At 37.1% G+C, this 144,179-nt stretch overlaps 3 protein-coding genes across 5 annotated transcripts; all 3 read right to left on the reverse strand.

Moving 5' to 3' along the window:
• Positions 1-9,471: 9,471 nt before the first annotated feature.
• Positions 9,472-10,644, reverse strand: LOC111914118 (uncharacterized). The gene has a single exon (XM_023909860.3). The coding sequence runs from the start codon at positions 10,528-10,530 to the stop codon at positions 9,886-9,888; it is 645 nt and encodes a 214-aa protein (XP_023765628.1). The 5' UTR covers positions 10,531-10,644; the 3' UTR covers positions 9,472-9,885.
• Positions 10,645-21,895: 11,251 nt separating this feature from the next.
• LOC111914119 (uncharacterized) lies at positions 21,896-25,914 on the reverse strand. The gene is made up of 9 exons (XM_023909861.3): positions 25,781-25,914; positions 25,411-25,598; positions 24,035-24,216; positions 23,635-23,919; positions 23,465-23,523; positions 23,300-23,336; positions 23,141-23,212; positions 22,575-22,899; positions 21,896-22,453 (listed from the first exon to the last, which is right to left on the reverse strand). The coding sequence occupies exons 1-9, from the start codon at positions 25,893-25,895 to the stop codon at positions 22,088-22,090; spliced, it is 1,629 nt and encodes a 542-aa protein (XP_023765629.1). The 5' UTR covers positions 25,896-25,914; the 3' UTR covers positions 21,896-22,087.
• On the reverse strand, positions 25,780-63,988 carry LOC111914121 (homeobox protein knotted-1-like 11). Of its 3 annotated transcripts, none has more exons than XM_042896002.2 (8): positions 63,265-63,988; positions 53,031-53,333; positions 52,388-52,508; positions 52,083-52,276; positions 51,727-51,858; positions 51,482-51,618; positions 51,225-51,336; positions 25,780-40,679 (listed from the first exon to the last, which is right to left on the reverse strand). In XM_042896002.2, exons 1-7 carry the CDS (start codon positions 63,955-63,957, stop codon positions 51,333-51,335), a joined length of 1,584 nt encoding a protein of 527 aa, XP_042751936.1. In that variant the 5' UTR covers positions 63,958-63,988; the 3' UTR covers positions 25,780-40,679; positions 51,225-51,332. The 3 variants fall into 3 exon arrangements, with proteins under 3 accessions (XP_042751936.1, XP_042751933.1, XP_042751930.1); XM_042895999.2 differs by having other exon boundaries at positions 51,225-51,344; XM_042895996.2 differs by having other exon boundaries at positions 51,225-51,347.
• Between the last annotated feature and the right edge of the window lie 80,191 nt (positions 63,989-144,179).

Genomic DNA, 144,179 nt, shown 5'->3' on the forward strand with positions numbered 1-144,179 from the left:
CAAGCTTAACTAAACATAATTACCAATTAAAATTAATCTTACTCAAATAATCAATCCATGTTCACAAAATTGTCTACCCTAACAGAAGAATAAGTTTTTAGCTCATGATTGCAGTAAACATAAACTCAAAAATGAAATCAAAGTATGTAAACATGATTCAAATCAAAAAGTTACTAAGAATAAACCAAAATTGTCTTGATTCTCTTCACAATTGAATGTAGGGTTGATTCTTCAGTTCCTCACGACCTAGCAACACTTCCAATCGTTTCTCAGCCTCCTAGGGTTTCTTTCCATGCTAGGGTATCGATCTAAAAGTCCCTTTATATAGATTTTCACAAAACAGAGGCTACTCGGCGAGTCCAGTGACCTACTCGTCGAGTACATCACTTAAAACCCGTGTACGGCAAGTCAGCGCGTCCAGAATCGCGAAAGTTTGATACAACTCGCCGAGTAATCGACCCTACGCGCCGAGTACGTTTCGAATCAGCGTTTTCTCAAAACACGAAAGTCGTCCGAAATTGTGTCTACTTTTCAGAACATTTTGAATCTCGTCAATCGGAGTTACGGTTCGTGAGATATGGCCAAAACACTGACGAGGGTTTGTGTCTACTTGATGTGTGTAAAACCAACTAGTTTTAATCCTACTAACTTAGACACAAAATAAACACACGAAAGGCAGTGTACCTCTTGATTAGTAATATAGTTCAAGCAAGTAGGGTATCGAACACAGGGAACGGTAAACAATTAAAATAAATGCTAATATTATCTAAATAAAACAAATAACAAAAAGGGGGTTTTCTCTAGTTTACAAGACTAGGAACTTAATTAGAATAACCAACACACAAATTAACTAACTAGCAACTAAAACAATTAATTACCAACTAAATTCAATAGTAAAGAGGACTTCTGTTTAGGTACGACTCATTTATTCCCATGGATGATTTTAATGTATCGGATTAATTCTTCATTGGCTACCGATTAAGATAATTAGGTTCACGTTCGCTATTCCTAATTCTTAGAAAACAAATTAACTCAAGCAATGACCATTTGTCTAAATTAACGGGTTTCCTAGATTATTGATTTGGGTTAAGTAAGACTTGTAGTGGTTAACTAAATTGGCCCTTCAATTAACCTCTTGCTGATGTTCATCAAACAAGCTCACACATTAACTTACCTATCTTCTAGTTAATTCTAGTTTCACATTCGTTATTCCTAGACATACAACTATGTGGTCACAATAAATCATATGAAATTAATAAATAAGAGATGTTCATACAACTTAATTACTGATTTATTAACAGAAGAATAGTTATTGTCAACACATAAGGTTCTTTAACAAGCTTAACTAAACATAATTACCAATTAAAATTAATCTTACTCAAATAATCAATCCATGTTCATAAAATTGTCTACCCTAACAGAAGAATAAGTTTTTAGCTCATGATTGTAGTAAACATAAACTCAAAAATGAAATCAAAGTATGTAAACATGATTCAAATCAAAAAGTTACTAAGAATAAACCAAAATTGTCTTGATTCTCTTCACAATTGAATGTAGGGTTGATTCTTCAGTTCCTCACGACCTAGCAACACTTCCAATCGTTTCTCAGCCTCCTAGGGTTTCTCTTCATGCTAGGGTATCGATCTAAAAGTCCCTTTATATAGATTTTCACAAAACAGAGGCTACTCGGCGAGTCCAGTGACCTACTCGCCGAGTACATCACTTAAAACCCGTGTACGGCAAGTCAGCGCGTCCAGAATCGCGAAAGTTTGATACAACTCGCCGAGTAATCGACCCTACGCGCCGAGTACGTTTCGAATCAGCGTTTTCTCAAAACACGAAAGTCGTCCGAAATTGTGTCTACTTTTCAGAACATTTTGAATCTCGTCAATCGGAGTTACGGTTCGTGAGATATGGCCAAAACACTGACAAGGGGTCAAGCTGTCCAGCAACATCCTTTTTTCTTCAAAATCCAAGATCCAAGCGTCCAATCGCTAGTTCCGCTTCATTTTCCTTTCGAGCATGTCATTTTTGCTGAAAAATGAAATTATAAACTAATTAAGCACCTTTTGTTCATTAAAAGAGACAAAAACAACATAAAGTATTAAGATAATGCATGAATTTTATAACTAAATATGCCCATATCAGTATGTATTTTAGTTATCATGTTCAGAGTAGTTTAGTCCCATTGTATTTATAGTTGCATATCTTGTATGATTAGATATTCTAGTTCACTATAAACAATGCACTGATACCAATCTGTCACACCCCCGAACTAGATGGCGGAAACATCCGGGGGCTTGGCGTGACTTCATTATTGTAGTATCATCACAGAATATATAATTGAAACATAACATCATCATCATCATCACACAATTAATATAACAACATTCATTGTTTACATCGAGTATTGTATTTAAATATTATATGCCAAAGTAGTCAGAGTATGATGAAGCAAAATATAACAAAATATCCATTAGTTTGTCCCGCTCAACCTACTTCAACGGTTTCTTGAGAATACAAGTTACTTTAAAAATGTCAACATAAAAATATTGGTGAGTTCATAAGCATGTTTGCGAAAAAGATTTGTATAACTTTGTAACCACCAGAAAATCATATATTTTCTGAAAACAATTTAGTATGTTTGTGTCAGATCTTGTAATAATGCATGTGTGTTAATGTTTATTAGATTGTATCAAGATAAAGCAGAAAACGTAAAGAGAATGTAAATATAATGCCCCCAGACAAACCTATGTTGTTTATAAAAGAGAATGTTGTCATACCAACCCTCGAGGTTGAGTACCAGTATGAGTATGTATCCGAGTAATCCAAAGAAGAAAAGAAAGGATGGTCTCCCGTAAATTTCATAATGTTAATTCCTCTAAGTGAGTCGTTATAACCATACTAAATAATGACAATTTCGCCTGTCTTGGCGTTTAAGGACGCCGACGGAAATAGAATAAGGTTGTCGTCACCATAGACTAATGTAGTCTAACTGTAGCGAACAGCTCATGTGTGGGGTGTCATCCTCGTATAGATCTATACACAAAACCCCGCTCTCTCTCCAAGAGACTCTGATTATAACTACAGGCTACGATCGTACACTCAATAGGTGTCAACCAACACGTCTCACTAGATCCTTAATCGAATTTTACGTGAAGAGAAACATATAAACTTATTCTGGGCCCAATGAACCATGTCTGCGGACCACTGAGTCTCACTGAACACGTAAGTCATTTTTAGGCCCAAAAGAAATAATATTATATAATATGGGCCCAAAATATATGTAAAAGGACAACTAAGGCTCATTTCACATGCAAGGTATTTATTGGCCCAAATATCACGCAAATAGTATCCAAGGTCCGTCGTGCATGTTAATGGGTCAGTGAGGCCTAATAAACAAATAAATAGTATTCATGACCTATCAAGCATATTAATGGGTCACTAAGGCCCAATATTATACGAATGGCAAAATTAGTCTGTTTGTTGTTTTATTGCTAGTATTTGTTCAATTGTTTGTCAAATTGACTTAATAATACCACTTTTGTAATCATATATATATATATATATATATATATATATATATATTAAATTCACATAAGTTAACATGTCTAGATGATTTAAAAGTATTTATAAGTCATATAAACTTGCATATAACAAAAGTATAAGCATTTTTTGGAAAAACTATAGAAAAATCATCGTAAGTCGAAATTTGGATCCGTAAACTCTGAAAGTTTGGAATTTTTGTCTACTTTGTTCACAATTTTTTCTCATAATTTTTGATGGCCTCAAACGATTGTGAAAATGTTCATCTTCATAGACTGGTCCGATATTATTTCAAATATGATAGGGAGTTTTGTAAAATTCACCAAAAATTATAGAAAAACTGTATGAATGCGTGAGAATAGTCATTTTAAAGGTATAAACCTGATTTTTTTGTATGTAAAACAGTTTTGAAAAATATTACCATTAAGGTGGTCAAAACAGTCCAAGATTAGACCAAAACTTTTCTGTCAAAGGCTGATTTATGAGTTTAAGTTATCCATGTTTGAACACAACACTTATTTTTGCTATTTTAAGTGTATAAATCCCAGATCTACAAGTTTACATGTAATATATGTGATAACACATAATTTTATCAAGGTTTTTATGAAGATCTAAGTGCTAAACTTCTTGTTCAAGTAAAACTCCTAAAGTAAAACACATATCACAACATATATCATGAAAAACACACAAAATCATGCATACACACATAGATCTACACAAAACAACTTGTATCCTCCCCCAAAACATAGTAAAAACCGAAAATAGGGGGTATGAACTCACATTGGTTGATGGTTTCCATTTTGGTGAGAAGATTAGAGAAGATTTCGGCCCTAGCAAGCTTCTTTGGAGAGATCTTGAAGATGAGGGTGTTTCTAGAGCCTTATATACGAAAATAAGGTTGTAAGAACAAAGATCTTGCTATATACTTGGAACAAAACAATGAGGTTGAACAAAACTCACGTAGTTTATGAAGCTTTGAAAGAAAATTTCTTGATGAGCATGCATCCACATGAATTTTGAGCAAAGAAGTGATGAAGTTTCTTAAAAGAAATTGTTGTTTAAATTGTAGGTGAAGTGAGGAGAAAGGTGGCCGAAGTTAAGAAGAAGATAGAAGAGAGAGGTTGAATTGGGTATTACATGAAGGATTAGGGCTAATCCTAGATATATGTGGGATAATTAGCATGGATGTCCATTAAATAATAATGAGGTGTCACACCCTCATTAATCCCATATTATCTTTTTTTTTACACACACACACACACAGACACACACACATATATATATATATATATATATATATATATATATATATATATATATATAACCGAGAATGAAGTAAGGAGAAGAGAAAAGAGATGTTTGGGCCATTATTGAATATATTCGAAACTTAAAGGATGTAATATGGAAATTTCGGCCCATTGGGCCCTATGATGGGTTTACGGCCAAAAGGATGAACAAAATGGGTTTTCGGTCCATTAACGTTCAAGAATGTTGTTCACGGCCCATTAAGGCCCATGATGACAAAGTGAGACATTTTAGGCCCAATAAGGCCCATAAGAAGTCTTATCGCCCAAAATGCTATTATTTGATGATTGTAGGTCCGATCGAAGCCCAAATGGGGTTCCTAGATCCCACGTAATCAAATTGAGACTTTGTTGGCCCATTAGGCCCAATAAAAGGATCCTGGTCCATCCTGAGGTGAACCAGGTTATTAGGGTTTTCAAACCCACAATTAAATATGTGAAATGTATTTTATTAGGTTTTAAACTTCGTCCAGGGGTTTTGATTAAAATTGAATGGTTTTGATTGAGCATTGAACATGATATTCAGTTAGACTACAAGTGTTACAAGAGTTGATGAGAACAAAATTTCCTAGCTAGATTGCTAGTTGTGACACTCGCCCCAACAGACTGGGGTACGACACTTCTGACCATACAACAACTCAAAAGGCGGAGAACCAATACCGGAATGAAAGTTGTTATTGTAGAAGAACTCTGCAAGGGGTAGGTAGGAGTCCCAGCTCCCACCAAAATCAATGACACAAACCCTCAACATATCCTCGAGGGTCTGAATGGTCCGCTCACTCTGGCCGTCGGTCTGCGGATGATAAGTTGTGCTGAAATGTAGTCTCGTGCCCAGTTCCTTGTTAAACTTCGGCTAGAAACGGGAGGTGAACCGAACATCACGGTCTGAAACAATAGAGACTGGCACCCCATGGGGAGCAACGATCACACGAATATACACATCGGCCAACTTCTCGCCCGACGAACTCTCTCGGATTGCCAGAAAATGGGTGTTATTGGTCAGTTGATCCACGATGACCCATATAACTTTAAAACCCTTTGCCGTTCTCGGCAATTTGGTAATAAAATCCATCGTGATATGCTCCCATTTCCACATGGGCACCTCCAGAGGTTGCAGCTTGTCATGCGGCCTCTGATGCTCGACCTTGACCATCCTGCAGGTCAAACACCTCTCGACGTACCAAGCGATCTCTCTCTTCATGCACGGCCACCAGTAACTCAGTCTCAGATTCCGGTACATCTTGGTGCCCCCCCCCCCCCCCCCCCCCGGGTGAATAAAAAAGCGAGACTTATGAGCCTCCTCCAGTACAATCTGTCTGACCCCACCAGACATCAGAACCCACACCCGACCACAAAGGATCAATAATCCACGACTATCCTGCACGAATCTGGTGATCTCGCCCCTAATCCTCTTAATTTTCCAATTCTTCTGCCGTACACCCTCAGTCTGAGTTTCCTTGATCAAGCTCACAAGTGGAAAATCCACAGATATCCTCATACATGACACCGGAACTGAAGATCCAGCCGACTTGCGGCTCAGGGTGCCTGCCACAACTTTCGCTTTACCAGGATGGTAAAGGAACTCGCAGTCATAATCCCTTACTACGTCCAGCCATCTGTGTTGCCTCATGTTCAGGTTCAGCTGATCCATGATATGTCTCAAGCTCTTGTGGTCTGTGTAGATGGTACATCAGACCCCATATAGGTAATGTATCCAAATATTGAGGGCGAATACTACCATTCCCAGGTCAAGATCATGTCTCCAGATCTTGAGGGCCAAATCATGGTCTTTCATATACATACCACAGAGATAACGACCATCTTATATCACAAATAATGGGTCGGCATGGTGCCTCCGACCCATAGGTACAATGAGAGAACTCACATCAGTCTGCTGATAAATAACTAGATGCTCGGCTACAGAACCAAAAGCTCCCACACTAAATACAAACAAATAACCCTAATCAAAATTAGGTTATAAACCATAACCGTAGGTCTAAAATCCCAAACCCAAACTTCTAGGATAAAAGACCATTTTACCCTTCCTATATGGGCCTAACCAAACTTGGCCCAATAACACAATAATGGCCCCCAAGGCCCATAAAGGCTCAAATCATACAACTTAAGGCACGCTAACATAATCCCACAAAGAGCCATTGCGAGGCGTACACATTGTATGCTCAATGTACGCGACTGCCAGTACGCGCAACGTACCACTTGGTACACCCAACATACCGGGCTGCTTGCCATTCTAGGCCATTTAGTGCTTAAACCATTTAGCCATAAGGTCTAACTTTCATATCTTATTAGTTCTAAGGGTTCTAATACATAAATCTGGCAACTTTAACCCTTAAAATGTCTTAATGGAACCCAACATCCATTTTTGTCCAACAATACTCATAATAAGAACTCAAACTCTTGCATGGACCAATAATAACCATCAAGATGACATTTTTATGCATCAAGAATAACAAAGAGGTTGAGATCTAGCATATCTAACTCCTGAAGTTGCCCAAACTCACAAGGAGAACCCATGGAACCAAATAAAGCTCACAAACAAGCCCTAATCTCTAACTATCAAAATCAATCATCAAGGTAAGAACTTTATACCTTCTCTAGCTCACAAAGTTGATGAAGACTCTGGATATAAAAGATCAACCTCAACAAATGTTTGGTCCCCAAGTCCCTTCTTCTTGAATACACACAAAAATGCACCAAAATGACTTTCAAAGCTCAAGAACACTCAAAGGATGAATTAGGGTTTTAATGGGACGAAATGAACAATGGAGGCTGATGAGTGTAGAGGTCCAAAGGCTATAATGATGTTTAAATAGGGTTCAAACCCTAAAAATTAGGGTTTGACCCAAGCAGACATACGCCCCGCGTACACCACATACGCCCAGCGTATGTGGTTAAACCCCCCACGACCAAAGCGATCTTGTACGCTAAGCATACCAAACGTACGCCCAACATACGAGGGACAAAATTTGCCAAAATTCTCAAACTTAAATTGATTATTAGTGATCAAATGATTTACTAGAAAATCAAATACAAAGGTAGTGGAGAAAATTAATTTCAATCATTTTGAAGTGTTCCGTTGATTAGCCAAGATAGCAACGAATTCAATGGATGTAGGTGGGGTTTTTTTTTTTTTTTTTTCTGTAATCATAACTGACGGATAAGAGATGGATCGAGAGAAGCAATAAAAAAACAAAATTCTTGTTTATGATTTGCACAACGAGGAGATAATAGAAGAAGAGAACACTTGTCTTTGTAAATATCGCTTTCATTTGTCCAACTCGGTTCCACCCTTTTGGGTGGAACAATTTATAAGTTTTAGTCCTATTGACCAATTTTTTGTTCCATTGACTTTTTGTTCTACCCATACGAAACACCTCATCAAATGATTTTGTTTCGTTTAGTTCTGTTCTGTTCCACTCACCAAACACTACTTAAGGGCCATCTTACCAGATCTAAACTTATATATGATTATTTCTTTGCTACTTTTAGTCAAGTAAAACTATAGGATTTTTGTATTATTAAAGATTCACTTCACGTGAAATTTGATAAATCTTGACATGTAATCAACAACAATCCCTTGTATGATAGTAATGAAGGTTTTGATAGTCTCTTATTGTTGATCATATATCTAACGATTTTTTTTTGTAGTCTCATAGGCTCTTAAGAGGGACGGAGTCATGACAAAAATAAAAGGAGGTATCCTTGGTACATTCAAGACACCAATCTCTTCTATGTGGGTTGGAAGTGATTAGTTGGTATTGTAGATCTGATGTGGCAGTAAATTGAGGAGTTGAAAGGAAAGATTTATCTCCACCTTATATGATAGTAATGTTTTCATAGTCACATCGACAATGGTTTTGTTGATCCTATCTCTAATGTTTTTTATAGTTTTTTATAGTCCACTACTTGTATGATAGTAATAGGGCTTTGATAGTCCTACCAATAATGTTATTGTTGATCCTATCTCTAATGCTTTTTCCCTATCGGGGTGCCTCCACTAGTGAGCATGTTACTAGTTTTTCTCCTATTCGAATTAGATAGAGGATAACAAGTTTGAAGTTCTTGAGATAAAAACCAAAAAATGGTTCAAAGCTTTGCCAAAGGTCAATTTCCTCTGCAAAGCCCCTTGCCAACCATATACACCTTGTTTAGGTTGTGATTATGAGAATTCTATTTTTGCGACAACAACAATTCTATTTTTGGGATGACGTTAATCAATTTCAAGCCTATTTAAATTTCAACAATCTTTTTAACCAAATGTACTCATTTTTGTTTTTTCGTTGCCTTTCTTTTTCATCCATAGAGCTCTCATTCGTCTGTGAAAGAAATATAAAAAACATTAACGACATCATGAAAAATAAATCAAATTGATATATAACAAAAAAAGGAAGTAAATTTAATTACCTTGTACGAAACACCGCCGGAAAATCAAGTAGACGGAAATCTGTTACGAATAACGATACAACACTGCAATTCACTGGCAAATCTCACGGCGACGGATATGACGTAACAGGTGACCTGACGGGCGTTACGGAAAATGAAGACAGATGGCATTGTATCTGACGCTGTGAATATGAATAAAAGGAACAAATCAATTAAATTTCATCAACAACGAAAGGAACAAATTTATAAAATTCTTGAAAACAAAAGGAACCAATCGGAGAACAGATGAAACTCAAATCCGAAGATCTTTTTTTAATTCTGTTACCAAATTGATTAATTATATGTTGTTTAGAAGTGTGTATAGATTGTTGATAATTTGTAACAAAATGTTCTTCAAATTTGCAACCATTTACTATCATCTCTGTGTACAAAGGAGATTTCGGTTCGATTCGATTGCTGATAAGCTTCATCCTTCTTGTCCGAAGATTTTATGTCGTCGAATTTTAGTAGAACCAGTTTTCGCCGGAAAACCTTCGCGCCACCATAGCGAGATCTAAAACTGAAAACTGATGTATGTAATAGCACCAAAACCTGTGACTGCGCAACATAAGATATTTCAAGCATAATATTTTCACAACTCGTCGGCGTTGGACATGATCGACAACCGACTAGGTCTCGGTTCGAAAGCCGATCTCCGCCGTTGCTGGTGCGACGAAGGGCGAATCAAGGCGGCTAGAGCTCTCTTAACCAGATCACCTCCTTCAGCGGTAGCTATTCTCACAAGGGAGTTCGTCATCGCAGACCTTCGAGCATTCAATCTATTCGGAGAGTATGACGACATCGAATTGCTAGTGTTGTAGTTCTTGTGTAAACTACACCTGAACGATCCAGGATGCGTCGTCGGCGAACACAAACACGTCTTCTGCGAACTTGGTTTCCGTACAACTTGATTTCGATGAGCCACCGGCATCGCCATCGACCGATTCGGAGATCCAGGTCTACTCGATATAGAGACTCTCACGGATGATGACGTCATCGACGCAAAACCATGAAGCCTAACTCTCGTCGGAGAAGACGGACGACTGTAGACGTAACTTGAAGAAGGAGATGAACAGAAGCTGGAACTCGTCGACGACGCAAACGGCGATGTCATATCAGCAGCAAACGCCGAAGAATGACGACCAAATCTACCGGTCGGAGAAATTGAACGGTGTACGTCGAACGTCGATGCTAACGGCAACACCGGTTTCCTTGACTTTTTGGAAAACGTCTCCATTAGAAGGTGTGTGTTTGTGGTGTTATGTGTGAGAGAGAAGAAAGAGAACAAGAAGGAGATGGAAAGTGTGTTTTTACTGAAGGGCCCTCAGGCCTTCAATTGGGCAAACATAGCTCTGCTTCGATGTCGAATTTATAGGAGTGGGAAAATGAAAGTTGGTATTTTTGTAATTAATGGTAAACCTAGGGGTTAATTAGCGGAGGATACATAGGCTTAGGTTGGTTAAGTTAAATATGCGGGATTTAACCATGGTCAGGTTAGGGTTTTTTTGTTTTCCTTCTAACAGGATTGTGATCGAACGGTGGAGAGTAAAGCAAATGGACGGATGATAAGTCATGCGTGCAGCTGCTTCCAGCTGAGCAACTTCATGTGGACCCCACGACTTTAATTCCATAAAATGCAACATAAATACCAAAAATATGTAGCAACATTAACATTCTATATGTATATTAATGATCAATTATAATTTATTTAATTATGTGAACGTTTGATTAATTTATACGATCGTGGTTTATATCGTTGTCGATTTGCAACTAACGATTTTCATAAAGTTGAATATATAAATTTATAAAAGTTCATTATAGGTTGAAATATGATAAGACAAATTAGATAGGAAAACGTTCATAAAAATGAAATACATAAAAACAAATTTAAAACTATTGCATTAAATGATAAGCATTTTTAAATTAAATTTCAAAATGATCAAAGCGATGAATAAATAAATATTTTAATCTGTATTAATAAAATAAAATTTTTAATATATATTTTAAAGAGTTGTTCTGAATTATTTTTAAAGATTTCAATGAATATAACATTAGACATCGCATTGATAAATTTATCGTCATTGTTTAAAATTAATATTTTGAATCTATCTCTGTTTTTTTAACTATGGAGAATACAACATCTAACTACGGACAAGTGAATATTGTTTGTCTTCAAAACTTAGAAATTTTAAGAATAATCCAAATCCAATGAAAAGTTCTTGAATTTCAAATAAAAAAACACTCATTTTTACTTAAATCTAACAAAAACTTTAAAACAAATAATAAATATGAAACTATATATAATATTAACCACTTCGAAATAGACATTTCAGACATATATAGAGAAAGAAATTTCTTTGGAATTTTTTTTGCAAAAAACAAAAAAGAACTCCGAAAATTGAAGATCAAATCTGGAATGCGGAATTTATGAGTAAATAGTCACTTTTCAAAAATCAAAAAATTATTATTTTCTTTTTAAAAAAATTTATTTATAATGGATAGTTTACTTAACATCCTTTTTTTTAAATACAATAAATGGGACATTAAAGTTTCTAATATGATATTTAACCTTTTTTCTATTTCATGTATATTTAAAACTAATAGTTTGTTTCCATTTAGAACAATGAATGTAATCTAAAAGTAAAATCAAATTAAAAAAATGTTAACAATTAAAATAGTCTGTAACTCTTAAAAGGTTAAAAAATAAACATGTTATAACCCGATATAATTTGTTGTAAATTATGTCATTAAAATTATTGTTCATGAACTTGTTTGTACATAACATAAAATCAAAATCAAAATTAAATTTTACAATGTCATAGGTACTAATTAATGAAGTGTAGTAAGATATGTTATTAAACTAAGTTAGACATTTGGAAAGTAAAAAGGAAAGTTTGCATTAATGAAATTGATATTCATTTATTATTACAATTAATACAATTATTATATATAAATATCATGTGAAATTTAATAAAATGGAAAAAAAACCATAAAATGTCATGTGGGAAAAAAAATAAAATAATCACAAAAGGACACGTGACAAGATAAATAAAAGTATAACATGTGCCAACTATATTTAATTATTTATTAAAGTAGATAATTATATGTTAGAAACCTTAGAAAACTTCAACCATGTTTTATTAAAAAATAGTGTTAAAATTTATTTGAACCCCATTATATTTATATGCCATGTAAAAGTTGATTTCTATTTTCAAAGTTTATAAATAATGTAACCTTAAATTTGGAGTTTATTATTCATAGCTCCATATTTTGTGCAAACAAAATTGATATCCATTTATTATTATATTTGCTATAATTATTATATATAAATATTATATGAAATTTAATAAAATGGAAAAACCATAAAATATTATGTGGGAAAAAATTAAAATAACCATAATATGACATTTGACAAAATGAATAAAAGTATAACATGTAACAAATTTATTTATTCATTTATTAGAATAGATAATTATATTTTGGAAACCTTAGAAGACTTCAATTTACACCAAATACTATAAAGCAACTAGAAATAGAATGGGATAGAATATGGTCTATATTTTGTACAAAATATAATATAAAGCGGAGTTGTCTTTTTATTTTACAATTTACACCGAATATAAAGTAACTATAAATTGAATGTGATTAAATATGATCTAATTTTGCTATGTCTTTACAAAATTGCATGTTACTGTGTATCTAAATGTGATTTTTCAAAATTGAAATATAGTAGCTTAAAATGTGATGTCACATAAATAATTGTGATTTTTCTTTTCCAGTTGGGTAAAGACCAACGCATGAATGTTATAGAGCCATCAAGTTAACTACCCGATCTTTATCGATGCAAAATACAAAACGAGATTAAAAATAGCATTTACATTAATAGCACTTGATTTCGTGGATGAACACAAAAGGCTTTTGTTCGCTAAAACAAACTTCAATCTGCATCTTCATAAACAGATGATTATTTATTTATTTATTTTTTGTTTCTCTTAGCTCTTTTTAGCTCTTTTGCTATATGAAGCACACTATTTCTACAATTCTACATATCATAAAATCAGGGCCCGCCCAATACATCAACAGGAAGATTGGGCATCATTTTCGGTCCAACTATTATGTGTAGATATTTTCTTTGGGCCCAAAATTTGATATCTGCCACTTTGGTCCAGTCCAGCCTATGTAAGGGCGCCAAGAGCTGAAAATTTAAAGAAGCGGCCTTTTTTTAAAAATGCAACCCCAATTGGACTCGTAGGGCTCGTTTGTGCGAATAGATGTTTATCAAAAAGACTATTTGTTTTCTGCAAGACAAAATAACTCAAAAAGACTTCTCTATCATTTATTGTATGAAGGCATAGAAAAATACTTTTGGTCTACATCTTCTGCCACAGACATAGAAAAAGACTAAAAACATTTTACCACTTCGAAAACAACACCACTGTAGTCTCTTTGATTTCCAGTTTCAAAATATTTACTTGATTTTGGATTTTTTTTTTGTACTTTTGTTATTTTATTAGGTCCAATTAGAGACGAGCATGGGTCGATTTGGTCGGTTTTTGGCTAAAACCAAACCAAACCGTAGAAAGTTGGTTTTTCGGTTATTAAACACATTTAGTTTTTGCATTGTTTGTTTTTTTGGTTTTCCAGGTTATGTTTATGGGTTTTTGGTTTTAAACTGTGGGTTTATGAACTCCTGTTTTATTTTCTAGTTTTTGGGTTCAAACCCAGTGAAAGTACGTTGTGATAAATAGTATTGTTTCTACTTCAAATATACTAAAATAAAGAGTACGAATTCTAGTATTTTAAAAGCATAAAAATATTCAAAAGAACATCATTAACAGTTTGTTGAAAATAAACATAAAGTACTAAACAAATAAAGTTTAAATTCTAAAACTAAAAGTTTAAAACATAATAAATAATATATATGTGGATCGGTTCGGTTTTTATGGGCGGTTTTATACGTCAAAACCAAACCAATCAGTTATTTTTCGTTTTTTGTAAAATTCAAACCTAAACCATCAGTTATTGCTTTGGTTTTCGTTTTTCCGGTTTCGCTTATGTAGTTTTTTTTTTTTTTTGGTTTTTCGATTGTCGGTTCGGTTTTTGCTCATCCCTAGGTCCAATGATGAGTCGGTTTGAATTTATTTTAGGATTAAATATTTGCTTATGTTGCGTGCTTTAATTGTTTTAAAGTATCATCATATTCCAACAAACATGTTTTTTGCACAAAAAAGTAGCAAATTTTTTATTTATGAAAATTAAGAGGTGTAGCATCTTCACATTAATTGGAAAATTGTGTGTACCATCTATACATAGTGTTCACGATTTTAATAAAAAAAATGTTTTCTAAAATTTATGGTTTTGTTTTATATATGTTTTGATTCATTAGTACATATGTTATTTGGATGGTTTTGACATGAAACCCATAAAAATAATTATATAAATGTGTTTATATGTTTATGATTGTTAACATTGGTTTAATAACATAAAATATTTATAAACAAAGATCAAAGTCTAGTGCTAAAATATATGTTTTAATCTTAATCAAAACATTGTTTTAAAAGCATGTTTTTTTGACACGTCATGCTTATGCAACAAGATGAAGAATTGTCTGCTAATGGTGATGGTGTTTATTAATGGGCTGAAATAGTGTTAGAATGGGCTAAAATAGCGTTAGATGGGTGTCTAACGACAGTTAAATCTGTCACTAAATTTGTTGAGTATTTATTTTAGTATATATTGTTGTTGATCAGTTTTTTATGACACTTTGTTGCAGTCACAAAAATGCTCAAATACATTTTTAATTGAATAATTATTTCAAATTGTCTGGATCCGTTAATATCTTGCCTCGACTAGACCTATTTTTGTAATGTTTGTTTGGTTACTTTGGGTTGTTTTAAAATTGTAATTTTGTGACATGCATGTCGTTTATTATTATTATTAATTTATAATGTATATGTCATTTTAATTGTATTGTGATTGATTAGTTAGGAAATTATACTAGAAAATATAATAGAAGACTAAAGACTACCAAACAAGGTCCATGGAGATTGGCGTTTTAAGGAGTTCCACTGGGCATCAAGAATTGATAACAAAACAAGTGGGAGATGAGAATCCATATGGTTATTTTGTTCCTAGACTATGCATTTCTACGTGTTGGCTCACATAAAAAATGAATAGAAAACTTAAAAACAAAATTCTTAAAAGTAGAGGTGTTCAAAACCGGATATCCGAAAATTCGGATAGTGTATATTTGGTATCCGAATCCGTATCTGAAATTTCGGATATCCGAAATTTCGGATACGGATTCGGATACTACAATCGGATATCCGAAATTCTTACTTTTGGCCCCTATCAAATATCAATCCAATTAATTAAACAACCACTATTAAGTTTTATTAGAATCGATTACTAGTTTGAGACACATTAAACTATCAACCACTGATAAGTTGATTGCCTACTTGATTAAACTTAAATCAAACAAATTCAAAACCATCGATTATTAATTTAAGACATATAAAACATGGAATCATTAAGTATTAACGAAAAACATTAACGATGAAACTCCATTCTTAAAAAGCTCAATGACTCATAAATTAAATTGTTGTATATTAGAATACAGTAGCATGTTGTTAGTCATTAGAATATCATCGCATGGTTTAAACAAAAGAAATATCTATCAATTTTAACAATTTGTTATGGCATCACCAATAATAGTATAAAAACATTAATCCTAACATTAAATCTTCCTAATTTATATTTTCAAATAATAGCATAAAATAATAAAAAATATATAGAAAAGTGTATATTTTCGGATATCGGATATCCGAAATATCCGAAATTTTATAAAACTAATATCTGTATACGAATTTGAAAAAGCGGATATCCGAAACTTCGGATAATTTCGGATCGGATTTCGGATTTTTCGGATCGGATTTTCGAATACGGATATTTTTGAACACCCCTACTTAAAAGCCAACAAACAAATTTTACAAAAATGTTGGCAAATAAAAATATGTTTTATAAAAAATGAATTTTAAGTGTTTAAAATGATCATTTTCTAAAAGGAAAAATTAAAAGTTTTAAGTAAATAAAATAAAAAACTTGTTATATATATATATATATATATATATATATATATATATATATATATATATATCATGTTTCCCATTAAAAACCACATATTTAACTAATAATCTTTCAGCATGAGAAAGTGTCATAGAAAACACCTCACTTAAATTTTAGTTAAAATGATGTGATACTCGCTATAACTTGAGAATCATAGGTCGGGTGTCACGTGCTTTTACATTGTTGATTTACCATCCAATTTTGTGATCCATGACATATCTGTCAAGGTTACAGAGAATCAAGTGCTAAAAAAATGGATCTGGGGATATTTAGTAGTATGATGAGATCCAACATAGTTTGATGGTAATTAATTGTGTAAAGATGATATTCATAATCATGAATTGATACATTGATATTGAATTGGATGCAAAACATGAAGAATCACTTAATCCATAAGTGGTTCTAAGGATTGTAAGCCAAAAGAACAAATTTAGAATTTAAGAAATAAAGTTGTGAACTTGTGATCTCACTGTATTGAATTGCATTATGTATGAAGAATCGGTAGTTTGAAAGGGTTGGAATGATTGCAAGGAATACTAGTGAGTTATTGATCAACTTAAGCACTAAAGTCCATTAGAAAAAGTTTGATGATCAATAAATGTTATAATTTATTGTGAAAAACTTAATGGATGAAGTCAATGTATTATTGTGTCTTAATATCAAAGTTATAAATAACGTAAGACGTGATTTGAAGGCAATGTCAAGCCTCAAGCATTTTTGAGTCGTGGCGAGCCACATCGTTTGTAAAACGTGATTTAAAGCGACAATTTTGTATATAATTAATAATTATATATTGTTAGGTGAATTTTATGCACCCATTTTGTAGCTTTATTTCATAAAAATGCATTACATATAGGCTTAAACTCATGCATTTTGCATGTTTTTCGGGATTTTTCATAAGGCAATTTCATTCACATACTTTTGTAATATTTCAGGGACTTTTGGAGGTAGGATATTGTTGGAGGAGGTAAATGTAACGCCCCATCCTTGAAATATCTTTTATGGGTATTGGATTTTATTCGAAAAGGGTTTTCGGGTTGGGGTGTGTCGCTAGAAGCGTAGGTCTTCTCGCCACCTTTATGTGGATATAAAGTTCGTCAGGAACGGACTTATGATGGAGGAGATGTTGTAAATTAAAGATATTGGCAACAATGGTCCCTAAGGGGGAAATTTAGCAAAGGGGTCCCATGCATGCCAAGCATGCATGCACGTGTTTGGCTGGGTACGCCCAACGTAATGGAGTAAATGAACGCGGAGGTCTCTCGACGTACGCCTATCGTACGTCTATCATCCAAAAACCATAAATTTGGGGCCAACCACTATTTAAGGAACATTATGGTTCCAACCCTAGCCTCCATAAGCACTCTCCTATCCTCAGAAACCCTAGATAGCCGTCCCACCTCCATTGTTGGATGCGTTTGACCTTGGAAAGCTTGTTTTGGCAAAGGAGAGTCTAGAAGAAGAAAGAGGAAGTTGTCAAAGAAGGAGTTGAGTGGCTGGAGTTCGTAGATCTGGAAAGACATCATCTTTTGAGGCCCTTTTGAGGTAAAAAGTCTCTGGCTTGGCAATCATAATGTGTAGATCTATGTGTTGTGAAGTTTTGACATCTTTCTTGTCCCAAAAACCTCATCTTGATGCATGTTTCAAGTTGGTTGAGATTAGTTGTCCTTTTAAACCTTAGGAGAGGTCTTGAGTAAGAAAAATGAGGTCCCAAGGGCTTTGGTTGTCTCATATGTGATATAGATAGGTCTTAATGGATTAAGACCTTGGATTACGAGCTTTATGGATGTCCCAAGTAATAAAGTTTGAGACTTTATGAATCCTAGGCATATTTGGTCTATAGATATGAAGTTTGGGCTTAAGAGCTTAAGCCATTAAGATCTTATGAGAAGTTGTAGTTCAGCGGAGTTACGCCCCGCGTAAACGGGAGTACGCCCAGCGTAGTGGGTCTGTGCCCTGATCCCAATCCGCGAGCATCGTTGTACGCCAAGAGTACCAAGGAGGGTACGCCCAGCGTACTCCTTCTGTTGGGTTTTCATTTTGGGCCTTAAGAGATTGGGCTGTTTTTGGGCTATTAGAGTTTGGGCCGTGACTGGACATTATGGATGGAGTATTTTGGACTCACTAATTATTATGGACCTTGGATCTAGGCCCATTTGGTGAGGTGGGCCCAATTTAGTAAATTGGGCCAATATTGGGTTTTGCTTTGGACTTTTGGTCTTTGGGCCACTAGTGGGCTTGAGAGCTTACCTAGTGTTGGGCCTTTCATATTTTGATTATGGGCCTTAGTCTTGGACCAGATTGAGTTAAGGTTAAATTGGTTAATTTACCCTTGGAAGGATATTGTGCTTGGACTAATGATTGTTTTGCTGTTGCGGATAATTCGGGATTTTCGGTGAGGCGGTGATTCGGGAATCTGCTTCTTCAGTTCAGAGTTTCGGCAGTTGCGAGGTGAGTTATCCTCACTATATCAACAGGGTCTAAGGCACCAAGGTCGGCCCTTTATCGGATGGAAATCTGGGTAGTTGTGGTTACATTATTGCTTTGTTATGTTTGCATCCTGGTAGTTAGGATGGTATATGTTAGAGACCTGGTTAGGGTCGGTATCCTGGTTTATAGGATGATGTTATGCTAGTGACCGGTTAGGTCGGAATCCTGGTAGAGATGTGCTTTGTATGTGATCTGCTAAGATCGGTTTGATTAATTGTGATTCGATATATGATTGTATGTTTATGTGCACATGGTTGTTGGACTGGGGTTGGGTTGAGGCGGGTCCTGCTTTGTGCTGTAGGCCAACATACCTAGGGCGGACCGGTTGTCCCGAAGGCCAAACAAGTGGTCCGGATAGGCTGAAGGCCCCGAGAGGGCAGACCAGACGTGCCGAGGCTCAGAGAGTGGACCAGGCCGACTGAAGGCCCGGTGCGGGCGGACCAGTCATACTGTAGACTCAGAGAGTGGACCAGGTGGATTGAAGGCCCGGTGCGGGCGGACCAATCACACTGTAGACTCGATGTATATGGCTAGACTCGGAGGGTGGACCAGGTGGATTGTAGGCCGGTGCGGCAGACCAGTCACACAGTAGACCCGAAGTGCATGGCTGTTCTGTTCTGTGTTATGATATGTTATGAATTGTGTATGGTATTGTGGTTGGTATTTTGGGGGTATATCACTAAGCTTTCGGGCTTACAGTTGTGGTTTAAATGTTTCAGGTACTTCAGGAGACCGTGGCAAGGCAAATGCATGATCGTACCGCTCCTCGTGTTTTATGTGTTTATGATGTGGTTCTAGGAAATACTCTGATAATAAATGTATTGAAAACCTTTTTGTAATAACTTTATGAAATTAGGTTGTTTTTGAAAATTTTAAATTGGTTGGAATTTTTAGAGTGTTACAATAAATAAGAGTTGCGGACAAAATTTCGGGACTTACGGAGTATTGAGGAGGAAGATATCAAAGAAATGAAGATTTTGGCTTTTCAGAGGTTTACACGGCCGTGTAAATGTTTACACGGGCCGTGTAAACGAAGTCTCTCGAGCATTGTACTTTGAAAGCCTGACCAATTTTCTCAGTATACCTTTTGCATTTACACGGCCGTGTAAACGTGGTCACTGGTTTAAAACAGTTTTTCTTCTTTCTAAAAAGCAGCAACCGGTTCCAGAAAAAAGGGGGTCGATTTTGTGAGTTCTAGAGGCGATTTTGGGGAGCTTTTTGAAGAAAATTGTTACTTGAAAACACTTGGGAACATTTGATTTCATTTTGTAAGAACTTTAATTTCATTTTCTAGATTTGTGATCTTGTTCTAGTCATGAGTGGCTAGAACCCTAGATTCTCCAACTTTATGTCTTGACATTTGGATGTGATTTCAATCATATGACTTGATGTTTGCTTTCAATTTTCTATCTAGTGAATTTGATTTTGTCTCAATCGAATGTTTGATTTTAATTGTGATTCTTATTGGTCATTTGAATTAGGGTTAGGTCATTCAAGTTATCTAATTGCAGAATCCGTAATAGTTTTGTAAATTGGACTAGGTAACAAGCACTAATTGGATTTCTACTGAATGAATTTAGTGTAAATCTTTTCACACACTTTTACACTCCCGATCTTGTGAGGAGTATTGAGTGTTGTTGGGAACATTCACATAAAGCTTAAAGCAACCTTTCAATCCAATTCTAAGAGCTTGTTTAGATTAGGTTAGTAAGGTTAGGATTAATCAAAGAGCTTGTTTTGGTTAATTATTGTGGTGAATGGGAAGTGTTAGAGCTTGTTAACACTTTCAAGTACCAACTTAGATAGAATTAAACAAATATCTTGTCATCCATGGAATCACATTGCTAATTTGTCTTGCATAGAGTTGGAGTTCTCACAAATCCTGAATTTGTTTCATTTAATTGATCATTTACTTATTGCTTTATTCTTTTGTTTAAATCATTGCATACCAACCCCCATTTATGTGACCATTATTGTACCTTCTGCAAAAAGGTATAAGCACTTGTTCGGTGTCTCTGTGGATCGACCCTGCTTACCTTGTATTACATTTTTTGTGCAAAGTAACAGTGTTTTGGAGTCATTTTGTACCCATTTATTTGTTGGGTTTGACATGCCTAACATATATATTATACTATTATTTAGTTTTATATACATATGTGACTTAAGGCGACATTTTGCAAAGCTTGGTGGCAAGTACACGCCTTAAAGCCATGGCGCGCCATAACGAAGCCATGATGAGCTTTTTAGAACATTGCTTAATATTAATGATGTTTGCAAGCCCATAGTGGTTGTACAAGTTGGTACTTTGGGAAGCCACTTGTTTAATTGCAATTAGAATGGCTTAACGTGGGAATAAAATTGCGTTGGTATTCTTCCCAAGTAGAACGCGACGTATAATGTAAGTATGATATCAAAAACAAGAAATCGCCAAAAATGTGATGTGTATGGCCGATGCGTCACCCAACGCATAATGTATAGAAGCATTTCTATTTCATGGGGTTTGACACATCCGTTTGCCCTGATTTGAGGAGAACTTTCTCTTTAGAATGGAGTTGTTTTGAGAGCTAGAAGTTGAAACGAGTTACCGGAAACACAAATACCTTATATTTTCATTTTGTATTTTGAAACTATTTGTCATATAACTTAATTGCTAGTTGCTTAATATGCATATACTTTTTGCATTCATGAAACAAGATTTCGAAAATGATTTGATAGCAAAAAGCTAATACTTGTTTTGAAAGTGGTTTTGACATCAAACCACGTTTCCACAGCTTCTCAAGACTTCGACCACAAGACTTTGACCGCAAAGGGGGATCCTTCGAGTCGCTTTCTTGATCTAATAGTTTCATTCAACCTGTCCGATTTTACAAGGAAAACCCTAACACAACTTTACCAACACGTTTTCAAGCTCATTAGATTATTGGGTAGTTTATAACTTAGGGTTAGACTTTAGAGTAATGTGGCTTTATCCAATAGATAATATCATATACTAGATAACAACCATAATATATCCAATAGATAAAATTAAAGATAACAACAAACACGACTCAAGATGTACAATAACACGCTGCTAACTACCATAAATAACACATACAAGAAAGAACAAAATAGCACAACCGAATCCTCCACCACCCACAACCACCAAACTATTGACAACCCTCTCAAGTACACCATACTTTTCAACTACTTTTATCAACTTCTGTTCTTGCAATGAGTGTTTTGGTGTAAACCCGGTGCCTTCTTTCTCTTCCATAAACAACCCAAAACACAAGTGACAGCAACACCGCCAGTGACACCATCAGCAACCCGATATATATCCAGTTGCTGTATCGCCGGAGACCCGGGCAATATTCATGGGAGATTTCAGTGAAAGTTTGTCTCACAAAAGTGCAGTCTTGAAGCTCTACTAGAAAAGGCCCATAGAGGTAGAGACTATAGCTCAGCTTTATGCCGCCAGCCATTTGGCTGTAGAAATCCGGCGTCAGGCGGCCCGTGGTGGTGCAAATGCCACTTGGAGATACTTGACACACAAATTGACTATATACCTGCCACCAATCAATACGATTAAAAGCAATATACTTATTATAATATAACATTGGTTATAAGGTGATAAAACTTTTCATTCTTTTAACCAATGTATGAAGAAGTTGTTATAAGTAAATATACCTGTGTGGCATTGATCAACGCGACTTCTTTAGGATCACAAACTCGATCAGTGAAATCGGGTCTGTGGGGATTGCAAAGGAGTGGAACCAACGGCCCAGATTGATTGAAATAAAGTGGGGTGAAATTTGGGGCGAAATTAATATTTGAGATATTTGTGATAACTTGGTTGATGACATTGACTAATTGCGAAGTAACCTCTTTGCTCCGAATTGAAGTTTCTTGAGCTGTGGCATTGTCTACACATGGAAGAATATCATCCAAAGCCGTATGAGCAGTTGGGTTCTCAACCCATTCATTCATCGACACACAAGTGTCTGAAGTCACGCTAATTCAACACAAACAAGAAGTAAAACATTACAAATCGAAAACTGTTATACAAATCGTTCGACCTCATCAATTGGGGGAAATTACCAAAATTAATCAATTTGGAGAAGTACCCAATTACGAAAGTAGTAAAGTTCAATGACGAAGAAATTACAAACGAAGTGAAATTGTGTTGCTAATTATCCCAAAAAAGAACAATTTTGCTTGCTAAATCGTAATTATGAGTAAGAAAATAGACTTACTTGTGGAGAACAAGGAACACGCCGCATAATACAAAGGTTAACGTGACAAGAATCCATCCGAAAATCACCAAGCTACAATGATTCAGAACAAAATATTCAATTGATGAAAAAAATGGATGATATTCATTCGATATAATTAAACATAAGTATGTAACTCACGTGTAAACCATACATTGCATCCCAAAGATCGAAAACACTGCAAAGCAAAAACGAGATCAAAGAAAGAAAAACAATGTATCAAGGCTACGTTTGTAATGCAATTTTCAATGATGAAAATGACAAGGGCATTTACGTCTTTTCCACAGAATACAAAAGGAAACTTACAGAATCCAATAAACGTCAGGAAGAGCATCACAGCAGATAGAATGATGAGAACTAACCTCCTACAAAACCACACAATCTCATAAAAATAACGACATATGTTTAAAAAAAAAAAAAAGGAAGATGAAATTGAAGAGTTATTGCATCTTATAAAACCTATTACTATTACTTACACGATATCAAGAACATGTTCGATTTTATCTTGATTGTCTTCAGTTTTTTCTGAAAGGTCGTAAGATGACGTGTTCAATTTTGTCTGTATCTCATCAATGTCTGATTGGACTTGAACGGGTAAGAACACTTGGGCTACAGCTATTTTCTTTGCAGAAGCAAGATCATCTGATAAATTCCTAAGTTTCTCTGCAGTTGTATCTGCTTGACGTACAACATATTTTAATGTTTTGTTTGTACTATGATGAAATTTTGCTTGACCCGTGTATAAAACAACACATCCAACACTGAAAAAGATCCAACAAGAGCCCATTAATTAGTTCACTTTAACCATATCAAATACAATAAAATTATCACTCTATAAATAAATATATGAACACAAAATACAATAAAAATACGTACATTGCAACAACTGTAAAGAGGATGAGGAGAATAAGAGACAATGCATAAGCTAATTTGGAATAGCCATATGGTTCTCGTGTACAGCAACAATAACAGAGGCAAATCAGTGATAAGCAAAGCCCAAATATCACAAACCACGCTAAAGCCATGATAAAGAATGGCGCAGCAGTAAACGCAACAGACTGCAAAAAAATAAATAAATTATCACATTGTCAAATTACATATATGCCCCTATGATAGGGTAAAAGTACAAATATAGTTCGTGTTAGGAAAGAAAGTTATCCTTTTATTTCGTTTAAAAAAATATAAAGGTGAAAGTTCATAAAATTAACTAAGTTTTCTTCTAACAAATATGCTCAAAACAAGGATTATAAACCAAAAAAGAGAAAATTTGTTTATTTTCCATTTAATGTTGATGGTAGCAAGTAGAATAAATCCATGTGATTTGGAACAAAACTATGATTATTTAAATGAAACACTATTGATCTATAACAATTTAACGTTATAGTATGAAACAGAGATTCTTAAATTATTTGATTAATGATTATGTCCACATGTTGGATTTACAAAATATTGTCAGTTTAATATTCAAGGATATGGACCAAAGCTTCACACCGTGTCCTTTATTCAAAGTCGCCTTTTTTTATATTGCCAGCTAAAAGAGGGATTAAGTAATAATAATATACTTGCTCCTTTTGACTTTAAATATATGCAAAATTTTAAAATTCAAAATTCGAAATTCTGATTCTACTGATACAAGCACATAAACTTAACCTGTTTTCTACCCCTTGTAATCTAATTTGATGGATATATTGGAATTAATATATCTGTTTTTGACCAATTTTTACTCCTTGTTCTCAAGGATACATTATTAATTCTTAAATATGAGACCCAATTAATAGAGCTAGCCTACTAAAAGGATTTATCTTTGATTAAAACTAAATCCAAAATCATTTTGTTTTAAAGCTATTTCCATTAAATTCTGGTTTTTTAGCCCTGCAAATCTAAATAAATGTATTTTACGTTTTACCAGATAATCATGGATTTTTTTAAGGAGAAAAACCGTTTTTTATCCTTTTCTTCCAAAAAAAACTTGGATTAATGGGTTCTCTAGGCTCTACACCTACAAAATCTTAGATAGTTTCTGGATTTATTTTCATAAATTACATAACCTTATCTTTGTTTTCCTAAGAAACAAACAGATTAATGGGTTCTTTAGGCGTAATTTCTGGGATTTTTTTTCACTATTCTTCCCTAGGGCCCCAAAAATATCAGGTTAATGGATTTCAATGATGAAGCAAACATTGAGAAGATCAAATTAAGTCAAAGAAAGCACGCTGTATGCATAAAATTGTAAATAAATAAATAAAACTTACACCCCAATAATGTTTCTCACTAATGTTCCATCCTCCTCTGTATTTTTTTAAACCATTGAGTGGATCTTTTCTTGCTGTTCTTTCTTCAGCCAACACAAGTGATGAATTCACATCATTTTGCTCTTCAGCGAGTAACCTTTTCGTTCCCCAAGTTTCCGAAAAATCATTAATCCCCCTTTGATTTTCTCCTGCAAAAAGAATAATAATCATCAACAGCAACAGCAACACAGATCTCGATACTTTGTAAAATCGGTTTAGGAAAACCGAGAACAGACTGTAGATAATGAAACAATCGTTTTGCAAAATCGCTTAAACCCCATGTAACTTTCACGGGATAAATGCAAAGGTTTTGGGGGATAAAAGGAAGTACCTGAAGTGGGTGTGTTGAAGGTAGAAAAATAGGGTTCGCCATTCGCGAAAACGAAGAACAGAGCAACAAGAAGAAGCAGAAAAGCAAATGGGAGTGTGTTCTTGGTTGATTGCATTGTGATTAAAAGTTCTTTCGAGGAGTTTGAACGAATTATCAACACTGCAGCGTCAGAAAATACTTTGCAACCCTGGAATTGTGAGTGGAACAAAAGTGATGCGAAGAAGAGAGAAAGAGAGAGAGAAAAATGTGGTGTAGATATTAGAACTGTCGGAGACGTGGCATAAAGGGTTTAAACGTTGTTTTATTTTTTATTTTTTATTTTTAAATACACTCTCTCGTTCGTATGTATGTTAAAAAATTGATTTATACGCATAAAATATAGTATATTTCATTTATTTGTATAATAACGTTATTTAATTTCTGTGGACGAATATTTTTTTTAGATAAATCTTCGTGAATTGTCCTGTGGTTTTAATTTTTTAGTATTTAATTTTTTTCGGTCTTGTGAAAAGTCTGTGATTTTAGTATTTCATTTATATAATATTAAGTTTAGTATTTAATTTTTTTTGGTGTCATAGAAGGTCCATATGATTTTAAAATTTTTTAGAGACGGTCTTCATGGCTAACATTGTCTATTTTAGTTTGTTAAGTCATAACATGTGCGATGCATGTGAGTGCAATATCGTCTTTTACAAGCTATATAGATCATTCATGAAGTTTTGTTTTAAAACCCAAATCCATGAAAATTATTGAATTCAACTCAGATTTGAATCACCTATACACAAGGGTATCACACAACAAATCCTCCATAAATTTATGTAAATTGGAAAACGGTTATTGTCCTTTATTTCTTTATAGACCTCAATGAGACATCATACATTCATGGCAATGCCAATGGATTATCCTCCATTCACGTTGCTCAATGATTGTATTGTCAATTCCCATGTGTTGTTGATCTCTCCAATAACCCTTTTGATCGTTGTTTTTCCTCACCACTAATTATTTTGATTTTTGTCAAGAGTTGCAATAGCTCAAAACGATTTAGTGTACATTTAAAAGTTTTGGGGACAGAATCAGAAATGTGGTTCGTTAATAACACTCACAAACTTGTAAGATCTTACAACGACACTAAAATCAAAACAATAATAGGCGGTTTGGATAGTCAATCTCCCTGATTTCATGACCCTATACATGCATCTCATTTTCTTACTATCCTTGCTATGCTTAAGACACGGAAATACCAGGTCAATGCACGTGTAAATACCAATTCAACAGGATCTCAGAAATATCGAACTTTTAGTTACTTAACCTATACTATATATACACCTGTAAAACACACACAACGGGCACAATCTTTTGACACCTTACAGCCCTAGAGCTAGGGAAACACTTGTAATCGTATTTCAATCATTATCTCTGTAAGTTACATTCAAATCAATAAGATCGTATAAGGCAAATGATCATTATAACCTCCCAATGTTTTATGTCGGAGATCCTATCAAAGATCAATGGCGTTCCTTGTAAACCACTCGTATTATTTTTATCTCAGTTTAGTACTCAGATTATTCACAGCACCACACCCTCTTATATACCTTGGTTGATATCCATTTGATCGATTTTTTACCAAAACAATTTGGTGCCTGCCGTGAGGTCGTAGTATTCGTAACCGTCCAAAGATCGTTGTTGGGGGTGCAAAGTTATTCATGAAGTGACTTGTAATGGTTTGACTCTTGTAGACCCACTTGCATATGGGATTGATTCCTTGTGTGTAACACCCCGTTGTTCAAGTATTTTTAAATTCATCCTTATAATTTAATTCATGTCATTTTGGTCCCTATAGTAGAAGGAAGTCGCCATGAGAATACCTAATGGCAAAACCGTAATTTGGAAGGAATGGGAGTACACCATGCGTACGTGTGTATGCTTAGCATACTAGGGCGTACCCTAGTATGTTGGGTGTACGTTTACGTACGCGTGGCGTACTCATCAGATGTTGGAAACCCTAAATTTTAGGGTTGAGCCCTATATAACTGTTGGATTAGGTGTCTAAGCCCATAACTATAATTGGTATGTATTTGACCCGATAGTAGCATGGTCCTTTTGGGTCACATTCACCAGGGCAATTTGATATGATGGTGATATGTGCATATTTATACAACATACATTAATATTTTTATTACTTTTATCCCATTATATGAACAAAAGATACCTAATTTTCTATGAATTATGTTGTAGGGACTAAAAGAAATGCTTGGAGAAAAAACGAAGCTGGAAGTCGGACTAAAGAAGTTGGAAGATGGAATTTGGAACCAAAGCTAAAAATGAAGAAAAATATACCTACCACGTCGTGGTAATCGCACCACGCATGGCGACTTGAAGAATCCCAATCAGCTTCGAAGACTTGGAGAATACGGGATAAATATGACCACCACAACGTGGTGCCCTGATTTCAGGAAAAGTATAAATAGAACACATAAATCTCCGAATGGGGACTTTTGGCTTTGGAGAATTGGATACTTTTTGAGGCAAAACACTAGAATTTAAGCTTGGAAGCAAGGATTTCAATCACAACCATTGGAAGGAAGAGCATTAAGGCAATTGAACTTACACTTCGATTTTTCTTTGATTTAGCCATGTCTAACACCTTGAATTTAGTATTTGTGATTTTATTTGCTGAAATCATGAGCTAAACACTCATGACTTTCGTTTAGCTTAGGATGAGTTGAATATTGTTAGTTGATTTTATGGTTTGGATTTAGTTATTTATTGATTTAGCTTATTAAATAACCTCAAGTACTTTTGATAACTGCTTTCCTCTACTTATTGCTGAATTTGATTAAGTTAGTATGACTATCTCTCTTAATTAGATTTGAATCTTATGATCTTGTGATTTGCAAAGTTGTAGGACTAGAGTTTTGAATAAAACCTAGGATTAAGTAGTAAAGTGGATAAAAGAGTATAGAAGCCAATATATGACGAAAAATCATATATGAAATTGAATCAACAAACTAAGTTGGTCAATTAATTATAAGTCTTATCAATTCGAATTGAACACTAGTAAGTTGGTAAGTTTGTCCGCATGATCACCGAATAAATAAGCTAGTTTGCTAAAGGATTAAATTAGTGAATACTACTTTGGTCATCTTAGGAATCGGTAACTAAAGAAACTAAATCCATTGCACTTCCATAAATCAACTACAATAACAACGAATCCGAAGCTAAATGAAAGTCTCTTTCTCACCTTGGTACATTCATACTTGTCTACTTGCTTAGTTTTAGTGTTATTTTAATTAAGTAAATTTTGAGTTAGTTGGTAATTAAGTATCTAGTCTTGCAAAACTAGGAAAACATATACCTTTTCTTATTTGATTAATAGGTAGTTAAATAGTAAAATAAAGTAATTTAAACACCGTTCCTTGTGTTCGACACTCATTCTTACCATTGTTATACTATTGCAAAATTAGGTACATTGCCTAGTGTGTTTAATAGTCTAGCGAAGGGAATAACTTTTATAAATTAACGTGGATAAAATATAAACACATTAAACTCACATCAGATGGATATTTGAGAAAGAGATTATTTGTGATTTATTAATATATTATAAGTATAGTATATTAATTGAGAAATCATATTATTTAATTAGCATTGATCAAGAATTAGTTTGGAATTAATTTAGTGATCAAAGAGACTAATTAAATTAACGGGGACTGATTATGTAAATTAGTGATACATATGGTTTGGGTTATTGATCCATGATGGACTAAGTGTATGTGAGAGTCCATGAAGAGTTAGTCCATATGAGTTATTGGGTCATAAGCCTAAGTGTGAGAATTAGGGTTTACATATGCCTCTTGGAATTCTACACTATATATGTATTTCGTAAACCCTAAAATCGTGACTCGTGTATTCTATGAAGAGGATAACCGATTTTTGGTGTGCTTAACCTCTCTCTCTCTCTCTCTCATTATCATCCATTTGTTCATGGTGTCTTGTGATTCCATTAGAGGCATCACACTTGAGGTGTTGAGCTCTTGAAAGGCCAAATTCTACAAGCTACAAAATAGAGGTATTCATTTAACTTGATTTTATGTTGCACATATCAAATTGTATTCTAGTTGTATGCTTCATGACATGGATAATTTTATTGCATGATAACTAGAGAAAACTTAGATCCAAAGCGTTAGGGTTGTATGTGCACCATAAGGATGTTAAAGTACGTAAAACCCAACAATAACACCCCTTATAACCCCATTTCACTCACCCTTTCAGCCTCCACCCTCCTTGAGTCGATCTTGCAAGCCTTAGCCCTTGTGTGTGTTGAGCTTGAGTGTGTGTGTGTGTGTGTTCTTGGTGTTGAAGAAAGAAGAAAGGATTCTTTGAGAAGCTTTGGTGTGGAATTCAAGCTTGTAGATCTGAGATCTTCATCTCTTTAGGAAGCACCAGAAGGTATAAAGCCTTGAACTTTACTTGTATTTCTTAGAGATCTAGCCATATGGAGTTTTATGAGTTTTGTCCCTTTTTCTTGGACTTAATGAGTAAATGCTACTCTAAGACCAAAGGAGCTGCCTTTTCAGAGGATTTGAGTTGTGTTAAGTCATCAAAATGCTTCCTTCACTCATTTAGTGCTTGCATGCAAAGTGTGGAGGTCTTTAGTGGTTAAGACAAACTAGGAAGTTGGTTTTGGGTCTTAATGATGCATGAAAAACCATAAAATTGGAAACTTTGTGGTTAATATTACTTTCTTGGACTTGGATATGGATTTGGACTGAATGGATTAAGCCCTTATTCGAAAGTTTGCATGGTCACCGCGTACGTTGGGCGTACCGGGGCGTACGCTGGGCATAGGTGCTCAGCAGCGCGTTTCTTGGTCATGGCGGAGTACGTTGAGCATACAGCTGGGTACGCCGTGCGTACCCAGTCTGTTGGGTTTAGCAAGTTTGGGCCACCTTTTGGGCTTAGATTCTTGGGCCCTTATTGGACCATGTGAGTATTGGTGTTTTGGGCTAAGTGAAGGGATGGACTTTAGGGTAAGGCCCAAGTAGAAGTTTGGGCCTAATGTGGAAATTTGGGCCGAATATAGGCTTTTTGCGATTACTTCGTTTTGGGCCTTTTTGGATCAAGATTTGGGCCTTGGTCTTGGCCCAACTGGGGAAAGGGTAAAGTGGCCTTTTACCCTAATTATGGACTATTAGCTAAGGGTTGTAATCTAATTATTAATTGGACAATTATTTTGTTGTGATAGCGCGGGGATTTTAGTGAGCCAGCAACCTGAGACTTTCAGTGTGATTAAGCAGTAACTTTTCCTCACTCTACTTACGGGTCGAAGGCACCAAGGCCGACCCATTAGTTGATAACCTGATATTCGTTGATTTGCTGAGTATGGAATAGATATGCATACTAGTTTTGATATGCTAGTCTGTGTGACATCCCCAAAATCTCGGCCAGAAAAGACCGATTTTCATTTATGCTTTTAAATAATTTCAGAGTAAATCCTTTTGATTTGAAAGAGTTGCGGAATTTGTTCCCAAAAACAAAACATGATAAAACAATGTTTACCAAAGCATTTCATAAAAGAAATGTATTTTCATTATATAATCAAAACTCGGGGTGTCATGTTCCGATACAGACCAATAAGCATAAACGATAACATTACAAGTCATTCAACAAATATATACATATACAGACTTGTAAACAAAACAACTTGATGGTTCATCCATCTTATGCCCTCGCGCCACTTCCTGTAATACAAATAAAACTGAGTGGGCAGGCTTGGGAGCCTGATGAGCATATAGGGTTTTCAACCCACAATAAATAATTATATTTAATTCCACCAACCAACAATAACCCAATTACCCATTCCCGTTATTCTCACTTTATGTCCCTAAAATAACTAACACAAGGGACCTAGTCTAAGAATATTTCATCGGGGCGACAACACATGCTTCGGGGGTTCCTCAGCAATATAAGTCAAATAAGGCAACCATGGGGGGGATGGAGTACAACGAATGAACACCTGAGTTCATTAACACCTACATGTGGCGAACCTGCTAATGTTTCCACAAGACTATCTAGAAAAGTCCGTGGTCGTCATCTAAACTCCGCTAGATGACTAAATCGAACAACAACGAGGCCTCTCATCTGTTTATTACACACCAACTATCTATCCATGTTCTACCCAACATATTAGTAGATAAAATATACATTTTTATACATAGTTTAAAAACATGTATAGCATGCTTTAATCAATACATATTCCACGTAACAGATGAGGCACACACACATAACACGTATTTCATAGAGAATATAATCAGATCTATAAGATAAAAGAAAGTGAATACACATTCACACATATAAACAACAATATACTTAATACACTCAAACCATACTTGTATTATTATCGTGTTTATGAAAGGTAGTATACACTCACTTGATCAGAAGATGATCAGACAGCACTACGACTTGCAGAAGTAGTAATCCTCAGCAGATCTGGAAGATCTTCACAAAAATCGAACTTCTCGCGGGCAGAGCTTCGGTTCGAGAACCGCACTTCTCGGGATCTTCGGGATCTCGGGACTTGCTTCGGGGCTCGAGAATAATACGGGGCTTCGGGGTATTTCTGGCACACAAATCGATGCAAAACGGGAGAGAGAAGAGAGAAAAGAGCAAAAGAACTCGGCTGCCCTCGCATCCTATTTATAAGAGGCTGGAGCCTCGGAGTATGCGGGGCGTACTGCTCCGAAATCGTCACTGCTTACGTATCCGAAGTGCGCGAGTGCGAGTGTCGACATTCCTCGGTGTACGCGGGGCGTACTTCGGATCAGATCGGTGACTCCTTCGGATACCCATCCGAATTAAAGATTAAATTTAAATACAAATAATTTAATAAACTTCGGAAATTCATATCTTCTTCATACGAACTCCGTTTTCGACGTTCTTTATATCCACGCGAAGGTGAGACTACGCTCTACAACTTTCGTTTAGACTCTGTCGGCTAATTTTAACTTTATTTTTATTATTTATTTTTAATAGGCCGGGACAGAAAACTTCATTATAAATTCATAACTTCTTCGTTTGACGTCCGTTCTCGCCTAACTTTTCATCGCTTCGATACCAACAACGAGACCTTCGATCCTCGTTTAGATTGCTTTGGCTAAAAACCACTCGATCTCAAATCGAGTATTTCAGGCTGCATACCGCTAAGTCGAAACTTCGATAAATCATAACTTCCTCATACGAAGTCAAATTTGGGTGTTCTATATATATATTCGGAAACCTCGTTTCAACTACTACAACATCAACCAAAGATATCAAGTTTATTTTACATTTAAATTTTGACGATTATTTTTATTCTTAATTAATCAAACCACATAATTAAGCAATTAAGCACAAAACACATAATACTCAAATAATACAATCTTATTATTTCAAAACGGGTTACAAAGGTTAACCTAGATCATTACATTGCTAAAAATGGCTAGCCCGGAAACACAGGCGTTACAGTCTGGTAGATCTGTAGGACTACCTATGATACTGTCTTATTATCTATGTATGTTATTATCTATTATATGTCGATATATTGTGTGGGTTGGGCTGAGGTAGTACTGCTCCGTGCGGTAGCCAACAAACCCTGGAGCAAACCAGATATGAGTTGAGGGTCAGGGAGGGTATGCCAGACTCATACTGTAGCCTCATGAGCATTCAGATACGAGTTGAGGGCCAAGAAGGGCATGCCATACTCGTACTGAGTGCTTAGTGGTATTCAGTCTAAGGACTGACTTGGCCGGGGAGCAAGCCAGACATAAGTTGTGGGCTAAGGGCGATCTAGACTTATGTTGTGGGCTCAGGGGTAATCCGGTTTGTTAGTTATGGACCAATTGCATGTTGTTGTTGTATATGTGCTATTTGTTTGTGTGTTGGTATTTTGGAGGAACTCACTAAGCTTTGAGCTTACAGTTTTGGATTGTGTTTCAGGTACCTTAGAGGATCGTGCGAAGGCGAAGGCGTGATCGATCGTGCACCTCCTCGTGTTTGGTTTTATGATTTTGGGAAAACTCTTATATTTAATATGTTTTGGAAACTATTTTGTAAACAATGATGATTTATGGGTTGTTTTAAAAGTTTAAATTTTTCATGAATTTTATGGATGTTACATTCTGACATGAGAGAGAGAGAGAGAGAGATGGAGGTTAGCACCTCTATATATAGTAGGTTGCATACCACTTGTAGAGTGAGAGAGAGCGAGAGAGAGAGAGAGAGAGAGAGAGAGAGATGTTCTTTTAATTCCGCATGCCAAATCAAATGCTCATAATTCACTACATTTGGTATTAGAACGGGTCTTCAAAGATCAAAGTGATTTTTGAAGAAACAGTTCTCGATTTGGCTACATTCAACACAATTGGAACGTTTATGGTGAGTCTCTCAATGATCTCTCAAAATCTCTTTGATTCGTGCTTACGTTATTGAATATTTGATCATTTTGACTCATTGGATCATTTTTTTTGAAAAACCCATTTGTTATGATCCAATAAAATTTCCATTGATCAAGGCTGATTTGATCCTATTTTCTTATGTTTTATTCAATTCTCAATTTGCAGTTGTTCATTTTAATCAAAATCAAGCCCAAAAGTGAATTGAATTTGTTATCTTGAGCCTAAAATTCATTTTGTCTATGATCCGATATCTAGTCTCTTACTGTTCATAGTCCATATATTGAGCCCATAAGTTTTTTCTTTCGATCTGATATCTTAAAAGGTTGTACCTAAAAATCATTAAACTCGCTGATTGACTCGGTATCCTTTTTGGTTCGTCATGGCTTCACGAATACGCATTCTAATCTTCATGTCTCAGTTATATACCTCGATCATGATTTTCGGTTTTCGTTTTCATGTTACTAATAATAAATTAGAGCTTGTTCTTGAATCTAGACTTGTGAATCAATTGGATATGATTTGTGTTATTATCAGTCGATTATGATCAAGTTGAAGTTAAAATTTGTCAATCAATTCTTTGGTTTTGAAGAACTTGACCAGGAATGGTTGAATAATCACTTTTTGATCTGAAATTAGATGTTAGCATCATCAATTTTGTGTTTGTTGACCATTGAATTCGAAAAGTCAAACTCGAAAAAAGTAGTCAAAATCAGATTCTCAAGTGTCTATTCTATGAATTGAAGGTTGAAATTGGTTGATACAAGTCAAACTTGGGTTGTTAGATGTCGAAATAGTGTTTGATTTGAGTCGAATTTCGAAATTGGTTGGGTTCATGGACTTGATGTTGAGCACTGTGAATGGGTTCATGTTCGCATCTTGAACGTGATTTGGAAATTGAACCTCTTGTGGTCAATATTAATGTCGAACGATGGAGTCTTGTAACTCAAAAAGGAGTTAATTTCGACATATAGGGTCAAATTTGGTTTGGAATTGGATCATGGTGTTGAACGTATTTGGAATGATGTTGATTTGAGAATGAAGGGTTGTATTTGTGGTCAACAGATAAATTTTGGAGTCGATTGTTGCTTGGGTTAATTGATGTCGAAATCAGGTTCAATTTGTGGTGATTAGCTTGATGTCGAACGCTCCAAACCAGTTTGATATGTGAATAAAGTGATTTGGCATTTGTGGGCACAATCGTGTTTTGGTTTTGTGGGTCAAAATCAGTTTCGCATATGAGGTTGTATGGATTAGGTTGACGGTCAAACAAGGCTTCGCATCTAAGATAGATGATTGGGTTGGTATCAGATGGTTCGTTCGCATCCATGGATCGTATGTTCAATGTGCGAAAGTCTTCATATGCAACTGGAATGCGAAGTGAAAGGATTGTTTCATTTCGTATCCCTGAACTTTCAAGGAAGTGACAGTTTTAACACACTTTCGCAATGGGGGTCATAAAATGTGATAAATGTTGAATTTTCATTTCACATACCTACAGTTTATGCGAATTGGCAAATTTTACCCAGTTTTTCATTTGGGGTAAAAATTTTGAGAAATTAGAATATTTTCGAATCAGGTCCCTACAGTTGATGCGAATTGACACTTTATGCCCAGTTTCGCATTTGGGGTAAAGTTTCGCATTTGAAAGTTATTTTGGCACAACGGGTCCCTGTATAATTTCGAAATTGACAGTTTCTACCCGGATATTTGAAATTTAAGTCAAAGGCGGTCCGAGAAGTATCAAATTTGAAAATTATGACATTTTTGGATTTTCCGAATTTATGCAAAACGTTTATGCCATGTGTTAAGGGAGAGTTTTGTATATAAAATTCGGAATTGAGCGCTTTCTCATTCCTTTTCGGTTTTATAATCATTTTTTTATTATAAAAAGGGAGAGATTTAAATATGAGAATTCGAAAGTTGTGAATTTTTCATATTACGCGGACTTGAAGATCGATGTGACCTTGAGCAATCGAAGTTTATGAAGTGATTCGATTTGAGATTCTGAAGTGATTTGGGTTTTTCCCGGTTCGTGATGGGTTTGGACTTAATGAAGATTTTTAGAGTGTACTTTTATGCTCAAATTTGGGTAATCTTGTGGAGGTTTGGATACTCCTAATTACCTTTTGATGATCGGTTTGTAAGGCCTCACACTCTAGAACCCAGATTGGAAATTCATTGAAGAATTGAAGATTTGAAGTTCATTTCTACATTTTGTCACGCTTGAGGCTTAGTTCGTGAAGTTGCTCATTTTTGGAAGATTGAAGCGGGTCATCCATTCCTAACTTTGAGGGGGGAATGTTAGGGTGCAAAGTTATTCATGGAGTGACTTTGTAAGGGTTTGAATCTTGTAGAACCACTTGTATATGGGATTGATTCATTGTAACATGAGTGAGTGAGTGAAAGAGAGAGAGAGAGAGAGAGAGAAGGACATGTTAGCACCTCTATATATAGTGGGTTGCACACCACTTGTAGAGTGTGCTTGAGAGATGTAGTTCATTGTGACTAGTGAGTGTAATATTTATGTAGAGTTAGATCTAGATCCCTTTTTGTACTCATTTACTATGATCGAATACATATTTTAGCACCCAAATCACCATGTTCTTTGTGCTCTTTTAATTTCGCATGCCAAATCAAATGCTCATAATTCGCTACAATTATGTCTACCCAACCAACTTTATCCTCTTCCTCTATTCCTCCCATTTCCTAAAAAAACCTTCCCCCAACTCCGAGCAGACCTCCTAAAAAGACTTCTAATGCACCGAAGGAAAACACTTCCCCAACTGTTACCCAAGGATTTCAAGATCCTCCTGTAGAGATCTCTAATAACGAACTCTCTGCCATGATGAAGAGATTGGAACAACAAGTATCTCGACAATAGGAGGACAACAGGATGATGATTAATGAAATGGAAAGAGTGAGGACGGAGATCTGTAAACCTCATAAAGCAGCACCCTGGATCTTGCAATCCAAGATCCTGAACTTTGATAACTCAGGATCCTCAGGGGATCGCCGAGAGATCGGATCCTCAACGCTTACCATTTATCCTGCTTGGGGTGTAACTCGAAATAAGTGATCTCCTATAATCCAAGATCCCAATGAAACCTTCTTTACTCTTAATAACAAGGATCCTGGTAACTTCGTGAATAATAATACCTTTAGTACTAACTCCATAGATTTCAATGCAGGAACAAGTCCGGTCATGGCCAAAGAACTTCAACAGCTAAGGAAGATGATATCAAGTGTACCAGGGATAGTCCAGCCTATGCCCGAAGTATCTCTCACCAGTCACATGACCTAGAGATTTGCTCCTGTGATAGCTGAAACTGAAGTCTTAAAACGTTTCCAAACTCCCAATAGGAAACCTTATGATGGGACTACAGATCCTGAAGACACACATGACATAATATAGGGAAAGAATGGAGATCATCCCCATTCCCTTACACTTGAAAGAAGCTTGCATGTGTAAGGGTTTTGGTTCGAACCTCACAGGATTAGCCTTAAAATGGCTACTTAATGTTCCTCCTTACTCTATTACTTGATGTGCACATTTTTTTTTAACAATCAATTTTCTTGTAGCATAACTTTTGAAATATCACTAAAGATCTTTATCGGGTAATCCAGGATCCTAAGGAATCCCTTAGGGACTTGTGAATAGGTTTGGAAGGGAAGCCTTAACTATCCCTAACATTAATATGACAACTATCGTAGAAGCACTCAAAATGGGACTGAAGAAGAACTCTCATTTTAATGAAGACCTTGTAATGACTCCATGAAAAAGGATGGACGAAGTCAGGATTAGAGCATTAAGGTTTATCAGGTTGGAAGAGGACAAAGAGATCAAGAAGAGGAACAACCCTCTTAACTCATACGATAACCCCAATAGGAAGGCCGACTCCTCGGTCCAAAGATCTTATAAGTCAAAACCTTATTCCAAACTTGGTCATCATAGGGTTAATGCCCTTGAGGATGAAGAAGAGGAAGATGAATTCCCCAAGACCACTGATTATTATTTTTCTGTGGATGTTTTAGGTATAATCTATGTTATGCAGGATCTCGGCGACAAAGCAAGGTCGCCATGGAAAGGAAAAGTCCACCGACAGGAGGGATAAGTCTGAGTAGTGTGCATACCACGAAGACTTCGTCCACATTACAAAGAATTGTATAGCTCTCGGGAATAAGATCTATTACCTCTTAAGCAAAGGATACGTCAAAGAGATCCTAGGAAGAAGAAATGAAATATCCAGAGAGAAAGACCAGGATCCGCCTAAGATCTCGGAAAAGTGAGGATCCCCTCCTTCGGATGGCAAGGTAATCAATTTTATTTACGGAGGATTTGATATCTGTGGAACCTCTAATTTTGCAGTTAAAAGGCACGCCAAAGTGTCCAAGACGGCAAAGGAAGAAAGACCCCAAAAAAGTACATCGATAACAAATAGCAAAGAGATCATCTTTGACGAACAGGATAGAGAAAACATCCTGGATTATGGTAGACAGAGGATCCTCAATGGCTATTATACTTTTTGATTCTCTAACCAAGATGAACATATCAGAATAAAAAATAATCAAGAGATCATTGGTCATAATATGATTCGGTGGTGAAACAAAGCACACCATTGGAGAAATCAAGTTACTCATCTACATTGAAGGGGTAAATTCGATACAACCTTTTTTGTGTTATTGATGCTTTGTCTTCCTATAATGTTATATTAGGCAGACCATGACATGAAAGCGATCCCATCAACTTACCACCGGTGCATCAAGATGCCTACCTCATGGGGAACAATGAAGATTGTCAGGGATCAGCAAGAATACAAACAATGCTACAACACCTCAATGAAATCTTCAACAGTACCACGACAAGAATAACAATTAAAGCAGGGGTAATGAGGTGTGCTAGAGACTAGAGAGCAAGACGTAAAGGAAGTGCCCCTAAACCTTAAGGATCCTGAAGCCAAATTCCTCATAGGATCCTTAGTACCATAGCAAATTGAGCAAGAACTAATAAAGTTCCAAAAAGATAAAAACAAGACCTTCGGTTGGAAGCACGATGATATGACAGGTATAGATAATAAAATTATAACTCATAAACTCAATATAGATCCTTCTTTCAGCCCTATACACCAAAAAAGAAGGAAATTTGCATCTGAGAGGAACCAAATCATTTAAGAAGAAGTTGGAAAACTTCTAAAATTAGGGATGATTAAAGAAGTGAAGTTCCCAATATGGCAATCCAACGTAGTGGTGGTCCAAAAGAAGAATGGAAAATGGAGAGTGTGTGTGGATTACACAGATCTCAACAAGACATATCCTAAGAATCCTTTCCTTTTACCAAACATAAACTCAATGATAGATGTCACGATAAGACATGAGTTAATGGCGTTCATAGACGCTTCAATAGGATTCCAACAAATACAGATGGAAACATCCGATCAAGAGGATACTGCATTCATAACCCCTACATGTATATTGCTATATTGTCATGTATTTAGGTCTTAAAAATGAAGGAGCAACATACCAGAGGCTAGTAAAGCAAATGTTCAAGGACAAATTAGGGGACACCATGGAAGTCTATATTGATGACATGGTGGTCAAATCCAAGAGAGCTGAAGATCACCTCAAGGATCTTGAAGAAGCCTTTAATATACTAGACGGGTATAACATGAAGTTGAATCCTTCCAAATGTCACTTTGGAATGAAATCTGGCAAGTTCCTAGGTTAAATGGCAATTAAAAAGGAATAGAAGCAAGCCCATAACAGATGAAGGCCATCATTGATCTAAAATCCCCATCCTCGACCAAGGACATTCAAAAACTAACAATAAGAGTGGCAGCCCTATATAAATTCATCTCAAGATCCTCAAAGAGGTGTAAACCTTTCTCTGACACCTTGAAGAAGAATAAAAGATTCGAGTGGACCAAGGAGCATGAAGATGCCTTCCAGGAACTTAAAAAAGTATTTAAGTTCAACACCTCTATTGGTAAAACCATTAGATGGAGAACCACTCCTACTCTATCTTTCAAATGTTATGAGAAAATCTGAGATGCCAGGAAGAATGGCAAAATGGTATGTGAAGCTAAACACATATGACATCAAGTATGAACCAAGATTGGCGATAAAGTCGCAAGCATTAGCAGACTGTGTGGTCGACTTTAGTGATGTAACCCATGTAAAGTCCCAAAAATTACAATAAATTTAAAGTTTTTAAATCTCCATTTATTTAATATAAAAATACTAAAATAGAGTTCATTTCACCATTAATAAAAACCATAATCTTTAACCAGAAATAATCATAATAATAACATTCAACTATGTTCCAAAAACAAACGGTTAAAAGTAGCGGAATAAAGTTAATCAAATCAACATTCTAAAATAAAACATAAAGTTGTGCCCGCATGTACTTCCCTTTGCTACATAACAACACATGCAATGTAATCACGCTATGCCCTTCCCTTTTCTACATAAAGCACCTGAAACATTTAAACTTTAAGCCGTAAGCACAAAGCTTAGTGAGTTACACAAAACACCACATATCACACAAATAACAAGCCTAACCTAACGTGTTTGTTCACTCACGCGGGCCCAACCCAACGGGCCTCTCCCAACAAACATGTAAGCATATAAACAACTAGCTATATATACAACAATCATACATCGACACCTAGTGTCCTATATAGTATAGTAATAAGATTCACTTGAATCAAAGACCTGAAATGATAATACTCAAAGTCACGCACAATCAGCTACAAGCACCACCTAAACCAATCATAGGTCAAACCTCCGTCTATAACATAAAACGCTTAGTTTGACAAAAAGTCAAACTGACCAAAATGTCAATAATTGTAACATCCCGAAATATCAAGAGTGGAGTTGAAGGGCTAAAAGAGTAAATTGGGAAAGAGCGACTCGGCGAGTCCATGGGTGGAATCGGCGAGTAGAGTCGCGACTTGGTCGCGTGTTAAGTAGCCGACTCGGCGAGTCAGTAAGATGGACTCGACGAGTAGGCGCTGAATGGAGAAAACCCTAATTCTCGGGGTTGAGCCCTATATAAGGAACATTATGTTTCCTCCCCAGCCTCCTTATCACCCCTAGAGTCCCAGAAACCCTAATTTCGTGGAGAGACCCCATTGTTGAGCAAATTGGAGCTTGGAGAGGTGGTTGTTGAAGAGATCTTGAAGAGGAAGAGGCTTGGATCAAAGGGCTTTGCAAGGATTTGGGTTAATTTTCTCTTGGGCTTCCTTTTTGAGGTATCATTCCATTGTTGAGCTATTATTGTCTAGATTCTTCATTTTGGGGGTGTTAGGAATCATATCTTTTGGGGTTTTGGAGTTTAAAGGTTAGATCTGAGGTTGCTACCTCAGATCTGGAGTGGAGAAGGGTTGGAATGCCTGAAAGTCTCTGTGTTCAAGTGTGTAGTGAAGCTATCATGTCCCAAACCCTAGCCCTAAGTGTTAAAGGTCTAGATCTCCTTGGATTCACGTAAAGTTTGCCACTTTACGTGATGGATGGGATGTAGGAGGCTAGATCTATGTTTTGGATCAATTGCATGGCCTGGAGTGCTCCTGTATGGATTCAGACCGGTGGTACTCGGTGAGTCACATGGGTGGACTCGACGAGTTGCTTGAAGATGAGTTGGAACTCGACGAGTTGGAAGAACAACTCGGCGAGTTGGATGAAGATGGCCTGGAACTCGACGAGTTGTATGAACAACTCGACAAGTAGGTTGAAGATAGCCTTAGACTTGGCGAGTCTGTCCTTGGACTCAGCGAGTCTTGTCGAAGAGTCCCAATATTTTCTGGTTGAGTCGAGAATCGGCGAGTCAAGGGATGACTCGGTGAGTTGTGGGCGAGTGGACTCAGAGTTGTTGGACTCGACGAGTCTCGGGGTGACTCGGCGAGTTAGGTCGCGGATTGAGGGAAGTTCTGAGTATGGGGACTCGGCGAGTCATCGGGTTGACTCGACGAGTAGAGTCAGTCAGGGGTTGACTTTGACCTTGTCCAAAGGTTGACCAGTTGTCTTCCATGGGTATTTTGGTAATTAAGGGTATTTATTGAGTTGAGTATTTTGGTGTTTAGTGGAGGAGTTCGTGTCGGAGTTTGGAGCAGCGGGATCTTATCCTTTCAACCGACAGATTCGAGGTGAGTTATCCTCACTATATCAACAGGGTCTAAGGCACCAAGGCCGGCCCTTATCGGATTGAGATCCGGGTAGTTGTTGTTATGTTATTGCTTTGATATGTTTGCATCCTGAGAGCTAGGATGGTATATGTTAGAGACCTGATTGAGATCGGTATCCTGAGAGATAGGGTGATGCTATGCTAGTGACCTGTTAGGTCGGTATCCTGGTTAGGATGGTGATATGTTATGTGATCTGTTTGATCTGCTTGTTGACTGTGAATTGCTATATGATTGTATGTATATGTGCACATGGTTGTTTGGACTGGAGTTGGGTTGAGGCGGGTCCTGCTTTGTGCTGTAGGCCAAGATACCCAGGGCGGACCGGTTGATCCGAAGGCCCAGCGAGCGGTCCGGATAGGCTGTAGGCCCCAAGAGGGCGGACCAGACGTGCTGAGGCTCGGAGAGTGGACCAGGCCGACTGAAGGCCCGGTGCGGGCGGACCAGTCATACTGTAGACTCAGAGAGTGGGGTGCGGGCGGACCAATCACACTGCAGACTCGATGTATATGGTTAGATTCGGAGAGTGGACCAGGTGGATTGAAGGCCCGGTGGGGGCGGACCAATCAATTGTAGACTCGAGGTTTATGGCTAGACTCAGAGGGTGGACCAGGTGGACTGTAGGCCGGTGCGGCGGACCAGTCACACAGTAGACCCGAAATGCATGGCTGTTCTGTGATCAGATATGTTGTGGCATGTTATGCGTGTATGGTATAGTGGTTGATATTTTGGGGGTATCTCACTAAGCTTTCGAGCTTACAGTTGTGGTTTTATGTTTTTCAGGTTCTTCAGGAGACCGTGGCAAGGCGAAGGCGTGATCGTACCGCTCCTCATGATTTTGTAGTAATGTGATTTTGGGAATACGTTAAATGTTTTGTATTGGAAACCTTCTTGTAAAGATTTAATGGAATCGAGTGGTTTTTGAAAAATTTAAAATTTATTGTATTTTTCGGTTGTTACAATAATCAACAAAAGGCAACAGTCAACAACCATTACTTTGTGACCAACTATTTCTCACGCCGTGATTACTAGGCAACAAAACAGTCGCGAGACCCTCAATGTCGCGTCGTGACACCAAGGTAGTTGCGCCGCTAAACCCAACTTAACATCCGCCTTTTCCTTAAGGTCATAATCTTTCAAGACCTAAACTCTATCCTTCCAGAACCTATCAAAACATGGTCCTAATGGATAAAATTCCAAACTTTTGTCCATTTAGGTGCCTTAGATGCCAAAATATATTAACCCATGTCAAAAGAGACCAAAATTAAGCCCATTACCTTGCATGACGTCAAATGCAAGATAACAATCATCTCAATCTGTCACAAAGGGTCCAGAAGACCCCAAGATTCAACCTTGGGTCTGTAGTTTTCCAAACTCCACCAAAACAACAAGAAAGCACCAGACCCGAGCCAAAATAGCCCAAATCTATCATTCAAGAAGAAAAAGCATGTAACTTGAATGCTCATAAAGGTCTTAAGTAAGGAAGGAGGGTTGACACTTGTTGCATTTGACTTGAACAACAATTTATTGCAACAAAGAACACCTTCAAGCTTCACCAAAGGGAGAAAACAACTCAAAAACTCAAGAGGAGGCTAGGGTTTGCATGTGATGGTTTCTATGAGATAGAGGCTAAGTGAATGATGAAGCCTAGGGGTTTGTGCCACTAAATAAGCCCAAATATTGAGGCTTCAAGGGTTGGGTCCATCACGTCGCGAGCTTCATTAAAGGTCGCACTGTGAAAAATTTGCATCGAGACCCTTAACTTGGTTGCGTTGCTACTAAGAGGAAATCTCTAAACTTAATGATTCCAAAACAATGTACAAAGTTATACTTGAAAACCGGGTGTTACAAGTAGGATTCTCAAAACTTAATGCGGTGTGTGTGGTATGACTCCTTCTAGTCTTAGTGGTTCACATAAAAAATATATTTTTCAATGGTTAAATCGAAAAATAACAAAACTAAAATTTCCCATAAATAAGATGTCAAAGATTTAAGAAAACAAATAATGTCGATTGAGATTATGTGACGACAAAGCAACACACACCGCATATATAATGCATTTAGTTGAGTCATATCGACGACACACGTGTTGCTTTTATCGGTAGAAGTTATATACAATTGGACAGAAGAAAATACATAATTGATTATAACATCATAAATTATTTTATAAAAAATATAGCTATACCATAATTATATAGTTTTTTTTATCTTAAAGTGATAAACTAATATTTTTATATAAAGTATTAAAAGGTCACAAACAATGTTGATAGATCAGGTCGTTTCATGTTTTCGATCCACTATAAGACGTCAATATCTAATTCTATAAAAATTAAATAATATATATCACGTGGATTGGTGGATTAACATTTGTAGTTTCGTTGGGCCTGATTTATGAGCAAAAGTCCAATGCAGTGTTAACGGGCCAGTTCATGTCCTTTCATTTCTCATGGAGTTTTAGGTATCGGTTCGGATCTTTAGTAAAAAATTAATAGGCAGTTGGAAACCTAAAGAGGTAGAGACATTTAACTCTTATTACAAGCTTAATACAAAAGTTCTAGAAATTTTAGACAAACAAAAGCAATGAAATCAATTTGAGGACGTTATTCAATACCATATATAATTTTACTGAATTGGTGAAATCCTTTAATTACCAAAGGAACATTTCATTAAGATCTTAACCACTCACCATATAATATAATTTAATGACTGGTTTTCAGCAACCAGCTTGTTTTTATTGAACATTTAAATAAATTTTAGTCTAAATAAAGTTGGGTTCCCAAAGGGTGTTAGCTAGGAGAGACATAACCGACCTTGACATGTCAAAGACTTTGTGCGAAAATCAAAGTGAAACCGCATAAAATCTTTCTTGTAAAATATTATTAAGTAAATTTGCTATCACTAAATTTAAAACTCAAAGTTGCTAACAAACATCTCGTAAATTCATTACCATAACATCATGTATCCACTCGTTAGATGTTATAGTTTCTAGGATCATACGTGTTCTAGTTTCTTGAATGTATTTACTTGTTAGATGTTCTAGTTTCTAGGATCATACGTGTTCGTGGAATATCTTCTTTGTCATCATCATTACCATTCAAGATGGCTATGTATTCATTCACACAAGGCATATCTTGTGGCACTTGAAGTTCAACTTCTTCGTCTCTAGGTTCGTCCACACCATCATGAACTTTTTCTCTAGGTTTTTCCACAGCTTCATGAGCTTCATCCATGTTTTCTGACACACGTAATTCAGCTTCTTCTTCTCTATATTCTTTCACAACTGATTCTTTGTTACGATGGTATTCCGACATTTGTTTGACGATAAATCGATTGATATATCATCTTTGACAATGAATAAATTGTTATTCTTTTTTGTTTTCTTTTATGTTCAGAACAGCTCGATTTAAAGCTAGAGGTATTTTTTATTTTTTAACAAAAAAATAATCAATGTTAATAACTTAACAATAAATATTTGTAATATTTATCAAAAATTAATGTTTAAAACAGTTAGAGCATCAACAAAATTTTGTTTTATAACCTTTCTAAGTATTAGACTATATTATATTAATTAGGGGTATGTGCGGTGCGGTTTGGTGTAGTATAGAGCCAAAACCGCAAACCACACCGCATATGCGGTTTGAGTTATTTAGAAACCGCAAACCGCACCACGAACGTTCAAAACCGCATTATGCGGTTTACATGCGGTTTGACTAATTATTTACTTTAAATCTAATGATAATACTATCATTGTCATCACTAACGGCTCACTAAGTGGTCATTAAGAAATTTGGTGGTCAAACAATTGTGGTCATTAACTAGTTATGAATATACATAAGTTAAGAAAACATAGTGACCATAAAATAATGGTCACTGAATCTTAGTTTAAAATGAATTTGAGACAAAAAAAAAATATGGTAACTACGTTAAATTTTGGATTAATTAAGATTACATTTTAAAAACGTAAGATAATGTCACTAATTTAGGACATGTCAAAATATTTTCGAATATATATATATATATATATATATATATATATATATATATATATATATATATATATATATATATATATATATATATATATATATATAAAATTATTAATTGATTTTATCAATGCGGTGCGGTTTAAACCATAATTTTGTAATCGTAAACCGCAAACCGCACCACATAATGCGGTTTAACAAAAATACAAACCGCAAACCGCACCGCGAGTATCTTAAACCGCGTTATGCGATGCGGTTTGGTGCGGTGCGGGCGGTTTATGCGGGTTATTGCACACCCCTAATATTAATATTAGAAGCCATTGCCACCCTCCCCTATCCTACCCTAAAATTTGTCAACGCTCTACTATGACTCCTCTATACCAAACATTGAAAAGCAAAAGCTATAAAACATAGTGATCGAATGATAAACACAATTCACAAGACACTATACTATATATAAGGGAAAACCAACAACATTTTTTTTTACTTTCTCTACTTCATTATGAATTTATAAATAAATCATTCAAATAAAAAAGGGTCATTTAGCATGGGAGAGAAAGAAGTTAAGTACGGGTGGGATTTGGGAAATTTAAAGACATAAGAGACAATAACCCATAGTTTAGGAGTCGATTAGACGATTGCAGAAGGACAAGGAGACTATCAACAACTTAGCGAGATATCAAGATTCAAGATAGAAAAACGACATTTTTCACCAAGAGAGACGAGCAACATCGACAATCTACTGGTACCATTTTTAGGTTTGTTAGGGTTTGATCTTTTGACGAGTTTTATAAAAAACTATAACATTTGCTTGAACTTATATTAGAAACATATATGTATTTTTCTTATATAGATACTTTCCTTAAAGTTTTGATAGATTATAGAATTTATGGTAAGATTTTGATTTTTTTTCTTTTTCGTTGATTTTTTTTTCACATTTAAAATTACTTTAAGATTGCAACCAAATGTTACATTGTGTATAGAACTAATTGCTATTGTTCTTTAATAAAAGTACATAAAAATGTATTATATGAAAAAAGCAACACCATTACTATATATGTTCCCTAAATTTGGAGCCCCCTTAAAATCGGAGGCCTCTTGCGACCGCACAACTCGCACGCACCCAGGGCCGCCACTGAAGAGCGAGTATACTATGTGACGTACTCTTTCTGTAACATCATGTTTCGAGGAGTTTATTATTTTGGATTGTGGATAATAAATGGATCAAGTAAAGGCCTTGGGCTTCAAGGGAATAGGGTTTAGACCCTATTGGATGTTGATAATATTAATTATGTGATCTAAGCCCTTGGTTTGTGTTTTGGAGTCAAAGAGTAAAATGAGAAAATAATGTTTTGAACTTCCTTCATGGATTGTGGTTTTTAGTTCGACATGTGTTAAGCCAAAATTAACTAGATAGAAGTGTGAGGCTCATCAATACCTTTCTGTGGATATAAATGTCATCGAAAACGGAGTTGAAACGAAGAAGTTATGGTTGTTTGAAATTGAGGTGGATTTGGGTGAAAACCGTCGCCACTATGTGGGGATCAGAGCCCCCGGCGTGGCCGTCTTTCAGACCCAAGCCCATGATTTTAGGGGTTTCAACGTATTTAAGCATAAGGTTCCGTATTTTTGGGCATTTTAGCAGCCTCCACACCTCTAGGACCCCTTGGGAGAAACCCTAGCCTCCACCTTCAAGATTTGAGCTTCTTCTCTCTTTTATCTCATCATTTGGATGCTTTTTATGTTATTTTGATGAAGTTTAAAGACACTATATTTCTAGACTATTGTAAGTATAAAGTTCCAATCTTGCTATCTAGTTCTTTAGATCTTGTCATTTGGGGTTTTTGGCACTTTTGGTCCATTTTATGGATGATCTTGGAGTTGAGTGGACTCCAACATCTTTTGATCAATTTAGAATGCTTCTTGGACCTCATGGACTAAGAAAGTTATGATCTTTTGCCTTTCCTTTTAGCCATGCAAGTTATCTTAGTTCTTTAGGACATTTTGGTGTATTAGAGTTCAGATCTTGAAAGTTAGTGAATTTATTATGAATAAAATTGGAAACTTTATCCATCTAAACACATGTTGATCCAGATCAGAAAGTTAGAGACTTGGACTTAATGGATTAAGTTAAGAAAGATGCATTTTGGGCCCCTTTGAGACTTAAAGTCCACATCTTGGTGGTTTGGACCTTCCTAATGGATAAAGTTATAAACTTTATCCATTAAGACCTTGGAAAGGATCATATATGAGCTTTGGAGCTATTGAAATCGGAAGAAAATGGATTAATCTCATTTGAGCGGTTCAGACTGGTCCCCACGACGTGGCCTTAGGTTACCAAGACGTGGAGATTGGAGAGTCAACAATTATTTTGGCATCCCATGACGTAGCCAAGGAAGGCCACGACATGGAGATCTGTTGTTGGCAATTTTGACCTTATCTTTGACCGTTGACTTTTTGACCAGTTTGATATTTGGTCAAACTAGGGTAAAATTGAGTATTTGACTAAGGGATGGTCTCGGTTTGGTTTTGGGAAGCTTGGGTTGGTTATGGTGTTGCTGAGGTAGCTGTTGGGCTTCTTTAAAGTTGTTCGGGTGAGTTCTTCTCGATGTACTCGTGAGTCGAAGGCACCAATGTCAGCCTACTAGGTTATGTATCCTGGTATATGGGATGTTTTTATGTTGTAGTTACCTGTTATATTGGTAGATCTGTATGATTATCTGCACTTGCTGATTATTGTTTTTCTGTTGCATATGTTGAGATATTAGTAGTTGGGTTGAGGTATTGCTTCGTGCGGTGGACCAACAAACTCGGATGGTTGGGTTGAGGCTTTGGGTCAACAAACCTTATATGCATTTATTGTAATTGTTATTGTATTTTGTGTGGGGTTTTGTGGGGGAACTCACTAAGCTTTGACTTACAGTTTGGTTTCATGGTTTCAGGTACATCAGATGATCTTGGCAAGACGAATGCGTGATCGTACACATCATCCTTGGATATTTTATTGATAGATGATTTTGAGATTTTCTGATTTATGGTTATACTGTTTGGAGACAATGTTTTGTAAGACTTATGGATTATTAAATGGTTTTAAAAACAAGAAATTTTATCATGAATTTTGAGATGTTACACTTTCATATCACGTTAAATAGCAGGCATGTTTTGCTTAATTGTTGGCTTTGACAAAGTTATTGGTCTTAGTGTGTTCAAGAAATTCTGCATAAAAAAACCCAAAGGCCTGACAAGAACCTAGGATTACCAATTCGATCTTATCAATCCCGTCTTGTTTCAATACCAATGTTTCCCCATTGTTTCTTGTTGTTTCTAGCAAAACCATATGACTTTTACTATAGGGACTATTCGCATAATTTTTTTGAGACTTTTAGTAAACTATGGATACAATTTGTGTAATTGTATCTAAGTATTGAGCACTTAGTGGTAAAAAAAGGTTATCTCGAATGATATGGGTACCTAAGTGGTAAATAAAAACAATAATAACCTTTGGAGAAGCTTTTAATACACAGTGTTACATATTTTATAATTTACCTAAAAAAATGTAACCATACATCAAGCAATAAAACATAACATTTTATTGTTTGCAAATCTTTTAATGATGATAAACTTATGTTTCAATAAGAATGTTGATTTTAACAAAGTTACTAATTACAATTGATCAATTGAGATTACCATTTTATTGAACAATTTTTGTTACTTTTATTAAAAATTAATCATCCATGTCAACTAAATTAATTAAAATTTTTGATTAGGGGTTGAAAAAGACATGCGTTAATATTTCCAAACTAATAGGGGATGAATAATGTAAAGTAAAATCACGAATCTCCCACCAATACCATCCCCAAATTCCAAGAAGCTCCGTTCAACCCCACATCTCTCTCAGTTCCTTCCAATGAATTTGAATAGATCTATTATCAAAGTTTAGTGATTTTCGTGGATAGTTTAGTATCTAAATTTAAGACAATGGACAAAATTTTATATAGGAATCACTTTAACCCGTTTTAGCATGTCAAACCGGTCGAAATAGGAAACAATTGTCAAAGTTTTAAACCATAAAAAATACCAAAATACAATGACTTATACATATTCTACCATTTTTTAATCATTGTTCCATCAAATGATTTATCATTTATTTGGCAAAATACATAAAAACAACTATACTTTGGCAATTTTTGTTGGTTAATTATTACTTGAGGTTAATGAAGATCACCATGTTTGCCAATTTGTTCAATTGTAGGTTAAAGTAGTCACAATAAAAAATTTATCAAAAATTTAATGGCCTTAATTGATAATGTCAAAATTTTTACTAAAGTCAGACAGTTTTCTATTGTGACTACTTTACCTTATTATAGCATATCAAAGCGATCAACATTGTAAAACTTTGGTGACATTCATTGTCAAAACTAAAAACATATTGGTTAAACCAAATGACCAAAACACAGTGGTTGGTTTTTATGTAATTTGACTCTTTTTTCATTCATATATATTTCCAAAAGGTATCTTTGAGACAGTTTAGTTAAAAACAGTTTGATTTTGTAAGCTTAATTTTTCACATAACCATTTGTAAAGTTTATTAGTTAAAAATCAATAAAAAAACATAATATCATACGCCATACGAAGAGTGCCTATGAATGGGCACACATAGAAACTATAAGAATCACTAGCATAATTATTATGATATACAACTGCTATCAAAAACACAACAATAATACAGTTAAAAGCAATATATATATATAGTATTAATCGATCATCATATATATATATATATATATATATATATATATATATATATATATATATATATATATATATATATATATAACTTTAAAAATGCAAATCTTACCATTTTCATCTTTTTGGTTGGAGATTTGTTGCATATCTGTGTGTGGGTTGGGCTCGTAGATTACATGTACAGGTTTGCTTGATTTACATGATATGATCACCATCACGATCACCTGCATTGCTTCTTTTTGTGATTAGTGTTGGTGGTTGCCCCTTTTATTATTTTATAAAAAGTACATAAGAAACTAATTTCTATAATTCTTTTATACAAATTAAATAGACGATGATGATGTTGCATTAAAATATAATGAGTAATACCTTTTGCGTTTGCTCTTCAAGACTGTAGAAGAGGAAGGATTACTATGCCAGTTGCGTTTTCTCTGATTGATAAACCAATTGTTTATCTGCTTCAACTGTAGCCCTGTTTCTTGAACCAATCGTGCTTTGTCTTCTTCCTACACAATAAAGTAATTCAAAAGCTATCAAGCTTTTAAAGTAGTAAAGTAAAGTAGTAGTTCTTGATTTTAAAGGAAGCATAAAAGAGTTGTAGGCTGAAAAATTACAGTAGGGTATGGCCATTTGGCATGTGATTGCCACCAAGCTTTTAAAACAGAGGTAGTATCACCAGGTAGTTTTCCTGCCCTCCTTTTGCGTAATATTTCCTCCCTTATGTCCACAATCTTCTCCTTGTAACCCTAATAACAAAAAAAAAAAAAAGATTAAAAAAAAATCAAGGATTTAATGTAATGATAAGTACATGACAAAACAGATTATACTTGTTTGACATGCATTTGTGAGAGCTCAGAATGATGTAAAAAGATGGGACAAGGATTGGCTATTGATTTATTGTCTGTGAAAAGACGAAAATGCCCTTGTTAACGTCACCAATTAAAATAGTTGTGGAGCTCAATTGTCTCACCTGTTTGAGTTCATGTTTTAGTTCTTGCCTAACACGTTCCATCAATGACCTCTCACTCTCTGTTGGGACAAGAGGGCCGAATCCCATGGTGTCATGTCCATCAAGACTTCCATCAAATAAATTGGCATCACTATCCACCTGATCTTCATCATCATCGGACATTGTTGCCCCTGTGCCTTCTCCAGGGGACACTCCTGTTCCAACCAAAAAGAAAAGAATAAATGAGGGCATTTTTGTAACAACTCAAGAATGTAACATGTGTTTGAAGTGATTTTGGGAAAGAAGAGAAAAACCTTATACGTCACCTGTTAAGCTTTGTAGGGATTGCTCAATCTCCCAACAGGCCATTACTGCTTCCATTGCGTGAACTCGAACATGTTGCTGTAATTGTTCTTTGAAAGAACAAAGCAACAGAACATAATGTGTCTGCATTATGAATATATAAGAGTACATAATATCATTGTTACATCAATTTTACTTTTGTGCCTTTTTAAGATCTAATTAATTGTGAAAAATGAATATAAAACAATATTATAACTAGCATAATTGTGATGATTACACATTTACAATGACAACGATCAATTATTGATACTTTTATCTTTTAAAATCAATTTTTTTTTTGTAAACGCCATCTACATCTTCACACAATTATATGTGGGCATAAACTTTTCTGAAACTTTTGTCAATTATATGTGGTCCTAGATGTCTAGATCAAAGATCAGAAGGCTCTCATTATGGAAACGATAAGAGTGCTTTTGGTTTTTGATACACCAACAGTTTACTGATTCAATGGAATTAGAAGCAATTATGGCATTCGACATCAGAATTAACAAATTCTCTAAGGCTATGCTTTTTCTTCACAGCTTAAACCGATAAATCCATTGCAACATACAGATTCAGATTAAGCAGAAGTTACTAAAACGAAAAAAATGAAATGAAGAAACGTACCATGAATTGATCAAGCTCCTTATCATCATGAACAAGATTACCATGGCCTCCAAGAGCGGAATACTTCGAAACCACCTGCTGCGACTGCGCAAGCTGTGCATCGATTCTCGGCAGCTGATCCACCGGCGTTGCGATGCGCAGACAAGCCACATGAGCCGCTAATAACTGTTCGTACAACGGATGCGACAGTACCTCTGCTTTTTGTCTCGCATTTTGCCAATTCATTAACGATCCACCACCACCACCGCCGTCGGTGCCACCTGCCTCACTCTCTCCGAGCTCTCCTCCGACATTATTATCCACCTGTGATGGGTTCATTATTATGAGAATCGTAACCGACGGATTTGGTTTTTAGAGGAATGACACCTTTTGGTTGCTTGGGTTTGTCATTAATGTACAAGCAATCATGCGAAAAGAACAATTATTAATGCACAAATGATAGAATTACTGATAGATTTGTTGAGAAAAGGTGGGAGAAACGGTAAAAACGTCCAGAACACTTTTTTACCTTTTATTTTGAAAAAAAAAAAAACTCATTCCCCATTTCACTTAAAAAAAGAACATATTTATGTATAATTTAAAAAATATTAGTATATTATTAATCAAAATTTGAACAAAAAATTAAGAGCAAATTCGATAATAGTTTCCGTATTTTGGATTTTATTCTGTTTTAACCATCAAAAGAATTTTTCTATTTTAATCTTTTTTCTTTTTAAAAAAACAAAATCACTAAATAAAACCTTAAAATTTTGAATTTACCACTTTGAAGATTTTTTTTTTATGAATTAACCATTAAAATTTTGAATTTTTATATAAAAACCATCTTTAACTAGAAAGTTAATCTTACGATTAATTTTTGTCATTCATTACTAGGAAAAGAAAAAAGTTCTATCGGGGAAAATTGAAAAAAAAGGATTTTAACAAAATAAAACTATAGTGGTTTAATAAAAAAAATCAGTGGTTAAAAAAAAAAGACACTGAGTTTTATAGAATTTAACTGTAAAGAAGAAAAGAAAAAACCAAACTCTAAGAAAAATCAATCTTATCAATTTTCAAGTAATATTGCTTTTAAATGAAAACAAATACTAGACTTAGAAATTTATAAAGAAATGTCCTATTCGCTTCATGAAAAATACAGTCATTTTATTCATAGATTCATCAAAATTTTCAACAATCACAAAATATCAATATATTAAGTATAATTAACAACTTATTTTAATTTATTTTGAAATGAAAATAGGAGATGTTTGGATAGCAACAAACTTCCAGCTACTTCTCAGTTCTCAATATTGTACAGCATATTATCAAACAATTGATCCTAAGAGTTATAAGTTAGGAGCCAAATCTACCAAAATAATATTTGTTGGTTATGCCAAAAAAAAAAAAAGCTTAATGTCTCTTAGATAAGTAACCATGTATTATCGTATAATCTACAATCTGCATATGTGAAATTCTTCAAAGATAAGTTTTCAAAAGACAGTAGAATCTGAATTCTAATCAAATATTGTGATTTGGTTGGAATATCTCACTGGGACTCATAAATGTGTATGAAATTGAAATACACATGATATTCCATGACGATGTTTTGCATAAGTAAAGTTGGTCAAATGATTCACCTAATATTTTTAATTTATCTAAAATTTCTATACCTATCTTCGAAAAAATTAGGATTTATCTTAAAAAAAAATATTTGAATTTGTATATAAAAATTTCTATAGAAAAATTAGTGAACCGTATGGTTTTTTAGTTTAGATTCGCAACTGGTTGTATCTAGAAGTTTATGAAGGATACTATGACACAAACGAGATAAATGACACAAGTGATTCTAAATCCCCAGTGGATGGATTTATACCCTTACTAGAGGAGCGATTTATTAGTCAAACAAAAAACAAAAATATATAAAGCACGTGATTATGGAAGTCGACTTTATTGCCTTATGTGTGTACGGAAAAGCCAAGTAAAGTTACATAAATTCTTGTTGATATTCGCATGTATGATGCTTAAATTCCCTTTATTTCCATGCACTATAATAATGATGGTATATTGTCTGAAATGTATAATGTTGTATATGAGGGGAAGTTAGACATACTCGTTTTTAAAATAAAATTATGTGAGACAATTCAAAGTTGTATCAATGTTTATTTTGTCAATTCGTATGTAAACATGGTTGGTCCCCTTACAAAGCCTCTATCAAGAGATTTGATTAATCTTATCTTCTTTAATTTTTGTTGAACGATGGAAGTAGAAAACGTTGCCTTTTCTATGGTTTCCAGTCCTCTCCGTTGCAATACCTTTCTTGTCATCGCTATTGGCAACAACATCTAATATCCATCAAATTCGAGGTTTATTGACAATAGATTTATAGCATTTTAGAGCGTCAATGAGCCTTTAAGGAAAAAAAGTTTCATTCATATGGATCATTGGGTGAGGACTCTTTTTAAAGTGAAAACTTATGAGTACACCTTAAAAAAATATAAAAAAATACAAATTATAAATCGAGCATAGTACAATATCAGAGAGAAAAAAATTAAGATTTTTTTTGGATCATTAAAATTGAAGCATGAATAATTTTTATGATCCATGATTCAATTTTTATGATGCAAAAGTTTTTCTCCAATTTCTTTTCTTCCAAATATAGTACCATGCTTGATTTTATGAATTGTATTTTTTTTCAATTTTTTTAAGGTGACATCATTTTAAAAAGAGTCTTCACTAGAACCGGACTATATATATATATATATATATATATATATATATATATATATATATATATATATATATATATATATATATATATATATATGTTCAGGTTCATTTCAGACCATTCTAATTTTGTGAGACAAAACCTAAAAATAGTTTTAAAATGCAAAATAAAAGGAAAAACCCAAAAATTCTTTTTTTTAAAATATTATTTTCGGAACTTGAATTAACTAAAAAAATAAAAAATAAATAAATAAATCTTGTTTTTTTTGAAAAATACATGAAATATTCTAATAGAATATTACACTCACATATTCTAAAAAATAATTTTAAAATGCAAAATAAATGGAAAAATCTAAAAATTCTTTTTTTTAAATATTATTTTCGAAACTTGAATTAACTAAAAAAATAAAAATAAAATTCTATTTTTTTTGAAAAATACGTGAAATATTCTAATAGAATATTACACTGTACATATTCTAAAAAATAATTTTAAAATGCAAAATAAATGGAAAAATCCAAAAATTCTTTTTTTAAATATTATTTTCGGAACTTGAGTTAACTAAAAAAAAAATGCGTCTCACGGTCTCACAAAATTAGGCCGTCTCACATGAACCTAACCCTATATATATATATATATATATATATATATATATATATATATATATATATATATATATATATATATATATATATATATATATATATATATATCAAGGTTGTAGAACTCGTTACTCGGTATCTGTTCGGCCGACTACCGAGTAGCGAGTACTCAGGGAGTACTCGGATTTAGTAATTCATGTATAAATATTTTTAGAGAAATTATATATGTCAAAATCAAATGTTAAAACCATAAGTTAATTGAAATATATAACAAAATTAGATGAATGTGAATACAAAAAAACCGAAAAACACATAATGGTCTCACTTCGTGAGTAATTACTGAAAATTTAAAATATATATGTAGTGATAATCACATATTTGTGTGTTAAATAATAAATCATTAAGTATATTATACATATTAACCACCAAGTTGACCGAGTTTTACAACATTGTTCAGTTCAGTAAGGGGCCGATCGAGGAGTACTCGAGATTCTATAACTCGCCTCGGTAAGGGGCCGAGTAGCGAGTACTCGGAAGAGTAATCAACCAACTCGGCGAGTTTTACAACACTGTATATATATATATATATATATATATATATATATATATATATATATATATATATATATATATATATATATATATATATATTCTACCTCTTCCTTATATCTAAATTGACCTTGAAGGATCATTTTTGCTTGTTGAGGTTTTTCTTCCCAAATACATAAAATTAATATTTTTTTTAAATATGACACATCCTTATAGAGACAATGTCACTTGATTTGTTATGGATTTGGGGTATGCTATGTACACATAATTAGTGACAATCCTAGTAAATATGGTTATATTTATATAATTATATATAAGCTCGTTCTAAAATGTCTAAAGGTTGTATAATTGATGAGGCAACCTTAGTATCTTTTAAGAATACGGTGAAACGCTACGATATCTCAGACCCGACCCTAAAGGGGTGCGGGGTGTGCAGCCGCACAGGGCTCCGAGAAAAATAGGGCCCAATTTTTCTCAAATTATATAGTTAATGTTAATATACATAATATTTTACGTAAACAAGTTCCATAAGCATTTGTAGTTCAAGTGGTCAAAACTCGTTCTGTATCTCGGCAGCTAATGGACTAGGTTTTGATTCCTAATTTGCTCATTTTTTTTTTCTTTTTTCTATTTATCAGTTTGATATTAATATATAAAACTATACTATGCAAATTCAAATATGCTTGTTAGTTCAACCGGCCAAAGTGTCTGTATTTACTTTAATTTTCAATGGTTTCAATTCTTGGCTCCCCATTAACTCATTTTTTAATTAAAGTTTTTAGAATTTTTTCTTTTTAATTTATCAATAATGTTTTGTTTTTTTTTGTTTTTTTTTTTTTTTAAATCGCTCTTATCCATCTTAATCAATCGTTTTCTTTATTAAATATTTTTTTTTTTCATCCTCACCCACCTTAATTGATTTACAGAACCCATAAGTAGTATTAATAAATTTTGCATATATCTAAAAAATTATACTTAGGGCCCAAATATTATTTGTCAAACAGGGCCCTCAAAATCAATGGACCGGCCCTGCGATCTCTCATAGAATTTTATAAATGATTGATGTCATCTGGTCACGATAAAGGTATATGAAGGTATCTCATGGATATAACTTATTGTTTTTATTGATAAATAGTGAGGTTAAACTTCATATAAATAGGGATACATAAAATACCTAATTTAAACACTAAAGGGCTTGGGCCTAAACACTAATCACTAACATCCCCGTGCAGTTTGATCGGGAGAGGACGATTAAACTGAAAAAACAAAAACATAACATAACATAAATGAAGACAATAGCAACGACGATGATAGAGCTCTAACGATGACAACTAACAACAATTGCTCGTTGGAGAAGAAGAGAGAAGAAGCAATGGCCAACAACAGTTCCTTTGTATAAGAAGAGAGGAGCGGCAATGACGATGAAGATCATACGACAACGATAAGCAATAGAGGAGTCCGAAGAAAGACAACGAGAAAGAAAGAGGGCTTGAGCTGTGGCGGACGGAACCAATTCCGGCGAGATCGGCGACTGCAATGTGGATAGAGAAAGAAACGATTGTAGATCAGAGACTACTCAGTGGAGAAGGTGCCATCGGAGAGAAGCAGCCGCAACATTAGAAGGGGATGAATCGGAAAAGAGATCTGAAGAAGTGGCCAACTGAGGAGGAGGCGTAAGGTGAGGAGGCATAAGTAGACAAGGCAGTAGAAAAGTTGATGAAAGGGCTCTGATTTGGTGTCAGCCGACTGTTTTATTATTTAGGCAGAGAAGAGAAGAAACGGAAAAATAAGGAACATAATGAAGACACCTCCGACGACTATTGTTGTCAGCAGTATGGTTTTTAACCTAGAACTCTGATACCATGTAAGATAGTAGATTGTTTTTATTGATAAATAGTGAGGTTAAACCTCATATAAATAGAAATAGATAAGAAACCTAATCTAAACCCTAAAGAGCTTGGGTCTAAACCCTAATCACTAACAATAACCGTATAAATATATTATATTATAAGTCTTCACCCTAAATGGATGGTCAAAATAATATATGAATGCATAACCGGATGTTACTTAAGACACTTTAAGAGAAAACTTTAACTAGATGAGATGAAGACACGATACAAGCTTTCACAAGTATAATCAAATCGTTCAATAAGGAAGTTGAAGAAGTGATGACGAGTAAAGTCACAAGACAGATATGTAAGCCGCCAAGAACTCAATGCTTGATCAAATGAAGGATTACTACTAAGTGAATCGATTTGGAAGATTGAATAAGATCCAAATTGGGAAATTCCTTGACGCAATTCAACGCTACAAGATGTTCACAAACGCATCACAAGAATAAGTGGGAAGATCAAGTGTGTCACTTACCATACAAAATATTGCATTTGAGTAGACAAAATATTCTACAATGACCTAGCTAAGAAATTGTAGAGAACGAGTCTCTTACCAACACTAGAAAACTAAAAACAACAATATTGATCAATTTAACGACGAAGATAATTCATTGTTATAATATAATATTGGTGACATGGATTTCTATATTGAAAACTTAGGACAAAACGATAGATTATCATGGGTTTAGGGTTTATCCACTACGAGGTCCCTAAGTTTTGAGGTTTTAAGGAGGAGATTTGAACTCAAGACCTCTTTTGTGAAGGGCTTATTCTTGTACTCCTCTACTCTAGGCCACTCAGATGATGGTTAGCATCGATTATCCTGGAATGTAGAATTCTAAAATTTGTAATATAGTTAATCCACAGTGTAATGCTCTATGTAAGAACTTTGTAGAATGAGGACAAAAGTAGAATCCTAGATTCTTCCAAGAGATGGTATCACACCATAAATAGAAGACATCCCCTCGTTTATAACAACCACACATCCAAATGAAGGTAATCAAAGTAGTTTTTGGACATATCCTCCTACATTCTTCTTTCATACTCCATGTGACATGTTTTTCTTTCTTAAGGTTGATACTAACAAGTCATAAAGGACGATAAGTGTTATGGCATCATTCACTTAAAAAAGTTAAGCAACAACATAATGTATTAATTCTACTCATATTGATTCTTCGCATAAAGACGTGAAACCAATAAATGCTAAACAAGAACATTTTTTATTATTATTTCCATGCTCCTCATTTAGTTTTATCTACGTAAGAATATCTTTACCATTTATTTTTATTTTTTTTCTACATTTTCTCACATTTAGTAAATAGTTATGTAGTTTGGTTTAATTAAAGGATGTTGATTTGTTTACATTTGAACATTTGTTTTATTGTAGGGTTAAGTCTTGATAGTGCCCTTGACTTAAATAATTGCACTAAATACAACAACAAACAAATTTTATATCTGTATTTATTTATTTTTCGGAGAGAGTTTTTACATTATGTTTAACTCATACGTAATACATTATACATATTTACTACGTACTTAATGATTTATTTATATCCAACTAGATAAATTAGTTCGGATATGGAAACTTTAAATGAACTTCATCATATAAAAAATGGTGATATTTTTTTAACAGCACACAATATATAAATAGGATTAATTTCCACTGCTACGTACTCTAAAAAATAATAATATAATAATATAAAAATTTAAAATATAACTTATTTTGATCATGTAGTTTTTTATATAACTACTTATATGATAATATATATAGTTCGATCTTAAAACATGATTACTTCATATGAATTTTTTTTGGCAGGCGTGACTATTTTTAGCCAAGGACAAAGTTAAAATTTAAATGATTTAACAATTGCAATATTAAAGCAATGATTGGTTTTATGAAGTAGATTATAAAACAAAACACATTTGTAATCATAGAAACAACTAACATATAGATTTATTGTAAGCCTTTGTAAAGTTCATCATTGTAAAACGGATTGTGTTTTAAGATTTGTTGTAAGTCTTTGTAAAGTTCATCATTGTAAAACTGATTGTGTTTTAAGATTTGTCGTAAAAACTCACATTTTAGATAGGTTTATAAAAGAAATCATTAATGTTTCACATGTATGTGCAATTTTTTATATATATATATACACACTTGTTAAAACATGATTGTTTAATTATTTAACTACAAATTAAGTTTAAATATGACTATTTTTACTAATAATGAATCTAAATGTGATTAGTTTTATTGACAAATATTAAGGTATGTTTTTTTTTTCAGTTTATCTTTTATACAAGCTAATCAATTACATCATAGTACAATTAAGTTTAGATTAATTTGTATTAATTGTTATGTACTCATTACAGGTATATATATATATATATATATATATATATATATATATATATATATATATATATATATATATATATATATATATATATATATATATATATATATATATATATATATATATATATATATATATATATATATAACTAAATTCTTATTCCTTGTTAAAATAACGAGGAATTAATTTAATCTTTTTTCAGAGTATTTTTGACATGTTGAGTCTATTTTATTTAATAATTTTCAATAAAACTCAACACGAATATGTGATACTAGCAAATTCTTACAAAGAGTACGACTTGGATACCACATTTAATTTTTTTTTTCTCTATAACAAATTCAAGCAATATAATAAATTAACTTTCAGAAACCACATAAGATGGTAATGCCTTTTATATTTCTTTACTTCACATTTAGTTTTGATGAATATGTTTAATTTATTTTGTAGAAGATATGAAAATATTCTGCTATTTACACACCAGATGCTATATTGAACTTTTGTCTCAATATACTTTCGTTATGAAATATGTCTATGAATAATTTAGATATAAATGTGGTTATTAAAATCTTTTGATGAAGTTCAATGTGGTATTTTATTGTTATGTTGATTAATAATAGCTATACTATCAAGATATACACTATAAAAATTTATATATTCATAGTCCAAAAACCAAACTTATACATGCTAAAGTTGCAAGAAAGATAATATAGAATTAAAAGTTAACCAAATCAAATAATTTAGTACGTATAATTTATCAAGATAGAAATTAAGTTAAGTTTCGTGAAAAAAAAAAAGAATAGTGTTACACTGCAATACTAAAAACATAATAAGAAAATATTATTGTTTATATTTTAGGCTTAAAGAATCAAAATAAGAATTTATTTGCTTATTACTTTCACTGAAAAGTTTTGTGACTAGAATTGTCTATTTTCTCTTTTAAAATGAAAATACAAATAGACATTAATTATGTGACTCTCGTATAAGAATGAGAACAGAGGTAGCATTTTTTTTTTTTTGAAAACTAATAGTAAAAAATTTCTTTATCAATTATCAATAGACAAATAAACTGAAGGTGCTTATCGTGATTCATAAATTTTTTTATATTTTCTCTTTGTTTAGATTGTTATAATTTTTTTTATTTTTATTTTTATAAAAAATAAACATTATATATTTAGGTTCACTATCATTTTGATGGCTGTCAGCGAATTTGTGTTTAAAATGATTTCATCAATAAAAAATAGTAATATTCATCATTAATTATCTAATATTTATTGTTACTTTCAGCAATAGAAAACGAAGAAAACTCCATGCATTAAAATCGATGTCACCAACACCCTTTAATGACTTAAAATGGCCAAATAAATAAATTTAGATCCTCTTATCAGAAAAATCAAGGCATTATCTCAGGAAAGTTGAAGAAAAGAAAACATTAACATATATTTTTTATTTTTATTTTTTTTTACGAATAACACGTCTTTTTTTTTTTTTTTTTTTTAACTTTTGCTTTTATGAATCTTGTGTCATCGGTTTTCGGTGAAAGAATATCGAGATAAGAACTGTGGTATACGATTATCAGTACTATGATTTAATGATTGGCATCATATATTTTTTGTTAAATGAAATCTTTTCCTTTTCATTCTACAAAATAGTTTGGTTAGTTACTTAAAAACAAATCATAATGAATTGAAATGCCAACACCTGTTTTTGTACGTTTAATTTTGAAAATGTATATGATTCTTTTTTTTTTTTAATCAAAACAGTCCTATAGAATATTACTGCAAACTTATTATATATGCATAATTTTGGAAGTCAGAAATTTGTTTCAAATCAAATACTACTATTCAAGTTAATGACGTGAAACAATAAGGTAAGGGGAAAACCTAATATTTCGATCGTATCTTTCAATCAGAATCATAATATTATATGAATGGTTGTTAATTGTTATTAGTGGAAATTATTTTTTAGATGAAATATGGGGAAAAACGAGAGACTTAATTAATAATTTATGAATTAATAAACCTACATGAACTTAAAAAGTTAAATCTATACTTCATTTTTGAATGATACCGGAAGTAGTTGAAAATGAAGGATATACGAAAACTTGTGTAAATCTGAAATTCATAGTGGAAACGTTCAAACCTGACTTGCAGCGATGTTTCTAGAATGATTGTTCAGATCAGGTGAACTGTGAGAAGACATCACGGCGGCGGCGGCGATAATTGAGTCAGTAGAAACTTCCGCAACTCCGTCGTCTCCTCTAACATCACTAACGTTCCTCTGCAATATCGATCTCGATAGCCACTGATTGTTGTTATTGTTAGCAACCTGTTGATGGTGGTGATGCTGAGATGACGTCGTAGCTGCAGAATCTGAATTATTGTGGTTCGTTTGCAGGTTGAGGAAGATATTATTGTTACCGTCGCCAGTTCCGCCACCGAATCTGTCTTGTTGCCGGAGAATTGCGTTATTGAGCCAGTGGTCTTTTCCGGCGGAACGGGAAGAAGAGGAAGATTGTGCGGCGGATGCGAGGTGGTGATGTTCTGGAAGAATCGTTCGGAGGACGGAATTGTTGTCGGTGTCGGAGAAATGTTGTTGTAGGCCCATATCTTGCGAGATATGGTTAGGATGATATGCCATTAGAAGACTACACCCTATACTGTAGCTTGTATAACAATCGATCTGGCCGGTGACGATGATGCGGCGGAGGTGCTGCAGTCTTTGCTTTCTACCAATCAGGACAATCAGGAGAGAGAGAGAGAGAGAGAGAGAGAGAGAGAGAGAGAGAGAGATATGAATAAAATAATTTGAAGGTGTACTGTCTACACTATACATACACCTATAGCGCGAGTCACAGTTTAACGATTGCCGGGTAAATTATGAACATATATAATTATATATAGTTATTTACATGCATTACAACATTTGCAATATGATTTTTATTTATTCATTCATTACAACATTTGCAATATGATTTTTATTTATTCATTCATTCGTATTATTATTATTATTATTATTATTATTATTATATTAAACAAAATGAATCTTAAGAATAGTAAACTTGTCATTTTTTTGGCAACTTTGCTCCTCATTTTTTGCCATTTTGACACTTTTGGTCATTGCAATCAATAATTTTATACTTTTTATGAACCTTTTAATATTTAAAGTTTGGTCACAAAACTTGAATGGTTTGACAACTTTGATCCCTTTTCGAAAAAGTTGTTAATTCCTACCCCTTTAACTCTTTAGCCATTTTGACACTTCTGGTCCTTGCAGTCAAAACTTTTAGATTTTTTCATAAAAACATGAAAAAAACGGTCCGGGGCAAAGCCCGTGCTTTTCATCATTGCACTTTCTACGTCTGTTATATTTATCGATTCGAAAACAACATTGAAAGCTTCTGGCCCCCGCATAGCTGGGGGTAACCTTTCTAGTTATTATTATGAAACTTAATAACTAAATATTATACAAAAATTATTTATCTCATTAAAAAGAGGTTTCTTTGGATTATATATATATATATATATATATATATATATATATATATATATATATATATATATATATGAGAAATCTTCGAAAAAATCTCAATATTTTGGAATAGTTGATATTTAATATCAATATTTATTTTTTTCTAGCAGAAAAGGTATGATTATCTAATTTTATATGATAATATGTCATTTTCTATTGTAAAAAATAATTAGGTCAAATATAAAATAGTTGTGACTTTTCTGTTCAAAAATAAAAGTTGAGATTAAATCATAATCTGACGCACACTATTGAGACTTTATCGGAGATTTTTTATAAATATATATATATATATATATATATATATATATATATATATATATATATATATATATATATATATATATATATATACACATAGTGAGATGGATAGTTCAATAAAAAATACATGAACCCTAGAAATTCTAGAAACCAGAGAAAAATAATAGAAATACATAAAAAAATACTTTCATATATATATATATATATATATATATATATATATATATATATATATTCGCTGAAATTAAAAAAAATAGGAACATATCACCATGGATTTTATGACGAAATTATCGAGGACGACCAAGGGTTTTGATGCTATTTGGGTGATCATGCACCATTTGACCAAGAATGTCCACTTCTTTGCTATTAAGGAGAGCTCGCCTATCGAGAAACTGACCGACATCTGCATTTGTGAGATTGTTGTTCGTCACGGTGTGCCTGTTTCTATAGTTTAAGAATGAGATATTTGGTTTACTTCCATGTTTTGGAAGAGGTTCCATTAGGAGTTGAGTACGCGGCTACAATTTAGCATTGCATATCATTCGCCGATTGATGAGCGGAGTGAGTGGACTATTCATACACTTGAAGATATGTTGAGAACATGTGTCATCGGTTTTGGTGGGAGATAGGATTCCTACCTTCCCTTGGCTGAGTTTTCATACAACAAAAGTTATCATCACCATGATACGAGCTTATTTATGGAAGGAAGTGTCGGAACACTATTTATTGGGGAGAGGGGAGGCAAAGATTCATAGGGAATACTGAGAGGTACTCAAGACGACAAAGCTTATTCAATAGTTCAGGAAGATATTACAGAAGCATAGAGCGGACATAAGAGTTATGTAGACACACGTCGATCTCAGTTAGAGTTTCAGGTTGGGGATATGGTGTTGCTGAAAGCATCACCTTGAAATGGTGTTATCTGGTTCAGGAAGTGGGGCAAGCTACGCCCCAGGTTTATCGAGCCTTTCTTAGTGATTGCAATGGTGAGCAAGGTGGGTTACCCATTTGGATTTACTAGAGGGGTTCAGTCAAATTCATACCTCTTTCCATGTTTGTTAGCTTCGAAAGTGTTTGTTAAACGATTCAAAAGTTGTTCCTTTAGATGACATTTAGGTAGATGAGCGCATGAACTATCTGGAGAGACAGGTAGCCATTTTGGACATAAAAGCAAGAGCCTTGCAACAAGGTGGTGACCTTGGTAAAGGTTCAGTGGCAGCACCGGAAGGGTTCTGAGTGGACTTGGGAGCCTAAGGAGGAAATGCACACTCACTATCCATATTTATTTACTGCCACATATTTCGAGGACGAAATTTGATTCAAGTGGGGGAGAATTTTAGCATCCATTTTCAGTTATAATCTTTATTTAAGTTGAATTGTTTAAATCATAAATTTTGAGGAATTATGGTGACCACGACGTAGTGATGGAGGATCACCACGATGTGGCCACTACATTATTATGGATGCATATTCTCGACTGACCACAAGATGGTGAAGCAATGGCTACAACGTAGTAGCTGTTGGGGTCCAAAACCCTAGACCCCGGGACTGAAGCCCTATTTAAAGGCACTAACTTCTAGGTTTGCCTCATTTGCCAACCTCCATCATCTGAGAAACCTTCCCTCCCAAACCCTAGCCTCTATATGTGTGTTTCGAGTTATTGAGCTTCTTGTTGTAAAGGTTGAAGGAAAAAGGAGTCCCTTTTGTTGCTTAAGTGCTTGTTTCAGCATAGATCCTCCATCTTCAATGTATTTCTAACCATTTGGAGGTATAAAGCTTCTACCATGTTCATTATTTCATTAGATCTAGCTTAGGTCACTTTATGAGCTTTTTTGTCCAAATCTTCATGTTCTTGGAGTTTGAGTGAACTCAAAACCCCTTGATGCATTTTATGACTTATGTGCCTTGGTGGTTGTTAGAAATGTTACTTGCATGACCTAGTTTGATACCCATGCACTCGGTGTGTCCATTAAGGACTTAGGTTTTGAGGTCTTGACTTATTGGGATGTCTTAATGGATAAATTGGAAACTTTATCCATCAAGACCTTTAGAAGGACCATATCTAAGTTTTAAACCCTAGAAATTATGGGATAATGGATTAATCCATTTAGTTATTTTGGTCGCTTCTCGTGGTGTGGTCTTCTTCTTGCTAGGACGCGGAAACGGGTTTCACCGCGACTGTTTTGTCTTGTATCTGTTACGACGTGGTCTATCGTTGGCCACGGCGCAGTAGTTGGCAGTTCAATTTGACCATTGACTTTTGACCAGGTTGAGTTTTGGCGAGCTTGAGGTGTTTAGGTGGTAGACCTAGGATTTATCTTTAATTGATGTGTAGGTGGTTTGTAGTACCAATATTTACTTCTCTGTGTGTTGCGGTGTTTTTCTACTCGACTGTGATGTGGATGCATTGTATATGTATTGTTGTGTGTGGTATTTTCGGAAACTCACTAAGCTTTAGCTTATAGTTGTGGATTTAAATGTTTCAGGTACTTATGAGGATCAGGGAAAGGTAAAGGCATAACTGTACATATCATCCAGTAGACTTCGTGATTTGACAAATGTTTTTATAAGACACACTGATTTTGATTCTACGTTGTGAAACAATCATCTTTATAATGTTTAACTTTTATGAAAAATGGATTCTACTCTTTTTTAAAAATTGAAAAATGTTACCATTATTTTTCGGACGTTACAAGTTGGTATTAGAGCTCTGGTTTGAGGGATTTGGATGAACACTCGTATGATTCCAAACTCAAACTAAGGATCTACAAAAAAAATTTATAACCATTTAAAAAAAAAAGTAAACTTAAAAAAGGAGGGTGTGGTGTGTACAGTCAACCGGAGCTCAAGGAAAAGTAATCCCACAAAATATCCACATGTATTATATGGATATATGTTGATATGTGGATTGCTAGAATTGCATGCAAGTATATAGGCTAGGGATCCTCAAGAATTGCATGATAGAATTGTTTGATACTGTGATGCCTGGTAGCCTAGGGAATTTCTTGGTTGTGCTTTATAGAACTAATATTATTACTATTGGTAACTAAGTGTGTGCCTAATAATTATGCACAATTAGAGTTTTATAGCCTTAGAATTCTTGATTTGGCCTTACTTCTTGTTCCTTGTTTGGTTGTGGGCTTAGGGTAGAAGCATTTATTCGAATCTCTATCAAGCCTTGTATTGTGTACGATTGACATACTCAAGGCGACTAACAAAGATAATAAAGGTTTCTTTCCACTCGAGAGTGTGCCTGTGAGAGTCCTAAAATGAAAACTAGGATATAGTTGGTGACTCCTTGGAGTGTATAATTATTGTGCCTGGTAGTACAACTAGCTGTAGTGAGCTTAGTAACTTAGAATTTCGAGGCAATCCTTGAGAAAAATATGGGTAGGTGTGGAAGGTAGTATGGGCACGTACTATTGGAAACACAGGACCTGTACGAGTGTCAAGGACATCCACATGATTCTAAAAAGTAAGTACCTGCGTGTATGGTGTGTTAACACTATGAATTGATTTTGATTTATCTCCTATCTATTTTCAGCATAATGATGAGAAGGCATTCTGGTTCAGGTGCGGGTGGCCCAAAGAGGTTGGGAGTGATTGATGATGAGATTCAAGAGTTGATTTCCACTCAGGTGACCCTAGCAGTCAGGGAGGCAATTCCAAAGCTTTTTGAGTATGTGAAGACCACATTGATTGAGATGTTCGACGAGCGTTTATGTCGTTTTCACCGCTGCTGCAGGACTTCAGAGATATAGATCGATGTAGTATCGGGAGTTTGGTAACATGAAGCCCCTAAATTTTGATGGGGTCAAGGACCCAATTGTTTCCATGAGGAGAGAGAGAGAGAGAGAGAGAGAGAGAGAGAGAGAGAGAGAAGAGAGAGAGATTGGCTCAGGAGTATTTTTCACTCAAGCAGACAATATAGTCAGTGATGGAGATCACCAAGATGTTCACTAAGAAGGCCCTATTTTTTCCTAAGTATGCCACTTCCGAGCAGGTTCATATGTCGAGGTACTTGAGAATTATCAATACAAAAATTCAGAAGTTCTTATCGGCTACTCAGCATTGGACCCTAGAAGAGCTACAGTTGCATGCTTGAAAAATGGAGATAGAGTTTGAGACATTGAGGAGGGAGAATAGGCATACCCCGATTCAGACCCAACCAACAACTAAGTGGTTCAAGTCTACTCATTATTGATACAGAGGCCAGAAGGGCCTCACTTGCAACAAGTATAGTAAGGTTCATGAGCGTTTTTGTTGGTCAGGGACCGGGGGCCATAAGTGTGGCAAAGAGGGCCAATACACAAGGGATTTCCAGCAGCAACAATAATAGAAGCCGAGTACGAGAGTTTGTTATCATTTTGATCATGTGGGCCATGCAAAGGCCAATTCTACCCTACTTGTTGCTAGGCCAGTGCAAGGACTGGTGCCTGATGTTATTACTGGTATGTATCTATCTATGTTTATGTTATCTCTTTTTAATCTACCTGCTTAGGCTTATGTTTTTCTTAGGCACATTTCTAGTGAATTATTTGCCTACTTTAGCGTTGTTTGATTCGGGTGCAAGTTGGTATTTTGTATCACTGTCATTTAGTATGCAATTCGATGTAGCTCTTGAGGTACTAGAGTGTCCATGTAACACACCCAAAAATACGACCCAAAAATTTCGTTTTTCACCATAACCAAAAACCATAATCTGAGTGTCATATCATAAAACCATACATGATGTATCTCAAAATAATAATAAAACACTGTGCGGAAAACTGTATCATATCCATGTTATATATAAAGAAAATCAGGAACTAAATCAGCTCCCAGGATAAAAGTTGAAGCTGTGGTGTGTGCGATGCCATCATCCCGAGCTCTTCCCTCTGCTTGCGGAAGTACCTGAAACCAAAACCGAAACTGTAAGCACGAAGCTTAGTGAGCTCCCCCAAACTATCACATACCATACGATACATATATAAAGCACATACTAGGCCTTGCCCACTGCATCAGACCGAAGTCTGGAACTAGCTGCATCGGACCGAAGTCCAGAACTGACTGGGACCTTGTCCCCTGCATCGGACCAGAGTCCGGAACTAACTGCGTCGGACCGAAGTCCGGAACTGACTGCATCGGACCGGAGTCCGGAACTGACTGCATCGGACCGAAGTCCGGAACTGACTGCATCGGACCGAAGTCCGGAACTGATCGATCATGGCATAACATAAAACATAACAACTATTATAAACACATAAACTGCATACTGCATCGGAACCGAGTCCGGAACACATAACACAAATATGCTTGAATCACAAAGACATCAAGCACTCTAGCTACTGCATCAGACCAGAGTCCGGAACTACTGATAATTAAACGGGCCGGCATTGAGGCCGTAGACCTGTTCCTACTGAAGGGAAACTCACCTCGTGAACTGGCTGTTGAGTGAATAGCTCTGAGGGCTAACTGCTGCTGCTCCGGTATCTCCCCGGCTACAAGTCCATAAACACACTCAATCAAATACTAAACACTGCGTTGGGTAAAATGACTCTTTTACCCTTGGTCAAGGTCAACTCTCAGACAAAGCCAACTCTCGGTCAAAGTCAACCCACAGTTGACCTGACTCGCCGAGTTGGGCCGCCAACTCGCCAAGTCCCTATTCTCACTCCTCGACTCTACTCGTTGCTACTCGTCGAGTATGGCATCGACTCGACGAGTACTCTCCCGATCCAAGAACTCAGACAATCTTCATCCGACTCGCCGAGTCCTATGAACAACTCGACGAGTTGTTCTTGAGCTTAAGAAGATTGCCTTGGACTCGCCGAGTTGTATGAACAACTCGCCGAGTCCCCCGATTACTGAGTCTACCCTCAACCTCGTTGAGTCCACTCCACTACTCACTGGTCCCACTCGACACCGCTCAAAAAGGAAGAAATCGGGGACTCACGACTCGACTCGCCGAGTCGTTCTTCCGAATCGCCGAGTCACCGCCATGCAACTAATCTACACTTGACTCTGCTCGAATCCAATACATCCAAATGATAGATCTGAGTCCAATAAGCTGATTTACCACGTAAAGTTTCCAACTTTACATGTACAAACGCATGAACAAGGGAATAAAGGCTAAAAGATGCTTAAAAGGGGTAGATCTAGGGTTAATATGCAAAAATAGCTCCATAAAGGCAATAGATCTGGGCTCTACAACTCCTAAAGGAACAGATCTAAGGTTATCTCGGCATAAGAGAGCTTCCATATCAACATAAAGCTTTGAGAAAGGCATTAACAAGATCTAGAAAGGGTTTTAAGGCATAAAAGAGAGGGAAAACTGAAGAATACCTCAAAGAGATCTTGCTTTCCCTTGAATCTCTGTTCTGGAATCCTTCTCCTTGCTCCTTTCTTCTCCTCCTTCTTCAAGCCTTCACAAATGCACACATGATCACTAAAACAAACACTCAAGATCGAATTAGGGTTTTCTCACAGCTTTAGAGGGTGAAGGAGGCGATATTGGGGGCTATAAGGTGGCTTAAATAGTGGGCAACCCGGGGATTTAGGGTTTCTCCCAGACGGGCAGACTCGCCGAGTCCAAAATATGGACTCGCCGAGTCGCCAGCTAATCACGTGCTCGAAATCCCGACCCTACTCGGCGAGTCAGGCTATGAACTCGCCGAGTCCATCTTGCAAAACTTCAAAATAAATACCAAGGAATTATCATACCGGAGACGGGTCGTTACAATTCTCCCCCACTTATCTCAGACTTCGTCCTCGAAGTCTGCTACGGCTGAATCTGCAAATAACTCTGGGTAGTGCTCCCTCATCTCCTCCTCCGCCTCCCACGTCCACTCAGACCCCTTCCGGTGCTGCCACTGCACCTTCACTAACTGGATTTCCTTGTTCCTCAAGGTCTTGGTCTTCCGGTCTAGAATCGCGACCGATCTCTCAATATAATTCAGGCTGCTATCAACCTGAATATCCTCTAGGGGAACGACTGCTGACTCATCCACCAAACACTTCCTCAACTGAGACACATGAAAAGTGTTGTGGATCTGACTAAGCTCCTCAGGAAGATCTAACCGATAAGCAACCCGACCCACCCGGGCCAAAACCCTGAAAGGACCAATAAATTTGGGGCCCAACTTGCCCCTCTTCCGGAACCTGATGACACCCTTCCAAGGTGAGACCTTCAGAAGGACCATATCCCCCACCTGGAACTCCAGGTCCGAACGCCTCCTATCGGCGTAGCTTTTCTGCCGACTCTGAGCAGTCTGCAGTCTACTACGGACCTGCTGGATCAACTCAGTCGTCTTGAGCACCACCTCCGTGCTCCCGATGACCCGCTGACCGACCTCGCCCCAATAAATCGGGGTCCTACACTTCCTCCCATACAACATCTCAAAGGGAGGTCGATCAATGCTCGCATGATAACTGTTGTTATACGAAAATTCCGCCAACGGAAGATACGTATCCCAACTGCCACCGAAATCAAGAACACATGCCCTAAGCATGTCCTCGAGAGTCTGAATCGTCCTCTCGCTCTGCCCGTCTGTCTGAGGGTGGAAAGCGGTGCTGAAAAGGAGACGAGTACCCATCTCGTCGTGAAACCGCTTCCAGAATCTGGATGTGAAACGGACATCTCGGTCTGACACCACCGATACCGGCACTCAATGACGTGCCACAATCTCTCGTACATAGATATCGGCTAACTTCTCCGCCGATATACTCTCCTGGATCGGGATAAAATGGGCACTCTTCGTCAACCGATCCACTACTACCCATATCGAATCCACTCCTCGTGCGGTCCTGGGAAGCTTGGTGACAAAATCCATGGTGATGTCCTCCCATTTCCACACGGGAATGTCTAACGGCTGCATCTTGCCGTGAGGTCTCTGGTGCTCCGCCTTGACCTTCCGGCAGGTCAGGCATCTCTCGACGTACCAGGCGACGTCCCGCTTCATGCAGGGCCACCAATAATCAGGTCGAAGATCTCGATACATCTTTGTCGCCCCTGGGTGGATAGAAAACCGAGACTTATGAGCCTCATCCATCAACACCTGCCGTACTCCACCCTAGTACGGTACCTACACTCTCCCGTGAAGCGTCAGCAAACCACGACTATCATAATCAAACGAGGCTACTCGGCCTACGATCCTCTCACACTTCTGTCTCTCCTCCTTGAGGCCCTCCACCTGAGCCTCCTTGATCCGCTCCAACAACGGAGTGATCACTGTCATCCTCAAACATAGATCCCTGATAGGGGCCGCCGACACTTTGCGGCTTAGGGCGTCGGCCACCACGTTGGCCTTCCGTGGATGGTAAAGGATCTCACAATCGTAATCCTTTAGCACATCCAACCACCTCCTCTGCCTCATGTTCAGACTCGGCTGATCCATAAGGTACCTCAAACTCTTGTGATCCGTGTAAATAGTACAACGGACCCCATAGAGGTAATGCCTCCAAATCTTGAGGGCAAACACAACTGCCCCCAGCTCCAAATCATGGGTAGGATAATTAGCCTCGTGAGGCTTCAACTGTCTCGAGGCATAAGCTATCACATGGTCTCGCTGCATCAATACTGCTCCCATACCTGTGATCGAGGCATCACAGTAGACTACGAAGTCCTCTACTCCCTCTGGCAAGGTAAGGATCGGAGCCTCGCACAATCTCTGCCTGAGGGTCTCGAACGCTGCCTGCTGCTCAGGCCCCCAACGAAATACCACCGACTTCTTGGTCAGTCGGGTGAGCGGCACTGCTATCTTGGAGAAATCCTGAATAAATCTCCGATAATACCCTGCCAACCCTAGGAAGCTCCGAATCTCAGATGGAGACTTCGGGACCTCCCACTGCATCACGGCCTCAATCTTGGCCGGATCTACCAAAATACCCTTCTGGTTGACGAGGTGACCAAGGAACTGCACCTCGCGCAACCAGAACTCACATTTGGAGAACTTTGCGAAAAGTCTCTCCCTCCTCAAAGCCTCCAACACCTCCCGCAGGTGCTCTTCGTGCTGCTCCTGCGTCTTGGAATATACCAAGATATCATCTATGAACACTATCACTGACCGATCCAGCATCGGCCTACACACGCGGTTCATGAGATCCATGAACGCGGCTGGAGCATTGGTGAGCCCAAATGGTATCACCACAAACTCATAATGACCATACCTGGTCCTGAAAGCAGTCTTCTGTACATCCTCATCTCTAACCCGCATCTGATGATAACCGGAGCGTAGATCGATCTTGGAGAACCAAGACGCTCCCTGAAGCTGATCAAACAAATCATCTATCCTCGGAAGTGGGTAACGGTTCTTCACCGTTACCTTATTCAACTCCCGATAATCAATACACATACGATGCGACCCATCCTTCTTCTTCACAAACAGGGTCGGCGCTCCCCAAGGCGAACTGCTCGGCCGAATGAAACCCTTGTCTAACAGCTCCTGCAGCTGTGTAGACAACTCCTGCATCTCAGGGGGAGCTAATCGATACGGTGCTTTGGCTATCGGAGCCGCACCAGGAATTAGGTCGATCCTGAATTCGACCTGTCTCTCAGGAGGTATCCCCGACAAATCCTCGGGAAACACGTCCGGGTAGTCTCGAACAATAGGAACATCATCAACTGTCGTCTTGCCCTTCTCCCGGGCATCCAAGACGTAAGCTACAAAACCGGCGCAACCCTGCTGAACATAGCGCCTCGCCCTTGCGGCGGAACAAAAGGTCGGTCTTCGCTGTGGCCTCTCGCCCTGAATCACTAACTCTCCCCCACTGGGAGTGCGGACCCTCACTAGCTGAAGCTCACAATCAATCACTGCCCCATTGGGGCTTAACCAATCCATGCCCACAATAACCTTATTCCCTCGCAGAGGAATAAGTACCAGATCCACTGAAAACTGCTCGTCAAATAACTGAAGAGAACACCCTCTATGCACTCTGTCGACCCTCACGGTCCTATCATCTGCTATCTCAACCTCTAATGGACCATCCAGCTCCCCTGGAGCTCTACTAAATCTCTTCCTAAGCGCAAGTGATACGAATGATCGGGTAGCCCCCGAATCGAATAATACCAAAGCAGAAATGCCATTCACAGAGAACGACCCTGAATAAAACATACAATCATAAGCAATATTCAATCAATAATAATAAAGAGATAAAGGGAAAATACATACCCGTCACCACATCAGGAGTCGCCCGCGCCTCCTCTGCTGTCATCTGAAACGCCCTGCTCTTCGCCACCGGCGTCTCGGCTCGGCCCTGCCGGCCATCTGTAATCCTCAAGGTAGCAGGGGCAGGTGCAGCCACCTTCCCTGCTGCAGCTAAACTCGGACACTGGGACTTTTTATGTCCCCTCTGATTGCACTGAAAGCAAATCAGATCTGATGCTGCGACGGTAGTAGCAGGGCCGTGCAATCCCTACTCAAATGCCCAATCCGACCGCACTTGTAGCAGCCGGAACTCCCTGCCTTGCACGCTCCCTCGTGCAATCTCCCACACTTGCCACATCGACCGTGGCTCTGCTGACTCCTAGATCTGTGATCCGAAACCTTGGGCTTTTTGCCCGAACCGCCTGAACCCGAAACCGCCTCTGGTTTCCTCTTCTTCTCCATCTCGAGATCGATCTCCCTCTCCCGAGCCCTAGCAATCATATCTTCCAGCGTTTTACAGCTGGACCGGCTCACAAACTGGCGGATATCGCTCCGCAACATCTCATGATAACGGGCCTTCTTCATTTCCTCATCAGCCACGTACTGAGGAACGAGAAGAGCCCTCTCCCTGAACTTGGCGGTGATCTCCGCCACTGTCTCTGTAGTCTGGGTGAGGTCCTGAAACTCCCTAGCTAACTGCTGCACCTCAATAACCGGTGCGAACTCCGCCCTGAACCTGGTGGAGAAATCAACCCAAGTCATGGCGTCTAAGGTTGCGTCATCTCCAATGGAGTGTCCGACCTCCTCCCACCAATCCCGTGCCCTGTCCTTCAGAAGACAGGATGCCAATCTGACCTTGTCCCCCTCGGGACACCTGCTAGTGCGGAAAGCGTTGGCCACATCCGCCAACCATCTGGTACTCGCTATGGGGTCCCGTGCCCCATGATAGTCCGGAGCTCCACATGCCCTGAACTCCCTGAAAGTAAGGGTGCGCGACCCCATCATGGTCGCCACCTCGGCACGGAAGGTGCCCAATCTCTCATCCATCAGCTCTAGAATCCCCTCCTTGATCGAACCAAAGATCACAGGAGTCTGCTCTATAATGATGCGCGTAATCTCCGAAGAAAGAAACTCTCGGGTCTGCTCATCAATGCGCTCACCCCCCGAGCCTGAACCTGATCCCTCCCCGGCACCTCCACTGCCGGCTGGCCTCGAACGTAAAACCACCATTCTGAAACATATCACAACTACATCAGAAAACCGAAATATCTCAAGGGATCATTAATTACTTCAACTAGCTTCCTGGTCTTGTCTCAGCCTTTCTTGATTCGAGTACGGATCCTCTGCTTTCAGTAGTACGGGCCCATACTACCTTCCACATCTATCCGTACTTTCTTCAAGAACTGCCTTGACTCCACCAAGTCACTTTTACTACTACTGATCTCTGCTACCCTCATCCTAGGCTTGCCCTAGGGGAACCTCAGACTCAACTCAACTAGTCCTCAGCTGCTGAAGGTCTCCTTATAATGCTAATTAGCCACCACCTGAACACCATCACATGTGACGAGGATCAAATAATCCTTCAAGTAAAAGACTCGTCCCTATAACGGTTGGACTCAAACAAGAGCTGCGCAATAGGGCCAATTCCAGCACTTTGAGATTATTCAACCCTGATCACATGTGATGTGGCGTATTCACCTAATGGCTAACTCCCACCACTCAGAGTCCCACAAAGCACAAAGCAAGCAGCATTCGGATAAGGGAAACATACTCAGGCAAAACTATTCTCATAACGAGAAGCTACTCTAGCATACAATGCTAAGCTCGCGCTACCAGGCATAACCTAAACAGGCTATCCTACTGCTGTTTACTTAATACTAACATGCAATTCTCATAAAACTGTAACACATAAAGCAGGCACATAAGGCATCCTCCTAGATCCTTAGTCCTATACTAGCATGCTGTTCTACTGAAGCTGGAACAATTAATCATAATAATAAAACTTGTATTGGTAATTTGGGAGTACTTACTTGAGCTCGGCTGATCGCATGCACCACACCCTTATCTCGTTTTTAAAAATTTTCTTTCTTTCTAAGAGCTTTCAAAATTCTTTTAGAAACATTTTTCTTTTAAAAATCTTTTTATTTCCCCCTTAGTTTGAGTTCAGATACACCCGGAAGTGTATCCGAATCCCTCAAACCAGGGCTCTGATACCAACTTGTAACACACCCAAAAATACGACCCAAAAATTTCGTTTTTCACCATAACCAAAAACCATAATCTGAGTGTGATATCATAAAACCATACATGATGTATCTCAAAATAATAATAAAACACTGTGCGGAAAACTGTATCATATCCATGTTATATATAAAGAAAATCAGGAACTAAATCAGCTCCCAGGATAAAAGCTGAAGCTGTGGTGTGTGCGATGCCATCATCCCGAGCTCTTCCCTCTGCTTGCGGAAGTACCTGAAACCAAAACCGAAACTGTAAGCACGAAGCTTAGTGAGCTCCCCCAAACTACCACATACCATACGATACATATATAAAGCACATACTGGGCCTTGCCCACTGCATCAGACCGAAGTCTGGAACTAGCTGCATCGGACCGAAGTCCGGAACTGACTAGGACCTTGTCCCCTGCATCGGACCTGAGTCCGGAACTAACTGCGTCGGACCGAAGTCCGGAACTGACTGCAGCGGACCGGAGTCCGGAACTAACTGCATCGGACCGAAGTCCGGAACTAACTGCATCGGACCGAAGTCCGGAACTGATCGATCATGGCATAGCATAAAACATAACAACTATTATAAACACATAAACTGCATACTGCATCGGAACCGAGTCCGGAACACATAACACAAATATGCTTGAATCACAAAGACATCAAGCACTCTAGCTACTGCATCAGACCAGAGTCCGGAACTACTGATAATTAAACGGGCCGGCATTGAGGCCGTAGACCCGTTCCTACTGAAGGGAAACTCACCTCGTGAACTGGCTGCTGAGTGAATAGCTCTGAGGGCTAACTGCTGCTGCTCCGGTATCTCCCCGGCTACAAGTCCATAAACACACTCAATCAAATACTAAACACTGCGTTGGGTAAAATGACTATTTTACCCTTGGTCAAGGTCAACTCTCAGACAAAGTCAACTCTCGGTCAAAGTCAACCCACAGTTGACCTGACTCGCCGAGTTGGGCCGCCAACTCGCCAAGTCCCTATTCTCACTCCTCGACTCTACTCGCTGCTACTCGTCGAGTATGGCATCGACTCGACGAGTACTCTCCCGATCCAAGAACTCAGACAATCTTCATCCGACTCGCCGAGTCCTATGAACAACTCGACGAGTTGTTCTTGAGCTTAAGAAGATTGCCTTGGACTCGCCGAGTTGTATGAACAACTCGCCGAGTCCCCCGATTACTGAGTCTACCCTCAACCTCGCTGAGTCCACTCCACTACTCACTGGTCCCACTCGACACCGCTCAAAAAGGAAGAAATCGGGGACTCACGACTCGACTCGCCGAGTCGTTCTTCCGACTCGCCGAGTCACCGCCATGCAACTAATCTACACTTGACTCTGCTCGAATCCAATACATCCAAATGATAGATCTGAGTCCAATAAGCTGATTTACCACGTAAAGTTTCCAACTTTACGTGTACAAACGCATGAACAAGGGAATAAAGGCTAAAAGATGCTTAAAACGGGTAGATCTAGGGTTAATATGCAAAAATAGCTCCATAAAGGCAATAGATCTGGGCTCTACAACTCCTAAAGGAACAGATCTAAGGTTATCTCGGCATAAGAGAGCTTCCATATCAACATAAAGCTTTGAGAAAGGCATTAACAAGATCTAGAAAGGGTTTTAAGGCATAAAAGAGAGGGAAAACTGAAGAATACCTCAAAGAGCTCTTGCTTTCCCTTGAATCTCTGTTCTGGAATCCTTCTCCTTGCTCCTTTCTTCTCCTCCTTCTTCAAGCCTTCACAAATGCACACAAGATCACTAAAACAAACACTCAAGATCGAATTAGGGTTTTCTCACAGCTTTAGAGGGTGAAGGAGGCGAGATTGGGGGCTATAAGGTGGCTTAAATAGTGGGCAACCCGGGGATTTAGGGTTTCTCCCAGACGGGCAGACTCGCCGAGTCCAGAATATGGACTCGCCGAGTCGCCAGCTAATCACGTGCTCGAAATCCCGACCCTACTCGGCGAGTCAGGCTATGAACTCGCCGAGTCCATCTTGCAAAACTTCAAAATAAATACCAAGGAATTATCATACCGGAGACGGGTCGTTACAGTCCATTGCAAGTTTCCATCACCGACGAACATAAGTTGTTTGCTATGAGTGTCTTCCTTGATTGCGTGTGACATCCCCAAAATCTCGGCCTGAAAAGACCGATTTTCATTTATGCTTTTAAAATATTTTCAGAGTAAATCCTTTTGATTTGAAAGAGTTGCGGAATTTGTTCCCAAAAACAAAACATGATAAAACAATGTTTACCAAAGCATTTCATTAAAGAAATGTATTTTCATTATAATCAAAACTCGGGGTGTCATGTTCCGATACAGACCAATAAGCATAAACGAAATACATTACAAGTCATTCAACAAATATAAACATATGCAGACTTGTAATCAAAACAACTGATGGTTCATCCATCTCATGCCCTTGCGCCACTTCCTGTAATACAATTAAAACTGAGTGGGTCAGGCTTGGGAGCCTGGTGAGCATATAGGGTTTTCAACCCACAATAAATAATCATATTTAATTTTCACCAACCAACAATAACCCAATTACCCATTCCCGTTATTGTCACTTTATGTCTCTAAAACAACTAACACAAGGGACCTAGTCTAAGAATATTTCATCGGGGCGACAACACATGCTTCGGGGGTACCTCAGCAATATAAGTCAAATAAGGCAACCATGAGGGGGATGGAGTACAGCAAATGAACACCCGAGTTCATTAACACCTACAGGTGGCGAACCTGCTAATGTTTCCATAAGACTGTCTAGAATAGCCAGTGGTCGTCATCTAAACTCCGCTAGATGACTAAATCAAACAACAACGAGGCCTCTCATCTATTTATTACACACCAACTATCTACCCATGTTCTACCCAACATATTAGTAGATAAAATATACATTTTTATACATATTTTTGAAAACCTGTATAGCATGCTTTAATCAACACATAATCCACATAACAGATGAGGCACACACACATAACACATATCTCATAGAGAATAAATCATATCTATGAGATAGAGGAGAGTGAATACACATTCACACATAACACAACCAAATATATACACAGAGCACGCATTTTATTTAAAATACTTCCTATTATTGTATTTGAAAAAGGTAACTACACAATCACACTTATAAACAACAATATACTTAATACACTCGAACCAAACTTGTATTATTATCGTGTTTATGAAAGGTAGTATACACTCACTTGATCAGAAGATGATCGGACAGCACTACGACTTGCAGAAGTAGTAATCCTCAGCAAATCTGGAAGATCTTCACAAAAATCGAACTTCTCGCGGGCAGAGCTTCGGCTCGGGAACCGCACTTCTCGGGATCGTCGGGATCTCGGGACTTGCCTCGGGGCTTGAGAATAATACCGGGGCTTCGGGATATTTCTGGCACGCGAAACGATGCAAAACGGGAGAGAGAAGAGAAGAAATTAGCAATTGGGTCGGCTGCCTTCGGTTCCTATTTATAGGAGGCTGGAGCCTTGGAGTACGCGGGGCGTACTGCAGTACGCAGCGCGTACTGCTTCCGAAATCGTCACTGCATGCGTCATCCGAAATATCGACACTCTTCGGAGTACGCGGGGCGTACGTCGGATCAGACCGGTGACTCGCCTTCGGATAATGCCTCCGAATTTCCATTTAAATTTAAATACAAAATAATTAATAAACTTCGGAAATTCATAACTTTCGCATACGAACTCCGTTTTCGACATTCTTTATATCCACGCGAAGGTGAGACTACGCTCTACAACTTTCGTTTAGACTCCGTTGGATAATTTTGACTTTATTTTTATTATTTATTTTTAATAGGCCGCGACAGAAGAACTTCGTTATAAATTCATAACTTCTTCGTTTGACGTCCGTTCTCGCCTAACTTTTTATCGCTTCGATACAAACAATGAGATCTTCGATTCTCATTTAGATTGCTTCAGCTAAAAACCCCTCGATCTCAAATCGAGTAAAACAGGCTGCTCACCGCTAAGCCGAAACTTCGATAAATCATAACTTCCTCATACGAAGTCAGATTTGGGCGTTCTAAATATATTCGGAAACCTCGTTTCAACTACTACAACATTATTCAAAGATATTAAGTTTATTTTACACTTAAATTTTGACGCTTATTTTTATTCTTAATTAATCAAACCACATAATTAAGCAATTAAGCACAAAACACATAATACTCAAATAATACACTCTTATTATTTCAAAACGGGTTACAGAGGTTAACCTAGACTATTACATTGTTAAAAATGGCAAGCCCGGAAACACAGACGTTACAATTCTCTCCACCTTAGAATGATCCCGTCCCCGGAATCACACATCAACAAACAAATGTGGATAGCGACTCAACATGTCACTCTCCGTCTCCCAGGTGAGATTCGGCCCATTCGTGTGTTTCCATCGGACAAGCACTAACCCAACCATTTTGCGTCGCAACTTCTTAGTCTTTCGGTCAACAATTGCCTCTGGTTCTTCAATCAACCTTTTGTTCTCATCAATTGTCAATTCAGAAATTGGAATTATATCGGGAACTTCTCCCGTGAACTTCCTCAAATAACACACATGAAAAGTGTTGTGAATTCCATTCAGTTCTTCGGGTTATTCGAGCTTGTAAGCTTGGTTCCCAACTCTCTGAAGAACTTTAAACGGTCCAATAAACCTTGGACTCAACTTTCCCCTTTTACCAAATCTTATAAGTCCCTTCCACGGCGAGACTTTAAGCAAAACCGAATCTCCAACCTCAAAAGTCATCGGTCTTCGCTTTTTGTCGGCATAGCTCTTTTGACGATCTTGAGCTGCTAACATTCTTTCCCTAATTATTTTCAACTTTTCAGCAGTTTGATGAACCAAATCCGGTCCCATAAACTACTTTTCCCCATCCTCAAGCCAACAAGACGGCGTACGACACTTCTGTCCATACAAAGCTTGATAAGGTGCCATCTTAATGCTCGAGTGAAAACTATTATTGTAGGAAAATTCTACCAATGGTAAATGTTCATCCCAATTACCTAGGAATTCCAAGGTACATGCTCTCAGCATATCTTCAAGTGTTTGTATTGTTCTTTCACTCTGACCATCAGTCTGCGGATGGTAAGCTGTGCTTAAACATAACTTGGTACCCAATTCCTCTTGTAGACTTTTCCAAAACCTTGAGGTGAAACGGCTATCACGATCCGATACAATCGTTAACGGAACACCGTGAAGCCTCACAATTTCCTTCACGTAAGAATTCGCAAGCTTCTCCATAGACCATTTCTCCTTGGCCGCTATGAAATGCGCACTCTTAGTGAATCGATCAACGACCACCCAAATCATGTCGTGATCATTCTTTGTTCTGGGCAGTTTAGTAACAAAATCCATAGCAATGTCTTCCCACTTACCCATAGGCACGGGCAATGGTTCTAAACTCCCGTAAGGTCTCTGATGTTGTGTCTTTACTCTCGCACAAGTCACACACTCAGCCACATACTTTGCAACATCAAGCTTCATCGTCGGCCACCAGTAGTAGGGTTTCAGGTCCCTATACATTTTAGTGCTACCCGGATGAATCGAGTACATGATCTTGTGAGCTTCTTCCATCAGAAGATCCCTAATTCCTCCTGACTTAGGTACCCAAATACGATCTTGGAATACCTTCAGTCCTTGACCGTTAGTACCAAACACCAACGTTTTACCCAAACGTTCCTCTTTTCGGTCATTTTTCTCAGAAGCTTCCTCTTGAGCTTTCTTTATACTTTCCACAATAGTCGAGACAACTTCAATTCTCAACGCTCTTGGCCTTCTCCTTTCAAGATTGACTTTCCGACTGAGAGCATCAGCAACAACATTAGCTTTACCGGGGTGGTAAAGTATCTCACAGTCGTAGTCTTTAAGTAATTCTAGCCAGCGTCGTTGCCTCATATTCAATTCTTTCTGATTAAAGAGATATTGGAGACTCTTATGATCAGTGAAAAAGTTTACACTTCGGGCCATAGAGGTAATGCCTCCATATTTTCAGAGCGAAAACTACCGCTGCCAACTCCAAATCATGAGTCGGGTAATTCTTTTCATGCTCTTTCAGCTGTCGAGACGCATATGCTATCACCTTTTCTCTTTGGGTCAAAACACAACCCAATCCAACCACAGACGCATCGCTATAAACAGCGAAGTCTTCAACTCCAGCGGGTAAAGAAAGTATCGGTGTCTCGCATAGCTTCTTCTTTAACTTCTCGAATGCTTCTTTATGCTTATCACTCCAAGCATAAGTAGCTCCTTTGTGGGTCAAAGCTGTTAATGGACTAGCGATCGAAGAAAAGCCTTGGATAAACCTTCGGTAATATCCGGCTAATCCCAAAAAGCTTCGAACCTCCGTGGGACTTTTCGGTTGTTCCCACTTCATCACAGCTTCGATCTTCGTTGGATCAACCATTATCCCCTCTTGGTTGACCACGTGACCCAAGAATTGGACTTCACGAATCCAAAAATCACATTTGGTTATTTGTGCATTTCTTGTGTGAATCTTGAAGTTTTGAAGAGAAGAAGGAGGCTAGATCCAAAGGAGAAGAAGAAGATCCAAGGTCTTGCTCCCATTTCAGAGTTCATTGAGGTATTAGCCGAATTCCTTCTGTTTCTATGATTGATTTCTATTTAGCAAGCATATTTAGCCTCTTTTAGCCATTTCTTAGCTTGTTCTTGGTAGAGGGATCACATTAGATTGATTAGCCTTCGGATCTAGCCATGTTTCAGTTCCAAAATCGTAGATCTATCACCTTTATGGAGCCATTTTGCATGATAACCCTAGATCTACTCTTCTAAGTGCCTTTTTAGCCTTTATCTCCTTTTTCATGTAGATGTACATGTAAAGTTGGAAACTTTACGTGGTAAATCAGCCTTAGGAACTCAGATCTATAATTTGTATGCGGTGGTGTTGAGCAGAATCGAGTTTTTAGGATCTGCATGCATGTGACTCGGCGAGTCATTCTTCGGACTCGGCGAGTCCGGTCGCGAGTCCCCGATCTTTACCCCTTTGAGTGATTCCGAGTGGAGGTCAGTGAGTAGTAGGATGGACTCAGTGAGTCGGAGGGTGGAATCAGTAATGGTGGGACTCGACGAGTTGTTCATACAACTCGGCGAGTCCAAGGCAATCTTCTTAGATCGAAGAACAACTCGTCGAGTTGTTCATATGACTCGGCGAGTCGGATGAAGATTGTTTGAGTTCTTGGATCGAGAGGGTACTCGTCGAGTCGATGCCATACTCGACGAGTAGACACGAGTAGGGTTGAGAAGTGAGACTAGAGACTCGGCGAGTCAGGTCAACTGTGGGTTGACTTTGACCTAGGGTAAAAGAGTCATTTTACCCCAGTGCAGTATTTAGCATTTGATTGAGTGTGTTTATGGACTTGTAGCCGGGGAGATACCGGAGCAGCAGCAGTTAGCTTCCAGAGCCATTCACACAGCAGCCAGTTCACGAGGTGAGTTTCCCTTCAGTAGGAACGGGTCTAAGGCCACAATGCCGGCCCGTTTAGTTAGCCGTAGTTTCTGGACTTCGGTCCAATGCAGTAGCTAGTATGTTTGACGCCTCCGTGGCTCGGACAGGATTTTATGTGTTTATGCTAGTTGATATGTTTATGCTATGTTCAGTCAGCTTCGGACTTCGGTCCGATGTAGGGGACAGAGGTCCCAGTCAGCTTCAGACTTCGGTCCAATGTAGGGGACGAAGGTCCCAGTCAGCTTCGGACTTCGGTCTGATGTAGGGGACAGAGGTCCCAGTCAACTTCGGACTTCGGTCCGATGTAGGAGACGAAGGTCCCAGTCAGCTTCGGACTTCGGTCCGATGTAGGGGACAGAGGTCCCAGTCAGCTTCGGACTTCGGTCCGATGTAGGGGGCAAGGCCCCAGTTAGCCCGGACTTCGGTTCGATGCAGTGGGCAAGGCCCAGTATGTGCTTATATGTTATCATGTGGTATGTGGTAGTTTGAGGGAGCTCACTAAGCTTCGTGCTTACAGTTTCAGTTTTGGTTTCAGGTACTTCCGCAAGCAAAGGGAAGAGCTCGGGATGATGGCATCACACACACCACAACTTCAGTTTTGTCCTGGGAGTTGATTTAGTTTTCTTGATATGTTTGGATACAGTCGTGATACAGTTTTTCTCACAGTATTTTATTATGGTTTTTGAAACACGCAGCATATGGTTTTATTATGTGATACTCAGTCTCATGGGTTTTGTTATAATAAAAATTGAAATTTTTGGGTGGTATTTTTGGGTTGTTACACAATCAACTAACTTGAATTCGTTTTCTCCCGTTTTGTAGATGTCAAAGTTTGACAACTATGGTCTTCCCGAATCCCGTGGAACAAGCTTTCCACATGAAGATGATATTCCACGATTCGATCGAGGAACGAGAAATAATGCTTCACTTCCTCCTCCTCCTCCAATTATTCTCCCTAACCCACAAGTTCAAAGGCTTGAAAAGTTCAAGATCACTCAAGCCCTTTTGGCAAGTAAACATAAAGAAGGAAAGCCAGTGTGTGCACACGTCCTAGGGATGAAGTCACACATTGATAGGTTAAGAATGTTGGGATCCGTTGTCTGTGAGGAAATGGTTGTTGATTGGGTTCTTCAGTCACTTCCTAACTCATATAGTGAGTTCGTAAGAGAGTACTATATGATGAACTACGACGTGACCCTTATAGATCTCACCTATATGCTTATTGCTGCTGAATCGGCAATGATTTAGCGCAATAGAAAAGCAAAGTTGATTGGTGAATCTGCCTTCAAGACCTCTATGGATATAGACAATGGCAACGAAAGACATGCTATGATCGAAAACTTTGATCATAAGAGAAAGGCAATGTCTGAAGTAGTTCCATGTGTTGTTCCAAAAGAGTCGATTTGCTTTTATTGCCAAGAGAAAGGGCATTGGAGACGAAGCTGCCCTATTTACCTAAGAGATCTAAGAGATGGGAGAGTCAAAACGTATGGCTTTGCTTTAGGTAAAATCCATTGACTAACTCTTTTAAGCTTCATTCTAGATTCTTAATACATAATGTGATAAGATTACAATTGGTGTTTTGTAGAATCGAAGAAAATAAAGGAAGCTTAAGGGAAGAAGTGAGCAGAATCTAACCATGAAGGAATGGATTTCGATCGCATTTCTCGAAGATTAGATTCTTGAGCTACTAATTAGAGTTAGAATTAGATTGCTAAGAAAGATGTATTAGCATAAGTTTTTCAATGAGTTGCATTGTAAGGACAAATTTTTCCGCAATAAAATAAATTTTTGATTTTAAATTTTATTTATTTATCCTTGCAATGGCGTATATGAAAAATTGATGTTTGAATGTTTCTATTATTAGCAATAATGGATTTGGTTCTTATTATGTTATTTATGGAAAGTCGAGAGTTTACAAAATAGGGAGAGTTTCTCATCGCCCAAGTTTCAATTGGACAGAAATTTGGAATCACGCAACTTGGTTGCATGATGAATGAGAAATTTCATATTTGGAAATTAGACAAATTCATTGACAAAGTGTCAAGTGAAGGGCTAAGAGATCGAGCACACAATGTTGTGTGTTGATCAAGTCCACCATAAGAGTAACAATGATATTCGTCATGATTTACTAAAGGTTTAGTAAATATGATTATACTTACAAGATTAAGTGTAATTCTGAATTGATTAAAGGGTTTAGATCAATAGCAGAACGAATAAGAAGAATCAAGTAGGCAGAAAGATAAAAGTTTCTCCATTCTAAGAAGATGGGAGAGTACCTTTTATGCTTTATGATAGGTCTTAATGATTAAGAACCATATCTCAATTGATCCTCTAAGTGAGTCTTAGTACAATTGTATGTCTAAGAAGAGGAATCAAGAATTGAAGAAATGGTTAAATCAAGAAGTCAATCATACTTCGTTCTGAAAACAAGTCTTAAAGTTAAGATTGTGACATCGAGTGAAAAAGTAAGGTTTATAACATTCATCAATTGTGGAAAGTTGTGATGTCTTGGATAAGACATAGACCAACTGGGACCAAAGTTATGAAGTGTTTTGTTTTAATCAAAGATACACTAACTCTTGAATATTTGTTTGTCAAGAAATGATTATTGACAAGAGAATCTTATATGTCAAGGAGTCAGTGGGAGTCTTATTGGTCTTGAAAGGCTTCAAGAACAAATCAAATAGACCTTATCGATCATCACTAGCGCACGAGTTGAGGTTTGCAACCTATCGTGTTGACATTATTTGGTTTATGTGCTGTTCCAATTGAGTTAATTATGCATGTGAGTTCTATGAATTCTCATTTTGAACTCATAAAAGGCAAGGCACCTTAATCAATGAAAGGTACATTGATAGGAAAAGGTGAGCTGCTTAACTACTTGGAAGACGTGGTGGGCAGCTGTGCTACCATAAGGCAAGAAATCGAGATCAAGAAAGTTCGATCCATATGAGTTTGAATTTGTCGTAAACTTTGGTTTTGACAAATTCACATGGATAGGAACAAATACACCATTAAATCTAAGTGTCATAAGATTTCCTCCTTCATGAAAATGATTGTGAGGAAATGCTTTCACTAAGAAAGATTTTAAGAAGATAGTGATTGCAAAATTGCATTCTCGAATTCGATTATGGTTATGGTATCCCTTTCCATAATTTGAATTGTGAGGTTTGGCAATTGTTTACACACACATATAAACTATCTAAGGCAAAGGTGTATAAGTTCAAGAAGCATTGATAAAAGATTATCAAAGCACTAAGTATTAGAAACATGAACTTAAGAAATTCAATAAGTATTGTTTTTCTGAAAGTTAAGCTGTTTCTGAATACATGTCGAAGCTAGTGGGAGCATAAGTGTTATGTTTTATAATAATCATCATGATAGTGGGAGCATAAATGTTATGATTATATGATTATTAAGGCACGTATTGCAAGTTGGCAATATTAATTATAGAAAACAAGAGTTATACCTTGCAAAGTCGTAAGGGTTGTAAAGTTGTTTTGCTATAATTAAGGGAGAGAATATTATGCTTCATTTCAAATTTAAAGGTTTAGGTTGAGAAATGTTAATAAATTTAGTCAAGGGTACATAGTGTGTTCTTAAAATTTCGATTATGATTACGACATTCCTTTTCACAATTCGAATTTTGAGAACATAGCAAATAAAACATTATGCGTCATGTCCCATACGCTTCGGGTATAGGATCGATTGCAAATGCTTTAATGATTGACCATTCTAAAATTTTCCAAATGTCGAGCGCATTTAGAGGGAAAAGGGACTAGAATTGGTTTTGACTAAAAGAATTAAACAACTATCAAAGGACAATCCAAAGTTCGACGAGGATTGGTCGCTTGTGAGTAGTTGGAAGTATAGTATTGGAAGATATGGAAATGTTTTCATATTGGATGGACCATATCGACATTATTAGGAATAGATAAGATTCTATTAAGAATAAGTTGTCATATGGAAATTATGGAAATGTATCCACATTAGGAATTGAATATTGAAAATTTATGTCTAGATTAGAAACTTTTATGCAAAAGGATGTTCAAAGGAATGTACTTTGAGTGAGAGACATCATATCTAAGGAATTGTCTTGTAACAATCTCCGATAGAGGACTTTGTAATATCATTGGCAATAGTCTTTGTGACTTTGGTGCAGTGAAATCACAAAAGGATCATTGCATAAAATGTTAGAATCTAGCATATTCTATAAGTAGCAAGAATTTGATATTCTTTCACTTATGTAAAGGATTTGGAGTTGTGAAATGAGAATTATTGGAAATGTGTTCAATGTGATCTATTTCACAAAGTAAGAACCATAGGTAAACATTGTGTGCATGCTAGGAGCATGGGACAAGTGTTGTAATTCAAGTAAGAAGTTGATTACCCGAAACAACAAATAATGAGTAATCAATATGGTGATAAATAAAAGGCATTTTATTTATACTCAAAGGTTTGAGGCCATATGGGATTAGTATTATTCTTGTGTTTCACATTTGCATGTTTTGACTTCCAGAACAATTGAGTTTATTAAGAATAATAGAATTATTCGAAAGGGCCACGGTTGTTCATATGTTGGAAGTAGGTATGAAAGAAGACTGTCATGAATTGGTGTGTGGATTGTCTAAAGAGCATTAGACATAAGCAAATGTTTGCTGCAACGTTCATGAGTGCTTATGAATATGAATTTCAGCATTGGATTAAACCCACACTCACTTGGATCACTCCATGAATTGTATCACGAGTGATTGGTGAGACGATAACATCTTATATTCTTGAAACCGAGATGTGTGAGTTGTATCTTGCGAATCGGTTGCACATTGATAATATGTAAATGCACTAGTAACTTGGTGTTATAAAACATATTGTTGTGTGTGATTCGGTGAGTGAGTGCAAGCAAGCATTGTATCAAGGTTTATCCGTTCCTTTTATTCAAAGTAGGATAAAGGCGATATCTTTGGGCCCCTCGATGGTTTAGTGATGACAAACGTAAATGCTCGGCCGGGCTAGGGCTAATTTGATTTGTTCAATTAGTCAGTCGTCATAAATCAGAAATCGAGAAGTAGTACAAAGAGAATGATTTGAAATCATGTCTCATATGATATCTAGAATGGAGGAATATGTGATCCCTTATCTAAGGACACACGTATCTGATAGGATCAGAGTTGACAGCGGCTTTGGAAAGCTACGATTGCAGATCAGGATCTGAAGTCATACGCAGAATAGTTGTTAGACTTATCCAAGTAGGAGACTGTTCGATTAGTGTCTAAGTCCATAACGATTTTGGTATGTACTTGACCCGATGGTGCATGGTCCTTTTGGGTTGCCTTCACCAAAGCAACTTGATTGGAGAAATAAACAAAGAGAGAGAGGTTATTATGATTTATTAATATGTTATAAGAATAATATATTAAAGGAGAAATCATATTTGTTTAATTAATATTGGTCAATAATTAATTAAAAATTAATTTTGTGATCAAGTGTAATTAATTAAACTAGAGGGGCTGAATTGTAATTATGTGATAGTTACAAAATAAGGTAAGGATTATCTTAAATATAGGGTGAACGAATTTAAGGAGATAATGCCTTAGAATTCGACTAGGATAAGGGTTTCTAAGACTTATCTTATGGTTGCTTGGTGGGCAAGCAACTAGATAAGGATAAGGACTAAAACCCTAATCTTTACACCTATATAAACCCCCTAAGGCTCATGAATTTGTCTAAGCCTTCCCAAGATGTCCTAAGGACGAATTCATACCTCTCTCCTCTCTCTTTATACCTTCTCCATTTGCTCTTGGTGTTTGTAAGCCATTAGAGGAGTGACACTTGTGACTCTAAGCCTTCCAAAGTCAATTCAAGGAGGAATTGGGATTGTTATTGCTACATAACAATCAAGGTAATATCATAAACCTAATTATATGTTAATATCGATTTCCATATGCTAGAATTAGGTTTTATAGTCTTGGATTCAAAGCATGTACAATAGAGAAACCTAGATCCAAGCATTAGGGTTTGTATGAGCACATAGGATGTCTTATGACCAAAACCCAGCACATTCGACTTAAGCCATAAGATTGAAGTGAAAGATAATCAAAGTGTTCACCGTTAAATTAAAGAAGCTTGTAGTTAGAAGTGCTACCTGCTAGAATGTGATTATATCACATTAGAATATGAAGGAATATATATTCCATTCTAGAATTTGACTCTAAAAGACCTGAGTCTAAGCGTTGCATCATATGACATGAGGTCATTAGAAGATGACCCATCGGTCTGTCATGATAATCGAAGTAAATAATTTCTCTTAAGTTAATTGATGGCTCTAAATGCTTCAAAGAGCTCAAAAAGGACAGCTCTTATGGGTTGGAACTACCAGAACACAAGAAATCTCAACTATGCAGTCAAAATGTCACATAAAACACCCCAAAACTACAACTAAGCATGCACTCGTCAAGTTTGAATGTTGATACCTCAAATGAGTAAGAGAAATGCTAAACTCCTGGATCTACAAGCCCTTCTCACGTTCTTGCTCCTTCTTCTAACTTCAAATTCTTCAAAACCACCAAAAATCACCCAAAAGTGCACCAAATTAGCTCACAAAGCATGCAACATGTTTAGGGTTCGATTTCTACTCTTTAGGGATAGTAGAGACTGAGGGAATGAGGTTTGGGACGGAGTTAATGTCTTTATATATGGTGGAAACCCTAAAATTTAGGGTTTGCAACTGGACAGGTTATGCCCGTCGTATGCATGGGTACGCCTAATGTCCGCAAGGCTTCCCCCTGCTTCGCGCCTTAATCGTGTACGCCGTATGTAAACTTTGTAAGCCCAATGTACGACCTTTCTCTAAGTTACAATATATTATACTTAATTAAATCAAAGGAGAATACCTGTTGACTCAGATGTTACATGATCTATGGTTTGGTTGAGTCTTGGTCCCATGAATGAGATTTAGATATCATTTTCACCATTTTGACCTAATCAAGTTCAAGACATGCATTGGACACGCATGTCCATAAAGCAAAGATTTTTATGTTGCTTTTGATGTATGAAAGCCCTCTAGAAAGTTGGAATGGACGACTTAATGGATTAAGGACTTAAGACATTAGGATTTAGCATCGGACGTGGCTCGCGGCATGACATAGGGAGTGTCACGACATGAGAGTGGTTTTTACGCGATTGTTTTGGCTGACTGAGCTCACGAAGTGACCAAGGAAGGTTCACGTCGTGAGGTCTGCTGAGTGGGTCATCTGGGACCGAGTTACCTAAGTTGAAGCGAGTTGGGTTAGAATCTGGCCGAGTGTGTTCTCACGACGTGACCACGGACTGGTCATGACGTGAGTGTTAACTGATGGAAATGTTGACTGTTGATTGTTGACTTTGACTGTTGACTTTGGGTGTTGACTTTTGGTGGAGTTGACTTTTGGTCAAATTGCTAGTTTAAGAAGGTGGACTAAGGGTTTACCTTGTATGGTTTATTCGGAGGTGTATGACACCCGTTCGTTGGCTAGGTGAGCTGTTAGATGTGTATTTTGTCGGTGGGGTGAGTTTCCTCACTATATTTAGCGGGTCGAAGGCACCAATGTCGTCCCATGGTTTGTTATGATTAGTATGCTAGTTGTCTACATGACTCTTGCATGTGTTATTCGTTTTATGTGTACCGGGCGGGGCCTGATGATTATATTGTATGTTATTTATCTTTGTTATTTTCATTTATCTTTGTGATCTTTGCATGTGTTTAAGTGTTTGCATGTTTAACGGACGGGGCCTTATGCCAGGGGGGCCTGATGACCGACATATCTATTTATCGAGTGGGGCTCGATGACGAGCGGGGTTCATTATATGTTTGATATGTATGGTATTTGGTATGTTGGGGAACTCACTAAGCTTTGTGCTTATAATTTTCAATTTATGTTTTCAGGTACTTCTGTTTCGAAATGGAAGAGTTCGGGATGACTACATTGCACACACCACATTATTCCGCATGTTAGATGACTATAATGTATTTGGATGTTTATTGATACACTCTGATTCACTATGATTTTTATGATATTCTTTTGGATAATGGTTTTATTAATTTAAAAATTGAAATTTTTAATCTTAATTCTTGGGACGTTACATTTATAATTTGAATTTCGAGCGTCGCTTGTATTTTGAGAAAGAAGAGATGGAAGAGAAAAAGAAAGCAAAGAGCGAAACAAAAAAACACGTGAGGAGAAACAAAAAAATAAAAAAACTCGTAATTTGAAAATTTTAACACAACCCATCGATTATCTCACCAGCAATGAGTTCGATATGCTTTTGAGGATTAGAACGAATATCATGAAAAATATTACAACTAATCGTTTTATTGTAATTGTCTTATTTTCTATGTAGTTGCTTTATTTAAATTATCGTTTTATTATTGTAGTCATTTTAATTAAATTAATGAAATATATATATATATATATATATATATATATATATATATATATATATATTTATTTATTTATTTATTTTATATAATTTTGTTTTTATTAAATTACATTAAATTTAAAAAAAATAGTAAAACAATGATAAGGTGTGACATCACACACGAGTTTTATAAAATAAAAAAAAACAGGAGGAAGTAGTGCCACGAGAACCATTTTTTCTTCGCTGCCACATAGATGTCACATAAGTGTCATGTTAATTTTACCATACAAAGTGTGGTTCTTTACCACACATGAGGTGTGGTATACCAAACGAGGATATGAAAGAGAAACAATTGAAGAAAGAAGATAAATAATAGGAGGAGTGCGTCACTATTTGGGTGAGGAGAGAAAAAAGTACAGTAGAAACCGCGTAGAAACCTCTACCACAGGGAGAAGACAATGTTTTGGGTGATAAGGCTATGGGGAGTGGTCACACCCACCCCACCGGAAAAGTGCTGCCATCTATGCGCCACGTCAGCTTCACACCCAACCCATCACCAACCCACTAAACCTTGGAAATGGTTACCACTACACAATTTCCTTGTTTTATTTTTTAACATTATATTAAATAAAAAACAAATTACAAACCATAATTTAAAATAAAACCATAATTAATATAAAAAAACACAAATTAAAAAACAAAAACACACATTACATTAAAATTAAAAACACATTACATTAATATAAAAAACACAAATTAAAATTCTTAAATTCTTAAAAAATACATAAAAAAATTAAAATCCTAAATTACTTAAAACTATAAATAAAATCATAAATTTCTTAAAACCATCAAGATTAGAACCTAAAGTCCATATTTTTCCCAGACTTGTCATTGAATTTAAAGAAATGTCGCAAGATTTTTCGGGTCGGGATCCGGTTGGGGCTTCGTGTTTATGATTTGAAGATCGGTAAGAGCAATTTTTTGGCGGTTAGCGGCCTCCGACGATTTGTATTTTTTTTCTAGAAAAACTAGAGCTTTATCTATGGATGTCGCAAGCTCGCTGTCGCTAGTTGCCGGTGCTTTTCCGCGTGAAGACGCTCCTTTTCTCGCTTTGTCCCGTCCCGGTGGTCGACGAAGTTGGACGTTCGATGGGCCCTCCCCCTCGGTGGCGTCGAAGTCATCGTTGAGGTCGAGTCCAAAACCCACGTCCGACTCGGACGTTCTTGCCCTTTTGTTGGAACCGGTTGTAGATCCCGAATGCGCCATTTCCGGATATAGAACCCATTTTGGACCGTTACAACAAACTTCCCACGTTTTTTGGTGGCCGAACGGTTTTACCGTTGGTGGTAACTTTGTATTCGTAGGACGCGGTCGCTAAAATGTTGAAGTCGTTGCTACCACTTCTATGCTTATTTTTAAGCTTGTCAAATATGCCATTGAATTTGGTGCAAGAAGCTCGTAAGTCACGCCATTTTGCGTTGATCGAGTCGTACGTCCGCTCCGTTTTCTTTCCTAATAACGCATGGAAATGATCTAGAATACGACACCAAAAACTTTGACCCGATTATGCGTTGGCGACATCCCCGTCTTGGGATATGAAAATCCAAGCTTTTACTAAAGCTTCCTCCTCGTCTTCGTTCCATGCGGTAGTCTTTTTTTTTTCTTGGATCTTTGGGTTTTTTTTGCCTTCGACGAGTTAGTTGTTGTGTTTCTTGGACCCGTTCGTCGTCATCGTCATTGTCGAGATTTATAGGTTGATATTGAGATGGTTAAAATTGTTGGGAAGGTTGTTGTTGAAAGGCTTGGAATTGGGGTTGATTGAATTGTTGTGGTTGTTGTTGGTAGAAAGTTTGTGAGTATAAAGTGGTGAATAAAGTTTGTTGTTGGATTGGGGAGGTTAGCAATTGCATGTAACTAACATTTGCATTTGGAGTGTTTGGAGTGTTGTGGGTGTTTGGATTTGAATTCATGTTGAGAGAAAAAAAAAATATGAGAGATGAGGTTTTTTTTGTAGAAGGTAATAAAATATAGAGAGTGTTTTTTGAAATGTAAAATGTAAGTAGAATAGTAGATAATTTATAGATGTAAATATTTGTGTTTAAATGGTAAAAAGTAATTTTTTTTATGTTAGAAACGGCTATAAAAAAACACATGCACCCCACCGGCTTTGGGGGCGGTGTTCACGCGTGGGAGAGGTTGCCATCTCAGCCCAAGACACGTGAAACTACCTCCATACCGGGTAGCCTAATGTGACGGAACCTCAGTTAAAACCATGCTCAGTTCCCTTACTTCCCTTGGTCTAACATGGCAATACAGTAGTGTGGTGAGCATGGTGTCACAACCACCGATCTAAGGCTTGACGGTATGGGTGCGGTCCGAGACCGCACTTCGTGCCACATGGACACGGAACACCGCCCCCAGACCGCGGTCTGGTGCGGTCTCAGCCGCAGTGCGGCTTGTGAGTACCGTGCAATTTGATTGGTCCTTGATCTTTGACTGGTTTTGACAGCTGAATGGTCTTCAATGTTTATTTTTTTTTCTTTTTTTTTTTCTTTTTTAACTTTACTATACACACACACACACACACACACACACATATATATATATATATATATATATATATATATATATATATATATATATATATATATATATATATATTACCAATCTACACAATATTTTTACACAACTTTACTTTGTTTTTCTAAATTTTTAGTTTTTTTTTTTTTTAAAATTAAGTAATGTATGATATTTGTATTTTTAATTAATGAACTATTATGTTTTTAAAATTATATTTTTTTTATTAAAAAATAAGTTTTATTAAATTAAAATAGTTAATAAAAAAAAAGGAAAAACAATAAAACTAAAACTGTGGCACAACACCCTTGGTGTGGCAAGAAACCACATTTAATCGGTAAAATATGATGTGACGCTTACGTGGCGAGCGAGGGAGTGCGGTTTCGGTGACACGACTCCTTCCAGCCTAAGATTTGTACCTTATACAATAGGACGAAGTCAAATCACGCATTGGGACCACAGACACGTGGCAGAAAAGCATAGTGATATGCGCGCCGCCAGTAAAAATAGAGGTACGACAGATGGCGGGACCATTTATATTTAATTATTTTTGTTTGAGTTTATTTTACGTGGACCCCAAGTGACGAATAGAAAGAAGGTTGCTTTTACTTGTTGGATATGGCAAAAGCTTTAATCATAGTTTTTTTTGTAAGGAATTATAGATTCCATTTAAAAATATTGGCGTTTTTCGTGATTAATAATATTCTTTTTAGTGTATAGAAGTTTTAAATAATATTGTATATTTAAACTTCAAAATGATTTTGGTGCGTTTTTTTTAAACATGCTTGAGCATAGATGACACACTGGACGTAATTTAGACAAGGCAAAAATCGATTTAACCCAAAAATCCAACCCAAATCAAATTTAAAATTAGCATGTTTGGTTACGAGACCAGTTGGTTTCGACACTTTCCCATGTCGAATAATATATTTAAATGTGTGGGTTTCATAGGTAGCATTTTATTTATATTTTTATTAAAATGAGTTCTTGTTTCCTTTATTTAGTCAAAATATTTTTAACCATTTTTATTGGAAAACAGTAACTTTAAACTTTTATAATTTTATTTATATAATTTAAATTATGCGAATGGTCCCTACAATTTGGGGTAATCTATGCGTTTGGTGTCTAATTCTTTTTGTTAACTCGGAGATCCTTAAGAGATTTTTATTACGTGTTGTGTCCCTCACAGATATAAAATGACTAAAGTACCCTCATTTATTTTTTAATTTGTTTGTAGTGTATTGAGTAAATTATACAAATTGTACTTCATGCACGTACCAAAAGTTCATATTTTAAAAATTAGTCCGGATTGACATTCGTTTTGTTTAGACTTGTATGCTTCATCATTGGAAGACGATTTTTTTGCAATCTTAGTCCGTGCCAGAATTAGAATGACCATGATATCCTTGTAATTTTATTTTCGATTAGTTTTATGTTTTTATGCTTACTCCTATTGAAAAAAAAAAGTCTCACAACAACAACCTCCTCCATCACTTCCCTAAACCTCAAGTCGACTGATCGGAGATACACACACATATGTGTATCTATTGATGCGATACAAAGAGAGACAAAGATATAGCAGGATGTCATAGTTGTAGTTGTTTTCCCCCTCAAACCACCATCATCATTAGCCTCCAATCTACTAGCTTCGCTTCCAAACCAACACTGTCCTCTTCAGTAAGCCACTGCTGTCGTTTGATAATAGATCATCTACGCCACTTTCAAGTTATCTCTTCGTCCCTTGCAATCCACCATGTCAAATGTCACACATGAAAAAAATGATTCTAGGGTTTTATGGGGATGATTTTATTGTTTTTTTTGTTGAGCAAGTGTTTCGATTGAATACAACGATTTTATAGGTTTCTGGTGAGGGTTTTTTTTTTCTCTCTCTCTCTCTCTACCATGGTTATATTCTCCGCCATCAACAATGAACAATGCCATCACTACTGAACTTCGCCATCACTGCTGTCTCTTACCCTACCACATCGTCTAAGATGCACAACCATTTTCGATTGTTGGAACCATCTGGATTTCAAGTTGCTTTATTTATTTATTTTGATTTTTGAAATAATTTTATGGGTTGGATTTATTTGGATTGGCTTTTAAATGTCGATTTCCTTTGTGTGTTTTTGATGGTATCATTTGATCGGGTTTAGGACTAAAGCTTCAACAACTTTTAGGTTTGTGATCTTTGTCGCTATTGTGGTTGGATTCCAGGTATTTTTTTAGACAGAGGTGGTTGGTGGTATTGAATCTTAAAAAACAATTAGTTGGAGGGCTGATTCAAAGTAGAGAGAGATGAGACCCATAAATATTTAATATCTATTAAAATAAATATATAAATAAATTAGAGGCATTTTAAATGAAATGAAAACATTAAAAGAAATTTGCAAGGACAATATAGTCGTTTTATGTCTCAAGGGATCAAGCGTGCAAGTTTAAATCAAATGACGGATGGTCCGAGTTAATTTTTGAAAATAGGTACTGAACGTGCCTTTTAGGCCTTGCACGAGGACGATCCATGTAATTTATGGTTATTTGTTATGTATTTTATTAAAAATCCAATTGATTCATGAGATGGGAGCCACCTTACACCCTTACCCTCCCAACCATCTCTAAACTTGAACTACCAATCCATCACTGGCCACGACTAGCAACACTAGTTCACACCACCTCACCGATCACTACATCCGAACAATATCATTGGTCTCCAACTCTGGCCAGCATCATCGAAAACCAACCATTCATTGATCAAAGATTCGACAATCAACACAGCTTATAATTGGCAACCACCACTCATTTTCACACCCATGTCCACCTCCAAAAATGTAATACCCATTTTAAAAACATGAGTTATATTATATAAATATGATCTTAATAGGAGTATTATGTGTTTTTCCTTAATTAAAATAAGTAACACAGTGTAAAAGTACAATTGGTTATAGCCTAATGATCAAATGTGAAGAATAACACATTTTTTTGTTAGCCCCAACATGGAAAGAATAAGGTCACGACATGGGCTCACAAAGGTATATTGAGTGACATAAAATGAATAGTGATAGCAACGTACTTTGAAATTTCCACAACATAGAGGTGTCTGGCTGCGATGTGGAAGAATGTTGATTACCCATTATTTTTAGTGACAGATCGAGTATTGTCGTCAGTGAGAGGTGTCATAAAAGACACGCCATGACGTGGCTACTGGAGCAGATAAAAAAAATATGACCTGTAAACTAGTTAGTTCGATAAACAATCCCAAAAACACACATCAAGGTGCGATTTTGCCCATCCAAGCCCTAGGAGTCTGATTGTTGATTGGATTTAAGCTTCTATTTGGAAGATTGAGGTAAGAATTACTACTTCTAACACATCAAATTTGATTTAGAGAAACGTTATGATGTTAATGATAAAATCCTAAGTGAAGGGTATAAACTTGAATGATGAAACTGAGGTAATAGCTGATGTTATATATATATATATATATATATATATATATATATATATATATATATATATATATATATATATATATATATATATATATCAATTACTGCTTATTCAAATGTTTATGAACCTTATATGTGAGAAGTAGGAGTTAAGGTAGAAACCTAATCCATGAGTTTAAGAGCTTATAGAAGAAGAATATGACTTAATGGATTAAGCCATTTAGTAGTAAAATAAGAGGTATCTAATGGTCATAATTGATAAAATGAACTCTCTAAAGAGTATTAAATATTTGATATGTGAAAGATTGTGCAAAATTGAGATGGTGATATGATTTCTTAAACGGGATATGGTTTATATGAGTTACACCATGAATATGACTTAATCAATGATGAGTATAAAATGTTTTTGTGAATAGGAAATCAAGAGAAGAGGGTAAATAAGGAACTATCAAGTTTGGAATACCATCCGCATAGGACAAAAAAGGTGAGTAATTCTTGATTTAGTTCATGAATTTGATAAATAGAGTTTGAACCTATCTACTATAGATTGTGAAATTGTTTAGATAGTAATCATATAATTGATGTTAGTACTTGATAGAACTTGATTGAGTATATGAATTATACATGGTGAAATCATGAAAGATGAATGAGTTACATTATGTAATGCCCATGATCTCATACCAAGTACACCACAAAAAAAATGTATTTATCTTTTAAAAGTTTATAATAGTTTTAGTGTACATTAGTACTCTGGAGTTGTTATCACAAGGATCATACTGGCCTTAAGTACAAGAATGAGCCAAGTGTCACAATAATATACCTGCAAAATAAATCATCAAAAAAAAGCCTTGTGGCTTAGTGAATAATAACTATTAAAAACATAATTAGATAAATCAAATAAATCATATTATCACTTATTTTTCTCAATAGATTTTAATTTATATCAGTTAGTGGTATTCTCATAATTAACATCTCAGTAATAATGTGTCGCGCATTCATAATTTATCTCTAAATCAATAATCTATATCTCAATGGTGATCACTTTCTCGATTAAGTGTGTGTGTGTGTGTGTGTGTGTATATATATATATATATATATATATATATATCAAGATAAATCTTTCATTTATAATCAAACTATCAATTAAGATTTATTTCTCAATCAACAATCTGTCTCTCAATCGATGATCTAATCCTCATCAATGATTTATCTCTTGTTCATAACGCATCTCTCACTATAATAATCTATCTTTATCAATATTAATAAGTCTCTCTATCAAGATATATCTTTACAATGGGAATTAATCTCTCTATCCTAATCTATCACTTGTTCATGACCAATCCGCCAATCATGATCTATTTGTTAATCGTAATTAATCTATTAGTTATAATGTATTTCTCAATAATGTTCCAACTCATAGTAATGACTAATTTCTCAATAAAATCAATTATTTAGATTTCTGTATAATTTATGTATTGCATATCACAAATCTTATAATATATATATATATATATATATATATACACACACACACACATCACATATCAAACAAATGCAATTACTCATAAATACTCTATCGTTTAATGTAATCTATTTCTCAATTATAATCTATCTCATCAATCAGAATCAATCTTTCGGTCAGATATTTATCCCTCGGAATAATTGATTTCTTTGGTATCAATTAATTTCTCTTCAACAACTAATCATATAAATCATGTAATGTATAACACAAATAACACATCAATGGATGTTAGAGTAGTGTTACTTACCTGGCTAGTTAGCAGACTAAGTCTAATATCGGTTTTAATCCTTCCTTGCCTATCAGCTCGTCATGATGTACCACCTAATCATTAAATAACAAGTTTCTCAAAACTTGTGATAACTCACTACTAGCTACCCTCATGGACCTCTTGTCACCAAACTAATCAAATCTCATAATATTATCATATTAGGATTAACTCGTAAGCCATTAGTTAAATCTCTCATAATGCAGTTTTCAAAAATATTAGGGTTTATGATCCTCATAGTCTCAACTAAATATTTAATCGTAAGATTTACTCACTGATCTTACCAACGAATTTGTAGCAACACCATATCACGAATACCTATAATCCATACCCAACTTAAATATATATGAATAAATATAACATATCGAAATCATAAATTAACGGTGTAAAAGATACCTTGACATGTCGTACTTGGCCACGTATCACCCGTATAATGGTATGACATTTCCAGTATAATCTCCTGAGAATGGATCCCGAGCAGCATTTTCGATCACCTGTGCCAAAACCCTCCACATGAATTCAAAATCAATCATATTTGTACTTTGGAATACTTCACGTTGTGACAATGTATGTGCCACATCATGACATCCAAAAGAATCTGGTTCTGCCATGTGTTGCACTCTCTCGTTGCATGTATCGATGACTCAACCTTTGTCACTTTGTGAGGAAGCATCCTTCATGGCGTGAGGATCATGTTTAAATTTCATGACACTATATTTTCATGTCGTGATGGTCAAGGGTTTGACCATAGACTTGATTTTCGTTGACTTTCTCAAAATAGTAATGTACTTTCTTCTAAACTTCAAATAGTCATAACTTTCTCATACAAACTCCGTTTTCGACGATATTTATATCCATGAAATCCTCTCCACAAGCTATAAGATATGCCTTAATTATCTTTTGCTAAATAGCATTTCTAGTTTTAAATAAACTCCATACTCTATTTATCTTATTCGTTTCATATCATTTTATAGCTTTTGAAATTATACTTGGTCACGGAAGATAGGTATTACAAGTTCTATCCCCCTTAAAAGATTCCTTCCTCAGAATCTTGATAAGTAAGGGTGTATCAACTAAATCTCTTTTCTTATGTCATAAAATACTTGTAAGTATTTTAAATTAATATTTCTGTTAAATCTTCTCCATTAACTCATTACTTATAGTCTCAAACTATAACTGTTCACTCATCTCAACTATCATATATTTAGACACTTCATGCGTCCTTAATTTACTATCTTTTTATATTCAACATTTTCGTAATAATAGATTTGAATTTCTAGGGAAAATAGTCTGACCATTACAAATTGATATTCCACCGAATCATTAACATTTTTATCAATTATCAAGAGCAATCAATATTCCTATTAATATTCAGAATCTTAATCATCTCATTCAAAACTGGTATTACTTCACGTATCATCACTCAAAGTCGGCTATTTTCTCTTATCATTTACTCAATTATCGTCTGGTACTCGACTTACAACTCATTTCTAAGCTACGAATGTATCACTAATTATAAAGCATGTAAACTAAAAAGTTATTAAGTTTATCACATAATGAATATAGGTTAAGCACTCCACAAATTGATCCATGGCGGATCACATATCAACTGGTATCACTCATTTCTCAGTAGTTCTACTTGTTCTCATAATACCCAAATTAATATTGTTATCCCCTACAGTACTTAAAATGTAGTTAATCACGTCAAATATCTATAAATCACTTGGGTTAATCACTTGGATTATTATAATTAATGATTTATTGTTCTATTCAATTTCTTATATCACCAAGTCATTTTTTCAGATCATTCACTCAAATTAATTAGTCTAATCAATCACTCCGATTGATATCAATTATTCATATTAATTTTAATTGCTCAGATCAATATCAATCGTTCATATTTATCTCTTCGATCACTATAAATCACTCGATTGAATCACTTAAATTACTCTGATTGATCAACCACTCCAATCAATCGCTCTAATCAATATTAATCATTATGTTTAATCTCACTCAATCATTCGAATCATTCACTTAATGCAATATAATCAATTAATCGAATTATTTAGTCCAATTATTAACTATACTCAAATTATTAATTGATCATTTTAACCGATCATTCTCCAGATCCTTTTTCATACCCAGTTATGAAATTGTTTCTCTTATAAGTTTATAGTTTCTTAGATTAACTTCAGTCACTTCGATAGACATTATTGTTGTAGTTTCTAGGTGTATACATCGTGATTGTAAATAACATCGGATTCGATAGACATTCAAAAATTTGATTCTACCCTAAGCCTACAACCAAACAAGGAACATGAAATAAGACTGAATCAACCATTCCCATGTTATAAAATCCTAGTATAGTTTATCTACTCAGATTCTCATAAATTACTTAGATCAGTTACTCTTGGTTATTTAAATTAATAGAATCTCTCTTTGTTAGAGATAGAAAGATCAAGACGTAAATGATCAAACATGTCAGCTTTTTGAACAGAATAGTAGTTAACAAAATTTTTTACCCGATACATTGAAGTTGAATCCCAGTCCTAAGACTGAGAGTCCTTTTCAACTTGAGAAAGGTCAGCATCAAAAGAACTGATGTTGTCCCTTGGTACTTCAGAATGAGACTCACTGTGACAACCAAATATTTTTTTTTATCTTGTAAGCCCAACCAATCAACCAAAAGGCAGACTTAATTTCCATTACATTCTAGCCTATTAAGGGTCATTCTAAAGAGTTCTAAGCCTAGTACACTTTTGGATTGGATGTTGAGAAATGTTAGCTTAGGATTAGAGGAATGAAATTGATCCGGAAAACCCATCAAAGGGTGTTCACGGCCGTGAACCCAAGGGTGGTCATGACCCCTCCTATATATATATATATATATATATATATATATATATATATATATATATATATATATATATATATATATATATATATATATATATATATATATAAACACACACACTTTTATTTCATTTATTCCTCAATTTTGTTTCTCTTGGCCACAAACAACCCCTTTCTCTCTCAAGTATCATAGTTCAAGAACACCATTTCCACTCTTTTCACCCTCTTTCCTTTGTATCTCCTTAGAATACAACTTAGGATCTTCAAACACTTGCTAAAACACCTAGATCTTCAAGTGATCTTCAAGTTTGAGCTGTGAACCAACTTGGGCCGTGAACCATTCATCCATTTGGGTCGTGAACTCCATTGGGCCGTGAACATCCAATCAACCTCCTATCTTGTTTCCAACACTTCTTTGGTGAGTTATCCTTGCATCCTAGGTTGTTTCCCAATCACCTTTGTAGTTAGATTTGCTAATTACATGCATATATGTATCAATATATGTCATTTCGGACTCGTTTGTGTCTCGGGACTTTATTCGTGGAACTTTTCATCCTTACGCGAATCTTCAATTGAATCACCCACATAAGGTGAGTTCATACCCATATAATCAATCTTTTAAATGTTTTAAATGCTTTTAAGGTGGGGGGGGGGGAATACAAGTTGAACACAATGATAATTGTGTAAATGTTATTTGCGATAACCATCACGTTAAAGGATTTCTTATGCTTTTATAAGTGATCATAATCATTTCAAAAATCCTTGTTAAGTTATGTTACTTTATTGTTTATAAAACACCGTTTTTAAAGTACGAGCATAACTCAATAGATAATCGAGTCTTTTCTGCAAATTAGAGACAGTTCAAATCAAACATACTAGTAAACTATAATAGGTATAGTTTAGGGGTTCAGAACATACTATAACGAGAAACAGAAAGAACATATTATAAAGAGAAACAAGGAGGAACATACTATACACTAGAACAGAAGGAACATACGATAACAAGAACAAGATAACAATGATGTGAAACCACTACTTCACAGCTTAGCAATATACTTGTTAGGCCGCGTTTTGTAAACAGAGTCTCCTGGAGGGAAAGCATGAGTTTGTGTATAGATCTATACGAGATTGACACCCCATACCTTGCTGCTTGCTACAGTGGGACTTGCAAGTCTACGGATGACAAATGTCACATCAGTTTCGGTGCCATTAGGTCGTCGTGTTAAACACTAGTCATATCACTATAGTTACAACCATCTCACATTTTAACGTTAATTAACAAAATGGTTTTAATGTAGTAAGTGTTGTTGGATTTATGTCTAAGTCCATAACTATATTTGGTATGTACTTGACCCGACACGGTATGATCCATTTGGGTTGCACTTCACCGGCACATTTTATATGGATAGTCTTTTGAGAATAGTATATTTATGATTTATATTAATATATTACAAAATTCTAATATATTAATATATAATCATATTATTTTAATTAGTAATGATCAAGAATTAATTTAGAATTAATTAAGTGATCAAAATGAACTAATTAAATATAGACTCTTAGATATATGTGTGTGATGGGTCAAGTTCATTTAGGGTGGGCTAAGCTTTCATGGATAGTCCATGGAGTGTTTAACCCATGGATCATATGAAATCAAAGGTGAAAGGTCATGGGTTTAACCCTAGTCTACACACTATATGAAGATGTTTTTGGTTGGTGAAATTGGCACTAGTGTGGGTACACTAAGAGGGCTAGCCGATTTCACTAGAGAGAACAAAAGTATTCTTATTCTCAATGTCTTCCAAGGTGTTTTGGTGATTTGTGATTCCACTTGAGGCTTCCACACTATTGGGGCTAAGCTCTTAAAGCTTGAAGACATCAAACTACACCAAAAGGTATGTCATCTAACTAGTCTTTGTAGTCTAGTTGCCTCATAGTATGCTAGTTAGGATTAAAGCCTTCAAAAATTCTTATTTGCATGTATAATAGAGAAAACATAGATCCAAGGTTTATAGGGTTGCATGTACAACATAGGAGTGTTAGAATGCTCAAAACCCAACAAGTGTTTAGTAGTTACTTTATACAACATTACTGAATACTTTCATTTTTTCCCATTACATTCATATTGTGATCTTCTCACATAAAAGGTAATGCAAACTATTTTCTAGCAAAGATAGTCTTAAACTTGGGAAAACTTAAAAAGGACAAACAGTACACTCGAGTCTTAGTACATTCATTTAGAAAGGGCCCTATAATGCTAACTTTATGATTCCTCGGTAGATACATCAGGGATATATATTAATCGGATCCGGCAGACAGTAGAATGTGTTCTTTCCGCTTCATTTCATGTTCCTTGTTTGGTTGTGGGCTTAGAGCAGATTCACCCAGTCTATTATCTATTCGATCTTAGCTATATATATATATATATATATATATATATATATCTATCTATATATATATATATATATATATATATATATATATATATATTCCATATACACCAAGTAATCATAAAGAGTACAAGGTGTAGGTCAGGTCATAACATACAAATTCAATACACCGTTTTCTCGTACAAAAACATACTTTTCAAACAGGACATTTAGTAGGCTAAACTAGAAACTTATCAGTGAAAGGGTTTAATTGATTTCATTAAACCAATATAACTTAAATGACATCTAGTGGTTAATTATATAAAACCTTAGTTTATACATTAGGGTTATATATAATTAATATCCGATAGGTAGTTGGATGTGTGCTTTCCGCCTCATTTAATGTTCCTTGTTTGGTTGTGGGCTTAGGGCAGATCCACACAACTAACTATTCGTTCGATATTAGATTATATATAGCTAGTATAAATAATTGATTATAGAAGAAACTATTGTGGTTACCATTTTTCCTAAAGGAAATATATGATTTTCTTAAAGAATGTTTTCATCAAATAAAGGAACTATTACAATTAACTCTGTAAGTACCAAATGAATACACCAGAGTTATATACAGTGAAGATCTAACAAACAATTGGATGTGTGATTTCCGACTCATTTCTTGTTCTTTGTTTGGTTGTGGGCTTAGGGTAGATTCACACAATCGATTGTCTGTTTACTCTAAATTGTATATAACTTGTATCCATTTAGTACTCATAAAAGGAATTGTAGATTCATTTTACTTTCATTTATCCTATCAAGAAATATAGGATTTTCTGGAGGAACGGGCGAACTTTTCTAAAAAAGAACTTCAACATACTTTACATCACTAAAATACTTATGAACTCACCAGCTTAAATGTTGATCTACTCTTTCAAAATAACTTGTATTCTCAGGAAACTAGTAGACATGTATGCATACTGGGATTCAGAAGATGGAGCATAGTAGCTTAATGTCTTGTTTTGTTATCTGCTTTTGGATTCAATCTTTTGTGAATCACTACTTTGTAAACACTTTAATATTAATACAATAGTTGTTTGTTACTACGATTACTATGATACATGTGTTGTGATACTACATATGACATCCTCCGCCCCTAAACGTTTCCGTCGTTCCGGTTTGGGGGTGTGACACTCACGGATTTGAGCCATGAGACACTTACCTTTTGTAATGTAACGTCCCAAAAATACAAGCCAAAAATTTCATTTTTAAAACATGTACTTAGCAAAACATTAGGAATAAAACGTTCAACGATCATATCATTTCACAAAAGATATTGCATGTCTGGAAAACATTTTTATAAAACATAAAAGTGTCAGAGTACAATTCCCCAGGAAGATCTATTAATGCGGAATACAAAGCATGTGTGTGATGTACCGCTACCGTGCCAGCTCCTTCCCCTTCGAAGAAGAGGTACCTGAAACCAAAACTGAAAACTGTAAGCACGAAGCTTAGTGAGTTCCCCCATCATACCACATACCATACAATCACATATCATACATACTGTCGGACAATTCTGGGGTGCCCAACCTACCCGGTACGGCCATTCTGGGGTGCCGACCTACCCGTGTCAAACCGTTCTGGGGTGCTGACTACCCATGTCAAGCCATTCTGGGGTGCTGACTACCCATCGGTCCTAACAACCGATCCTTGGGGACTATTTCACCCCCTACTGCTACTATCACATATATCATAACATTACATGTTATCAGACATATCTGGGATGTCCAATCTACCCTTCGGTCCTAACGATCGAAACTTGGGGACTATTCCCCTCCTACTACCACTATTACATATAACATATCATGCCAGCATATAAACATATCATTACATACTGTCAAACATATCTGGGGTGTCTGACCTACCCTTCGGTCCTGACAACCGAACTCTACTACTATCACATATACATATCATGCCAGCATATAACATATTAGGTAGTAGCAAACCTAGATGATATCACAAAGACAATCATCTAACATACAACTCCTACTGGTGGTTCGGCATTGTGTCCGTAGACCCACCGCTACTGGAAGGTAACTCACCTCAAAGTAGCTGCTGATCTGTGTGGGAACTGACTGTCTTCTGCTGCCGCTGCTCCGGAAATCCTCCGGCTAATAATTCCCACAAAACACTTAGTCAAATACTGCTAACCGACCTCAGGGTAAAATGACCATTTACCCCTAACCAAACCAAGGGTCAAATTCAAAGTCAAAGTCAACTGCCAGTTGACCCGACTCGCCGAGTTGGCTTGCCAACTCGCCGAGTCCCTTGTTGGATTAATGTCTAAGTCCATAACTATATTTGGTATGTACTTGACCCGACCTGGCATGGTCCATTTTGGTTTGCACTTCACCGGCACAATTTATATGGATAGTATTTTGAGAATAGTATATTTATGATTTATATTAATATATTATAAGTTCTAATATATTAATATAATCATATTATTTAATTAGTATTGATCAAGAATTAATTTATAATTAATTAAGTGATCAAAATGAACTAATTAAATATGGACTCTTAGATATATATATATGTGTAGTGGGCCAAGTTCATTTAGCTTGGGCTAAGTCTTCATGGATAGTCCATGGAACATTAACCCATGGATCCTAGGAAATGAAAGGTCATGGGTATTAGGGTTTAACCCTAATTCTCCACACTATATAAAGATGTCCTTGGTTGGTGAAATGGGCACTAGTGTGGGTACACTAAGAGGGCTAGCCAATTTCACTAGAGAGAACCAAGTATTCATATTCTCTAAAGTCTTCCAAGGTGTTTTGGTGATTTGTGATTCCATTTGAGGCTTCAACACTATTGGGGCTAAGCTCTTAAAGCTTGAAGACATCAAGCTACATCAAAAGGTATGTCATCTAACTAGTACTTTGTAGTATAAGAACTTCATAATATGCTAGTTAGGATTAAAGCCTTGGAAAGTTCTTATTTGCATGTATAATAGAGAAAACATAGATCCAAGGTTTATAGGGTTGCATGTACACCATAGGAGTGTTAGAATGCTCAAAACCCAACAGTGGTATCAGAGCCATGGGTTGTTTTCTGTTATATTAATGCAAATGTTTTTTTTTTTCAAAGTTGAGAAAAAAGGAAAAAAAACATGACGTTTGTCAAATTTTAACATAATTACTTGTTTTTGTGAAAAACTAATTATTTGTAAACTTTGAATCATTTTCTATATGAGTTGGATTAGGTCAAATTTAGTAAAAGATAAAATTATATGATTATTTTATTAGTTTTAAAAGTTTGATCTAAAGAGTTTTTTGAAACCTCCATAAGTTATGGATATGAAAAGGTTTTAAAAAAAAATTGATTCAAAGTTTTTTATGGAGTTACAAAACTTGGTCTTAATGTTTTAAAGAATTCCATAACTTGTTCTTAAGTTATGGAACATGAAAAGTTTCATCATAAAAGAAACATTAAACTCCATAAGTTATGCATTACCAAAAGTTTTATGTTTCCTTGTTTTATGAGTTATTTTTTAGATTAATGAAAAATATGTGTTAGATGTTTTCAATCCAAATTAATCTAAAAGTTGTTCATAAAATGTGTTTTTGTAACTTGTCCTCAAGTTATATGAAAATTCACATTTATGAATCTTAAAAACTCATAAAAATGCCTTAGGTTATAAAAAAAATGAAGAGACTTTTCTTATAAATAGTTTTTATGGCTCCATAACTTGTACTCAAGTTATGGATGTCCAAGAGTCTCTTCGTTAAAAGTTTTAATACTTTAATTAAAACTCATAAGTTATGAAAATCCAAGAGTTTTGAATAGTTTCAAAACTTTCCCTCAAGTTTTGGAATTTGAAAAGTTTTCTTTTATGAATACTTTAATTCCATGTTAAGCCCTTAGAATTTTAAAGAGTTAAAATTCAACCTTTATACTTTATAATATTATAAGTTAATAATATATATATATATATATATATATATATATATATATATATATATATATATATATATATATATATATATATGTATAAGAGTAAAGTCAGTCTTACCGTTAGTATGTCTCATTCACGAAGCCGGTCTATAAGGGGGGTATAAGGTTACTGCCTATAAAATGGCAGTTTAATGGGTGTCCACTCTCACCCACTGCTTCCTTGACTGGTGGAGGGTCGTTAGCCGAACGGGTTTGACAGGACTATAATTATCCCTTCATTAAAAGTATTAATGATAAATACTAAGTAACTAAACTCTTAATAATACCCAATCTTAGTTACTTAGGAAAATGTGAATAAGGTGCTAATCCATGAAATTACACTTTGCACTTTGTTTAAGTCAGTTAGTGGAGCGTGTGTGGTTAACCGACACACTAACTCGTATTTAACAAGGTAGGAAAAGGGTAACTTAATGCTTATCATAGTATCGATGGAGCGTGTGTGGTTAACCGGCACATCGATTGAGGGGTAAACACTTAAGTGTACCAAGTAATTTGCATGGTTACTTCACACCTTGTTTTGTGATCCTCGGCATCCCAGTCACAAAACCTGAAGGGCACACTCGAGATTGAAACATGCCATTGAAATTTTAATGAATCTCAAAGATCTAGGAATTTCAAATCCAATTAAAACCTAATTAATTATTTCGTTTTTCATGGTGGAAATTGGTGAATCGTCATTCACCTACCTTCAAATATTCTATAGCTTGGATTACGGCATCCCTCTTCCAAGTTATAAAATAGTTTGTTGGTCCTAGCCTTAATATTTCATATTGAGTGTTATATTAAAGACTTTAAATCAACTATCTTGAATATCTCCCAAAAGATGTCTAGTTCAGACATCTATGATCTTCTCAGATATCTTGGAACTTTACTTCCTCCACCTCCTCCAATTATTCTCCCTAACCCACAAGTTCAAGGTCACTCAAACCCTATTGGCAAGTCAAGGTCTAGGTGTGATCACATCTTGGAGATGAAGTCACATACTGACAAGCCGGGAGAGTTGGGTGTCAAAGTCTTGAGAAAATTATTGGTTCAATCACTTTCTAAGTCACATAGTGAGTTCCTTTGGGACTCCTATGAAATAGACTATGACAAGACCCTTAATGATCTTATCTATTTGCTTGGTGCTACTAAATTAGAAATGATTCAGTGTACTAGTAAAGCAAATTTGATTAGGAGATCAACTTCCCAAAACTTTATGGACAGGGACAATAGTAATACAGGAAATCCAGAAATGCATTCTCTTCCCAATGGAAAGGGATTGGCCATAATCAACTTGGTTGACCAAATGGTAAAGAGAAAGGCTGAGTCTGAGATAGTCCCATGTACTATTACCTAAGGGTCCATATGTTTCTATTGCCAAAGAAAGGGGCTTTGGTTACGAAGCTGCCAAACTTACCTAAGGATGGTAAAGTCAATAAGTTTGACTTTATTTCAGGTAAAGTCCATTGTCTAACTCTGTTAAGTTCCTACTTGGAGATTCTTATTACATGATGTGGCTGGGTCACATGTTGATGTTTTAAGAATCAAAGAAAGTAAAGAAACTTAAAGGAAGTATATGCTGATTCTGATCGCGAAGATGGATTTCAATCGCATGGTTTGGTGATCAGAATTTTGAGCACGTGCTTAAGAGTTATGATAGATTGCTTAAGAATAGATGACAACAAGTTTTCATATACATCTGCATTGTAAGGATTAGTTTTTCCGCAAAGTTTTAAAATAAAAGAAAAGTTTTTAATTTTATTTATTTTAGAATATCCTTACAATGGCATTTGGGAAAAAAGATGTTGTTTATATGATTCCATTGATAGCAATATTGGAAATATGAATTTGATTCTTTCATTTGTGGTAGTGTCCAAATTTACCAAATAAGGAAAGATTCTCATCACCCAAGTTTCAGTTGGATAGAAACTTGGAATCATGCAAGTTGTATAGTATGATGAATGAGAACTTTCAAGTATTGAAAAATTAATACTAATTACTTGTTCACATGGATGTGTGAGTCAAGTGAAGGACTAAGGGATCGAGTACACATTCTTGTGCACTGGTCAAGTCCACCACAAAAGATCGATAAGATTTTTCGTCATAATTTACTAAAGCTCAGTAAATATGGTTATACTTACAAGCTTAAAGTGTAATTATGAGACATTGGAAAAGGTTCCAATGTAAGGCAGAGCGAATAAGAAGAATCAAATTAGGTAGAAGGATAAAAGTTTCTCAAATCTGAAAAGGTGGGAGAGTACTTTAGTATCATGTTTTAAGATCATCTTAATGATTTTGAGACCTTATCACAATTCATCCTCTAAGTACATTCTGAGAGTTAAGAAGAGGAGTTATGAATTGTTGAAGTGGTTAAATCAAGAAGATGATTCATACTTCATTCGAAAACAGTTCATAGAGTTATACTCTAAGATTGTAACTTGAGTGACATATCTTAAAGAAGGTTTAAAACACTTGTCAAATGTAAGAGTAAAATTTTTCTACTCTTGTACATTTGAAATAGGTAAGTTGTGATGTTTTGGATAAAACAAAGATCAACTAAGGCTAATTGTGTTAAGTGTCTATCTTGATTAGAATCCACACACTATCTCTTGAATATTTGGCAAGAAAGTCTTATAGGTCAAGGAGACAGTGGGAGTCTAAAAGATCCAGAAAAGGTTTCAAGAAGTAATCAAGAACAAAAACATGTATTTCATCACTAGCACACAACTAGAGGTTTATAACCTATCGTGTTGACATTTCTATGCCCATTCCAGTTAAATTGGCTATACATTTGAGTTCTACATGTTCTCAATTGTTTGGATAACTACTTGGAAGCAATGGCAGGCCGTTGAGCTGCCAGGTGGCAAGAAGTTAAGATTGCACAAGTTCAATCCAAATGAATTAGGATTTGTCACTAACCTAGTCATGCGGTTATGGTTTTGACAAATTCACATGGATAGGAACGCTTACACCATAAAATCTAAGTGTCATAAGGTTTCTCTTCGATTCATGAAAATGATGGTAAGGAAACTCTTTCACTAAGTAGATTTTAAGTAGATAGCAATTGTGATATTTGCAGTTCTCAAAGTCGTTAGTGGAGCGTGCGTGGTTAACCGGCACACTAACATTGACTTATGAGAAATGGCAAATGGTCTAAACAATTTAGACTATGATTACGACATCCCTTTTCATAGTTCTGAAATTGTTTAGACACACATGTGAGCTATCTAAGAGAGGTGTATGATATTGATAAAGTCTTATCAAGGAAATCTAGTATCAAAAATCTGAACTTTGGTAAGAAAGTCAATAAAGTATTGATTTATAGAAGTCCAGTTGATTTTTGGGTACATGTCGAAGCTAGTGGGAGCATAAGTCTTATGCTATTAATCATCATGTTAGTGGGAGCATGATAAAGGTTGCAAGTTAGCAATGTTAATTATAGAAAACAAAAGGTCTCAATTGCGAAAAGTTGTTTTGCTATAATTAAGGGAGAGGAAGTTATACTTCATCTCAAATCTAAAAGATTAGATTGAGGTCTTAATCGTATTTAGTCAAGAATATATATATATATATATATATATATATATATATATATATATATATATATATATGAATTTCATGTTGGAATGGCTCAACATAAGGAAATTCTATGTATGGGTTCATTATTTGCGTTCTAAAATTCGATTATGATTACGACATCCCTTTTCATAATCTGAATTATGAGAACTTGGCAAATAGAAATGGAAATATTATAGCAAAAGACTGGTTTAGTCTTTATGTGAGACATCATGAATCGTGTCCCATATGCTTCGGATATAGGATCGATTACATGTGCTATATTCATACTTTCTAAAATTTTCCAAATGCCTGGGGCATTAAGAAGGGTAAAGGTCTAGAATTGGATATGACTAAATGATTAAGCAATTGTTGAGGATAATCTAAGGTTTACCAAGGATTGGTTGCTCAAGGATAGTTGGAAGTATAGTGTTGAATTTGGAAGGACCATATTGACATAGTCTGAAAAGAGGCAACTCTTGTTCGGAAGTGATAGTCAAAATGGAATATGGAAATGGTTCAAAGTTAGAAAGTATTCAATCTGTAAGATTAGGAAACTTAATGCAAGAAGGATGTTTCCAAGGAGTTGATCTCCGTTGGAATACTCTTTAATGATTGTTGCCAAGTCTGGTTGAATTTGTGCATAATCATTACAAGAGGATCAATTCATATAAGTTTAGAATCTAACAGATTTCAGTAAATGGCATGAATTTGGAATTCTTGCATTTGCAGTAAGGGTTTGGGACTGTGAAAAGATGATCATTGGAGTTATGCTCAATTGATCTATTTCACAAAGTAAAGATCATAGACAAACATTTTATGCATACTTTGTGTATGGCATGACTAGTGTTTAGAAAACATAGTGTACATGCTTGGAGCATGGGACAACTATTGTTTAAATTCAAGTATAAAGTTGATAAAACCGAAACAATGAATAAGCCGTAATAAGTATGGTGATAAATAAAAGTGTTTATTTATATTCATAGGGTTTGATACCATATTTGATTCAATTATTCTTGTGTTTCACTTTGCATGTTTTGAATTCCAGAATAAACTAGGTTATTCTTCTGGAATGACTAAGTTATTCAAACCATCCACAGTCGGTCATATGTTGGAAGTAGATATGAATTAAGACTTTCACGGGTTGGCTTGTAGAGGTCTAAGATGTTGGACAAAAGGCTACAACACTCATGAGTGCTCATAAGTTATGAGTATTGGATTCAACCCGCGTTCATTGGAATCACTTCATGGATTTTATCACGAGTGATCATGAGACGATAATATCTTATATTCTTCAAACCTAGAGATATGAGTTGTTACTATGAGTTGGTTGTACATTGATTGCACGAAAACGCATTCGGTAACTCAGTGTTATAAAACATGCCTTTGTGTATGATTCAACAAGTAGTAGAACAAGCCATATGAGTCGAAGTTTATCCATTCCTTTTACCTTCAGGATAAAAGCGATATCTATGGGCCCCTCGATGATTTAATGATGATACATGTGAGTGCTTGGCCAAGCCAGGACTGATTTGATTTGTTCAATCAGTCAGTCATCATGAATCGGAAATCGGGAAACAACAAATGGACAGAGAGAATGATTATAATCCATGTCTCAGTCCATATGATATCTAGAATGGAGGAATATTTGATCCCTTATCTAATGCACAAGTTCGTTGACAAGATCAGAGTTCGACAGCGGCTTTAAGAGCTACAATTGCCAGTTAGGTTTTGAAGTCATACTCAATAATAGTTTTAGACTTATCCAAGTGGGAGACTGTTGGATTAATGTCTAAGTCCATAACTATATTTGGTATGTACTTGACCCGACCTGGCATGGTCCATTTGGGTTGCACTTCACCGACACAATTTATATGGATAGTATTTTGAGAATAGTATATTTATGATTTATATTAATATATTATAAGTTCTAATATATTAATATAATCATATTATTTAATTAGTATTGATCAAGAATTAATTTATAATTAATTAAGTGATCAAAATGAACTAATTAAATATGGACTCTTAGATATATATGTGTAGTGGGCCAAGTTCATTTAGCTTGGGCTAAGTCTTCATGGATAGTCCATGGAACATTAACCCATGGATCCTAGGAAATGAAAGGTCATGGGTATTAGGGTTTAACCCTAATTCTCCACACTATATAAAGATGTCCTTGGTTGGTGAAATGGGCACTAGTGTAGGTACACTAAGAGGGCTAGAGAGAACCAAGTATTCATATTCTCTAAAGTCTTCCAAGGTGTTTTGGTGATTTGTGATTCCATTTGAGGCTTCCACACTATTGGCGCTAAGCTCTTAAAGCTTGAAGACATCAAGCTACATCAAAAGGTATGTCATCTAACTAGTACTTTGTAGTATAAGAACTTCATAATATGCTAGTTAGGATTAAAGCCTTGGAAAGTTCTTATTTGCATGTATAATAGAGAAAACATAGATCCAAGGTTTATAGGGTTGCATGTACACCATAGGAGTGTTAGAATGCTCAAAACCCAACATCCTTATCCCTTAGTCTGACCATAAACCCGTCTCTACTCGTCGAGTTAGGCATTGACTCGACGACTTTTCCTTCTAAACCAAAGGCCAATAGTCCTTCATCCTACTTGCCGAGTTGTATGAACAACTCGCCGAGTTCATCTTCATCAGAAGAACATTCTATGCTGTGACTCGTCGAGTTGTATGAACAACTCGCTGAGTTTGTTCTTGAGGCAAGAAGATTGCCTTGAACTCGCCGAGTCAGGGCATCAACTCATCGAGTTCCTTCATGAGTGAGTCCGGCTTCCGACCCACTGAGTCACACCCCATAACTCACTACTCCACCCCGCAAACACTAAAAGGGGGAAAACTCGGGGACTCGCGACTCGACTCGCCGAGTCCGATGAACAACTCGCTGAGTCTGTCACATGCAAATACTATATACTCGATTTTGCTTGAATCCAGCTCATGCCATTCATAGATCTGGGTTTCTAGGGCATGAATAACACGTAAAGTTTCCAACTTTACGTGTAAATAATCACCAAAGATGGTTTTAGGGCTCAAAATGCACTAAAAGGGTAGATCTAGGGATTTCATGCAATATGGCTCCATAAAGGCAGTAGATGCAAGCTCCTGGAGCTCAATCATGCCTAGATCTAAAGGCTAAGCAACTTATTACAAACCCTAATACACATTCAAGCTTGGGGAAAGGCTCAAGAAGGACTTTAATGGAGCTATAAGGGACTACAAGCATGAAAACAGAGGGAAACCGAGTTATACCTCAAGGAAATCACTGAGACAACACAAGGATGCCTGGCCTCCTTCTTCTCTTCTTGATCTACTCTTCTTTCTTCTCAAAATCTTCAAGAAACACACCAAAGCACTTCAATCTCACAAGGAATAAGGGTTTGAACAATGTTGGGAGCTCTGAGGGTGAAGGGGGCGAGGTTGGGGCGCATAAGGTTGGTTTAAATAGGGTGCAAACCCATGGAATTTAGGGTTTCATCAAACAGCGGGGACTCGCCGAGTCCAGAATGTGGACTCGCCGAGTCGCCAACTTAAACGTGCCCCCAAACCCGTCTCTACTCGGCGAGTCGGGCCTACAACTCGCCGAGTCCAAGGCTAAAAATGTAAGATACTTAGATAAATTTTACGTACCAGGAACCAGGTGCTACAAATCTCCCCTACTTATTTTAGACTTCATCCTCGAAGTCTGCTGCTCGATCCTGAAACAGCTCGGGGTAATGCTCCATCATTTCTTCCACTGTCGGGCAATTCTGGGGTGCCCGACCTACTCGGTATGGCCATTCTGGGGTGCCGACCTACCCGTGTCAAACCGTTCTGGGGTGCTGACTACCCATGTCAAGCCATTCTGGGGTGCTGACTACCCATCGGTCCTAACAACCGATCCTCGGGGACTATTTCACCCCTACTGCTACTATCACATATATCATAACATAACATGTTATCAGACATATCTGGGGTGTCCAATCTACCCTTCGGTCCTAACGACCGAAACTTGGGGACTATTCCCCTCCTACTACCACTATCACATATAACATATCATGCCAGCATGTAAACATATCATTACATACTGTCAGACATATCTGGGGTGTCTGACCTACCCTTCGGTTCTGACAACCGAACTCTACTACTATCACATATACATATCATGCCATCATATAACATATCAGGTAGTAGCAAACCTAGATGATATCACAAAGACAATCATCTAACATACAAGTCCTACTGGTGGGCCGACATTGTGTCCGTAGACCCACCGCTACTGGAAGGTAACTTACCTCAAAGTAGCTGCTGATCTGTGTGGGAACTGACTGTCTTCTGCTGCCGCTGCTCCGGAAATCCTCCGGCTAATAATTCCCATAAAACACTTAGTCAAATATTGCTAACCGACCTCAGGGTAAAATGACCATTTACCCCTAACCAAACCAAGGGTCAAATTCAAAGTCAAAGTCAACTGCCAGTTGACCCGACTCGCCGAGTTGGCTTGCCAACTCGCCGAGTCCCTATCCCTTAGTCTGACCATAAACCCGTCTCTACTCGTCGAGTTAGGCATTGAATCAACGACTTTTCCTTCTAAACCAAAGGCCAATAGTCCTTCATCCTACTTGCCGAGTTGTATGAACAACTCGCCGAGTTCATCTTCATCAGAAGAACATTCTATGCTGTGACTCGCCGAGTTGTATGAACAACTCGCCGAGTTTGTTCTTGAGGCAAGAAGATTGCCTTGAACTCGCCGAGTCAGGGCATCAACTCGCCGAGTTCCTTCATGAGTGAGTCCGGCTTCCGACCCACTGAGTCACACCCCATAACTCACTACTCCACCCCGCAAACACTAAAAGGGGGAAAACTCGGGGACTCGCGACTCGACTCGCCGAGTCCGATGAACGACTCGCCGAGTCTGTCACATGCAAATACTATATACTCGATTTTGCTTGAATCGAGCTCATGCCATTCATAGATCTGGGTTTCTGGGGCATGAATAACACGTAAAGTTTCCAACTTTACGTGTAAATAATCACCAAAGATGGTTTTAGGGCTCAAAATGCACTAAAAGGGTAGATCTAGGGCTTTCATGCAATATGGCTCCATAAAGGCAGTAGATGCAAGCTCCTGGAGCTCAATCATGCCTAGATCTAGAGGCTAAGCAACTTATTACAAACCCTAATACACATTCAAGCTTGGGGAAAGGCTCAAGAAGGACTTTCATGGAGCTATAAGGGACTATAAGCATGAAAACAGAGGGAAACCGAGTTATACCTCAAGGAAATCACTGAGATAGCACAAGGATGCCTGGCCTCCTTCTTCTCTTCTTGATCTACTCTTCTTTCTTCTCAAAATCTTCAAGAAACACACCAAAGCACTTCAATCTCACAAGGAATAAGGGTTTGAACGATGTTGGGAGCTCTGAGGGTGAAGGGGGCGAGGTTGGTTTAAATAGGGTGCAAACCCATGGAATTTAGGGTTTCATCAGACAGCGGGGACTCGCCGAGTCCAGAATGTGGACTCGCCAAGTCGCCAACTTAAACTTGCCCCCAAACCCGTCTCTACTCGGCGAGTCGGGCCTACAACTCGCCGAGTCCAAGGCTAAAAATGTAAGATACTTAGATAAATTTTACGTACCAGGAACCAGGTGCTACAAATCTCCTCTACTTATTTTAGACTTCATCCTCGAAGTCTGCTGCTCGATCCTGAAACAGCTCGGGGTAATGCTCCATCATTTCTTCCACTGGCTCCCAAGTCGATTCTGAACCCTTTCGGTGCTGCCATTGCACCTTTATTAATTCCACCCTCTTGTTCCTCAAATCCTTCGACTTCCGGTCGAGGATTGTGACTGGGCGCTCAATGTAATTCAGGCTGTCATCAACCTGTATATCCTCTAGCGGCACCACCGTTGAATCATCCACTAGGCACTTCCGCAGCTGGGAGACATGGAAAGTGCTATGGATCTGACTGAGCTCGGCTGGCAGATCCAGCCTATATGCTACCTTGCCCACCCAGGCTACAACCCTGAACGTACCAATGTATCTCGGGCCCAACTTTCCCCGCTTCCTGAATCGAATGACGCCTTTCCAAGGCAACACCTTCAGGAGAACCATATCCCCGACCTGGAACTCCAGGTCTGAACGACGCTTGTCGGCATAACTTTTCTGCCGACTCTGCGCAGTCTGAAGCCTGCTGGATCCTCTCGGTCGTCTTGAGCACCACCTTGGTGCTCCCCGTGACCCTCTGGCCAACTTCACCCCAACATATCGGGGTCCTGCACCTCCGACCGTACAACATCTCGAATGGAGGATGGTCAATACTCGCGTGGTAGCTGTTATTATACGAGAACTCAGCCAAGGGAAGATAGGTATCCCAGCTACCACCGAAGTCTAGCACGCATGCCCGCAACATATCCTCCAAAGTCTGGATGGTTCGCTCACTCTGACCATCCGTCTGCGGGTGAAAGGCGGTGCTAAAATGCAGACGAGTGCCCAACTCATCATGAAACTTCTTCCAAAACCTAGAAGTGAACCTCACATCTTGATCTGATATCACTGACACTGGCAACCCGTTCCGCGCCACTATCTCCCTGATATAGATATCGGCCAACATTTCGACCGAGATACTTTCCTGAATCGGAATAAAATGGGCGCTCTTGGTCAATCGATCCACGATGACCCAAATCGAATCTACTCCTCGTGCCGCCCGGGGAAGCTTTGTGATAAAATCCATCGCAATATCCTCTCATTTCCACAACGGGATATCCAACGGCTGCATCTTGTCGTGCGGTCTCTAATGCTAGGCTTTGACCTTCCTGCAGGTCAAACACCGCTTGACGTACCACGCCACATCCCACTTCATGCAGGGCCACCAATAGTCTAGGCGAAGATCTCGATACATTTTTGTCGCCCCTGGATGAATAGAGAATCAGGATTTGTGCGCCTCCTCCATCAAGATCTGGCGCACGCCTCCATGATACGACACGCACACCCTACGGTGTAGTGTCAATAACCCTCGGCTATCATAATCGAAGGAGGTGACTTGACCCACTATTCGCTCACTCTTCCGATGTTCCTCCTTCATAGCCTCTTGTTGAGCTTCCCGAATCTACACTAACAGGAGAGTCACCACAGTCATCCTCATGCAAATATCCATGATCGGTGCCGCCTTGCGGCTAAGCGCATCGGCCACCACATTGGCCTTCCCCGGGTGATAAAGGATCTCACAATCATAATCCTTCACCACGTCCAACCACCGACGCTGCCTCATGTTCAGATTCGGCTGATCCATGAGATACCTCAAACTCTTGTGGTCCGTGAAAATGGTACATCGAACCCCGTAGAGGTAATGCCGCCAAATCTTGAGGGCGAAAAGCACCTCCCCCAACACTAAATCATGTGTCGGGTAGTTCGCCTCGTGAGGCTTCAGCAGCCTCGAGGCATAAGCAATGACATGCCCCCTTTGCATCAATACTGCGCCTAAGCCTGAGATCGACGCATCACAATATACCACAAAATCCTCTACGCCCTCGGGTAGGGCTAAGATTAGCGTCTCGCACAATCTCTGCCTCAGAATCTCGAACGCTGCCTGCTGCTCAGGCCCCCATCGAAAGACCACGGCTTTCCTAGTCAACCGTGTCAGGGGTACGGCTATCTTGGAGAAATCCTGAATGAATCTCCGATAGTAAACTGCTAATCCTAGGAAACTCCGAATCTCGGATGGAGACTTCGGAACCTCCCATCTCATCACGGCCTCCACCTTGGCCGGGTCTACCGAAATCCCGTTCTGGTTGACGAGGTGCCCAAGAAACTGCACCTCGCGCAACCAAAACTCACATTTGGAGAACTTGGCGTACAAGCTCTCCCTCCTCAAGGTCTCCAAAACCTTTCATAAATGCTCCTCGTGGTCCTCCTGCGTCTTGGAATAAACCAAGATGTCATCAATGAAAACTATCACAGATCGATCCAGCATCGGTCTACACACGCGGTTCATGAGGTCCATGAACGCGGCAGGAGCATTGGTGAGCCCAAACGACATCACCACGAACTCATAATGGCTATAACGCGTCCGAAACGCGGTCTTCTGTACATCCTCCTCTCTGACCCTCATCTGATGATAACCTGAACACAAATCGATCTTGGAGAACCAAGATGCTCCCTGTAACTGATCAAAGAGGTCATCAATCCTCGGGAGAGGGTAACGGTTCTTCACCGTTACCTTATTCAGCTCCCGATAATCTATACACATCCGATGCGACCTGTCCTTCTTCTTTACAAACAAGATCGGGGCTCCCCAGGGTGAACTGTTCGGTCGAATAAATCCCTTGTCTAGCAGTTCCTACAGCTGCATAGACAACTCCTGCATCTCAGGAGGAGCCAACCGATAGGGTGCCTTGGCTATCGGAGCCGCACCAGGAACTAGGTCGATCCTGAACCTGACGCTCGGGAGGTATTCCAGGAAGCTCCTCCGGGAACACATCAGCGTAGTCTCGCACCACTGGAACCTCGCTCACCGTCGCCTTACCCGTCTCCTGGGTATCCATAACATACGTGACATATCCTGCGCAACCCTGCTGGAGGTAGCGCCTAGCTCACGCTGCTTAACATACTGCAGGTCCACGCTGTGGCCTCTCGTCGTGGATCACAAACTCTCCCCCACTCGGGGTCCTGATCCACACTAGCTAATGTGCGCAATCTATCACCGCCCCATTAGGGCTCAACCAATCCATGCCTATAATCACTTTGTTCCCCCGCAACGGGATGGGAACCAAATCCACCAAATAGCGGTCCTCAAATAACCTTAGAACACAATCCATGAATACTGCTGATGCTCGCACCGATCGATCATCGGCAATCTCTACCTCTAAAGGGCAATCCAACATGCCCAAAGTCTCAGAAAACCTCTTGCTAAGCGCAAGGGAAACAAATGATCGGGTGGCACCCGAGTCAAACAACACTTGAACAGGAATACCGTTCACATGGAACGATCCTAATGCATATACACAGAGCACATATCAATATCATAACATCATAAAAATAAGGTAAAGGGAAAGAATCATACCCGTCACCACATCGGGTGCGGCGCATGCCTCCTTTGTCGTCAGCTGAAACGCCCGGCTCCTCACCACTGGAGCCTCTGCCTTGCCCTGTCGGCCATCTGTAATCCGCAGGGTAGATGGAGTCGGCGCCTTAACCGGCGCTGATGCTGTCAACTGGGGGCAATTGGCCTTCTTGTGGCCCCTTTGGTTGCAGTGAAAACACAGCAACTCCGATGTTTGAATCACAGGTGCAGGGGCGGTACAATCCCTGCTGAAATGCCTCGTCTTACCGCACTTATAGCAGCCCGACGATCCCAGCCTACATGCCCCCTCATGAGGCATGCCGCATTTCTTGCAGCGGCTCGGTCCTGACTAGCCTTTGCGCCTACCATCTGATCCCTTGGGCTTCTTCCTCGAAGCCCCTCCTGCCTGTCCCTCCTTTGTCTTCCTCTTCCGGATGTGCTCCAGATCTATCTCCCTCTCCCTCGCCATGGCAATCATAGAGTCTAAGGTAGGGAAAGCTGAAAAACTGATATGCTCTCGAATATCAGCTCGGAGCATGTCATGGTAGCGGGTCCTCCTCATGTCCTCATCACCCGCATACTGGGGCACCAATTATGCCCTCTCCCGGAACTTGGCGGTGATCTCCACCACAGTCTTCGTCGTCTACCTCATATCCAAGAACTCCCTGGCCAACTGTTGAAGCTCGACGGCCGGTGCAAACTCTGCCCTGAACCTGGTCGCGAAGTCCGACCAAGTCATAGCCTCGACAGCCGAGGCTCCCAACGAGTCACCCACGGACTCCCACCAATCCCTAGCTCAATATCGTAAACACCCTGCTGCAAACCTCACCTTCGACCCCTCAGGGCAGAAGCTAATCATCTGTGCAGACTCGATGTTTGCAATCAATCTCCTGGCAGCTATGGGGTCCTTTTCCCCGTGAAAATCCGGCGCACCACTGCCCCTGAAGTCCTTGAAGGACAGTGTGCGAGATCCCGACTGGCCAGATACCATGTCGCTCATGAATGCCCGGAGGCGATCCTCCATCAATCCAATATCCCTTCCTTGATCGACCCGAAGATTATGGGGGTCGACTCAAGGATGCCTCTGGTGATCTCTGACGCGATGAACTCGCGTAGCCCCTCATCTACTGGCTCGGAACCTGATCCCGAACCCGATCCCTCTCCTGTACTGCCAACTGATGGCCTCGGACATAGTACCACCATTCTCAAATACATAAATAGTAACCGTTAGCGATACCGATACCTCTAGAGGGATCACACCTACTACAAGTTTCCTGGTCTTATCTTGGCCTTCCTCGGTTCGGGTACGGATCCTCTGTTTTCAGTAGTACGGGCCCACACTACCTTCAACATCTATCTGTACCTTCTCCAAGGACTGCCTTGACTCCACCAGGTCCCTTTCACTACCGCTGATCATTGTTATACTCATCCTAGGCTTGCTCTAGGAAAATCTCTAAATCCACTCTACCCGGTCCTTAGCTGCTGAAGGCCTCCTTGTAATGTCAGTTAGCCATTACTTGAATACCATCACATATGGTGAGGCTCAGATAATCATTCGAGTAACAGAATCGTCTCTACAACAGTTAGACTCAGACAAGAGCTGCACAATAGATCCAAATCCAACACTCTAAGATTATCCAACCCTGATCACATGTGACGTGACGTATCCACTTAATGTCTAACTCCCATCACTCAGAGTCCCACGAAGCACAAAGCAAGCAGCATTCAGACCACAGGAATCAATCTCAAGCAAATCCATCCTCATAAAGAGAAACTCACTAGCATATAATACTAAACTCATCATATCAGGCATAACCTACACAGGCTATCCTACTGCTGTCCACTCAATTCTAGCATGCAGTTTTCATACACCGAAGCACATAAAGCAGACACATAAAGCATCACTCCTAGATCCTTATTCCTAGTCTAGCATGCTATTCTACTGAAACTGATAAACATAACATAAGCTTGTATGGGTACTTTGGGGAATACTTACTTGAGCTTGGCCGGTCGCGCACATCACACACTTCGTTCCTTCTTAAAACTCTTTACTTAGCTTTTTAGAAAATATTTTCTTCTTAAAAATCTTTTAATCCCTCGATTTGAGTTCAGACACCCCCGAAGGTGTTTCCGAATCCCTCAAACCAGGGCTCTGATACCAACTTGTAACGTCCTAAAAATACAAGCCAAAAATTTCATTTTTAAAACATGTACTTAGCAAAACATTAGGAATAAAACGTCCAACGATCATATCATTTCACAAAAGATATTGCATGTCTGGAAATTTTTTTTATAAAACATAAAAGTGTCAGAGTACAATTCCCCAGGAAGATCTCTTAATGCGGAATACAAAGCATGTGTGTGATGTACCGCTACCGCGCCAGCTCCTTCCCCTTCGAAGAAGAGGTACCTGAAACCAAAACTGAAAACTGTAAGCACGAAGCTTAGTGAGTTCCCCCATCATACCACATACCATACAATCACATATCATACATACTGTCGGGCAATTCTGGGGTGCCCGACCTACTCGGTACGGCCATTCTGGGGTGCCGACCTACCCGTGTCAAACCGTTCTGGGGTGCTGACTACCCATGTCAAGCCATTCTGGGGTGCTGACTACCCATCGGTCCTAACAACCGATCCTCGGGGACTATTTCACCCCCTACTGCTACTATCACATATATCATAACATAACATGTTATCAGACATATCTGGGTGTCCAATCTACCCTTCGGTCCTAACGACCGAAACTTGGGGACTATTCCCCTCCTACTACCACTATCACATATAACATATCATGCCAGCATATAAACATATCATTACATACTGTCAGACATATCTGGGGTGTCTAACCTACCCTTCGGTTCTGACAACCGAACTCTACTACTATCACATATACATATCATGCCATCATATAACATATCAGGTAGTAGCAAACCTAGATGATATCACAAAGACAATCATCTAACATACAAGTCCTACTGGTGGGCCGACATTGTGTCCGTAGACCCACCGCTACTGGAAGGTAACTTACCTCAAAGTAGCTGCTGATCTGCGTGGGAACTGACTGTCTTCTGCTGCCGCTGCTCCGGAAATCCTCCGGCTAATAATTCCCACAAAACACTTAGTCAAATATTGCTAACCGACCTCAGGGTAAAATGACCATTTACCCCTAACCAAACCAAGGGTCAAATTCAAAGTCAAAGTCAACTGCCAGTTGACCCGACTCGCCGAGTTGGCTTGCCAACTCGCCGAGTCCCTATCCCTTAGTCTGACCATAAACTCGTCTCTACTCGTCGAGTTAGGCATTGAATCGACGACTTTTCCTTCTAAACCAAAGGCCAATAGTCCTTCATCCTACTTGCCGAGTTGTATGAACAACTCGCCGAGTTCATCTTCATCAGAAGAACATTCTATGCTGTGACTCGCCGAGTTGTATGAACAACTCGCCGAGTTTGTTCTTGAGGCAAGAAGATTGCCTTGAACTCGCCGAGTCAGGGCATCAACTCGCCGAGTTCCTTCATGAGTGAGTCCGGCTTCCGACCCACTGAGTCACACCCCATAACTCACTACTCCACCCCGCAAACACTAAAAGGGGGAAAACTCGGGGACTCGCGACTCGACTCGCCGAGTCCGATGAACGACTCGCCGAGTCTGTCACATGCAAATACTATATACTCGATTTTGCTTGAATCGAGCTCATGCCATTCATAGATCTGGGTTTCTGGGGCATGAATAACACGTAAAGTTTCCAACTTTACATGTAAATAATCACCAAAGATGGTTTTAGGGCTCAAAATGCACTAAAAGGGTAGATCTAGGGCTTTCATGCAATATGGCTCCATAAAGGCAGTAGATGCAAGCTCCTGGAGCTCAATCATGCCTAGATCTAGAGGCTAAGCAACTTATTACAAACCCTAATACACATTCAAGCTTGGGGAAAGGCTCAAGAAGGACTTTCATGGAGCTATAAGGGACTATAAGCATGAAAACAGAGGGAAACCGAGTTATACCTCAAGGAAATCACTGAGATAGCACAAGGATGCCTGGTCTCCTTCTTCTCTTCTTGATCTACTCTTCTTTCTTCTCAAAATCTTCAAGAAACACACCAAAGCACTTCAATCTCACAAGGAATAAGGGTTTGAACGATGTTGGGAGCTCTGAGGGTGAAGGGGGCGAGGTTGGTTTAAATAGGGTGCAAACCCATGGAATTTAGGGTTTCATCAGACAGCGGGGACTCGCCGAGTCCAGAATGTGGACTCGCCAAGTCGCCAACTTAAACGTGCCCCCAAACCCATCTCTACTCGGCGAGTCGGGCCTACAACTCGCCGAGTCCAAGGCTAAAAATGTAAGATACTTAGATAAATTTTACGTACCAGGAACCAGGTGCTACATGTAACCTCATCATCACAGAGCCCTTCTCTATCGAAGGTGGATGATAAGGTATTCATCATCTCTTGTGCAATTGAGCAGCTTTACACTAATCGATAGACATGATATGGAAAGGAATTTCCAATAACAATCATTGCCTTCACGCCAAGGTTTTGAACTCTTTTCTCTTCGTTGTTGTATCCAGGCACAAACTTCTACTTTAGACCAATGAAAGATGTGTAGTTATTAGAAGATCGATGCATAGAGGTGGTTGTTAATGACATCAAGCATGTCATAGTCCAGTATCTCGAAAACATCCACAGGCTTTGATTTCCATGCAGCGATATTATGTTCATCGAAAAGAGGAATCTTGCTAAGAACAGACGAATTAGGATTATAGGAGGAATACATGGTAACTTGAATGTATCGTAAACCCGCTATGATACCTATTGAAGGTTTGTATTGATCGAATGCACTCAAGTATAAAAAATAAACAAAGAACAATATAACAAGATGATCACAAATATACTTTCACTAAGAAAGAGGGTTTTCACGAAGATAATAGGTCACCAAGACGACACCAAGATCTATTTGGGTTTGACCTTAATAGTACAATATATACGATTACATAAAACAAAAATCTTACTATTTTGGGGACGTAAATAATCTAAGTAAAGGTCTGATCCTAATCACTTAGATTATGGATCAGACATCTATTCTTTACAAAAAAATAATAACTTCCTAATATAAAAACAATCACTAAGATCATTGGGTTCACATTGAAGCTGATCATGCTAATGTTGGTGCTGGCGCTGGTGATGAGCATGTGAGGTTTGACTCATCAAATTAAAAGGTGTGACTTTACACTATCTATAAGGTTAGAGAATGATTAGGGTAAGAAGTTACTAAGGGGCTGGTAGATGGTAGATAGTGTGGTATGGAACTATGGTATGTTTGTAGCTTATTTCTATCCCTGTCGGTTGTATGATTAAGGTTAGAGAATGATTAGGGTAATTGTACGGGCCTAAGTGGCCATGGTGGATTGGGTCCAAATGGTGCAGACCTAGACAATATGATTGATTCTTAGGTCTCGAGGGCCTTTTTTAAGGTGGTACTGGATTTGAGTCGCAGGACTCAATAAGGAAGCGAGTGTAGTGATCGACATGAGGATTACAACCTTTGTCATGTGGGTCAATAGGTGACAGGTGTTGTCGTTTGGTAGACTGATTATATTATTTCAGGGAAATAAGATCGGTCTTTTTTTAGTTGATAGATAGAAGTTAGGGAGGATGCATAGAGGATTTGATGGTGTCTTTTATGTTATGTTAAGATGACCTATTCTAACTCTTTTGATTCTCTGGTTGAACGATATTTTTTGGCCAACTCTAATTGTATCTTAGTTGTCGACTTATGGGCAATTTGTGTGACCAGTTTGCTTGTTAATCGGAAATGGTTACATGTTGCTTTGGGAGCACTGAATCATAGAAAACATTTAAGAATTCTTTCAGTTGTTATATGATCACCCATGTTCTCGTCTGATAGCGTTCTAGGACAGAGCTAATTATTCGAAGGACTATGTGATTCTATATCAGGTTAAATCTTTGAATTAAGTAGTGTGAGTTTTGATGAGCCAGATTGGGGATTTGATGTTGTGGACGGAAGCAGGTGGTAGTCCGAACCCTAAACGGGGGAGAACTAATTATTCAAATTAACAATTCGAAGAACAAATTGACTTTCATTTTCAACGCTATGGATCACTAGAGTGTATGGTCCAAGTATGCAAGATTATTAGCTCAGCTTTATTGATGCGTGAAGGTAAAGGAATTATATTATCATCAGAGTGCTCGTAGTTATAGGTCTTAGTAGTGTATATCTCAAGGGTTTGTTGGATTTCCATCCAAGAGTCAGAAGGAACTGAATGCAAGAATCGATCGAATCGCGAGTGTAAATCGGGTAGCCCATAAAAAGAAAACAAAATTGCAAGGGTAAGTTTCTCTATTTCTTGTATATTTGTTTGTTTAGATGCAATTGATTGTTTGAATTTATGATCATCTTGTGGAATATGTGTTTTTTTAATTGTTTGCTTCTGTTGTGTTTGTGGCACTTGTTTTTATGCACATATTCCATCACAATACTTATGACAATCATAATCAACTATACTCAATCTTGATTCTTTGCTCTAAACAAATATAAAAGTTATAACCTATACGTCATGCTACACATCCACAAATAGTTATATCAGTTCTACTTAAGGATATATTTTTACCCTTATGATAACATCACAATGAACTCATTATGTGATGTATCATTCTCAAAATAGCGCGACGCACATTCACTCAATTTATCAACAATGTCTACCAACTATATATCTCTATTACACAAAATTAATATCTTATATAGCATTATTTTCTATAAAACTCAATTACTCTGTTTATTAACTCATATAACAATGAATAACTATAGTTCTCAACTACATGAAGCAAGTAACTTATATAATATCAATTGACAACAAATTTAAAACATTCTATGTACTTATACCATACTCAACAACATCAGATATCTAGATAACAACCATATAGAAAAAGGATAGATTACTCACCTTGAGATATTTTAGGAGTTTGGGATTCCAACTCTTGAAGTTACGTCCTCAATCTTGTTTTCGTTACTCCAACAACCATCAAAATAATATAACTATCTTGAGTGTTACAACCCAATATACAATTTATTCACATGTTGTAACATCCAGACTCCCAGGTATATTATTTATTTATTCATTTTGAAATCTATTGAGCAACTCGACGAGTTGGTGCTACAACTTGTCGAGTAGAGTCGTGTTTGGCCATGTGGGATTAATGACCTACTCGACGAGTCTGAGAGTCGACTCGCCGAGTAGACGCTGAGTGATGAAACCCTAAATCCTTGGGTTTGGGGCCTCATTTGCGGCTCACCTGCTGCCCATCTTCACTGAGAGAAAATACTATTCGGCCATTGAGCTTAGAGAGAGTATTTGAGCTAACTTTGAGTGTTTGGTGCATCTTTTGAAGAGAAGGGAAAGACTCCAAGCCAAGGGACGAGAAGGGGTTGTTAGATCCATGGTTATTTCATCCTAGAGCTTTGTGAAAGGTAAAAGGTTCGCACCTTTCTCATTTTATTGAGTAGATCTCATGATTTTGGGAGTTTAGGGCTTTTTCCATCTAATATTAAGACTTTGAGTGTTTTGAGTTCATATAGAGGTTTGGACTTCAGATCTGGACCATGTGAGGTCCCTAGAGTCCAAAGGTTCCTGCTTTATTAAGCCATAATAGATCCCTTGAGTGAAAAACCCATAATAAAGCATGTTCTTGGCATTTCAAGCCATAAGTTCCATGCATAGACGTAAAGCTCGTGGCTTTACGTGATAAACGAGCCTTAAGAGTTTTGATCTAGAGTTTGGGAAGGTTTTCTGCCTTGAAATTGTCTGAATGAGAAAAGAGTTTGAATGAACTCGCCGACTCGACAAGTCGGTTAGGGTTTATCCTGATGAGAATGATCATGCGATAACTCGGCGAGTTGGGGGTCAACTCGATGAGTTGAGTTGAACCTTCACGAGACTTCTGAGAAAATCGAGTGGACTCGACGAGTCACATGGGTGCACTCAGCGAGTCGAGTCAAACATGGACTGTCGACTCGAGTTTGATTTTGTTGACTTTAGGGTTAGGTCAAATATGGATAGTGGAGACCATGGAGGGGTAAAAACGGTCTTTTGCCCATACCAAGAGTTAGAGAGAAAGAGAGAACAACCCTTGGTATATTTTGAGCATGAGTAGGTTATTAATTAGAGGTAATTATCCTATGTGTTAGGCAGAGGCTAGTTCGAGATTTCCGAGTACGAGACCTTTACTTGCTTGCGAGGTGAGTCTTCTCACTATACTTACCATGAGTGGTATCTTTGTGTGACTGAGATGTTTATTGTGCTTACCTGTGTATCTTAATATTCTGCATTATGTCTTTGTGATTTATGTTGAGTATTACTATTATGAGCTTATTGAGTTGGGGCCGGAGGGTCCCACTGAGACACATTGACTGGAGGATCTTATTGAGTTATAGCTTAGAGTGGCTAATGAGATGTGTGTGGTATTTTGGGGAACTTACTAAGCTTCGTGCTTACCGTGTTATGTGTTTCAGGTACTTCTCAGGATCACGAGAATGTGCCGACTTGATTGTACACACATCAGAGATCGAGTTATGTTTTGAGAGGATCCTGGAGTTTTGATATATATAGTTTTTGGATATGTGAATTGATGATTTGATATTGTGATACTTTTGTGGTTTTTGGATTGAGATAAATGTGTTTTTAAATTGAAAATTTTGGTTTAAAAATTTACGTCGTTACACATGTTGACACATCATTTTCACCAAACATACAATACTCGATTATGTAGAAAGACTCATTAAGCTCAATGGATTACTTATATGTATGTCTTAATCCATTAAAATATAAGCTTAGATCTCATTTTAAATCTCATTTCACCAATTAAAAATTATAACCCAATTTACAAGTCATTTATACATGACTTAATCACCTCACCAAAACTAATTAGCCTCCACGTATAACTTGTCTATACTACTAAGTATCAAGTTAATTTCACCAATCTACAAATTCATTAACTTAGGGTTCATAGTCACCCATTTTATTGGCTATGAATTCAACCACAAGTTTAACATAAAATTGATAGGAATATAATTTCTAAGCTTCCTCCAACATCATTACTGGAATTCTTCAATTTCAAGAATAAATGTTTCACTATTTTTAACCCATTCACCCTTTAAGCTCAAAGGAGTTTTCAAGAACAAAATATTATCTTAAACCCAAATATGATTAGTCTCTTTAATCCTCTTCATCTTCTTTGACTCCAAGCTTCAATTCCTTGCAAACATCTCCAAGAATCTCCTGCTTAAAACCTTCCTCTGAATTGAAATTGTTTTTGGTGTAAATGGGATGAAAACAACCAACTTAAGACTTTATTTTTTTGAAAAGTTTGCACCGATGCATCACACTTTTCTCTTGATGTGTCGCGCTTCTCACAGTAAATTTGTCTTAACCTCAGACAGTCATAACTTCTTTATATGAACTCAAATTTTGGATGATCTTTATATTCACGTATTCGTATTTGAGACAACCACAACTTTCTTTCACATTACAACTACTAAAAAGGATTATATTATTATTCATAAACTCTTAAACGAATGGTTGACCCTTATTCACCTCAAAACTACATGCCAACACATATTTCATACTTTAGTCTTCTTACTTGTCGTATAGACAATCTATATCCCTCGTGATAATATTTGTTATGTGAACATGTATTACACCAAAGGAAACAGGTTTGATAAAAAATATTAAACTTTATGATTATTTATCCTTAATTTCTTCATCAATTCAAATAGATGCTAAAATATATTTTTTTATATTTAAGCAATAATTTTGTACAGGGAAATATTCAATAAAGTCTTAATATTTTAGATCAGTTTATAGTTTAATTTCAACATTTATTTTTTTGAACAAAAGTCTTGATTATCTAATTTTATAAAATAATCTGTCATTTTCTGTTGAAAAAATAAAAATTGTTCGTTAATTTCGGCAAAATATAAAATAATTCTAACTTTTGTTCAAAAAATAAAAATTAGTATTAAACTATAAACTAACGCATAATATTATGATTTTATCAAAACTTTTCCTATAATATATTCTATTAGTTATAAAATAATAACTCCGTGTGTCATAAAAACTTAATTACATTAAATAAATCTAACAATTTGAAGCTAAAATTGTTTGATAGCATATTAAATATTATCTTGATTTTAAAGCTCTTCAAAAAAATTACAATATTATATGTTATATAATTTTTAAAATTACATTATATATCTTCTATAATTTACGCATGAAATTAATCTTAGTATACTGGTTTTATGTCAATAATATATTTTTTTATTTACTTACACATAAATTATGATGTTTTTTCTAGATTACTAGAAGTGTATCAAGCACAATTTACCATTTAAAGACCATAAATAAACATCAACATTTAATAGTCAAAGTACAGAGTCTATATATATTTCTCATTCGTGAGTTTTTCTATTTTTCGTATCTAATAATAAAAATATTTAATTAGCTGTTACTAATTAAAAATAATATTTTTACTACATGACTTGAGTAAAATATCATTATTTTGAGGGTGGTAAAAAAATAAAAGTTTTTCAGAGGAGATGGAGAGTGGACAAAATGGTCCCCGACTGTTGAACAGGCAGTCATCCGGCAACTGCAAATACCGTCAGCGATACGGCAGTCGACAAGGACCATTTGCTGCCTTGTCAGCAACCAAATCACTTCACAAAAGCTGACCAATTAATTCCAACTCGGGCCCTCGCTAATTTAACCACATGTACTAGTTTGTAATATATCGTCCTAACTTAGTAATTTCCAAGGGATTCTAGTTTATTTGATTTGTGCTTCCAATTGTTTAGGATATCCTTTTTAGTTTTTATATAAGTAGGTGATTTTTTTTTTTTTTTTAAATTATGAGTGAAGTAAATATTAACACTTTTCTAGTTTGAAGTAAATAATAACACTTTTCTAGTTTTATCAACTAAATTTATCTAAGGCTTAATTTAAAAATAAAAAACTAACCAATTTGGGTGGTGGTGGGATTCCAAGGAGCAGCTCCCCCGACGGGGTCCAAAGGAACGAATATAACCTAATTTCTTGCTAAAAACAATTCATTGCAACTCTTGGGAACAATTTTGTTTTTCCTTCCAAAATGACTTGAAACTAACTTCATCCATCTCCGTACGAAGAGGTGTTTTATTATGAAGAGATACACATAAAAACATAATGTTACTCCCAAAGTTTCTTTTTCGAAAAGCATCAAACAGATTAAGGTATTTATGTGTGTGGATATCTAATTGGCCTGAAATTGAGATTTTGTTGTTCTTGGATTATCTCGAATCTAGTTTCATGATACCCTAAGCTGCTGTTTAGTTCGCAGAATGTTGTTGAACGAATTTGAATTGGAATTGCAAAAGGAATATGTCATGAATTTAAATCCAATTTCATATCTTGTTTGGTTGGCAAGAAATAAAATTGGAATTAATTCCAGTATCTGTTTGGTTCGCAAGAAATGGAATTGGAATTCATGTAAAATGACATAATTACCCTTTTTGTCTGTTTTGCTTAATTTTACCTTGTTTTCTGACTTATATGTAAAAATACATTATGAAAATTATAAAAACAGTAAAATTTCGGCGGTGGTGGCAGTGGTGGTGGGAGCAGTGGCGGTGGTGGCGGCGATAATGGTGGGTGGCGGTGATGGTGGTTGCGACGGTGGTGGTGATGGTGGCGGTGGCATTGATTGTGGTGGCGGAAGTGGTGGTGATGGTGGTAGTTGTAGCTAATGGCGATAGCCACGACGGTGATGGTGTTGGTGGTGGTAGTGGCAGCTGGTGGCAGTGGCGGTGGCAGTGGTGGTAGCGACGATGGTGGCAGCGCTGGTAGTGGTGGTGATGGTAGTGTTATTTGTGGTGGTGGTGGTGGCGGCGGTGTTGGTGGGTGATGACATTGGTAGTGGTGGTGGTAACAACAATGGCGGCGGTGGTGGTGGTAGTAGTGGTCGGTGGCGACAACAATGATAGTAACGACGATGATGGTAGAGGTGGTGGTGTCGCAGGCAGTGGCGGTGGGTGGAGGCGGCAGAGGTGATGGTGGGTGGTGGTGGCGGCGACGGTGGTGGTGGGTGGTGGTCATAGCGGTGGTCGATGGCAGTGGCAACGATGGTGACAACGACGACGGTGGTAGTGGTTGTGGCGGCAACAGTGGGGGTGGTGGTGGTGGTCGGTGGGGTGGTAGCGGTGGTGGTGATGGTGACGGTGGTGGTGGTAGTGGTGATGGGTTTTCTTATAAGTACAAGGAATATTTTTGTAATCTGCCGCTTTCCTTGATGAGAAAGAATGTTTTCCATCAAACTTTGGAAGAAATTCACTTTGCTCTATATGTTGGAAAATTTATTTAATTTAGGAATCATTTTCCTTCCTCTAAGTCCAACAAAACGCATGAATTCGAGGGAATTAGAATCATTTTCCCTCGAATTCCATTCCTTTCCTGCCAACCAAACGCACCCTAAGTAATATGGTCGAAATCATAGATTTTGAAAAATACTTCGTACACAATCCTAAAAGACCAAAACGAACATCTTCATGTCATCATCTTATATCAATATAGTCTATCTTATAAATCAAGTTTGAGTTAGGCTTGTTTTTAGTCGTATGTCATCAAATTTTGTATCAAATGCTTTGAGTTCAATATCTACATCGCCAATTAAGTAGAGCCTTATGATTCAAATACACAAGTGAGTTTTAAACATATAATTAGTTACATATTAAATTTCAGCTTAATTCCAAATACACAAATGATTTGAAATATATAATTAGTTGAACTCGAGTGTACGAAAACTTAAAGTAGCTATTTAGTTGTTTAGTAAAAGTTCACTAGCTATTTATTACGAGAGTTTATTCATACACAATAGTTTTTCTCAAAACACAACAATTTATGTTTTAAAATTATGTATTATACAACTCTATAGTATAACGACATGAAGAACGATATAATGATTACAATGTTTCGGCCACTTGTCTTAATCCGTTATATGAGTCCTTAGAGCATTCAAATCCACTAGTAGGGATTTTTTTCATAAAAACACAAACAATAAATAGAAGTGTTAGCCCTAGTCCTTATTTGAATATGATATTTGAAAATGTAGGTTGTTATTGTTGGAGGTACGTCCAGTGACACAATAAATTGATGACAATGATAATAAATACATAAGTTTGTTAGGTTATACACAAAAGCAATCAAAAAGAAAAAACTATAAATAAATATATTAGTTTGTTACTTACAAATAAACATTCAAATTATGAACAACACTAATGTTCATAAGCCGGCTAAAAATGTTAGGCTTCGGTTAAAAGTATCGGCTCACTGCTCCATCTTTTAATCAACCACGACCTATCCATCTACAAAAATCAGGAGAACACAACCTTTTTCTTATACAATAAATCAACATTCTCTCAATTCAATATCAATATCAGTTTTCTCTTAAATTCATCTCTAAATCTCCTACAAGAATTATTTGGAAGAGCCAAAAGCCAATAAACAAAGAATGAAAGTGCCCTAACAAGTTCGCTTTTTATACTAACAATGTGATTAAGAATGTTATGTATCATCGGTGGCCACACAAAGGTCGTTAATCCCACTTCGTTTTATCTCTTCATCGCTCCTATTCCCACCTTATTATATTTTTGTTATTCAATTTATTCTTAACTTGATAGATTTTATTTGAAATCTTATACAAAATTGATGTTCTACGATACGCTTTGGTGGTCATTAGAACCTGGAAAAAGAAGACTGAGATGAGATGGTTGTGATTGAGGCACCGCATAGTAGTAATAGTGTCTAACACCTGCAAATTCAGGCTAGACAAATAAGTTATTATAAGCCATAATAATGACTTTTAAATAGGAGTTTGTTTGGGGTAAATAATCTTAACCAGGTTATAGTATATGTGACGTGGATTTCGAACATATAAAGAACGCTCGAGTCCGACTTTGAGTGAAGAAGTAACGACCTTCTGAAGTTTCGCGTTCGAACCGTATGTCGTAAATAGTGAATTAGAGATAGGTCGCTTATTATAGTAAGTGATCTAAACGAAAGTTGTAGTATTCAAAAAAGCGAATTCATGCATATAGAGAACGTCCAAATCTGAATTCATAAGAGGAAGTTATGATTTTTCTAGGATTCAACGCAACATTATACGTACTGACATCAAATCTTAGAACGGTAGATTATTAGAGAAATAATCTAAACGAGAGTTGAAGATCTCGTCAATAGGAATCCGTCGATATAAATAACATCGAGAACAGAATCTGTATGTAGGTGTTATGCTTTCTGCAACATTCTCTTACAGGCTAAGCCTATCAAAATTATAAATTTTTTGATAGAGTGAGAATTAGAATTTGGGATCTAAAATAAAGTTGTATATCTCGCTGGGAGCTTTTCGAGGATATAAAGAAGTTTGAAAACAGAGCTAGTATGAAGAAGTTAGGCCATTTCGAAAATCAGGTAAACCGAGCACGCGAAGTGCCTGGCATACATTGATGACGTGGCAACACCCAAGACCGCCATGTGGCAAATCGACCATTCCCCTCCTCCAAGAGTCAAGGTGATGTGGCACCCAAAAAATTGGACACATGCCACCATGGTTTTGTGACACATGTCACGCTCTAGAAGGTGGTGAGGTGGACCACCACTATCACGACACGTGGCAAACAACCATAGGAGCCAAAAAAGATGACATGCCCGACATGAACCATAGCTTGCCTGGAGAGCTTTTCCATGTCCTATAAATAGAGCCCATTCTCGTATAGGTTCCTTACATCTAGCCCCTAAAACTTTTCTCTCTCTCTCTCTCTCTCTCTCTGGATATTCTCCATTGTATAGCAATTTTCCGTTAGTTTTCGGTCCGCAACGAAGCCCTACGACACCCCTGAGTATGCATCCGAGTGGGTACCTTCGAGTAGGAGATCCCGATTCAATATTCTGCCTATTTAGATTCTAGTTTCCAGCGAAAATCTCTGTAAGTTTTGCTACACTTTAGTCTTTTCAATGTAAATTATATATATAGTCATAATTCGTTATTATGAACCTATAAATAAGAAATATCAGTAATTTTCCAAGTCGTTATACTGATTGATCTACTTACGAGAGAGGTGTATAGAATGGTCATACTGGCTTGGTTGTTTGATTTCAAAAAAGCTATATGCCAAAATGATCCTGCCTCCCAACTGTCCTGCTTGGCTGATCCTTACTTGATAGATCTTGATGTAGAAAGTGGGATTAGTGAGACTCTAGGGTCCATATTATACGTAAAGTTCTAATCTTGACGTCTATGCATGAGATATTTGGCCCAAATGGCTCTAGAATGAAGTCTACAAGATGCATGGGGTGCTTATGCCAATAAAGTTGGCACCTTTATGCCATAAGAACCCCTAATGGTTCTAGATCTGAAGCTATACCCAGAATAAACCACAAAATTCTGAGTATGGCACCTCTAAGGCTTAGAAAAGGTAGAAATGAACCCTAACTAGAGATCTAAGAGATAGATGGTCAAGGTTTCAGCTTTATACCTCAAATGAGCTGGAAATGGGGCACAACCTCTGGATCTACTAGCCTTAACTTGAACTTCCAAGCTCCTTCTTCCTTCTTAAGTTTCACAATCACCACAAGCACACAAAATGGCTCAAGAACTCTCAAACAAGGTTAGGGTTTCGATTTAGGGTTTCTCTGAGTTGGGATGGACGATGGGGGATGGGTTGAGGCAGGATAAGTTGTTTAAATAGGGTGCAAACCCTAAATATAAAGGTTTCATCCAGACAACCCTACTCGTCGAGTCGGTCTACCGACTCGTCGAGTAGGTCATTAAACCTCCCGGTCAAAATAAAGTCTGCTTGACGATTTAGGCCTCCAAATCGCCGAGTCCTAGAAAAAAAAACATGAAATTACTTGAATTTAAATACGTACCAGGAACCGGGTGTTACACTAGAAATCCTACAAGGACTACTATCCCTACAAGATGCACCAAGATTTGATGGAAATGTACCATCAAAGTGATAGGCAGGAACGGTATGAGATCATCGCTAAGATGATCACTACTAAAATGAAGGATGGAAAGTCCATCATGAACCACTTGCAAAAAATGCAGAGATACGTGGACCGCTTGCTGAAGTTAAATGTTAACTTCAATGAGGAACTGGCTATAGATATCATTCTACACTCCTTACCTCCTTACTACGACCAGTTTCGTATGGCCTACCACATGAACAAGGAGGAGGTCACTCTAAGAAAGCTTCAAGGCCTGCTAAGGACTGCTGAGAGTAGTCTGAAAGGCAAATCTATTGCATCTACTCCTACTACTGCTGCCCTTGTCTTAACAGTTGGGCAAGGAAAGGAAAGGAAGAGGAAGGCTCCTCTAAGAGCTACAAGGGAAAGTCTCATGATGGTACTATTGGATTTGGTGTCTAAGCCCATAACTATAACTGGGATGTACTTGACCCGATTGTAGCGTGGTCCTTTTGGGTTGCCTTCATCGGTGCAATTTGATAGGATGGACTTTTGAGAATAAGGTTATTTATGATTTATTAATATATTATAAGTATAATATATTAACATGAAATCATATTATTTAATTAGTATTGATCAACAATTAATTTGGAATTAATTTTATGATCAAAAGACACTAATTAAATATATGGGGATTGATTATGTAAATCAATGATTCTTATAGTGTGGGCTAATGATCCATGGTTATTTAGGATGGGCTAAACCAATGAGATAATACATGGATAGTGCATGGAGGTTAACCCATGGAGCCTAAGTAATATGAAAGGTTAATAGGATTTACAAGGTGTAACCCTATCGTTTGCTACACTATAAAAGTAAACCCCCTTAGAGCCAAAATCGGTTGCCACAACATTCTTGGAGAGTGTGTATTGATTTTATGCTAAATAACTTATTCTCTAAAGCCTTCTCTTGCATATTGGTGTTTGTGAACCATTATAGGCATCACACTTGAGGTGCTCAAGCATTCAAAGGTCAAGAACTACAAGTCCTTCTAAGAGGTAAGTTATCTAAGTAGTTGTATTGTTCACTTGACAATTTGTATGCTAGTTAGGATATATGTTTTGGAAAATTGAAAATATGCATGTGTAATTAGATAAAACATAGATCCAAAGCATTTAGGGTTGCATGTGCACCATAGAAGTGTTATAGTGCTCAAAACCCAACAGTGGTATCAGAGCCTAGAGTTGTTTTCTGTTATACTTGATGCTTGTTAATTTTCAAAGTTGAAAAAATCGATTTTCTGGCCTCTGACTGATGAACTCGCTAAGTCCATTGGCCGACTCAACGATTCCACTCAGTAACAGAGCAACTCGACGAGTCAGTTCATGCACTCGACGAGTTGCAGGCTCTAGTTGCATAAATTCGAGGTTTTTGGCTAGAATTGGATTAGGATCATTACCACAAACTGTTTTGAATCGTAAAATCTGTTTTTTCTGATATGGTAGTGATCATACTCATCCAATTAGAAGATAATTGTCAAAGTTTTAAGATAATCGTTGATTTATATGATAAACAAAGTTGCTTGCAAATCAAGAGCCTCTTTTAGTGGAACCAAAGTTGGTCCTACTACTCCTTCTTCAAACCCAAAAGAAGCAGAGTGCTACTACTGCCACGAGAAAGGACATTGGAAATGAAGTTGCCCAAAGTATCTGCAAGATATCAAGGATGGGAAGATAAAGCCATCCTTCGTAGGTAGTTATACTATTCAATCAAATAACTCATCACATGCTATGTCTTGGGTCCTCGATACAGGATGTGGGTTTCACATTTGTTCTGATTTTCAGGGTCTAGGAAGAAGTAGTGATGTGGAGCATGGGAAGATAAACTTGATCATGGGGAATAGGAAAGCGTTGCCTGTCACCAAGATTGAAGTTTACTCTTTAGTGCTTAGTAGTGGGTTAGGTCTAGATTTGAATAATTGCAGCTATTCGTTAGAAATTACACGAAACATTATTTCTTTTCATGGTTTGTATAAACAAGGTTTTAGATTTTCGTTTAATAATGAAAATGGTTCTATTAATGCTTTCTTGAACGGTACTTTCAATTTTGAAGCATTGCCTTGTAATGGAATATATGAAACTATTATGGTTGTAGACAACTTAGGAAATGATGTTTTGCATATCGATTCTTCCAATATTTTGGATAAGGCATGCTTGTGGCATTGTCGTCTTGGACATGTCAACAAGAAACGCATAGGCCAGCTCCAAAGGATGGCGTGTTGGAGTTATTCGACCCTTAGGACAATGACACGTGTGTGTCTTTTTTACTTGGAAAGATGACCAAGTCACCCTTCACTGGAACTTCTGAAAGGGGTGAGGGTTGGTTGGATCTCATACATACCGATGTAGTGGGCCCTTTAGATCCACCACAAGGGATGCGAACCGCTTCTATGTGACTTTCACCGATGATTATTGCAGATATGGGTATATCTACTTAATCAAGCACAAGTCAGAAACCTTTGAAAAGTTCAAAGAGTTTAAGCAAGAAGCGGAGAATCAGCTGTACAGGAAAATTAAGATGCTCCGATCCGACCGAGGAGGTGAGTACCTCAGTATGGAATTCAACGACTACCTCACGGAATGTAGAATTGTTTCGCAATTAATGCCGCCTAGGACACCGCAGATGAATGGAATGGCTAAGAGGCGCAATCGAACCCTGTTGGACATGGTTCGTTCCATGATGAGTCATGCTTCGTTACCTATCTCATTTTGGGGGTATGCCTTAGAGATTGTCGTCTATATCCTTAATCTAGTCCCAACTAAGAAGGTTGCCAAAACACCTCACGAGATGTGGACAGGGAAAGCTCCCTCGTTCGCACATATCACGGTTTGGGGTTGCGATGATTTCGTAAGACGGGAGAGTCACGACAAGCTCAATCCTCGTAGTGAGCGGTGTTTTTTCATCGGCTATCCACAGAAGTCCTTTGGATATCTCTTCTATAGTCTTCATTGCGAGGAGAGGGGTTTTATGAGAGCGAGAACTCATATGCCAAGAGGACATTGGGAGGAAAATTGATCTTGAAGAGCATCAAGAATCAAGCAATGAAGGAACATCTAACACTGGCGCTCAACCCAAGGAGGAAATTCCAGTTGAATCGATTAACGACTCCTTATTATTTGGTTTCCACCTGTATTATATGGTTTCCATATAACTGTTGAGGGTGATACGTTTATTAGTGATAGTACACTGATAAATTTGGATGAACCTAACAACTACAAGGAATCCATTGCAGGCCCGGAGTCTGTAAAATGGAAAGAAGCTATGAACAGCGAGATTCACTCCATGTATGACAATCAGGTTTGGAACTTGGTTGACAATGTATCGGGTCGTAAGACGGTCGGGTGCAAGTGGATCTTCAAGAAGAAGACCGACATGGATGGGAAGGTACACACGTATAAGGCACGATTAATTGCGAAGGGCTTCCCTCAAACTCCCGGAGTTGACTATGATGAGACCTTCTCATAAGTTGCAAAGATTAAATCTATAAGGGTTATGCTAGCCATAGCTGCGTTTCATGATTATGAAATATGGTAGATGGATGTCAAAGTCGCTTTCCTTAGTGGGAAGTTGGATGAGGATGTTTACATGAGTTAGCCAGAGAGTTTTGTCGATGCGAAACACCCTAATAGAGTGTGTAAGCTTGAGAAATCCATTTATGGATTGAAACAAGTGTCTCGCAGATGGAATCTTTGTTTCGATGAGAAAGTCAAAGAGTTTGGTTTTTCGAGAAGCGAAGATGAGACCTGTGCATATGTCAAAGCCAGTGAGAGTATAGTTAGCTCTCTCGTTTTGTATATGGATAACATACTGGTCATAGGAAACGACATCCCAAACTTGCAGGATGTTAAGTCCTGACTTGGGAAGTGCTTCGCTATGAAGGACCCCAGAGAAGTTGCTTATATTCTTGGGATAAGGATTTTGAGAAATAGGAGTAAGAGACTAATAAGACTTAGTCAAAGTACTTACCTGGACAAAGTGTTGAAACGTTTCAGGATGGAAAATTCCAAGAAAGGGGAGTTACCAATCCAAAGCAATACTAAGTTGAGTAAGACTCAAAGTCTGAGTACCGAGGCCGAGATAGCAGAGATAAGCAGAGCACCTTATGCTTCCGTAGTTGGCTTAATCATGTATGCTATGACATATACTCGCCCTAATGTGGCCTTCGCTTTGAGCATGGTCAACAAATATCAAGGGAACCCTAGTAGAGCACATTGGACCGTAGTGAAGAATATTCCCAAGTACCTTCAGAGGACTAAAGAATGGTTTCTTATCCTCGGTGGGAGTAATGATTTGAGAGTGTGAGGGTATAGTGACACTAGCTTTCAGACTGATCGGGATAATTCTGCTCGTAGTCAGGCTAGGTCTTTACCCTGAATGGAGGAGCAGTGACTTGGAAAAGTTCCAAGCAGGAGACTATAGTTGATTTAACGTGCGAATCAGAGTATATAGCAGCGAGCGAAGCGTTAAAGGAGGCAATATGGCTAAAGAACTTCATTGGAGACCTTAGAATTGTACCGGACATAAAGGAGCCTATGGAGATTTTTTGCGATAACGAAGGTGCGGTTGCCTTAACCAAGGAACCGAGGGATCATGGCAGATCCAGACATATCGACAAGAAATATCATTTCATTAGACATCGGGTAGAAGAGGGACTCCTCGTAGTGAAGAGGTTATCGTCAGAAGAGAACCCAGTAGATCCCCTTACGAAGGAACTGAGTAGAGTTAAGCACTTGCAGCACGCTAAGAGCATTGGGCAGAAGGACGATATTAGTTTTAGTGATTAGATATCCTTAGAAACTTGTAATAGATAAATAGTAATTAACATTTGATGATTAAATAAAGGAGTTTTATTTATATGTAAAGTTACTGTCTTTTTTTAATTATTTACTATTGTTTCACTTTGCATGTTTTGCCTTCCTAAATAATAAGATTATTTAAACTATCCACAGTCCATCATACATTGGAAGTAGTTATGAAAGAAGACTATCATGAATTGGCTTGTAGATTGTCTAAGTGTTTAGATATAGCAAAAGTTTGTTGCAACATTCATGAATGCTCTTGAAATATGATTTGAGTATTGGATTAAACCCATACTCACATGAATCACTTCATGGAATTTAATCACGAGTGATTGTGAGATGATAATATCATATAGTCTTTAAACCTAGATATATGAGTTGTTGTTTACGAGTCGGTTGTGCATTGATAATGCGTAAACTCATTAGTAACTTGATGTTATAAAACATATTGTTGTGTACGATTTGATGAGTAAATAGTACAAGCATATAAGT

This window comes from Lactuca sativa, chromosome 6 (assembly GCF_002870075.4).
Source record: "Lactuca sativa cultivar Salinas chromosome 6, Lsat_Salinas_v11, whole genome shotgun sequence".
Lineage (NCBI taxonomy): Eukaryota > Viridiplantae > Streptophyta > Magnoliopsida > Asterales > Asteraceae > Lactuca > Lactuca sativa.

What these genes read in the sequence shown, in the direction of transcription:
- LOC111914118 (XM_023909860.3), bottom strand. Translation starts at nt 10,530, where the DNA reads ATGGAGACGTTTTCCAAAAAGTCAAGGAAACCGGTGTTGCCGTTAGCA.
- LOC111914119 (XM_023909861.3), bottom strand. Translation starts at nt 25,895, where the DNA reads ATGCAATCAACCAAGAACACACTCCCATTTGCTTTTCTGCTTCTTCTT. An exon ending in CCTGACGTTTATTGGATTCT is followed by an intron (nt 23,337 to 23,464) that starts GTAAGTTTCCTT and finishes TTTGCTTTGCAG; the next exon opens with TGTTTTCGATCTTTGGGATG. An exon ending in ATGCAATGTATGGTTTACAC is followed by an intron (nt 23,213 to 23,299) that starts GTGAGTTACATA and finishes GAATCATTGTAG; the next exon opens with CTTGGTGATTTTCGGATGGA.
- LOC111914121 (XM_042895996.2), bottom strand. Translation starts at nt 63,957, where the DNA reads ATGTATAGTGTAGACAGTACACCTTCAAATTATTTTATTCATATCTCT. An exon ending in TAAAACATGAACTCAAACAG is followed by an intron (nt 51,859 to 52,082) that starts GTGAGACAATTG and finishes TTTTGTTATTAG; the next exon opens with GGTTACAAGGAGAAGATTGT. An exon ending in CCAAATGGCCATACCCTACT is followed by an intron (nt 51,619 to 51,726) that starts GTAATTTTTCAG and finishes TTTATTGTGTAG; the next exon opens with GAAGAAGACAAAGCACGATT.